Here is a 144179-nt window from a genome sequence, read left to right on the forward strand (position 1 = left end):
GGAAATTTTCAAAATTTTTATTTAGTGATTCTAGGATGTACATACATGTATTGTATTATGAATCAAATGATTTTAAGATGTACATATATTGTGATAAATGTATATTTATTCATGAATATATTCATGTATGTGGGGATCCTTGAATGTAAGGATAGATTCATATATTTGATCATAGAATTATGTGATGCATGAATTTAAATACATGAATTTGTACACAATACCTTGAATATATTCATACAAGTATTTATTATGTTCAGTTGTTTCTTAAACAATTTCTCCTATATAAAGAGGTTAAGTAGAGAGTGCTTTACTGCAAAAAAAAAAAAATCACTTTCTTACTATTTTGAATTCTCTCAAAAGCACTTCTTAGTTCAAAAGGGTTTGTCTTATTTTGTGCAAGAGTTTAAGACAAACAAATTTCATGTTATCTAAAAGGATATTTGTCCAAATTTATTGCACGTTATACAGGATAAATAAAGTTTAAAGAAAAGTGATATACAATCACGATTTGAAACCAATTCTTGTTTACTTTGTCTGCCAATTCATTGTAATACCATCAACGCCTTTCAATAAACAAAAGGTACTCATGAAGTACTTGATTTTGGAAATTAAAAATGATAAAATAATAGACCAAAAATAATAAATAAAATGATATGTAACTAAAATTTCCTTTTGTTGGAAATTTTCAAAATTTTTATTTAGTGATTCTAGGATGTACATACATGTATTGTATTATGAATCAAATGATTTTAAGATGTACATATATTGTGATAAATGTATATTTATTCATGAATATATTCATGTATGTGGGGATCCTTGAATGTAAGGATAGATTCATATATTTGATCATAGAATTATGTGATGCATGAATTTAAATACATGAATTTGTACACAATACCTTGAATATATTCATACAAGTATTTATTATGTTCATTTGTTTCTTAAACAATTTTTCCTATATAAAGAGGTTAAGTAGAGAGTGCTTTACTGCAAAAAAAAAAAAAATCACTTTCTTACTATTTTGAATTCTCTCAAAAGCACTTCTTAGTTCAAAAGGGTTTGTCTTATTTTGTGCAAGAGTTTAAGACAAACAAATTTCATGTTATCTAAAAGGATATTTGTCCAAATTTATTGCACGTTATACAGGATAAATAAAGTTTAAAGAAAAGTGATATACAATCACGATTTGAAACCAATTCTTGTTTACTTTGTCTGCCAATTCATTGTAATACCATCAACGCCTTTCAATAAACAAAAGGTACTCATGAAGTACTTGATTTTGCTGGTGCAAGGCTTTTGTTCTACAAATGTTTGTAGTTTTTACAGCAAAGGTACTATGATAATTTTGTTTCTTTTTTCTGAACTTTCTTACTCGTCATGCTGCAAGAGGAATTGCCTGTTACATTGCCTATGTTAATGTTCCAAATGCACTAAAAAAAGGTTATTTTTGTCGGAACCTAAATTAATTAAACTTAAACTAAAGTTAGTTAAAAAGAGTATGATGCCATATTTTAAAATGAGTAAATCTTATATATACTGTGAATGTATATATAGTCAGTGTTAGTAAATCTTATATTCATTCAGTACTGACAATATATACACTATCAATGTATAGAAGATCAATTCTTTTAAAATTTGAGACAGTTTGAATACCATTAACGCTCTCGTTTACCAAGCAAAACTCTAATTAGCGCATCACAAGGTATTAAATGTGCACGAACATTTTGGCAGCACAATATATATAATGTCAAAAACTTCAAAATTTTAATACTCTTTGCAGTCCAGAAAACTGGAAACATCAATCTCTCATAAGATTCCCAATGCCTTCATCTTTCATTCCTTTTTCTAGTACATAAGACTCTAGTACCCCAAAAAATTAGAGAACAAGATTGAAAATTTTTGCATGCGCAAATTTGGCAATTGAAACTTACGTAATAGTACAATTAAGATGTAGGCAAGTGAAGGGCTTTTCTCATTTGGGTCGAGTTCTTCAAGGTTAGTTTCATTGGTTTTTTTGTTTGTTTTGTTTTCAAGTTGTTCGGCTTATTCGGTTGCAATTGCTAGGCCGGCTGGTGGCCCCAACCTAAATTTGGAAGCAAGCACGGATGGAAGAACTTGTTTCTTTGTTTCTATCAATTTACCCATAGAATATCACTTCCACAAAAACAAATTTGGTACTGTGTTTCTTGATTCCCCTTTAATCAGATCAAATCCCCTAAGTTTGACGTTGTCCTTGGGACAATATGATTCATTTGGTCAGATTGGTCGCAATTAAAAGAACATACATACCTTTTGACAAAAAAAAAAAAAAAAGAACATACATAGCTGAATAATTATGGTAGCATCTATAAACAAACAATAAAAGTGCAAATTAAGAAGAATAAGAAGAAGGCATGGTATAGTAAAAAAAAAAAAAAACCCTTGTGTAATTTTCATAATTGTTAATGCAAACAAAAATCTAACCAAAGTAAATATTTGTTTCCGGTAAATAATTGTTAATCCAAAAACAAAACCTTAATAGCATTTGAAAAAGGTTTTAATAAAAAACACGAGAAGTTGAAATCATACCCTAGTCAAACTCATACATAGGCATCATATTAAGGCGTGACTTGATTTGGATTATTTTTTTCTGAAGTCTAAATTTAGGCATTTTCTTCTGTAGGCAACACCTCTCTTGAGCATTGACACATTCAAGAGTGAATATTATTGGTTGTATATGCACACCGTACGTTTCAGTACCATTTAGACAACGTTAGTATGTAAAAGGTCGTCGAGTCCATACTAGCACTCCATGAACTCGCTGAAATTCAAACTTGGGCTATATACATTAAACTTTCCTACTAGGCTGGGTAGAATGCAGTATTATGTAGTTCGTCTGCAAGGAAGTATTTTCTTAATTAGTTTTTTCAAAAGAAAAGTTCTTTTTGAAAGCTTTCCTATAAGGTAATTGTGGATGTATATTAACTGGTTCATTAATGATCAAAGAATTAGGGAGAAATAACAAAATTTTGTCTCAGAAATTGGCTCTTTGGGATGAAGTTACTGTTTTTTCCCCTAATATGGAAGAGGCGGACTTTAAAAAAGCGTGGAGAAAAAGGGAGATTTGAATTCAAGATCTCTAAATCTTGAGCATGGGATGATGCTACTCAATGAAATAAATGTCATATACACGCCATTATTATCTAACAAGTGTTCAATGGATACTCATAAAATATAGTTTATGTGTTAAATTTTTTTTAAAAAAAAAGTAAAATTGAATAGATACAGCGTTCAAATTTAAGGAAAGATAATAGTATGTATATTCACATTATATGTTGAGTCTCACTTAAGCGTGTTAACGAGTGACTATTCTCGTTAGGAAAATACTTTGTTATATATCATCATTATTGTTTTTTTGGAAAGGTGGTCATGATCGTGGTGTTAAATTAGGCCTAATTATTGGAGTGGTTAAGCAAATTTTTCTTAGCAAAAGGCTAACTTTAAGTAGAACAGTAAGCTGTACAAAGGGCAAGATTGATTACATCAGGTACTATGCATGGTGTCTATACTACTTACAAAAAGTTATTCATCTCTGAGATAGGTTTCCAGGCATCTATTGAGCCTCTCTGTTTGTCCATCAGTTTGTGGGTGATATAAGCAGTGGAAAGGTGTAGCTGAGTGCCCAACTTCTCAAATAATTCTTGTCAGAAATTGCGAGTGAAAACCTTGTTGCTATGAGAAACAATACTTGAGGGAAGGCCATGCAAATTATACACATTATCAAATTAGAGTTGAGCCACTGATCTAGCTAAATACTATGAGGTTATAGCCATGAAGTGTGCATATTTTGTGAACCTGTCCACTACAACCAAAATAACATCTGAACCAGTAGATTTAGGTAACCCTTCTATAAAGTCCAATGACATATGTTGTCAAGCCTGTTATGGGATTGGTAGAGGCTATAGTAAGCCTGGATACTTGCAGTTCTCACTTTTGCTTCTTTTGCTTATGTCACAATTGTCGCGCCCCATTTTTTGCGATGAAAAAGAAATAAGGTGTTTATAAAAGATGGTGTTTACAAGGGATGTGGTTTTATTTTTAAAATAAATGAAAAGGACCTAGAATGGGACTTAAAAAAAATGCGACAATTTGGGTCCAAAATTTAGTCTAAAAGGATTTTTAAGAAAAAATAGGAGTCGCCATTTGGTATTGAGTTTTGGTGTACCAAGTCACCCAAAAATATTTTTTGACAAAAATAAAATCAAATAAAACCCCTTTTTGACAACTCCAGGTCTTTGAAAAACAAAAGAAAATGGGTTCGGGAGTCACGGTTGAAGAAAGGGAAGGCAAAGGTTCGATTAACTCAAACCTAAGGCACCCTTTCAACCTAGTCTAAGCTAGTTGCGAGATTTAGTTAAAATTTTCCTAATCTAACCCTTAATTTTATCATGTTTGGATGTTTCCTACATGGATGCAAATAAAAAATATCGAAAGGGGCAAAATGTTCATTCAAGGGTTTAATTGAACCAATCGCATTAATTGCGAAGGCCAAAATAATTCCTTGGAAGTGTCACGAATATGCAAATAATGAAATTAAAAGAAAAGAAAAGAAAAGAAATTAAATTATATACATAGATATAAGTGATCAAAGAAAAAGGGAATGCAACATAAAGAGTACGGGAGGCAAAAACTCGTGACATAATTTTCTTATATAGGGATTAATGGGGTATTTAAACTAAAAAGTTATAATCACCCATTTTCCATGTTTGAAAAAATAATTCCCCTAATATGAACAAGCAAATGAACCTACTTATCATACAATTTCTTAAATGAAGTGCAATTCTAAGTGATATGATTAACACATATAGAGGATAGGGGATAATATAATAGGGAATATCATGCAAATGAGAAAAGATCCTTAAAAATGAAAATATGCATGAAAATGTAGTGAATTATCACACAAAGATGAATCTAGCGCAGGACGGCCTAAAGGGTCTAGCATTGGACTAACCCATTTTTAAAAATCCTTACTAGCGTTGGACTAACAAGTAAACGGAGGGGAAAAACCACAACTAGCATTGGACTAGTGTAGTGACGTCATGCATTTTAATACATAATAAGACAAGTAGGCATAAATTAAAACAAATAAACACATAAGAGCACGTAACACGTAACACATAAGCATAATATTTAGATGCAAAAATCTTAAAGAAAGCGGGTAAGGCACGTAACACATAAGCCACATAAACACACAACCTACCTATTACATCGGGGAGCGCCTAACTACAATCTAAAAAGGGAAATAAAATAAAACAAATCTAATTATCCTATCTATTACATTTTTTAGGCAATTAAATGCCTCTCAAATAATTATAAGAATTAACTAAAAAAAAAAAAGAGAATTGGAATAAACATCTAAATCAAATAAATAACAAAACATATAAAAATGTATAGACACATAAGAGCACGTATGAGCACATAAAAGCACGTAATTGACTCTTAAATAATAATAGGGGTACCTCCCTTTTGAAGTGATGGCTAAATGGAGTCGAATTGCCCTATTTATACTCAAAATGAACAAAAGAATCATGACACCAATTTAATTGAAAAATAATAATAACAAAAATACTAAATTCACATTAATATGTCGAACGTAAAGAAATTTAAGAACATCTAAAAATTACAAGTTAAGTATATTCAAAAGTAGCATAATTAGCTATTAAAGAAAAGAAACAATCATAATAAAAAGAGTCAAAATTCATCAGGGACTGAATTGCAAAAATTGAAAACTTTTGGGGACAGAAACTATATTTTTTCAAATTTCGGGGGTCAAAATTAAATGAAAGATAAAATTCAAGGACCAAAGTGCAATTAATTTAAGGACCTAAGTGAAACAAACTTAAAATGTTCCTGGCCGAAGAAACTACTCCAAAGATCAGGGGCTAAAGTGTAAATTTTGGTTTCTGATTTGGGAGAAAAAGGTCATCGGGCCATCATTTTTATTTATTTGGGCCAGACGCTACCTAAGCCCAGCCGAAAGTCCAAGCCAAAACACACAAGCCAGCCCGTCTTCTATCACTCAAACCCAACCAAAAATAAAGCATGGGCCTGACCTTCTAGCCCAAATCGAAATCCAAAAGAAATAAACCAAAACCCAACTAAAAAAAAACAAGCCCACCCGAAAATAAAAACATTAGCCCAAACCATTTCTTTTTCTTCTTCTTCGGCCAGCTGAAGAAGCTTCAGCTGGCGGCCATGGCAGCTACCGGCGGCGCCGCCGGCAAATTTTTCAGTCACAAAAAATTGCCAAAATACACCCCCACTCCATTTTTCGCGTAGATTCAATTTCCGAAATTAGTTTTTACAAAAGATGATTCGAAAGTGTCCAAAATGCCAAAAGACAGACCAGTTTTTATTTTTTTCAAATCACCATATCTTTCACTAAAAATTATAAAAAATATACTACAACACTCCTTGTAACTTCTACAATACAACTATGATTTTTATTTGACAAGAAAACAACATAAAAGGGCTAAAATAAAGCAAAACAGCCCCCTAAAATTCCTTTTTTTTCATTTTTGGCATTTTTTCAAACAGTTAACATGCATACATAAAAAAACATTTTCTTTTCCTCAATCTAGTTCATGCCATTTCCCAAATTTCAGCAATACAACAACAACAATAAAAATCAGCAAAAGCAAGATAAATTAAAACCAAAATGTATCTCATATGTCTTAAAAAAAACTGTAAAATACCTCAATGAAAGTGGAATTGCCTTGGCTGAAGTTTTTCTGATGCCTGTGAGTGTGTTGGGAAAATATTGGGAAAGAGGAAAGGCCGAGGGAAATTTTCTTCTTCTTTCGTGTTTCTCTTCTGCGTTCCAAGCCGAGAGAGGGAAAGAGGGAGGAGTGTTTTTTTTTTCTGTGAGAGAGAGAGCCGAGAGATGTGTTTTTTAGAAGAGAAAAAAAATTGGAGAGCTTTTTCTTTTTTTGGCTTGTCTGATGAGTTCCCCCCCCCCCCTCAAGAGAGAGCCGAGAGAGTGTATTTTTAGCCCCAAAAAGTGGAGTTTGTGTGTTTCCTCGGTCAAAATGATGATTTTCTTAGCTAATGAAAAGATAGGTGCATGGCAATTGAGTGTGAAATGGGTTAATAGTTGTTTTGGTGGGGAAATGATGAAAATGATTTCTTGATTTTTTAGTTTTCTCTCTTTGTTTTAGTTTTTGTTGTTTTTTTTTTCATTTTTGTGTTTTGTTTTTCTTTCTTTTTCTTTTTCTTCTTCTTCTCTTTTTTTTTTTTTAAACAAACCTGCAAAAAATGAGAAAAATGCACATTAAAATGCAAGAAAATAAATAATTCATTAAATATAAAAAATTCAAGAAAACATTGAAAATTGACAAAAATTTGGTATCTACAACTTGCCCCTCTTTGTCTAGAGTTTCAAAGAAATTCAAGACAAAGACGTAGGCACCAAATTGCTTACCTGTCTCTTCTAACTGCACCTGAGCTAAAATAAACAAGCCAACACTTGGTTGAAATTATTGGACATTGCAGAAAATGTGACCGAACTCATGTAGAGTTGCCTACGTATCCCACCATGGGAATCAAATCAAACGTAATTTGAATGCAAGTAAACCACAATGAAACAAGTGCATTGACTATTTGTGATCTTTGCAAAGTCGAAAAAGTCTGAGCTCTTAGAACTTCTAAACATGAAACACAAAATGAATGAGAAAGCACAATTATTAATCAAAACAGTCAAGAAAAGTAACTTGTCATAACTAGAAAAAGATGCGCGGAGGGATGCAGTTACGCTCCAAGAAGGGGGATAGAAGGGTGCGCGGTGAACGCTGAGACTCACCAACAAAAAATTAAATTTGTCTTTTAGAAAAAGATGCGCGGAGGGACGCGATTACGCTCCAACAAAAAATTAAATTGTCAAGAAGGGGGATAGAAGGGTGCGCGGTGGACGCTGAGACTCACCAACAGGAAATTAAATTTGTCAAGAAGGGGAGGTAGAAGGGTGCGCGGTAGACGCTGAGACTCACCAACAGAAAATTAAATTTGTCTTTTAGAAAAAGATGCGCGGAGGGACGCGATTACGCTCTAACAGGAAATTAAATTGTCAAGAAGGGGAGATAGAAGGGTGCGCGGTGGACGTTGAAACTCACCAACAAGAAATTAAATTGTCAAGAATGGGAGGTAGAAGGGTGCGCGGTGGACGCTGAAACTCACCAATAGAAAATTAAATTTGCCTTTTAGAAAAAAATGCGCGGAGGGATGCGATTACACTCCAACAGGAAATTAAATTGTCAAGAAGGGGAGATAGAAGGGTGCGCGGTGGACGCTGAGACTCACCAACAGGAAATAAAATTTGTCAAGAAGGGGAGGTAGAAGGGTGCGCGGTAGACGCTGAAACTCACCAACAGAAAATTAAATTTGTCTTTTAGAAAAAGATGCGCGGAGGGACGCGATTACGCTCTAACAGGAAATTAAATTGTCAAGAAGGGGAGATAGAAGGATGCGCGGTGGACGTTGAAACTCACCAACAGGAAATTAAATTGTCAAGAATGGGAGGTAGAAGGGTACGCGGTGGACGCTGAGACTGACCAACAGGAATTTAAATTTGATCTTCTGATCTGTCAAGAAAGGGAGATAGAAGGGTGCGCGGTAGACGCTGAGACTCATCAACAGGAATTTGATCTTCTGATCTGTCAAGAAAGGGAGATAGAAGGGTGCACGGTGGACGCTGAGACTCACCAACAGAAATTTAAATTTGATCTTCTGATTTTGATTTTTTTTTTTTTTTGATATAACAGATTGGTGGGATAGACCCGAACCCAATTAAATAATGAAAGAAATAAAACGCAAGTCCTATACTATCAAACTGAAAGAATAAAATGCACGTTGCTCGAGTTGGTGGATTTGCAATCTTTTTTTTTTTTTTTGAAACTTTAGAAGAAATGAAAGAAACACACTTTTTTCTTTTTCTTTTTTTCGAAAAAGTCAAATATGACGAATTTTAAAACTAGAAAAATACCAATGACAATTCTCCCTTCAACAGATTTGAGAGGTAAATACATATGTCACTATCCTCTCGATTTTAAAAGACTTTTTTTCACAAAGCCGATTTAGAATGCATTACCAAAATTGGAGCTCACTCCTTTTGATATTTGCTCCAGTGCAAATCATGTTTAACAAATGCCATATTTTTCATGCTTTCGAGAAGGCAGAAAGAGTGAGCACATAATGCCACTACCCATGTGATTCCTTGTGATTCCTTTTGCATTGAGAACCATGCAAGCATGATCTTTTGATGTCAAAACTGCTCCCTAAGAATTTGTGCTGCAACTTGTGTTGAATCTTCTTAATTTTCTAGCATCAGTCGGCCATACTTTCCTTTGTATCACAAATCAACTCTTTCTAATGACCAGATTTGAAGGAATGCCCGTTTCAAGTTACAACACTCTGCTTTTCGTTCATGATTCTCTTGTGCTCCAAAACCTTACATTGATGACCTTAGCATTTCGGATTTTCCTTAAGGTCACCCCCCATTTTCTTTTCCTTTTTCTTCTTTTTTTTTTCTCTCCCTCTCTTCTTTTTTTCTTTTTTCTCTTTCTCTTTTTTTTTCTATTTTTTCATTTCTTTTTTCATTTCTTTTTCTCTTTCTCTTTTTTTTCATTTTTCTTTTCTCTTTTTTTTTCTTCCTTCTTTTTTTGTTTTTGTTTTTGTTTTTTGTTTTTGTTTTTTTTTTAAAGATGCCCTTTCAGGTTTTCACTCAATGAACAAATCTTGTCGACAACCTTTATCAATTCGAAAATGCGTTTTAAGAAATTATGGTATCAGTGCGACAATCCTTTCCATGCAAAAATGGTAAAGGTGTATTGACATCATTTGCCATTTAATTAAGTGATTTTTATGTGAAATACTTCTAAGGCAGAGATCGGGACTTTATGATTTTTATGATGGGGTCAGATGGGGTGTGGAAGAAATGTTAAGGTTTGAAAGTAAATCTTCAAAGAGGTTTCAAAAATCCTAAGACCGTGTTCTATCAACATTTGCCCCAGTATGAGGGTATTAAAACTGAAAAAATTGCCCCAGTTTGGCTTTTGAATCTTTTTTCCTTTTTTCTTTTTCTTTTCGTGTTTTTTATATGACAAATAGGAGGTAAAATTTGTCCCATTGTGGGGTTTGCAATCTTTAGAAGGCTATCAAATGAATGATTAAATTATTTTGGAGATTCAAAGGAGAAAACTAGGGGTAAGATGTTCAAAGAGAAAAGAAAAAGGCCCGCCTTTAATCCGCCCTAAATGGTATCTCAAAAAGAAAAATCACATAATCAGATAAAGAATTTCTTACACATATCGGAATTGATTGGCAGAGGAAAAACCTGTCTATCCAGTTCTATGAGAATGGGCATTCCTTCGGATAGCACTCTTTGAACAATAAATGGTCCTTGTCAAGTTGGAGCAAACTTTTCTTTAACTTCTTCTTGAATCGGAAGAATTTGCTTCAAAACTTTATCCCTTACTTCAAATAAGCGAATTTGTCTTTCTTGTCATAAACAATGAATCATCCTTTGTTGCTAGTATTGTCTATGACAAATAACATTCAACCTCTTTTTCATCCATTGGAGACATCAGCTCATTGTACTCCTTGATCCATTTAATTTTTTCTACCTGAGTCTTTGTCAAAATGTGCAAGGACGGGATCTCAATTTGGCAGGTATTATTATTTCCATTTGTAGCATAAGGTGTTGCCCCAACTTAGAAATATAAGCTCCAAGTGAAATGCTCTCAAAGTTCAATAGCAAAAATTTACAAAATTGAAGAAAGAACTCTATCCTTTTTTTGCTTTTCTTTTTTTTTTTCTCTTCCCCTTTTTCTTTTCTCTTTTTTTCCCATTTTCTTTTCTCTTTTTTTTTTATTCCCCCTTTTTCTTTTCTCTTTTATTCTTTTTTTTTTCTTTCAAGTTGACTGCTGAAGTATGTACTCCTTTTGAATAAATAGCCGATCCTCCACTTTGCAAGGCAGTATTATTGCCCCCTTTATTTCGTGATTGACCTCCAAACTTGCAAGTTTTGAGTTGCGCTTTTTCTCGATCTTAACCATAAACACCTGCACAATGGGGGATTTTGCAAAACGCTTGAATTTTTTTTAGAATTCTTTTTCTTTTTCTTTTTTTTTTGCAATGATATAACAATTAAGACTCATACAAAATATTGACTTATCAAGATTTAAAAAATATATACTTGATCTTGGACATACCCTACAAATGCATTGTAAAATTTTGCCTCAATTTGAACCTATTTGACAAAATCTCGCAAATATATTACAAAAAATTTGCCCCAATTTGGGCATATTATAAAATTTTATTCGAGTGATTCTCCATTTATTTAGGTAAAACTAGAAAAAAAAAATTTCAAAATTTAGAAAACTAACGTGCAATGTGAGTTGATGTACAAATGAAAAATGCATTTTTTTCACAAAAAACTTTAAATGTCATGTAGAAGACTCCATGATAAATATCTCAAAACAAGACCAAATTGTAAAAGATCTCTTCCTCATTTTGGGATCGGTGTTGAGGGAAAAGGGGTCCCTTTCTTGTTAGTTCATATTTTAGAACCAACCAAATGGGTATTATTCATGATTTTGAGGTGGCTCAGGGAGATGGTATGTCAGAATCTGTCTTGCTTGTGGCCAAATTGTGTCTAACCCATTCAATATCACATTTTTGTGAAAGCAAATAGTTTATTACTCTTATTTCTTGAAAAAACTTAGTCAACATATAAGCTCTATAGGCTTATAATGTATGGGTAGAAACGATAGCCAAACATATGAAAACAAGTTATGGCCTTATGATCACGAGTGAATGGTAGGTTCCTTAGAGGCAAGATTTTCACTTCAAATTGTCATGAAAGATAAGTCAGCAATGACTTTATGAGTTTGTAATGTGGATTGACAACGATAGCTAAAAGAAATAGAATTTTCAAGGACAACGCACTTAAGATCGCATTCCTTTCCAAAAATTGCCCCAGTTTTGGACTTAGATCCTGGGACCCTATTTTGACTCCTCCCCTTCTTTTTTTTTTTTTTTAATATCAATCACTAGAGGGAATTCAGCATTGGATGTCTTTGCATTTTTTTCTTTTCATTTCATCATTTTTCCTTTTCCTTTTTTTCACATTTTTCTTTATTTCTCTCTCTCCCTCTTTCTTTCATTTTTTTCTTACCAATACTGAGATCCCAAATGTCAATGATAGAATTGAAAACTCCCTAATTTTTGGAGTATAGATGGCCCCTCTTTCTTTCCAAAATTGAAGATCAAAATATCAATGACAGAGTCAAATTTCCCCAACTTGTAATTCTTCTCTTCTTTTTTTTCACTCTTTTTCTTTATTTGATGTCCCCTTCAAAAATTTTGAGCATTTTTGCCATTTTTTTTCAATTCTCAAATATTCTTCCCCAGTGTGGGGGTGCGATCATAAGTGTTTTTGAAATCAACCACCAATTTAGGTTCAAATAAGGATGCAAAGGATAAAAAGTGTTTAGATAGTAGAAACGATGGCCAAAGCATCATTCTTATTTCTCATGACAACCAAAGTAAAGGACAGCCCATTGGGAGAATCCATCCCCTTTTGACATTTGAAAAATTTTCCATGTAGAGTCACGATCATTGAGACTTTTATTTAAAACGAAACTTTATTTATTTATTTATTTTTTTTAGAGTCTCAAATGAAAAAATAAATGATAAAATCTGTATAGATAGAGAAACGAAAGCCTAAAGTATCATTCCAAATTTTTAAAACAAATAAGAAGTAATGTACATTTTTGCTTTCACTCAGATGTTGATTGAATCTGATTAGACACACTGGACATTTTCACGATAAAAATTATCTCACTTTGAATCTAGTCAACCAATGCGACTGACTTTGGAGGTTCAATAGAAGTGGACAAAAATAAAAAAAAAAAAAAGTGTCAGGGTTGATCTTTTATGACAAACTATCAAATTTGATTGACCCCTTTTGTTTTCTACTACTCTCATTGAATAGTTCAGACCGCAAATTTAGTGTATACAAAAATTTTTGGGAATTGAACATATACTCATGAATTTTCAAACAAGAGATCGAAAAATCTCAATTTAGCCTTATTTCTTAGAATTCATCATGAAATCTCCTAATGAGCAGATAAAGAATGAATATATACAAAACAATAATTGTATAAATAAAAATTTTATTATTCAAATGTTTGAAAATTTTTTTTTAACTCAAATATAATACATATGAGAAAAATCTCAAAAGAATACACTTTCAAATATATATACACTTTCTCTTTCTATCTTTTGAGTCGAAATGTATTAGAAACAATGAATCAAGAGATTTTTGAGATGCTTTAGACAAGCATTTTCAGATGAATTTTTCATTTTTTATTTTTTTTTTACATTGTAGGATCTGCCCAAGAATCAAGTAACATTTGTAATTTTCAAAACTTCTAAAACAAAAATGCTATCAGATATAGGAAAAATATTTTTTTCTTATCCAATTGAAATATCTTTTATAAAATGTGGAGAAGGGAAAAAAATAAAAGAAAAATATCCAAAATTAGTAAGCAAAACTGTGAAATCTGTATGCATGTCCTATGGGGGAGCCCTTTTATGCCAAGAGTAGGCCTAGTATGAAAAATGTAATTCTCAGGGGTAGGCACTATACAATACCTGATGGATCCGATCGACTTATTGAAATTTGAATAAAAGACAATTTTAAAAAATTTGACGAATTGGAGTGACAAGAGACAATTTGTCCCAACAAAATGAGAACAAAGTTTGAATGGATTGATTGCTTTGATTGACACATAAAGTGATATTAAAAATCAATTTAGTGTGAAAAACTTATTTTTTGAAAGAATTAAAATGTCTCGACTAATTTCTTTCGGTGAACCATAGATCGAAACTTTAAAAGATAATAAACGGGTTAAATGAATCGAATGAACTTGATGATTAGTTCAAAAATTGACTGAATTATCCTAAAAATGAATAAAACTGATCAAATGAATTGGATGAAATTGAAGATTTATTAAAAAATTGACTGAATTGTCCCAAAAAAGAATAACGAATTGGATGGCATTGATGATTTATTCAAAATTAGCTGAATTATCCTAAAAGTGAATGAACAGATCAAATGGATTGAATGAGATTGAGAATTTATTCAAAATTGGTTGGTTTGTCCTAAAAGTGAATAAACTAGTCAAATGGATTGGATAGAATTGACGATTTATTCAAAAATTGATTGAATTGCTCCCCCATTTGTAGTTTCAAAACTCATGAAATTTGTTACAATGCATTAGTCTATGAGCCTTTTAAAATCGAAATTTGGCCTCGATATATTTATCATTTCAATAATGAAGAATTATTTATAAATTTCATCAATTTAATGTCCTTTATGCAAGGGATTTTTATCGATTCTGATAAAATGGTCAAAAGATGATTATTAGATGCTCATATTCTAATGTGTAAAAGTTGTTCCATCATTCTCAATGTCATCATCGTGGAAAGGCCCGATCCTACCTTACCTTGTGCACTACCCCTTTGGATGATACAAAAAATATAATCGTGCAAGTCTCATTGGATTATATATCTGAAACATAGGGCGGTTTATTCCTAACACGGGATTCCCTAAATGGCATTCCCTTCTAAGGTGGACGCATGATGCCAGTTTATCAAAGCGAATAAATATGCAATACCACAAATGAAATGTGACCTAAAGGAATCCCTTTTTGTATGCCGGAGTGAGTCTAAAATGAAATGTATGCATGCTGCAAACGCAATGCATTCAATTCAAATTTGTCACATCAAATAGGATAGGCTCCTAGAGAGTACCATGCCAGGAATCTTATTTTCTAGGGCTTATGAGTGCAATGGAGACAAAAACAAAAAAAAATTAGTTCAATCAGATAAATACACATAACACATTGTAGCAAAATAATACACAGAGATAAAACAATAAAAGGAAAAGAGGGGTGAGATCCCTCCCCTCGTGAATAGTGTCCCTAATAGGGTAAGACAGACTCTACCTTAGGTGATTTCTAAATGGATGCATGAGGCTGAACTCACTAATGCATCTAGACTCAATAAAGTTTCAGGTTCCCAAACCTTCAGACAAAAGGGCGAAGGGTCCTCAATTCCAAAGCCCTTGGTCTGTGGCTCGAGTGATCCCCCAGACCTTGCTACGTGCACGTCGTGCCACGACCACATGTCCAAGTGAATCGATCCTAAATCCTCAATTTTCGACTAAAAGCTAAAGGCTATCAACCCAAAACTTAAAATGGAAGATTGAGTGACCCCTCGGATCATACTACGCACACGTCGTGTCGCGATCACATGTCCAAGTGGGTCGCCTAATCCTAATAGGGAAGAGTGGCGTGACAAGCCACTAAAAGAAAAATAAATAAGGGATAAAAAATAAAACGTATGCACGTATGCTAGTGCTCGGTTTGGAGGGGAGGGATCGAAAACCAATGCGAGACTCTAGGGTAAAATTCCCCACCCCAAATGCAAAGCGCGATACAAATAAGTAAATAAATAAATCATTCATCACATACACGAGGAACGATGAACGAATACGAGGGTGAAATGCAAAACATCCTAAAAAAATGCAATCTATATCATCCAAATATGATAAATAAAAAGGGTTAAAAAAAAGAAAAGACAACTAAACCAAATGCTTGGACTCTTTAGATTCCCCAGTGGAGTCGCCAAGTTGTCGCGCCCCATTTTTTGCGATGAAAAAGAAATAAGGTGTTTATAAAAGATGGTGTTTACAAGGGATGTGGTTTTATTTTTAAAATAAATGAAAAGGACCTAGAATGGGACTTAAAAAAAATGCGACAATTTGGGTCCAAAATTTAGTCTAAAAGGATTTTTAAGAAAAAATAGGAGTCGCCATTTGGTATTGAGTTTTGGTGTACCAAGTCACCCAAAAATATTTTTTGACAAAAATAAAATCAAATAAAACCCCTTTTTCATGTTTGAAAAAATAATTCCTCTAATATGAACAAGCAAATGAACCTACTTATCATACAATTTCTTAAATGAAGTGCAATTCTAAGTGATATGATTAACACATATAGAGGATAGGGGATAATATAATAGGGAATATCATGCAAATGAGAAAAGATCCTTAAAAATGAAAATATGCATGAAAATGTAGTGAATTATCACACAAAGATGAATCTAGCGTAGGATATCCTCCCATAGGTGATTCATGCATGCATTTCACTAGTTTGTGCCTTAATTTAGCATTGTTTCCTCTTCCAATATAAATCCTCCCTTTCTACCTAATAATCCCTTGATCATAAGAAAACTCGGGAATGTTGGCAACCTGTGTAGCTAAGTTTCGCAGTAACTCCTTAACTTTTGGGTCCTTCTCATAGTTGCTAGAAACCTCTTTTAACCAAGCTGGTTTAACTATTGAGATAGAGAAGCATTTAGTGTTCCCCTCCTCCTCTAGAGGCTCCTCTATTCTCCTTGAAAGAGCATCTACTACCACAGTTTCTTTCCCCCTTGTGAATTGAATTTCGTAGTCTAAACCAAGGAGTTTGGTTAACCATTTTTGCTGAAGAAGTGTAGATATCTTCTGATCCAGCAACTAGTTTAAACTTTCATGATATATTTTGATGATGAAATGAGCCCCAAGTAAGTAGTGTCTCCATTTTTGTACTGCTGTGATAAGTGACAGTAATTCTTTTTCATAAATGGACAGGCCTTGATTCTTAGGTCCTAAAGCTTGACTCAAAAAGCCTAATGGTCTGCCACCCTGCATCAAGACTGCGCCCAAAGTTTTGTGGCTTGCATCCGTTTCTAACACAAAAGGCTTACTAAAATCAGGAAGTGCCAATATTGGAGTTTTGCACATTATTGATTTGAGTTGATTGAAAGCAAGTTCTACTGCTACATTCCATTCAAGCAATCCTTTTTTAAGAGATCAATAAGTGGTTTTGCTATCAATCCATATCTTTTGACAAATCTTCTATAATACCCGTTAATCCCAGAAATTCTCTTAAGGACTTGGCTGTAGTGAGAGTAGGCCATTTAATCATGCACTCAATTTTTGCAGGATCTACTTTCACTCATTCTCCTGTTACTATATGCCATAAATACTCAATCTGATTTTGACAAAAAGGAGCACTTGGAGAGTTTGGCAAACAGGGTATGCTTCTTGAGGGTAGATAGGATAGTGTCAAGGTGCTGTATATGTGAATCAAGGTCAGCGCTATATATCAGGATATTATCAAAGAACACCAGTACAAATTTTCTGAGGAAAGGTGAAAAATAGAGTTCATGAGGTATTGAAAGGTGGCTAGAGTGTTGGTGAGGCCAAAAGGCATCACCAAAAATTTATATAACCCCAAATGTGTTTTGAAGGCTGTTTTATGGATATCTAAAGGGGACATTCTAATTTGGAAGTAATAAGACCTCAAGTCTATTTTGGAGAAATATTTTGCACCCTTAAGCTCATCAAGTAGGTCATCTATTATAGGGATGGGAAATTTGTTTTTTATGGTGATGTCATTGAGCTTCCTATAGTCTATACAAAATCTCCACATTCCATCCTTTTTTTTTTACTAAAAGAACTGGTGAAGCAAAAGGGCTATGGCTCTCTTGAATGATTCCACTCTGTAACATATTTGTGACTTGTTTCTCTATTTCATTCTATTGTAAATGGGGATATCTGTATGCAGGTATGGTGTGATCACAAGGTTTGGAGAGGAGTTAATTGCTTAGGCTCTCCAAATACATCCTCATATTTATTAAGGCATTGATAGAATCAGGGAGTGATTGCTTTACCTGCTCCAATGAGGACATCCTAATGGCAGAAATCAGCTGTAGTTGTAGCTTTCTCCTGTTGATCTTCTTATGGGCTATTTTCCCTTGTTTAATCATTATTGTATTACCCGATTCTCCTTGCAACTTGAACACTTGACCCTTCTTGTCAAAGGACACTTGTAAAGTCCGGAAATCCATGGTCAAGGGGTTGTACAACCCCATCCAATCCACTCCAACCACCATATCATAAGGCTGTACTGGTAATACCAAAACATTATGAGTAAAATTATGGCCTTGTAATCTCCACCTCATTCTAGGGATATATTCACTACACTGCAGTAATTGTCCACTGACCACTCTAACGTAGAATGGCTTGATCTTATGTACTAAGTGCAGGCAATGTCTAATAGCAGAGGGGTTAATGAAAGTGTGTGAACTACCCCCATCAATCAGAATACTAATCTTCTTGCCTTCAACTTCCCCCTGTCATTCTTATAGTTCTCTATATAACCTCACCTATCATAGAATGCAGTGAAAATTCTACTTCCTTTACATTTTTTTCCTTGATATTCAATCACCTCCTCACCCAAAACGTCTTCACCTTCATCATCAACTAATAACATATGTGTCTCTTTATCCTTGCATACATGCCCTATTCCATATTTATCTCCACATTTAATCCATATTTATCTCTACATTCAGTCGGAGAAATCTTCTTGAATGAACTGGGATTTGATGCAGGGGAAAAGCTTTCTTGCTTCTTTCCGCAGGTGAATGCAACACAAGTTTTTTAAAAGGAGGTGGGAGATTACCTTTGGAGTTGGTTTTTTGCTTCTTGAACAGTGCTTCAATCATCTTCACGTTCAGCCTAGCTTTCTCAAAAGCATCCATCAAAGTGGTGGGGCTATGGGCTTTAACTGAGGCTTGTATCTCATCATTTAGACCACTTATGAAACAAGAAATGAAGTATGATTCTACTAGTCTCGGAACCCTTATCCTGACTAGATTTTGCAATTTGCAATTCTTCAAATCATTCTTGACATTCCATCACAGAACCTGTTTGCACTAGTTTATTGAATTCTTCCACCAAATCTCTTTGCCTTGCATCACCAAATCTATGACACAACTCGTCTTCGAAAATTACCCAAGAAATTTCCTTCTTCCCTTGCTTGAACCCTTGGAACCAAATTTTCGCCTTGCGATCCAGATGAAGTTCCACGATATCTAACCATTGGAACTCTGGGACTTGGAAGAGTTGAAAATACTTTAGACATTTCCGAAACCACTCCCTAGGTTTTTCTCCAGAGAAGATGGGTAACTCCTAGGTTTTGAAATCGACTATTCTTATCAATTTGACGATTTTCAGAGATTTCCCTCCCATTGGAATTCAGAGTGACGGGGCTTCCTTCTATTGTTCCTTTAGAACTTGATATGCACGATCAACTTGCAAAACAAAAGTCAAAGAAAAGAAATAAAGTAATTTCGGTTAGGTGAGGCGCGGACTAGGTCGCTCTCTTAAGACGATTCGCGCCCCTCTCGGAATTATGCCCGGTGTAGAAGGTTGATGGCATGTCGCCTTTGGGATACAACAGCCCAGCCTATGCTATTGCTTCTACTAAATCTACACAATTTAGAGAAACTAAAACTCTTCTCAACACCTAACTAATGCCCAATAGAAGTGAGGAAGATAGTTTTTTTAAGATAGCAAGAAAAGTGTCTCAAACTTGGTTGATAGTGACCTCTATTTATAGGCTAAAGCTTTAGGAGTATAGGAATGCCACTATTAAATGGAATAAATGTGTCATATTTTTCAGTTACAAAATTTGAAAAGGTTTACGGCATTGTATACTAGTTAAAATTCAATAAATAAAATTCTTAAAATCTAATCATTACATAGGTTACAAAAATAAGACATAAATCTCATAGGTTACCCTTTTTAATGGTGATCTTGTAACTGAAAATTCATTTCAAATTTTGTAACTTATTGCATTTGAATTCAAGACATAAATCTCATAGGTTACCCTTTTTAATGGTGCTCTTATAACTGAAAATTCATTTCAAAATTTGTAACTTATTGCAATTGAATTCAAAATAAGTATGTGAATGAATTCAAAATAATAATGATATTTTTATTAAAATATCCAACAATCCCCCACTTATTTTAATAAAAATAGTTTGGGTATATAGTGAGAACATCATGCCTTATGAAAGTGGCAATGCCTTTAAACTTCCACTTAGTGTTTCAGTTTTCCCGTATTAGAATCATAGTGGACTTAGCCTTTAAACTATGATTACTTAAGGATACGTAGAAAACTTAACACACAGGACATTCTAGGTGTTCTTAACCGAGTTTTTCAAGCCAGTATATTATGGCCATGTACTTTACCCCAGTGTTCATGAGTGTTCTAGAGAATTAGCCCAATTCTCATAAGGGCGGCCACACCCTTACACTCATATAGGTGAGTCTATCAAGAATGTTTCTGTGACTAACACATCCCACCCATAAGGGCTATAGAACTCATTAAGAGATTAGTTCTCAACCTCTCATATTCGTCACAGAATTACATACATACCATCATATGATTGGACTAAAAATTTGCATGTATCACAACAAGCGACTCTATGATTCCTTTGTCTCCAACCTAGTTCTTGGGATCTCCAGTCCTTTGGTGGTTGTATCCTCATAGGTAGCTTTTACATTTTTGGGCTTTAATCCAATCTCTCTTGATGCTTTCCAGATCTTTTCTCTAGCTAGAGCTTTTGTAAGTTGATCGGCAAGATTATCGCCTGATCTCACAAAATCAATGGTTAATGAACCATTATTTAAATATGATCTCACAGTACTGTGTTTTCTCCTTATAGATCTGGATTTTTCATTATAATATTTATTGTGAACTCTGCCAATAGCAGCGGTACTATCACAATGTATTAAAACAGGAGGTATCGGTTTATTCCACATTAGAATTTCAGATAGTAAATCACGTAACCAACCTGCTTCTTCACATGCAGAAGCAAGAGCAATTAACTCTGCTTCCATGGTAGACTTTGCGATTATGTGTTGTTTTTTGGATCGCTAACAAATGGCTCCACCTCCCAATGTAAATAAATAACCAGTATTGGACAAAGAATCACTGGATTATGAACTCCAATCTGCATCACTAAAACCTTCAAGTACAGCAGGATATTTTTTATAAAATAGACCATAATCTAAAGTTCTCTTAAGATATCTCATGATTCTATGAATTGCATTCCAATGTGTAATGTTGGGTTTACTAGTAAACCTACTAAGTACACCAACCGCATATGCAATATCAGGTCTGGTACAATCAGTTGCATATCTCAAACTACCAATTATACTAGCATACTCTTTTTGATTTATCACATCAAAATCATTTTTAGTAGGAAATAAACACACATGAGAATCAAAGGGTGTACAAACTGGTTTGCAATCAAAATAATTATATTTTTTTAATATTTTTTCAATATAATGAGATTGATCAATAAAAATTCCTTCTGAATTTTTTGTAATTTTCATACCAAGTATGACATTAACTTCGCCTAAGTCTTTCATTTCGAAATTACTTTTAAGTAATGCTTTTGTAACCTCAATTACTTGCATATTAGTCCCAAATATCAATAAATCATCAACATATAAACAAATTATCACATGAGAGTCTCCAAATGATTTATAATAAATGCACTTATCACTTTCATTTGACCTAAAGCCATTAGTCAATACACACTGATCAAATTTTCCATGCCATTGTTTAGGTGCTTGTTTAAGTCCATATAAAGATTTATTCAATTTACAAACTTTATTTTCTAAACCTGGTTGAATAAATCCTTCGGGTTGATCCATATAAATCTCTTCATTTAAATCACCATTAAGAAAGGTTGTTTTGACATCCATTTGATGTATTTTTAATTCATGAATTGCTGCTATAGTTATTAAAAGTCGTATAGAAGTCACTCTTGTAACTGGTGAAAAGGTATCAAAGAAATCTATCTCTCCTTTTTGCTTAAAACCCTTTGCAACAAGCCTGGCTTTATATTTATCTATAGTGCCATCAGGTTTAAACTTTTTCCTTAATATCCATTTACAACCTATAGTTTTACAACCTGGAGGTAAATCAACTAATTTTCAAGTTTTATTAGACATTAAAGATTCCATTCCTAATGATTTGATAAAATTTATAAGGCCAATAGTATCATATTCTTTTCCTCTATCTGTTCTAAATCTTTTGATTTTTCTCTCAAAACGATTTTCAATCTCTTTAACAAAAATAGTAAATTTCTCAAAAGCCTCACTTTTATGTTTCATAAGGTAGACATAACAATATTTTGAAAAATCATCTATAAATGTGATAAAATATCTTTTACCTCCACGTGTTAATATGCTTTCAAATTCACAAATGTCAGAATGTATTAATTCTAATAACTCTGTTTTTCTTTCAACTTTCAAATGAGGTTGTTTAGTTATTTTAGTCATGCTACAATATTCACATTTTTCAAACTCATTATGCAATTTTGGAATTAACCCTATGTGGCTCATATTTTTTAAGTATTTGCTATTTATATGACAAATACGTGCATGCCACATATTTATACAAGAAACGATATAAGCAGGAGTAGAAATTTCATTCATTTCAACATTAAGTTTAAACATACCATCACAAGCATAACCTTTTCCAACAAAAGTACCATTCTTTGTAAGCACATATTGATCAGACTCTATAGATTGCTTAAAACCAGCCTTATTAAGAAGATAGCAAGAAACTAAGTTCTTCCTAATTTCAGGAACGTGAAGAACATCTCTTAGGGTCACGACACGCCCAGAAGTAAACTTTAGTTCAACTTCGCCCATGCCTAGAACATTGGTTGTATGTGAATCTCCTAGCAAAACTTTTGTTTCTTTTCAATAGGAGAATAACTTTTGAACCAAGTTCTATCATAGCAAACATGCCTAGAGGCACCAGAATCAGCCCACCACCCTTCAGTATTTCCAACAAAATTGATTTCAGAAACCATAGCCACGAATGACTCTTCAATTAGTTGAGTCACATTAGCTTGTGGCTTAAAATTGGGTCCAAATTTTCTAAAACGACAATTTTTTGCACGATGACCCAATTTTCCACAAACAAAACAAGCTCTATTATTCATATTATTTCCAAAATTTGGAGTATTTGAAACTTGTTTTGAAGGGGGTCCTTGATTTGACTTTTTCTGGTTAAAATAATTTTTTGAAAACTTGTTTTTCATATTCTTCCCTCTAGACTTCAAATAGGCGTTATTTTTGTCTTGTTGACCCTTAGAGACTGATAGGCTACAATTTATCTATTTATTTTATTATTATTTTCCCCTATTACCTGACTTGATGTGGATTAATTGCTGAATTCTACTCATTTTTCTTAATTTACGTATACTTCAGGGAGTAGAACGAAAATATGATAACAGATGCCAAATTGACAGGAAAAGATTTCAGATGATAAAGCTTGTCCCAGGGGCACTTTTGGAAGAGGAGATGTCACGCCCATTTTGGTAAATTTCGCAAAGGAATGACGGACGGATGGCTTCTCTTCCTGCTGTGAGCCGCCGCAATTAAAAGAAGAAAAAGAGGATCAGATGCGGGGGCTGGCTTTTGCTGAGTTTTTCGTCCTGTAGCTAGTTTCAATTTTTGACTTGGCTTAGCCTGGAATAGCCATTCTCACGTATGTGAGGAAAAAGTAGGATCAGCCTTGACTTTTCCCTTTGTAGCTTTTAGGTGTTTTCTTTTTCTTCTTCCGTCGGATGAGCCGACAAGCAAGGACAGTCCATTGTACTCTACAACTTTACTGTGCTTTATTGTTTTGACCGGATTGAAGTTGGGCATTTCCTGAATTGATGGCCGCAGCTCTCTTTACAATTTCTGGTGGGTTTAGCTCATCAAGTATGAACTAACTTTTCCCTTCTAGTCAAGGAGCAACGAAGGCTCTGGTTCGCCTAAAATTGTGAGATCGTTTTAATTTAATCTTTTCCTTTTATTTATTGGTATCCGCACATTTCGTGATTGTTATGCTTATGGTTATTTAATTAATTGATTGTCTTGGATCCAGATAATTAGTTGATTGGGTAATCTATTGTCAATTAGGGCATTAAATCCGTAATTGTTTAATTGCTCTAAAATAGTGACAACTGGCATGATTAGATTTGTGTCAGGGGAATACGCGGGCTAATCTAAAATAACCCTGGTAGTGTGTTGTTTGGTTAGAATAGGGCTCCTCTAATATGTAAGGCAATTGGGGAATTAAATTCTATGGGCGTACCTAGGATTATTTCTCAATTAGAGTAGTGATTAACGGGCGTACCTTGATCACCGACACAGTAAGGAGGGGTTGACTGTCATCGCTTGTTTGGTAGTTATAACCTATTTATTGATGAATAATGGGAATTGCCTTTGCTTCAATGATCAATTAGATGAACCATTGCTGAAGTTTTTCCTTGGCTAGATCCTTAATTATCACTCGTTTGATTTTAGTAATTTGTTATTTAATTTTTAGTAGTTTTTTAGATTTTATTTGGATTTCTTTGAGTGTCACCTTCTACACAAAAAACACCCCCCTTTGTCACTGTGAATTTGAAGAGAAACAATTACTCCCAATTCCTGTGGATTCGACCCTGCTTACCGCTATCTACAGAAATTACTTTTAGTTTGAGTAGGTTTTATTATTGCACAGGCTTCGACAACCTGTCAATTTTTGGCGCCGTTGCCGGGGACTGACGTTATTATTTGTTTCTTTTTTAAATTCACTTTCTTTGTCCTAATTCTCTGGTTTTCTTCTAGTGTATGCCTCGATCTTCTCGTACAGGTGATTTGATTTTTGACCCTGAGGTAGAGAAGACCGCGCGTAGAACGAGAAAGAAAACCAGACAGCTCAGAGAGGAGCACTCCAGTGCTGCATCTCAGAGACCTGAGCCAGGAGTTGACCCAACAGATTCGTTTGGTGACACCTCGAGTGACTCGGAGCAAGAAGAAATCCCCATGGCTAATGCACGAACATTAAGGGAGTTGGCTGCCCCTAATTTAAATCAGCAGCCTTTATGCATTACTTTCCCGAGTTTGAGTGAAAACACTTCATTTGAGTTAAAATCTGGTCTGATTTCTCTTTTACCCTCTTTTCATGGTTTACCAGGTGAGGAGCCGTATAAGCATCTGCAGGAGTTTGATGTCGTGTGCAACAGTATGAAGCCCCCGGGCATTACAGAAGAGCAGATAAAAATGAGGGCATTTCCCTTCTCCTTGAAAGATTCTGCGAAGGACTGGCTGTACTACCTGTCACCAGGTAGCATCACCACGTGGGACCAATTGAAGAAAATTTTTTTGGATAAATACTTTCCTGCGTCCAGGGCTGCAAGTCTAAGAAAAGAAATTTGTGGGATCAAGCAGCATCCAGGGGAATCGCTCTATGAGTATTGGGAACGGTTCAACTTCTTGTTGCACAAGTGTCCCCAGCACCAGATAAGTGAGCAGTTGCTCATTCAGTATTTTTATGAGGGACTCCTTTTCGGGGACAGGAGCATAATTGATGCTGCAAGTGGAGGGGCACTGGTGAACAAAACCCCTCAAGAAGCACGGGAGTTGATAGAGAGGATGGCAGAGAATTCACAACAATTCGGTACGAGAGAGGATTGTCCAATACGCAGGGTGAATGAGGTAGAGACACCCTCCATGCAGCAGCAGCTAACTGAGTTGACCGCGTTCGTTAGGCAACAGGCTGTGAGAAATGCATCACAAGCCAGGGTATGCGGGATTTACACTGGTATAGGTCACTCTGCAGATATGTGCCCAATGATTCAGGAAGAAACTGCAGAGTAGGTGAACATGGCTGACCACGCGCCCGCGCCAAGGAAGCAGTACGACCCTTACTCAAGCACCTACAACCCCGGGTGGAGAGATCATCCCAACCTCAGTTATGGAGGGAATAGGCAACCCAACTTTACACCGAACAGGCAGTCTAACTTTGTGCCAAATAAGCCACCAGGGTACCAGCAGCAATACCAATCCCGACCACCTCCGCCCCCAAGCTCTGGTCCATCTTTGGAGGAGATGATGAAACAAATGATGACAACCATGGCGCAAAATCAACAAATGATGACAACCATGGTGCAAAATCAGCAAAGGACGGACTCCGAAATGCAGGATATAAGGAATCAGATAAGTCAAATGGCCACAACAATCAACCGTTTGGATTCCCAGAACCAAGGTAAATTGCCATCTCAACCCGAATTAAATCCGAAGAACGTGAGCGCAATGACCCTAAGGAGCGGGAAGGAAATTCAGGGGCCTGAACCTGTGATCCCTAAAGATAAAGATGAGGAAAAGATCGAAAACGAGCTTGAAAGGGAGGACAGCAATGGTGCAGATCTAAAGGTACTTCCCGACCCAATAATTACAGCTAAAACTAACCCGCCTCCTTTTCCTAACAGGTTGGAAAAATCAAAAAAGCAGGATAAGGAAAAGGAGATTTTGGAGGTTTTCCGCAAGGTTGAGATAAATATCCCCCAGTTAGACGCAATCAAACAAGTACCAAAATATGTCAAATTCCTAAGGGACTTGTGTGTCAATCGAAGGCGATTGAGGGGAGATGAACGGGTTATTGTTGGGGAGAATGTGTCAGCGGTCCTGCAGAGAAAGCTTCCACCCAAGTGCGGGGACCCAGGTATGTTTACTATCCCCTGTAGGATAGGGAACACTGTGATTAGAAGGGCCATGTTGGACTTGGGAGCATCAATTAATGTCATGCCTAAATCTATATATGCTTCTCTAAAGCTAGGTCCATTAAAAGAAACTGGAATAATCATTCAATTAGCTGACCGCACTAATGCATATCCTGATGGGTTGGTTGAAGATGTGTTGGTGAAAGTTAATGATTTGGTGTTTCCAGCTGATTTTTATGTACTTGATATGGATGATGATCACTCCCCCGATCCCTCACCTTTGTTGTTAGGTAGACCCTTTTTGAGCACAGCACAAACAAAAATTGATGTTAATAAGGGTACCTTATCCATGGAATTTGATGGGGAAACTGTGCATTTTAATATCTTTGATACTATGAAATATCCCTCAAACTCCAACTTTAGCTCAGTTTTCTCTGTGAGTGCTATTGACCCTGCGGTGCAGGAAGTATTTGAAACTGTTGGTAGGGATGAGTTGGAGGTAGTTTTGACCAAGCACCTCGAGTTGGAAACAACTCCTGAGGTGGAGTGGAGTGAAGATCTAAAATGCACAATAGGTGCATTACACTCATTGCAGACCACCACGAAAAGGTATGAAGTCTTACCTATTTTTACTCCCGAACCTCACCAGAGGGTATTGCCATCTGTGGTACAGGCACCTGTATTGGAGTTGAAACCTCTACCAGAGCACCTGAAATATGCATATCTGGGTGATAATGAGACACTCCCGGTGATTATCTCATCGGCACTGTCAAAAACCCAGGAGGAGAAACTGATCCGGGTCCTTAGAGAGCATAAAGAGGTGATAGGTTGGACAATTACGGACATTAAGGGAATCAGCCCGGCCATCTGTATGCACCGGATTAGACTAGATGAGGATGCCAAACCTGTACGACAGGCTCAAAGGAGGCTTAACCCACTCATGATGGAGGTGGTGAAGAAGGAAATTTTGAAATTGTTAGATGTGGGGATTATTTTTGCAATATCAGATAGCCCTTGGGTGAGCCCGGTCCAGGTAGTCCCAAAGAAGGCAGGAGTGACGGTAGAGGCTAACCAAACGGGTGAGCTCGTGCCAGTGCGCAAACCCACTGGATGGAGGCAGTGTATAGACTACCGTAGGCTAAACGCCGTCACTAAAAAGGACCATTTCCCTCTCCCTTTCATTGATCAGATGGTTGAACGTCTAGCTTGTAGGGCTTACTATTGCTTTTTGGATGGATTTTCAGGATATTTTCAGATAGCAATTGCACCAGAGGATCAAGAGAAGACAACCTTCACGTGCCCGTTCGGGACCTTTGCCTATAGACGAATGCCATTCGGATTGTGCAATGCACCTGCAACATTCCAGAGGTGTATGGTAAGTATTTTTTCTGAATATGTGGAGAAAATAATTGAAGTTTTCATGGATGATTTCAGTGTGTATGGTGATAGTTTTGATACATGTCTAGATAACCTGAAATTGATCCTGATAAGGTGTATAGAGACTAATCTTGTGCTTAATTGGGAAAAATGTCATTTTATGGTTGAGTACGGGATAGTCCTGGGTCATATTGTATCATCTAAGGGCATCGAGGTTGACAGGGCTAAAATAGATATTATATCTGCTTTGCCTTACCCCGCTAGTGTGCGGGAGGTACGTTCTTTTCTTGGTCATGCAGGTTTTTATCGAAGGTTCATCAAGGATTTTTCAAAAATTGGGGTCCCGTTGTTCCAACTCTTACAAAAGGAGGTGACCTTCGAATTCAATGACAAATGTGAAAAAGCCTTCGACAAGTTGAAAGAGTTGTTGACCTCACCCCCAATCATCCAGCCTCCTGACTGGAGTCTACCATTTGAGATCATGTGCGATGCCAGTGATCATGCTGTAGGGGCTGTATTGGGGCAGCGAGTAGGAAAGGCAGCTCACGTCATCTATTACGCATCCCGCGCCCTGAATGGGGCCCAGTTGAATTACTCCACTACTGAGAAGGAGCTGCTTGCAGTTATTTTTGCTCTAGAAAAATTCAGGTCATATCTGTTAGGTGCTAAAGTGATTGTATTTTCTGATCATGCAGCATTAAGGTACCTGATGACCAAGAAAGATGCAAAGCCAAGGCTCATCAGGTGGATATTGCTACTACAGGAATTTGACATGAAAATAAGGGATAAAAGGGGTTCAGAGAATTTAGTAGCTGACCATCTGAGTCGTATACCCGTTGGAGAGGATAAGGAACCATTGAGGGATGCATTCCCTGAAGAGCATTTATTTTCTCTGAATTCTCAATTGCCTTGGTATGCCGATCTGGTCAATTATTTGGTAACTGGTAGTTTTCCTGCAGGTTGGCCAAAGTCGAAGAGGGATAAATTGAAGAGCGACGCCAAGTATTTTATCTGGGACGACCCGTACCTATGGAAGAGGTGTGCAGATCAAGTGATGCGGAGATATGTAAGTGAAATGGAATTTCAATCGATTTTAGTTTTTATTCATACTTTTGCCTGTGGAGGTCATTTTGGACCCAAGAGAACTGCTCATAAGGTTTTAGAAAGTGGATTTTATTGGCCTTCATTGTTTAAGGATGCTTATGTGTTTTGTAAGTCATGTGATCGCTGTCAAAGGGTAGGTAATATAGCCCGTAGAGATCAAATGCCCCAAGTCCCGTTGATTTTTGTTGAAATTTTTGATGTTTGGGGTATAGATTTCATGGGGCCTTTTCCTACTTCATTTGGTTTTCTGTATATTTTGCTGGCAGTTGATTATGTGTCTAAATGGGTGGAGGCTAAGGCCACTCGGACTAATGATTCGAGAGTAGTTGCAGATTTTATCAGGACTAATATTTTTGTACGATTTGGAATGCCAAGAGCTATTGTCAGTGATAGGGGAACGCACTTCTGCAACAAAACCATTGCTGCGTTGTTTCGCAAGTATGGTGTACTCCACAGGGTCTCAACGTCGTACCACCCTCAGACCAATGGTCAAGCGGAGGTATCGAACCGGGAAATCAAATCCATCTTGGAGAAAATGGTGCGCCCCGATAGGAAAGATTGGAGTCAACGGTTGGAGGACGCACTTTGGGCCTATCGGACGGCGTACAAGACTCCTATAGGGATGTCACCGTACATGTTGGTATTTGGGAAGCCTTGTCACCTTCCAGTAGAGTTCGAGCACAAGGCTTTTTGGGCAATAAAGCAATGCAACATGAATCTAGAGGAGGCCGGTACCCAATGGAAGTTGGATTTGCAAGAGTTGGAGGAGATTCGGAACGAAGCCTACGAAAATGCATTAATTTATAAGGAGAGAAGCCGGACATTTCATGACCAACAAATTTCAAGAAAAACATTTGAAGTTGGTCAGAAGGTCCTCCTATACCAATCAAGGCTCAAGTTATTCCCAGGTAAGCTACGTTCCCGTTGGATTGGACCTTTTATTGTTACTCACGTTTTTTCATATGATGCAGTTGAAATCCGAAGTGCTAAGACAGACAACAAGTTTGTGGTGAATGGACACCGTCTCAAACACTATTACGAAAGTTTTTAGATGGAGAAGTGGAGACAATACATCTAGACGCACCACCGTGTCTTGATCAGTGACACTTTACCATGTCTAGCCAAAGACATTAAAGAAAGGCGCTCCTTGGGAGGCAACCCAATTGTTCCTTTTAATTGTTTGTTCAATTTCGTGTGGTAGTTTAGATGTGTTCTACTTGAATTCGATTGATTTTGGGTTTCAGTTTTCGTTTTTGCTGATTTATAGGTGCCCTTCAGTCATGACGTGCCCGCGTGGTGATGTGCAGGAAGCTCACGATCAGAAAATTCAGAAACTTCTGGGAGCTCTCTTGCCCTCATGACGCGCCCGCGTGGTGATGTGCAGGAAGCTCACGATCAGAAACTTCTGGGAGCTCTCTTGCCCTCATGACGTGCCCGCGTCACGTTCGCGGGAAAGGTAGGGATTCAAAAAAAAAAGAAAAAAGAAAAAGAAAAGAATAAAAATAAAAAACAAAAAAAAATTAACATTTCTTATCACCGTAGATTTAGTTTCAAAATTTTTTTTTAAAAAAAAAACAAGAAAAAAAAATCAATTTCTCTCTTTTTCTTTTTCTTCTTTTCTTTTCTTTCTTTTTCTTTCTTTCTTTCTTTCTTCTTCTTTCCCTTTTCTTTCTTTCTTCTCCCCTGTTTCCTCTTCTTCTCTGTTGTCCGATTCCCTTTGCCCGCCGCCCAACTCACACACGCTGCCACACACCCACGGCCCCGCTGCCCCCCCACATCCGTTCGCCGCCCTCGGACGTCAACCCTCCGCCAAATCTGCTTCGCTGCTGAAGCTCAATCGACGCCGCCGCTGCTAAATCTCCACCGTCGCCCACGCGACTTCCTCCGCACGTGGCCACAAGCCCACGGGTACGCGCAGCAGCCTCCGTCCAGCAGCCGTGCTCTGCACACGGACACCGCCATCTACTTCCAGCCCGTCCGCCGCCTTCCACTCCTGCCCGCAACTCCTCGAAAAGGCCCGCGACTCCAGTGGCCGGCGCAGCCGCCACTTCCCTCACGCTCCAGCCGCGGCCACACTGCGAGCCACCGCCGCTCTGTCGCGGCTGCCCAGCTCTGCTCCTCCACCCATTGCGCGCCGCCGCGGGCTGCCTCCCAAATTCCAGCTCTTCGCGCACCACCCAGCTGCTCTGCACACGAAGCTACACTGCCGCCGTAACCTGAAGCCCTCGCGCGACGCCCTTCTCTCTTCGATTCGCCACCAGCCGCGCGCCTCCCTCGGCCCTTCCCCGCTACTATCCCATTTCGTTTGGCTACCCTCTACGGTGAAGGTATTTGGAAGCTGTTCCTCAAATTCTTAATATTGCTTAGTATTGTTGGGGTTGCTTAATAGTGGTGTCGTTGCTTATTGGGGGTTATTTCTTCAATTGTGTGATTTCCGCCAGTGGTACTGGTTGGTCTATTTTTGCTTGGAACTGCTATTTCTCTTGGGTTGTGTTAAATTGTGCAATTAATTGGCCAACTGGAGCCATTTGTTGGGACTTTGGGTGAGCTGAATTGCTGTGATTGTTTGTTGACTTTGGGGGACACTTTGAACCTCACGTTGCTTGTGGACATTGGTTGACTCATTATGAATTGCTAGGCATTATTTTGCTTGAATTGCTGGATAATTCGCTGAGGTTTCTTTTGGGATTTTAGTTGAGTTATTTCTGCACTTTCTTGATGCTTTAGAGAGGCTGGCCGCGTGCATTACTTGTTGAGATTGGTAATATTCAGTTTAATTACTTGTTGAATTGCTGATTTGGTAGGAGCCTTACTGTGTCGGGCTACTTATTGACTGCGGTGGACTGGCATACTTGTTGGGATTACTTTCATTGCTATAGTCACTGAGCTCATACCAGTTGGTTCGCCATCTGTGGGGCATTGGGCATTTTTACTTGCTAAAATTCTTTCGTTTGTTATTAGTTGGGTTCCTACTGGGAGATTTTTGCTTTGTTGTTTGCTGAGTTTCTTTTGCTAGTTGCTTCTGCTGGTTTCTATACTTGTTGGGTCTTCTGTTGCTTTGAGCTAACTGGTGGGAGACATGGTGAGACCAAAATCCTCCTCTAGGTCTAGGGCCTCTCAGTCTCAACCCCCTCCACAAGCCTCTATTCCTGTCAACTCCCCTACCAACCTACCCTCCTCTTCTAGTGTTCGAACCCGTTTGGGTAGGGGTAGGGGTGCTCAGGTAGATACCCCTGCTCACTTTGGATGGCACTTAACATTTACCAGACCCGCCGATCGGCAGAGATATGCTAAGGTCTGTGAGAGGCGTATTATACCCTGCAAATCTTGTCACAAAATCACTATGACTGCCCTGCGTATACGTGAGGAGGTCAATCAGATGTTTACCGCCATTGGGTGGTGCCCGTATCTTGATATCTCCTGCCCTGCTTTTGTTGAGCTGATTCGGGAGTTTTACTCCACCTTTGAGTTCGAGTTGCCTACGAGATACACCGTTGAAACACCAAATGTCATTCATTTCCATCTAATGGGTAGGGAGTTCAACTTTTCCATTACCCAGTTCAATCTGGCATTTGGATTTATCACGAGAGAGTATGCTGAAACTAGGGAGTATGCGGAGAGTGCCTGTGATTACATAGAGCTATTTCTCTCCCAATATCATGATGTGTGGGAGGAAATGTCAGTCGATCGACACCGCTACGACCCTTCTAGGTCTAGGAGCTCCTTTCTTAAGGATCCTAGTGTCCGCTATGTTCAGCGATTCTTAGCCTACAGCTACTCAGGGCGCAAGGACAGCTCCGGTATACTCTCTCGACCTGAGTTTTTCTTCCTCTGGAGTATGAAGAACAATATCAAGGTCAACTTGGGGTGTTGGTTGGCTGCACAGTTCAAGACTGTTTTGACCAAGAAGAACAAACCTCTGATTCTTGGGTCCTACATTACCCACTTGGCGACGCAGTTGGGAGTTCTTAGTCTGGAGGACCACGACTTACATTTGGCTTTCGAGATGGAGCTCCTGGACGTGAACTGCTTAGAGAAAATGGGAGTCGTCGAGCGCCTGCCCAATGGTTTCCACCAGTTTACCCCTCCAGGCCCAGTTCGAGCTCCGGGTGCACGGCCTTCAACGCAGGCGGGGCACTCTTCATTCCCTGGGTCGGCCGAGGACACCGCTGGGCCGTCATCTTCTGCGCCACCTCCACCATATGGGTCAACTGAATGGCAACAACTCCGGGAGCGGGTTCAGAATTTGGAGGCTCGAATGCTCAACGTCGACCTCAATGTAGCGGGCATAGCACAGAATTTGGCGCAATTTCTGCATCATACGGGCTTTCCTCCTCCAGCTCCACCTCGCCCACCTCTTTGACCGGATTTCAGGGAAGTGTTGTTGTCCTCTCACCCACTTTTGTTGGTTATTTGTCACATTGAGGACAATGTGTCCTATAGGTGTGGGGGGGTCTAATGGGGTGCTAGTGTTTTTAGTTTTCTTTAGTTTTTAGTTTTATTTCTAGTTGCTCATTTTCTTTCTTTCTTCTTTGTGCTTATCTCTCCTGAAAAAAAAAACAGAAAAAGAAAAGAGAAAAAAATTGATTGGATGTTGGCTCATTGACTCTAATTCTACTTTTGCCAAGTTTTTAAAATAAGTATGTATCGGGTTGATGTGGTTGGATCCAAGATATCTCCTTGGTGAATGTCGGATTGCTTGGCTCTTTTGATTTCTTTGTTAACTTTTCTAGGCGTTGGGAATGACTGTTGGCATTTTAAGGTGAACTGGTCCAATATTGACTCCAGTTCTCCATGTTTGGCAATAATGAGGCGAGCTGCCCCTATGCTTAGTTGCTAGTGTTGGTATTTCGTGTTTTTGGCTTTGTTTGGCTGTGAATAATCTGGACTGTACTCCGCTATTAGTCACTACTGAGTAACCGGGGATCTGCACCTAAAAGTGTCGATTCTCGCGTCAAAAGGTGGTACTTTCTATGAGTACGTGGTCGTATAGCGGTAGAAGCTGAGTAACCGGGCTCGTTCATCTAAAAATGTTGGAGTTCGCGTCAAAAGGCTCCGGCAGCTAGAGACTAAGTCTTCTTGTGTCAAATATTATGATTGCTTGAAAAAACGTAAAACAAAAAAAAAAAAAAGAACAAAACAAAAAGAAAAAAAAAGAGAATAAATAATAGGAGAGCTTGCTGGTTTATGGACTTAATATGGGGACTTGTGTGAATATTTGGACCATTAGCTGATAAATGTTGCGTGCCATTCCTTTTCCTTAGATTAGTTAATTTGGAAATTGAAGGAGTTTGTGGTTTATAGGCTAACTGGGGGGATGCCTCTCGGATTTTAATTACTAGTGCCCGATATGTGGTTCTTTCTTGAATATCTTGGCAATTTGGTAGATTGGGCAATGACCATTATCGAATTTTGGTGTCTTATGCTTGAGGACAAGCATGGTTTAGGTGTGGGGGGAATTGATAGGCTGCAATTTATCTATTTATTTTATTATTATTTTTCCCTATTACCTGACTTGATGTGGATTAATTGCTGGATTCTACTCATTTTTCTTAATTTACGTATACTTCAGGGAGTAGAACGAAAATATGATAACAGATGCCAAATTGACAGGAAAAGATTTCAGATGATAAAGCTTGTCCCAGGGGCACTTTTGGAAGAGGAGATGTCACGCCCATTTTGGTAAATTTCGCAAAGGAATGACGGACGGAGGGCTTCTCTTCCTGCTGTGAGCCGCCGCAATTAAAAGAAGAAAAAGAGGATCAGATGCGGGGGCTGGCTTTTGCTGAGTTTTTCGTCCTGTAGCTAGTTTCAATTTTTGACTTGGCTTAGCCTGGAATAGCCATTCTCACGTATGTGAGGAAAAAGTAGGATCAGCCTTGACTTTTCCCTTTGTAGCTTTTAGGTGTTTTCTTTTTCTTCTTCCGTCGGATGAGCCGACAAGCAAGGACAGTCCATTGTACTCTGCAACTTTACTGTGCTTTATTGTTTTGACCGGATTGAAGTTGGGCATTTCCTGAATTGATGGCCGCAGCTCTCTTTACAATTTCTGGTGGGTTTAGCTCATCAAGTATGAACTAACTTTTCCCTTCTAGTCAAGGAGCAACGAAGGCTCTGGTTCGCCTAAAATTGTGAGATCGTTTTAATTTAATCTTTTCCTTTTATTTATTGGTATCCGCACATTTCGTGATTGTTATGCTTATGGTTATTTAATTAATTGATTGTCTTGGATCCAAATAACTAGTTGATTGGGTAATCTATTGTCAATTAGGGCATTAAATCCGTAATTGTTTAATTGCTCTAAAATAGTGACAACTGGCATGATTAGATTTGTGTCAGGGGAATACGCGGGCTAATCTAAAATAACCCTGGTAGTGTGTTGTTTGGTTAGAATAGGGCTCCTCTAATACGTAAGGCAATTGGGGAATTAAATTCTATGGGCGTACCTAGGATTATTTCTCAATTAGAGTAGTGATTAACGGACGTACCTTGATCACCGACACAGTAAGGAGGGGTTGACTGTCATCGCTTGTTTGGTAGTTATAACCTATTTATTGATGAATAATGGGAATTGCCTTTGCTTCAATGATCAATTAGATGAACCATTGCTGAAGTTTTTCCTTGGCTAGATCCTTAATTATCACTCGTTTGATTTTAGTAATTTGTTATTTAATTTTTAGTAGTTTTTTAGATTTTATTTGGATTTCTTTGAGTGTCACCTTCTACACAAAAAACACCCCCCTTTGTCACTGTGAATTTGAAGAGAAACAATTACTCCCAGTCCCTGTAGATTCGACCCTGCTTACCGCTATCTACAGAAATTATTTTTAGTTTGAGCAGGTTTTATTATTGCACAGGCTTCGACAACCTGTCAGAGACATTCTCACTAGAAGTTAGGAAGTTTACCTTAGTACTCCCATTGAACTCTTCACCTTTGTCCTGTTTTCTATCTTCTTCTTCAATGCGCAACCTTGCCATCAGATTTGCTATTGTCAATTCTTGTTGCTTATGACGTAGCCCTTTCTGAAAATCTTTCCATGATATTGGAAGTTTGTCAATGATGGCTGCAACTTGCATTTGTGGATCGACTTTGACTCCTTCAGATTCAATCTCATGGACAATCATTTGCAAGTCCTGAACTTGCTCTAGTACTGACTTGTTTTCCACCATTTGAAACTTGAAATAACGGCTACAAGCATATTTTTTCGAGCCTGCTTCTTCAGTATCATATTTTTGTTGCAATGCTCTCCAAATTCTTTTTGCTGAAGTATAAGATGAAGAATAAAAATCATAAAGTTCATCAGACAAACAATTAAGGATATAATTTCTGCAATCTTCCTCATCATTTCCCATTTTTGAAGTTGTTTGGCATGATTCTCCCTTTCTTCATCAGTCATGGAACTGGTGTCTATCTTTTTTGGATTCTTTGTGGCTAAGACCCAGGCAACCTTCATTAGCTTCAAATAGAACATCACTTTCTTGGCCCACCTTTTGAAGTGTTGGCCACTAAGGCGAAATGGTTTGATGAGATCACTAGATCCAATAGTGGTAGCGTTTGCAACATTGCTTGCAACCTCCATGGTACTCCGAATCGTCTTAAATTGTTGTTCCTTTAGAACTTGATATGCACGATCAACCTGCAAAACAAAAGTCAAAGAAAAGAAATAAAGTAATTTCGGCTAGGTGAGGCGCGGATTAGGTCGCTCTCTTAAGATGATTCGCGCCCCTCTCGGGATTGTGCCCGGTGTAGAAGGTTGATGGCACGTTGATTCGCCTCTGGGATACAACAGCCCAGCCTATGCTGTTGCTTCTACTAAATCTACACAATTTAGAGAAGCTAAAGCTCTTCTCAACACCTAACTAATGCCCAATAGAAGTGAGGAAGATATTTTTTTTAAGATAGCAAGAAAAGTGTCTCAAACTTGGTTGATAGTGATCTCTATTTATAGGCTAAAGCTTTAGGAGTATAGGAATGCCACCATTAAATGTAATAAATGTGTCATATTTTTCAGTTACAAAATTTGAAAAGGTTTAGGGCATTGTATACTAGTTAAAATTCAATAAATAAAATTCTTAAAATCTAATCATTACATAGGTTACAAAAACAAGACATAAATCTCATAGGTTATCCTTTTTAATGGTGATCTTGTAACTGAAAATTCATTTTAAATTTTGTAACTTATTGCATTTGAATTCAATACATAAATCTCATAGGTTACCCTTTTTAATGGTGCTCTTATAACTGAAAATTCATTTCAAAATTTGTAACTTATTGCAATTGAATTCAAAATAAGCATGTGAATGAATTCAAAATAATAATGATATTTTTAATAAAATATCCAACACCTTCATTTTCAAGGTGATGGGCTCCCAAAATTCCTTTGTTGCTGCGAACAAATTTCAGGAAATTGTTGAACTGGGAATTCATGGTGGACATGAGGTTCTTCATTTCATATGTTACTACTTCAATCCTTTCTTTTATAAATTTCCATTCCGAAATAGAAAGTTCCAGAATTTCTTGGATTTTTGCATCCTGTTTCCATAGTTATTCTTTGAGGGATTTCAACCTCGTCCCTTCCGCCATTATCATCGGCCTTGTATTGGTTCTAAGCTGGAGATTCAAGGATCACCAGCTCTGATACCAAATGTAATGAAGAATCAATTTGAAAGAGAAAATGAAGAAGAATCTGAGATGAGAAAAAGGGAAAAGTTTTATTCATCAACTACACAAAGCCCTATTCTTCTTCAGCAAGGCTTATTAATAGTCATTGCAAGGATCTCTGGTTGTTATTCTATTACTATAGTGGCCACGTCACCATACTATCCAATCCCAACTGAATTCACAATCAATACAACTGCCTCAATCCTTTTTATTTACTATTGGGCCCCTTTTATTAATTCTGATTCATTACATCATCTTGGGGAATAGGTACATGTAAGGGTATTCAACGGGGCATGATATTTGGTCAAATAACCAAAGCAACTAATTTCGTTCAAATAGATTGGTTAACCCTTTTAGCATTTTAATTTCGATTTGTCTAATGGCACCCATTAAGATGTATTTGAGGTATTAGATTTTAGAAATATAAGATTAATTAAGAAAAATGTGTAAATGTATGGGGATTAATTAGGGAGAGTGTATAAATGCAAGAGAGAGATAATTGTTAGTGTATGTATATATATGGCAGGTTGGATAGAATATACTTGTGTTGATGAGTGCCATATAGGCATCGTAGAGCACCTGTTAAAAAAACCCTTTTAATTTTAGGCAATAGTTATAATTTTAAAATTTTAATGGTTTGGGTTAATCATAGGGAATTAATAAAACAAAAACTAAAATGTAAAGAATATTATGTTAATCTTTAAGACATGTATAAACTACATTAAAGTAACACGAGTTACACATATTGCTTACACATAATATTAACTTGTATTCAATATTACTTTAGAAGTTAACTTTAATTCCTAAATCAATAAGGATTTTCCCAACGAGTACTTCTCGTTAGGAAACTTATTGAAACATCTAAATTGTACATATCTTGTCGTGTGAATATGTAAATTTACATTTATTGCTCCTCTTGTATTTAGATATTTTCTTATATAAATTTTATTTTTATTAGAAAATTAACACTTGAAATTATCTTAACGATTTCCTGAGCCAAATCCAATAAATAAAGCAACACTACAAATCTCTTTGCTAAAACTATGGACACGGTTTTGTTTATTTGGCTTGGTTTAAATAATAGAATTTAACCACAATCGGGTAACCGTGTACTATTATACATGTGGTACAAGAGAAATTGACGCGTACTAACTTTTTAATCTAATTAGTCAACCCAACTGTCTTCTTAGCAGGGTTTCCTATCCCACATCGTAATGGGGGGGTTGGGTGTCTGGGTTAATAAGTCCCCTGGACGCCTTCAAAAGTTGCCGGCTTTTGAAGGTTGTTTGGGGATTTAGGTTTATTAATTCAAAAGTCTGAGTTTCTCAGCTTTAGATAAAAAAAAAAAAAAAAAAAAACCCAACTATTTTTTCATTTAAAACTCCAACCAAATGAAAAGAGTCCCGAGAGTCAAGCTCGCTAATTTGACTCATCATCAAATCCCAATATTTATTTCTCGAAATTAAAAGACCAGTAAAATATATTGGTGGCCATAATGCCAAAATATAAAATAACAAAAATAGATCCCGTGCTTCAAAAAAAAAAAGAAGAAGAAGAAAAAACAAATTTAATCCTCCTTTTGTCAGACTAATTTGGTACTTCAAGTCTTTACAAAAATCTAAATGTTGATTAGCAAATAAATGTTTATTAACTAACAAAAACCCCTAAATATGTGTTTTTTGGGGTGTTTTTGAAAAATTTTGCTGTAGCAGAGTTTTTAGATTATATTTTGGAATATTTTCAGAAAATATTTTGGGATATTTAAGAGTATAAGAGTTTCTAAAATATATTTTGAGATTTTTTTTTAAATTTTAAAAAAATGTAAACTAATTTTTAGATTATCTTTTAGAGTACTTTTTAAAAATTTGAAAAATTAGTTTTTAAAAAACACTCCCATCCAAACAGAGCAGTAGTATATCATACTATATTTTTGGATCATCTTTATGTCGCCAGTACAGAAATTTTATAATATTTGTTCAAAATTTAAAGTGAAATATTAATTATAGTCCAGTCTTAGTAATCCCACTTTCATTATCATTTTTATCATATAATTTTCATTTTATTATATTATATGATAAAATAAACAGTGAGAGTGTGATTAATAAAAAGTTAAGTATAATTAATATTTTTATTTTTAAAAATCTACTTATTTTACATATGGTCGCGCAGCTCAACCTTTTTCTGAAGTTGTCATGTAACTGGATCTAGTCTTTTTTTTTTTTTTAAAGAAAGAAGAAGCTAGACCTAGAACTTATTTGATAATTCAATTTAATATTTAAAAATAGAACATCTAATTTATTTAACTTACATTAAATTTTTTAAGCAAAAGTTGATTCAAAAAAAGTGATAAATTATTTATTTATTATTTAACATAATATATAGTGAAATATATCAAATTTAATATTTAATAATTTAATAATTTAATAATTATAAATTATAAATTATAAATTTTAATTTTATGAAACGCACCGTAATATATGAGCATGCAAATTAATCATATGCTTTTCCATTTTATTTCATGAGGCTTTTTGGAAGCACAAAAGCCAAAACTCACAATGACCATTCTACCCCGATTCTTCCCCTGAAAGAAAACGAATTCAATCCTCCCGCCTTTTCAGGACTCTTCAGTTGACCAATTCAAACCCAAATTCATGCCCCCTTCCCAAAATATAAATACACTCTCACGACTCCCAACGCTCCCCTCCAACTGCACCCCTAGATCTACCCTTATTTACAAACATTACCCCTCCAACTGCCCCCCGTCCCCAGCAAGACCTTGAAATTTCCTCGAAATTCCCTCCCGAACAAAGTTCCCCTTTCCCGAGGTCAATTTAGCAATTTAGACCAAATCCAACACCTAATTTAATTCTATTTAATTTCCATATTAAATTAAACTTATCCACTAAGATTCCTACACCCGTACAATTCCTACTAGCTTCTTTCCTTAAACCGACTCTGCTTTTTTATTTTCTTTTTCTATTTTCTTTGTTAATAAATAATCCTCAAAGGGAATCCGAAAGTACCAAAAAGCCCCAACATTCAAGCCCTCAACATCCGGAACCCTAAAATTTTTCCGCCTCCGCCAGATCAACGTTCTTCTTTTATTCTTATCCAGCTCCTTCTTCCAAAAATAACCTTTTATCTTCTTGTTTTCTTCCGGTGGGGGGTTGACCTGACGCCGGCGTATTTATTTCAGATTAATCAGCTATTCGTCGTCTGATCGGAGTTTATATGTATATATTGTGTTTTTAGATCCGTGACGGTTGTAGAGATTTGTAGGCTGTAAGTTGTAGAGTGGAGCTTCTAGAAGGTTTTCGGTTTTTAAATTCACGCGCCTAGATCTGGAAGTTTTCGGCACGCGCCGGGATCTCACGACGGAGGGAAGTATGGTGGTGAATGGGCGGCCGGCGAAGCGGTTGAAGAGGCGCGTCACTGCGGATCTGAACGACTTCCTTACTTTTCCGGCGGCGTCTGGGGATTCGTCGACGGTCTCCGCGTCCTCCGCTTCCGGGCCGTTCAGAACTTGCGTTAGGAATTTTTTGTCCAAACATGCCTTGTCGCCGCCTCCTTCGTCGCTGTTCCCTCACCTGATGACGTGGCAGATACTCTTCCGAGTTGGAGACTTCACAGTCGCTGACAACGACGGATCCTCGCCGTCGCCGGCCGTAGTTTGCCTTGACGTTGTCGAGGAGGATGTCTCTAGATCGAGATCTATCTATTGCGACCAGTGTCGAGTCGTCGGTGAGTTGACTCGTCAAGTTATGCTTCCGGGTCACGCTGTTCTTAATATTATTCATGCATGACCATGCTAAGAATAATGCGGATTAGAGTGTGTTGCCTTGTTTTAGCATGTTAGAAATAGTTTTTGGATATTTTCTTATATTTTGGCTGAAATAGGAAAACGAAGCTCATTGCATACGGAAATATTTAACATCAATAAATCAATGTTATTTGTGGGAAACATTCTGGAAAGAAGTCATTAAAGGAGAGGTGGCTATATTTTAATTTTTCCTGTTATTTATTTGGCTTTCCTTTTCCCCCCTTTTGTTAGGTTGGAGTTCTAATCCAGTGTGCACGAAGAGATATCATTTTATAGTCAAAGCAGATGGCAATTCAATAGCTGGTTATAATAAAACGTGTCCTGGCTGCAGCGACACTCTTCACCTGTCGGAAGCTAGGTGAGAATCTGCTAGTTTTCGTACTTGGTATTGTGATGATTGAATTGTTTCCTTGCATGGTTGTTGAATAAAGCTAAGTTGTAATAGCCAAGTGGGATGCACCGTGATTATGTAACCATGTGTTTGATATTTCTATGGCGTGTGGGCGTGTTAAAATTGGGAAGAACTATTGACTGTTTGTTGGTAAGGTTTGGAAAGACGGTTAAAAAGTATTGAAGTTGTTGCATGTATTGATAACGATATAACCATGTCTTTGATGCGTTATGGTGTGTCTGGAAGGACATTCAAAAGTATTGGAAATTTGTTTGATGTCAATGTGTGTTTCTTGTTGTTTAAGTTTTGGGCCAAAGATCATGTTGCGACTATGTCAATGTTAGCATCGTTATGAAGCTAACAATCTATTTTGTGATTCTTTGACTTCTTTGTACTTACCAACTACTGCTTGGTAACAATGCTGATGTATTCTTATTGGTGTAATCTCGTTCTCCCAGGTGCAAGTCATGTAATCATGTCATGACGGCTGAAGATATTGAAGATTGGATATATAACCAACTAGAGGACACAACTCACCTTTTGCATGGCGTTGTACATGCAAATGGTTTTGGCCATCTTCTCAGAGTCAATGGCAGGGAAAGTGGTTCCAGGCTGCTTTCTGGATGTCATATCATGAACTTCTGGGACCGGCTTTGTAAAATACTTGGAGTAAGGTCAGGAGCCAGACTGTAGAAAGTTCTGTACCGTAATTAGTATTGTTATTCAGTCTCTCTTTGCAAGTTCAGTATCTATGAAGTCTTGTGGTTGATTTAGTGATTCATGATCTAGATAGACAGTTGGCTTTGACTTCTTGTGAACTGTGGACACTGTAATGGGGTTTCATTATTATATAACTACGCCATACAAGTAAATAACTTTCTCTCTTCTTCCGTGCACAAACAGAAAGGTTAGTGTGACAGATGTGTCAAAGAAGTATGGCTTAGAGTTCCGGCTACTTCATGCTGTTACCAATGGCCATCCATGGTATGGTGATTGGGGTTATGAGTTCGGTGCTGGTAGTTTTGCCTTGACATATGATGCCTATAGAATGGCTGTTGACAACCTTTCTTCTCTGCCACTGTCCACATTTTTATCACAAGGACGGAAACCTCGTACTCGTCTGCAGGATTTGATATCATTTTATCAGTCCCTATCGGAGCGCGAGCTTGTAAATATTAGAGACTTGTTTAGTTTTTTGATGACTTTGATCCATGATGTGCACAAGTCTCCTTCAAGGGTTGATGGTTTTACCTACAAGAAGCATCAATCTTATGACACCAGAGCCTTGTGTGCATGGACAAACAAAGACATTGCCCGTGTTGAGGACGCAATGTTTAGAGTATTAAGAGCTGTAACGGGGCCCAACTGGGTGAGCTGGCGTGCTCTGAGGGGTGCTGTTTGCAAAGTTGGACCTCCCGAGCTTCTGGACTATGTTCTCAAGGAACTCAAGGGAAAACAGGCAGCTGAAGGGTTGGTTGTTAATGCCCGACGTATTCCTGATTCTGGTGCTATGGAGTTCAGGTGAGTGATCATTCTTATGCTTGTCGTGGAATGCGGCCAGTGCTTGTGGCTGAAGTTATGGAAAATGAAGTTATTTACTTTCTTCCTATTTTGCTTGTGAGATGAATATTGATTCTCTTTCTGCAGACTTGAGCATGGAAATATACCGTCGACTGTAAATAAAACATTGAATTGCTTCCCTGCATCAAATTACCCATCTGAAGAACATCTCCTGCGGGATCTCAGATATTTGTATGAAGCGATGCTTCACCCTCAGACCATGGCATCTTATGTTCCTCAGGCAAAAAGAGATGTTGCATGTGATTCTGCTAGAACTCTTCTTGATTGCAAGCAGTTTGTTAAAGATTACCAGCCCGAGAAATTCTTGCTGGCATCAAAACCTTATGCAATTCAGTTGCTGTGTGAGGTGGATCTTATGGAACACAGTGATGAACATGCAAAAAATCCACCTCCGGAGCTGCTGATTCTGTCCTCCGATGCAACCATTTCTGATCTCAAGCTTGAAGCTTCAAAGGCTTTCCAAGACGTATATTTGCTATTTAAACGATACCAAGCTGAAGAACTGGTTGGCTATGGCGGTGTAGTTGACTCTACCCAGGTAAAGCTCTTGCTAGGGTCAGCTGAATTTGTCAGAGTGAGAGGAAAATGCTTCGGGAAAAGTAGTTTAAGCAAGTATAGAATGGAAAGGGGCGTCGAGAGGTGGACAGTGGATTGCAATTGTGGGGCAAAAGATGATGATGGAGAAAGAATGCTGGCTTGCGATAGTTGCGGTGTATGGCAACACACGAGGTGTACCGGAATTCAGGACTCTGAAGCTGTTCCTTTGAAATATGTTTGCCTTAGATGCAGATATGCCAGTCAAGCAATGAAAACCACTGGGCCATGCAAAGGCAAGACGGCGAATGCTGCTGTTGGTGCTGCTGGTATCGGCTATGGGAAGAGCTTGGCAAACCCTGTCTGAAATGCGCTTAGATTTTGTAATTGTAAAGTTTTTTTTTTTTTTTTTTTTTGCCTGAAGGTCAGCAAGAACGTGTACATATTTGACTGTGGCCTTTTAGAATATAGAGTCAGCGCACGAGTGGCATTTTGCACTCCTAATCTTCTGTATGTTTGTAGCGTATATATAGCTTTTGATATGCTGTATAATAGTGTGCAGGGATTAGGGAAAGGAAGAAAAGCAGCAGGATAAATAAGATGCAACAAACCATAAAATGTGGAGAGCTCAAATCAAATACTACGAGGGGAAAAAAGTGTGAGGTCTCTCTCTTTCGTTGGTTGAGGTCGTCAGCGTTGCCGCTCGATAAGCAGCTTAGTACTCAAGAATTAGTGACTGTCGTAATAAATTAATTTGTAGTTGTCTGCTGTAAATCTCAAGGGTCAAAGACTGGAAAAGGGCTAGATGCAGAAGCCGTCTCCGACATCAAGCATATATTTTGGATGTGGATGAATCTCGTGGCACCTAGTTGTTTATTGTAATTTCGTCTTCCAGATGGAAGGGGGAAGGTTAAGGTCAATCCTATGGTGTAATTTGCTCCAATGTCTGGGGAGAGTCATTTTGAAGCTCTTTCAAACCTTAGTCAGTGTTGAAATGAAGAATCATAGATGAAAATCACAAACATATTAGCTATATATGAAGCTCATTTTGAAGCTCTTGCACAACATTAGCTATATATGAAAATCACGATCACAGATGAAAATGTTGAAATCCACAAACATATAAGTCAACTTACACAAAGGTTCCTATCTATCCTTTATAAATTAAGAGTAGCATTGTGTGAGCTTTAAGGTTGTCTTGTCCTGCTAAATTTTGTAGAGGTCTATATTTTTATTGACACAAAAAGTGAGAGAAAGAGGAGGAAGAAGAAGAAGAAGACGAAAGTTTGTAAAGCTATAGAGCCAACTGCTATCTCGAGTTGCATTTTCTTTTTTCCATTCAAGAAGAAACCCCAGCCCCCTTTATGAATAATTACTAAGTTCTGTCCTTGTGTTGATTTTGAAAATTCAATTGCATTAAATATTATACTCGTTTGAGTGAGCTGATATGCAAAGATATTCAATTCGCGTAACCTAATTTTTATTGTTACCAGCAAAAAGGCTTGCTTCAAATTTGCAACCTATAATTGTCAAATTTTTATCATTTACTTCCGTACCTTTTTTATAGGTTAAAAAAAAGAGTTAATATTATTATTTTTCTATCTCTAGGTCCTGGGTGTAACAGTTATAAAATCAACCAAATTTCATGTTCATGGGAATATTTAGAGCCAGCTATGGAATGTGATTCTACTCAACAATATCCAGTAAATATGTTCTTTTACGGGAAGAAAAAATTGTCTACTGTATTTGTGAATGTCCTACTTCGTGGGGCTGGTCCCAAATGCTAGCTACAAAGAAATCCTATGTATGATACAGTTAATTGCTCCTTAGCAATGGCTTTGATCATATTAATCTTGAGTCTGATTCCCCAAGTTCATATTCATATGTAATTTGTCCTACATGAAGTTTGGCTAAATCTTAAATACTAGTCGTGGCTCGAAAGTGCAGTATGAGGCTTTAGATATGAATTAATTATATGTAAATGCATATTAATATGGTACTATTCTAAAGCAGATCTGACAAATATAACGAAATTCAGATCCTGCAACTCAATGTGTGTATGGTACAAAGTCTATAACTGCATGACTGCAACATCATTAAACGTGGGTTGGAATTTATTTTCTTGTGTGCATGCCACTATGAATGGTTGTCGCGCCCCATTTTTGATTGAAAATGGAAATAGAAATTTGTTTTTGAAAGAGGAATAGTTTTTTTTTTTTTGGTTGAAACGTTAGTTTTATATTTCATCGTAAAAAACTTTACCGTAATTGAACAAGTGTCCAAGCAAAAGGGACAACAGTCCTACATTGTTCATTGATGCGCTAGCATCTAAGATTGGGATCTACCCATTCTTCATCTACCCAGATGGTAAGAGCATAAATGCTCAGCATAATACTATCTAATTTTCCTGTGTTAGCAAAAGAGGAATAGTTAAAAAGACAAAAGTATCTAAAATGGGATTTCAAAAAATGCAACAATTTGGTCTAAAAAAATACTTTAAAAAGAATTTTTTAAGGAAAAAAAAAAGAAGTTGCCACTTAGTATTGATTTTGAATGTAACAAATCACTGTAAAAAGTAGTTTGAAAAGGTGAATGAAGGAAAAAATCCTGGTTAAATGACTCATAATCTTTGAAACAAAAGAAAAATGTTTGGAGTCATAGTTGAGAAAAAGGAGGTTAAAATCTAATCGCTTAAATCCTAGGCACCCTTTCTCACTTAATCAAAGTTAGTTGCGAGGTTTAATTTAATTTTCTTAAAATAACATTTGAATATATCGCATTCGAACGCTCCTCCGTCAATACAGAACCTAAAATCTAAGGGAATATTATGAAGGATAAAATATCCCTTCAAAATCTAATTAATACCAGTGAATGAACTGTGAAACTTAAAAAGATCCCTTAAAGGGGTCACGACTATGCAAAATGAGACTCGAAAAATGAAATTCATTACTCACATATATAAATATAACTCACCAAAGAAAAGGATGCAACATAACAGATACGAAAAACTGAGACTCATAATATAATTTTCTTTTTGTAGAAGATTAATGGAGTGTTAGGATTAAAGAGCCATAATCGTCCATTTTCACATAAAAGGATGACTTTTCTAATCTAAACAAATAAGTAAACTATCTAAGTTTCAGATTCCTACATGAAATGCAAATTTAAGTGAAATGATTGAAACATATATAGGATAGGGATATAAAATACGGAAAAAAAAATCGCACAAGTGAGAAAAAAAGCCTATAACAGACAGCTCTCTCTCTCTATGGCAGACATTCTCTCTCTCTTCAAGAGAGACCCTTTTCTCCTCTTGGCTGGGAGTTTCAAACTTTCTCAAGTTCTTCAAACACCCAAGAACATATCAGAGATTAATGGGCAACAAATCCCCTTAAATTCAAACATTCAATGAATTCAAAACTACCGAACACTGAACTCCAGATCCGACACCCAATGAATCAACTACCCAAAAATAATGTTGTATGAACCATCTTTACAACCAAGCTAAGGACAGAACTTAATGGAGCATTAAATAGACCAAACACAGGTGTAAGTCTGGAAATCTCGGACAAACAGTTCATTAACTGCTGCCATGAAGTAGAGTGGAGTTGCGACGACCCATTGCTGATAAAGCTAAAGACGTGTCAAGTATCTCGAGAAATTAAGCTCTCTTCATCATTTTCTGCTTCTCTGTTCTTCATTTTAGTTAGGTGTGAATAGACCTTAGCTTAGTTTTTTTCATTTCCTTGTCTTTGCCCAGCAAGAACTGCATTTACCTAGAGAAAACAGTAGTGTGCTCGTCCTCTTTTTGGGCTTACTAGCTTTCTCTTCATAATTAATATTGAAGTAAAGAATCCCTCTAGAATCTCTCGGTAAATATTATGGCAGGCAAACTAGCGAGTGTCATGCAAAATTTAAGTTGTCAAGTGCTGAAATAGGGGGGGCTTGTTTAGATCTAGAGGATGTTGATAGTGGTGTTCAGGAGAGCAGGAGCAGTTTAATTGGGAAAATAAGAGGAGATGAGTTAACAAATGTTTCAAGGGTAAGGAACTTTGTGACACCAGCATGGGGCTACCCAGAAGGGCTCACCGCAGTGGAACTTGGTCCCAACCTCTTCCAGTTCTCATTACCGGCAGAAGAGTACAGGAGGAGAATTCTCAGTGGGGGACCATGGATTTTAGACAGCCAGTTACTAATTTTGAGTAACTGGACAGAAGGTATAGAGGAAGATGAGGAAGCATTCAAATATGCACCAATGTGGGCGTAGGTCTCTGGAGAGGTTGGAAAGAAAATAGAGAGGATTTTTAAAAAGGTGATTATTCCCCAGAATCGTGGGAAAGAGGGAAAGCACCTGAAATTATTGGTGCTAATGGATATTTCTCAGCCCCTTCTAAGAGGCACAACTGTGAAGAAGAATGGGGGTGGTGAAATGCTCACAAATCTTACATCAAAATACACCTCACAATATGTAGAAATCAAACAAACGACAAACTCACAAGAAAAAGCCACGAAATCATAAGTTCACATGCGAATATTGAAATTTTCTATGAAACTCACTTGACACATTTAAAGTTGTAAAGAGTGAAAAAGGAATGGGAAAGGAATATGACATGCAGTGATGATGATGGAGGATTCTTGCCTTTCCAACCTAGAAAAGCCTTCCCATTACTTCTTCCTTAGTCTTTTCTTTTTTTCTTCTTTTTTTTTTTCGAAACTAGTATGTGTTATGTAGTGTGTTCTGGTGTGTGTTTTTTGTGTTTGTATGTGTGTGTATTTTGAGAGAGAGAGAGAGAGAGAGAGAGAGAGAGAGGAAGAAGGAGTCGAGTGTGTGTAGTGTGTGTGAATTGTTTGTTAATTAGGGAGAGTGAGTGAGAGTGTAGTGTGTATTTCTGTGTGGAGAATTGAGAGGGAGCCAAGAAGGGGAGGTGGAGGAAACATGGAGAATAGTGAGGTAAGTTTTGTTTTCTTGTAGGAAGTTTCCTTGGCAAAATACCAAAACGTGCCAGGTTCATGCAAAAAATTAAAAATGGCTGTTTTGGCTTTGTATGGACTTTGTTTTTTTCAAAGTAAAAGAGGGATCACAAAGTGAGTTTGAAGGGAAAGGACGGTTAAAGCTTTTGTTTCGTCTCTTTTCTTTTTCTTTATTTTTTCCTTTTGATAAAAGAATGGGCTTTAGGTTTTGGGCTTACTTTGGGGACTTGAAATTAGGCCTAATAGACTCCCTTAAATTTAAACATCTTTATTTGACACTCAGAAAACGCTCAAAAGCTACTTAAAAATGAAACAGGCCTACTTGTGCATCTCTAAAATGTCAAAAGAAATCTAAATTAAAAAATAGAAAGGGATTAAATTAGACAACTTAGACTTAATTTCAAACAAAAAAATAAATGTATGAAATTTTATCTGAAAAATGTGCAACAAAGGTTTTTTAGCAAACACAATTTTCAGATACGGTTCAAAATTCGATGTCTATAGTTTGCCCTATTTATCGGGAGTTCATAGAGGTTCCAAACAAAGAAGTAGACATTTTACGACTAAGATCAGCATTATGAACTTCTTCAACTTTCCTCTATGAGAGTTACCTAATTCGATAGCTTCAAATAACTTCTTCATTTTTGTCAGATTTAACACTGTTCCATCTTTTAGTCCTGCCTCTATTTAGGCTCCATGATTGATAGCATATTTAAATGGTCTACCAAGAAGAGAGAAGTTAGTAGCATAAGAAACAAATAAATAGCAAATAAGCACATTAGAGCAACAAAATATAAATAAATGCAAAGAAAATAAGAATGAGGGTAAGATCCCTCCCCTCATATCCAGCGCGGGATTATTAATCAAGCTTACAAATGGGAGTAGTTTTTATTTTTTTTAAAAGAAAGAAGGTTATTGGTGATTTTTCACTGATTAGTAGCTAGAGCTATAAATGAGTCAAACTTTTAACTTTCAATCTCGATTCATTTATGTAATCAGAAATTTGTAAAACAAATTTCAGTAATTGGAAATTCGATAAAAAAAAAATTTCGGTAATTCAAGAATCGGTTGTTTGAAACTAATATCCAATTACCATCCAAACTTTAGTTTGGTAAATTGGATTGGAAAATTGGTAACTCGATAATAACCAAAATTTGAAATGTCAATAGTGAGTTAAAATATTTTAATTTTCTCTAAAAAATTGTTGTAATAAAATAATATCCCATATGTTTTTCAATAAAATTGAGTTAACTTAACTCAAACACACATGGTATGCCAAAAAAAGGTTCATAAGCCTAAGTCCTAGGTCATAATTTCAATTCTTAAACAATATTGAAATAAACAAGAATTTCAAATTTAATTGTCAAGTTAAACTCCAACACGTCAACTTTCATCAACGTTTGACTTCCAAGTATAGTTATAGTTGAGTTAGCTAATTAGTAATTACTAAGTAGTATTTAGTAATAGGTAGTATTAAGTAATAGGATAAAGATTTACTCTTATATTTAGTAATATATATATATGTAACATTATATTACAAAAATTTCAATAATTTGGCCGGTTATTGGTAATTCGCTAATGTATTTTTAATATTTGTTCCTAAACCATTTTACCAAACATTATATTTCGATTTTTTTAAAAATCTATTTTCCTGATATTAGAAATCCGATTTAAATTGGATTGGCTGATTTTTTTATTTTTCCAAAATATGGACATGCCTAGGCTTGATAACTTAAATAAGTCGAATTTGAAAGCTAAAATTTTGGCTCAATTTAGAACGATATTTGAATAGAGGTTTCAGCAGAAGAGTTAGTTCTTCGACTTGGTTCTAATCCTTACGATTGCTCTCTTTAAAATTGTGATTAATTACTTTACTCAATTCTTCCGGAATTCTGCATTCATCTGGTAAATGATTTTCTTAATTAGTATAGTCTCTGATATTTATTCATGTACCGGGGTTAATATGATTTCCAAGTGAAGCAACCTACTGAATCACTTGACCCACATCGGTCCCAAGAGAGGAACTATCTAATTATAAAAGAAGCCCACAACGACCATTAAAACGTGGTAATAATTGTTGTGATGATCTAATATGGTAAGAAGCCATGTTATGTATTAGAAAACTCATAACTTGGCTCTGATACCATATTGACTATCATATACTATTATTAGTTTTTTAATTCGTGTTGAATCACTTTAATTTTATTTACTTCTTTCATTTTTATTTTTTATGTTTTTTTATTTTTCAATTTGTGTCATATTTTATGTTTTGTAGTTGAATTACTTTAATTTTGTTTACTTCTTTCTTTTTTATTTTTTATGTTTTTTTTTATTTTTTCAATTTGTGTGATATTTTATGTTTTGTAGTTAGGTGTCAATGTATTTTGTTTTCATTTACTTTTTTCGCTATTTGGTATTCAATTTTCCCTCTTTCAATAGGTATGAACAAAATTTGAGTACTTTTTGCTTTTTTTTTTTGTGTTTTTATATTTTTTTCAATTTCTGTGGAATTACTTTATTTTTGTTTATTTTTTCATTCTTCATTCTTCATTTTTGTTTATTTTTCAATTTGTGTGATATTTTACATGTTGTAGTTGGCGTCAATGTATTTTGTTTTCATTTACTTTTTTTTTTTAATGTTTGGTACTCAATTTTCCCTCTTTCAATAGGTATGAACAAAATTGAGTACTTCCTTTTCTATTTTCGCTTTTTTTTGTGTTTTTATATTTTTTTCCTTTTTTAATTTCTGTGGCATTTCACATGTTATAATTTGTGTGAACTTATTCTTCTTTTTTATTTTTATTTTTATTTTATGTAGTTATGATTTTCCTCTTTCAAATTGTGCGATATTTTATGTTTTTTTTATTTGGTGTCAAGTTGTTTTTTTTGTTCATTTTTTAATTTGGGAAGGTATTTTTCCTCTTTCTATAGGTTTGAACAAAGTTCAGTACTTCCTATTCATTTTTTATCTTTTTTAAATTAACAAATTTCCTTTTTATTTGTTTGAAATTATTTTTCTTTTTTCAATCTAAAATGATGTTTTGCTTTTTCATTTAGAGTGAACAAAATTCAGCACTTTCCTTTTTTGTAAGTGCCAAATCAAGCATTTCATTTTCTACTTTTTCTTTTTTCTATAAAAGAAACTTCCCCTTTTTTTTGGGTTGAGGTGAACATATTCGAACATAAGAGCTAAATTATGTGAATGCATATTTATGACCTACCTTAAGCAACAGTTAAAAATTGTCATCTATTATTTCCTATTTTTATTTATTTTTTCTTCTATTTTATTTAAGTGAACAAAAGTGAACCAAGACAAATCAAGTCATCTCACATTATCAATTAAAGCAGACAAATGCTCTAGCAATATAAAAATAAGATAGAATAGCTCAGTTTAGCTTCAACCTGCTGCTAAGCCAAAGGGTTTGAATCCTGTTTTCTACCTTAAAAAGCTTCTCAAAGTAAGAATATTATAAATTAAAGAAATCCCAGGCCCCAAGGGTTTAGGATTAAGAGTTGTGGGGTATATTAGTAGGAACTAGTATTAAGGTGTTAAGGGTTAGGGAAAGCAAATGGTTGAGTAGAGTCAAGCTCGACTTAATTTCATTGTTACTCGATTGAGCATGAACTCAAATTTCAGCGTATTCTCTACGTTTTGATGGGATTCAAATTAAAATAAAAGTATTCATGGTATTATTTAAAATAAATACACAGATATTTCATTCCAATGACTATTGATTAGCAAGGATAAAATAATGAATATCACTAGATTCGACGAGTTTTTCAGTTGAATATCTTTGGACCAGACATGTAAATTCATTCAACCGGTTGAACTCGACTTGAGTTGTCCAACGTTAAATCTAGTATTGTCCAACATGCTCGTGAGTATGTTCAATTTATTTGCAGTCCTGATCAACTAAATGAAATTAAAGAAAAATTCTATAATTTAAAAAAAGAAAAAAACCAAAGGGATGAAAGGATAAGCTTATTCCTACAACGGTAACTTAGGAAAATTGTAAGTAAAGCTCCAAATGAAGACAGTTTTAGTACAATTAGAATAATATACAAAGTTTTCGGGACCTAATCTCACAGGTGGGCTCAAAATGCCATACGTTTTATTTCTTTATGTATCAACTTTGCAGTTGTGTGTTAAAACTTGTTTGTCACGGCAGCTCCCTGAACCAAAAGGTGAATCTTAGTTGAAAATCAATTTGGTGAAGTAATTATGTTTTGCTGACTTAATTTACTCATTGAAAAGTTATAACTCGAATTGAAAATTCCAGAGTAGATAAAATTACCCTGAAAAACCTTTGAGGCCTTGATTTACTAGTCAAAGTTGAGAACTTAGGATTTAGAGATTTTAGATTCAAGTCTAACCAAAGTGTGAGTCTCTTCTGATTTCATATTAGTATTTATACCGCCAAATATTTGTTTGGGGGGGGGGGGGGGGGGGGGGGGGGGGGGGGGGGGGGGGGGGGGGGGGGTTGTTATAGTTTGAAATTAGTTATGTTCTCTTGCAATCTCTTGTATTGATCCCACAATTGTAGGTTATATGTAATCACATCCCCAAAAAAAAAACCACAGATAAAGTGTAACGTCTCTCTCCTTTTAATGTCATTTCTTTTACTAGGCAAGGAATAACTCAAGAAAAATGGGTAAATGCTATAACGCGTAGTTCATATTTACAACTATCTTCATTGTGCCATCTTGCTGTGAAGAGGCATGGTAAAAAATGATCTAGGAATAATTTTATGGCATTCTATGGTAATAGTAATTGATGATGCTGAAAATTTTGGCATCAACCACATTGATTTCACTGGACAAGATTGTTTTTATTGTGACGAATTTTTATTAAATTAGCTTATCTTTCCAAGGGCTACCTAAAAATCATTTTGTCCGAAACATTTTTTAACCAATATATATGAAAAAAGAGAGCCATTTTCATAAGTGACGAAATTAACAATCTCGAAGTAATAACCCATTTTTCCCAAAAAAAAAAGGAGGAAGGAGGACGGAAGAAAAGAATTGTTGAAAATCAATTTTTTCCAAGGAAACAAAGAGTCAAACACCCTCAACCCTCATTATCCTTTTGAAGTAAAAATCTATTCAATTGGTCAAACTCCACTTATTTACTTGACAAGCTCTTCAGAACTTTGCCTAGCAATCTGAGCAAGCAGATAAAATTCCTCATTCCCTTTCTTTAAATTTGCAGGATCACGCTTTGCTGCAAGGAAGACTGTCTTACAAGCTTGAACTTCTTGCTCAGCATCAAGTGTCTCAATTGGAATGTTGTCGAATTTGTGAGAATTGAAACTCCTCTTGGCAATTGTAAGATCACGAATGGCATCGTTATAGTTCTTGGAGCAATGCCAATATAAATTGTTCAAAAGTTTATCTTTTTCTTTCTTGGAAACTGCATTGATCTTAGTATGGATATCTTTAGACTCCTGTAGTGCCACATCAATTGAGGCTTTAGTTATGGCCTTTAAAGTTTTGGAAGTTTTGACATGTTTGAGGTTCAAACATTCATGAGGGTTTGACGTTTTGGAGCAAATTGTATGCTGGATATCAAGTCCCTTAGGCTTATTGGCTATTGAAGAGGGAACAACAGAGACCAAGAACAGGAAGAAGAAAATCAGCATGGAGGAAGTGTTGAACAAAGAGGCCATTTTTTGAGGGGCTTAACTTCTCTCTTTTGCCACTGAGATGAGATTTATTTTCTGGGATTGTGAAGCAAATGCTTAATTAGGACTATTTATACAAGGTTTGAAAGGTTGGAGGAAATGTTTTAATGACATTGAAAATGTCATGCATCACTGCTTTTCACGTTACAAATTGGAAATTGGCAGATAAAGGACTGGAGGTTTCATTTACTCTTCAGTTAAGAAAAGAAAGATTAGTCTCATTTATGATAAAATAACAAAATTAACGTTTCAAATTAAAGGACGAATTTATACTACTAGCTTTTACTTTTGGTAAGAATTAAAGATATTTAAGCACAGATGGTATGCAGTTCAGTTGACACATTTGAACAGTGCACATAATTGCAAAACTCCTTTCTTACAATTAAACTTATCGAAAGTAAATAGTGTTCCTCCCATGGCAAAAAGGTGTATCTTATTCTCGATTATTTCAACTCTTCAGGAGGTTTTCCCAATAGAAACTTAATGCAAATAACCAGTGTACCAATATATTCAACAAGGAGCTCCATCTTTATCCAACATACCAAGTAAAATCTGATGAAAGAATTTCTACAAAAAAAAAAATTACTTTTCTAAAATACATTTTACACGGATTGTAACAACGAAGTTTTGGCTTTTTAAGATACACAATACTGAACATAGAATAGGTTCTAATGTACCACTAGTGATTAATAGATATTGAGTAAATATTATATGTATGATTAATGTATACACTATCTATCGTGATTAGATGAATACCATACATGTAAAATTTAGATTTAAAATTTAAATTCAACAGATATAACATATATGGATTGCTATCGAAAAATTTTCATGTTTTAAACACATTTTTCAATCGTTACAGTATATTATTATACAAAAACTACTAAAAATAGCAATCCCAACGGGCAATTTTAGACTCTCTTTACCATTCATTGAATTACAATTTGGTAATTTACGCGATAAATATCATTACAATCTTTCCGAATGAGGGTAGTTAAAAAAGTGATTAAAGAAGGTATCATTCGTTGAAGTATCCTTCCAATTGAAGATAATTCAAGTGAATAAATCAATTTATCTTGATTATCGTGTGTGTGAGAAATGCAGTACAAAAATTCTAAATTGTTTATTTTAACCAAAACAATAACAATCTCATACTGCAACTCCACAATTTACTAACTTATCAGAAATAGCTTTTTCCATAATTCCAAGTAAATTACAACATTCAAAATTTTAAATAAATAACAAGGGGAAAAAATTAAAAGGCAATTGAGGAAAATGTAAAAAGTAAGGGATTTGCATACTTGTTTGTTCTGTAGAATATCAAGAAACTCCTGTTACCATCATTTTCACCAGAAAATCCACCATTTGCTGAATTTGGTCCAAGTCCCCCTGCTATGGAATCCTCCTCATATTCGATTCTGCAGCCCATCCTCGGCTTCAGCAACTGCTGCAACAGCAGAAGTAGTAGTACTGCTAGTCCTAGATTATACTGCTACCGTAGATTTCCGGGGACCCATCTCCATAATCTTCCTTTATTTTCTCATACTTCCGCAAATTCAAGCCTTTTTCACGCCAAAAGGTTGCAAATAATGCCTCAAGCTCATCTACTAGCAGTATTGATCAGGACCCACCTCAGAAACTTGCTGTTCTTCTTGAAGTTGAAGGGTATCTTACTTTTTTCATTTTAAGTTCTTGATTATTACAAAACATGAATAAATTGGTCAAAATTTTTATTGTTTTTAAACGAAATGTGGGTCAGATTGACTGGCTTAAATGAAATTGGTTGTCGATATGAAATTTGTCATGCTTGTGATTCTGTGGAGTTTTTTCCCAATTAATTTTGATTCTGTGGTTGTTTTGCATTCGGGGTTGTGTTGTTATTTAGTTCAAGATTTCTGTCAATGTCAACTTCTGTTTTCTCCAGCTTGGCTTTTGCATGGTTTTCATTTCGTGCAGCTTTGTTCATAATCTAATAAAAGTAGTTGCCTCTAAGAAAAAAAAAATCTAATAAAAGTTGTTGGATAAAGATTCTATTAAATTGACATCATCGGGAAATGAGGCCTAAATTAGCTAACTTTTTCACTAAATTGACATAAAACTTTAATGTGTGAGTTTTATGTTTCCTCATGTGGACGGTAAATCAAAAAGCATGTGCCCATGTTAAAGACAAATTGGACTACCAGGCGCAGGCAAAATTTGAATAGCTAGCAAAGAATACGAGCATTACCTGAGCCACCATTTTCTTTATCACAGAATTGCTTGTATATTGTTTCGAAACTTAACAGAGTTATGTGGGATATCTTACAGAATTAAAATTGTTCTGGAGGGCATTAGTATTCTGATCAGTGATCAGGAAAGTATAAGACTGGCTCAGGGCATATTTCTTGTAGCTTTAAAGCTAAAACTTGTATCCATTTGATAGGAATATCCAGTCACCCTGTGGACACACCTGTTCTAGTTTTTTCTTGGTGGAACTCTTTCCTTCTATCGCCATCCACCAGATAAATCAAAGAATGCTTCGACTATGCCGTTGGTGTACGTCATTTTGTGGTTACAATTGTAATTGCTTAATCACTTTCTGCGAACTATGCTATGGAGAAGATGCAAGTATAAAAAGATTTCCAGGACTAATTTTGTTCACAGTTTGTGAAGGGATGAGAACGCAAGATATGAGACCATGTAAACTGTTTTTTCTCTTATTATTTCACACGATATAGGTGTTTGATACAGGTTGACATTTTGTGCTTGAGGTAGCATTCAAACTCGTAGCACTGAATGGAGTTATTTCTCTGACAATTTATGTTTGTCCAGGGTATTGATGGATGTCTACCGCTTCGGCAATCGGAAAGCCTTCAACATAGGTTTGAAATTTGATAACAAATGAATGGTGCTGAGTGATGGAGCAATTATTAGGCACCTTTTACGCTATTATTTGGTCATAATTTTGGCTACTTACTGTGCTAAATATTGAGATTTTGCTCATATTTGATATTTGTGTATATTGCAGACGGTTGGTGTTAAAAGTGGTATCTCAGGGTAAATTTTCAGAGGGCTTTTCATTTCAGAGCGTGTTCATGCCAGAAACTGTAGAAAGATGCCTAAAAGACGGATCCCGCGGGATTGGTAGAGAAAGTGGGGAATTAGGAAATCAAAGAGTGCGGCTATCTTCTCATGGGCTGCGGGGGTCTATTCCTAGAGAAAGTAGAGTCTCTAACGCTTTCTTTCTTTTCGGCGGCTACCTTGGGGGAATTGGCAAAAAACCAGATTCACGTGGGATAAGGAGATTAGTTTTTGAGCTTTCTTATGTTTTTGTGGGGATAGCTATCTTCGGTGAATTGGCAAAAAAGCCAGATTCACGTGGGATTAGGAGATTAGTCTATCTGATTAGGAGGAGTTTTCTTTGGCTTAGGAAAGTAGTTTTTCGATAGGAATAAAAAAACGGGAAGTCCGAAACAATAGGAGGAGGACTTCTTTTTCTCCTGGGTTGCAAGGAACAAACAGACGTTCTTTTTTTTTTCTTCTTAATTCCGATACTTCATCACACTCTTTGGGGAAAGTGGCCACGGCAATAAACTCCAATATTTTGCGCATGGCTTCTTCCATGGGGATGAACTAAGCTTTCCTAGTCGAAGGTCAATTTGAGAACTCGATTTCAAATATCTGTGAGATCGAATTAATTTTATTTATTTCTTTTATTCATTGATATTTGTACGTTTCTTGATTTAATTGCTTAAGCTTGTTATGTTATTTGAATGTCAAGGGTCCGATATTCGAATTAACCTAATGATCCAATGCCAAATTAATTGATTGAATCCGTAATTGTTCAATTGATTAATACCAGTGGCGACTAGCATGATTGGTTTCATGTTAGGGAAACGTATGATCTAATTTAAACAAACCCTCGTAGCGTGTTTGTTGGTTAGGATTGGATTTTTCTAATTATTAATGCAATCGAGGAATTAAATCCTACGGTCGTACCTAGGGTTGTTTCTTGGTTAGAGAAATAGTCAACGGTCGTACCTTGACTATCGATAAAGTAAGGAAAAGTTAGTTATCAGAGCTTGTTGATGGCTATAACCAATCTAGTAATGAGTAATTGAATTATATTTGCATCGATGATCAGTTGAATGGACCGTGTCTGAAAAGTTGCACCTTTGGCTAGAGTCGTATTGGCTATTGATTAATTCTTGTTTAATTCTATTAATAGTTTCATTAGTTAGTTAATTAATTATTTTATATTCTCCAAAAATCCCCCATACTTCGGACTCTGAAAGAAACAAATTATCCCCAGTCCCTGTGGATTCGACCCTACTCACCGCTGTATACAAAATTTGTAATTTTCTTGAGTAAGTAATTATTATTGCACAGGTTCGGCACCTGTCACTGAGAAAACTATATTTTATGTTTATTGTTTTCTATATGGTCAATACTTGATTATTAGTTGAATATTCTTTTTTGAAATGAATAGATACACATTTCACTACCGAATCAAGAGTGAATTAAAACAAAAATAATTATAATATTCTTTCTTTGAAATAAATAGATACACATTTCGAGGAAGGTTGGATTTGATGATAAAGTAAGAATATTATAAATTGAAGAAATCCCAGGCCCCAAGGGTTTAGGATTAAGAGTTGTCGGGTATATTAGTAGGAACTAGTATTAAGGTGTTAAGGGTTAGGGAAAGCAAATGGTTGAGTAGAGTCAAGCTCGACTTAATTTCATTGTTACTCGATTGAGCATGAACTCAAATTTCAGCGTATTCTCTACGTTTTGATGGGATTCAAATTAAAATAAAAGTATTCATGATATTATTTAAAATAAATACACAGATATTTCATTCCAATGACTATTGATTAGCAAGGATAAAATAAATTAATGAATATCACTAGATTCGATGAGTTTTAAAGTTAAATATCTTTGGACTAGACGTGTAAATTCATTCAACCGATTGAACTCGACTTGAGTTGCCCAACTTCAAATCTAGTATTGACTGTGCTCGTGAGCATGTTCAATTCATTTGTAGTCCTGATCGACTAAATGAAATTAAAGAAAAATTCTATGATTTAAAAAGAAAAAGAAAAAAACCAAAGGGATCCAAATGAAGACAGTTTTAGTACAACAGGTTACTTAGGAAAATTGTTAGTAGAGATCCAAATGAAGACAGTTTTAGTACAAATTAAAATCATACACAAAGTTTCCGGGACCTAATCTCACAGGTGGGCTCAAAATGCCATACGTTTTATTTCTTTATGTATCAACCTGCAGTTGTGTGTTAAAACTTGTTTGTCACAGCAGCTCCCTGAACCAAAAGGTGAATCTTAGTTGAAAATCAATTTGGTGAAGTAATTATGTTTTGCTGACTTAGTTTACTCATTGAAAAGTTATTACTTGAATTGAAAATTCTAGAGTAGATAAAATTACCCTTGAAAAAACCTATGAGGCCTTGATTTACTAGTCCAGTTTGAGAACTTAGGATCTAGAGATTTTGGGTTCAAGTCTCACCAAAGTGTGAGTCGCTTCTAATTTCATATTGCCATTTATACCACCAAATATGGGGGGTTTGTTATAGTTTAAAATTAGTTATGATCTCTTGTAATCTCTTGTATTGATCCCACAATTAATTGTAGGTTATATGTAATCAAATCCCCCAAAAAAAAAAAACCACTAAAAAAGTGTAATGTCTCTCTCCTTTAATGTCATTTCTTTTACTAGACAAGGAATAACTCGAGAAACATGGGTAAATTCTATAATGCGTAGTTCATATTTACAACTATCTTCATTGTGCCATCTTGCTGTGAAGAGGCATGGTAAAAAATGATCTAGGAATAGTGTTATGGCATTCTATGGTAATTGTAATTGATGATGCTGAAAATTTTGGCATCAACCACAATGATTTCATTGGACAAGATTGTTTTTATTGGGACGAATTTGTATTAAATTAGCTTATCTTTCCAAGGGCTACCTAAAAATCATTTTGTCCGAAATTTTTTTAACCAATATGTATGAAAAAAGAGAGCCCTTTTCATAAGTGACAAAATTAACAATCTCGAAGTAATAGCCCATTTTTCCCAAAAAAACAAAGAAGGAAGGAGGAAGGGAGAATAGAATTGTTGAAAATCAACTTTTTCCGAAGAAATAAAGAGTCAAAGACCCTTGACCCTCATTATCTTTTTGAAATAAAAACCTATTCAATTGATCAAACTTCAGAGCCCACTTATTTTCTTGACAAGCTCTTCAGAACTATGCCTAGCAATCTGAGCAAGCAGATAAAATTCCTCATTCCCTTTCTTTAAATTTGCAGGATCACGCTTTGCTGCAAGGAAGACTGTCTTACAAGCTTGAACTTCTTGCTCAGCATCAAGTGTCTCAATTGGAATGTTGTCGAATTTGTGAGAATTGAAACTCCTCTTGGCAATTGTAAGATCACGAATGGCATCGTTATAGTTTTTGGAGCAATGCCAATATAAATTGTTCAAAAGTTTATCTTTTTCTTTCTTGGAAACTGCATTGATCTTGGTATGGACATCATTAGCCTCCTGTAGTGCCACATCAATTGAGGCTTTAGTTATGGCCTTCAAAGTTTTGGAAGTTTTGACATGTTCGAGGTTCAAACATTCATGAGGGTTTGATGTTTTGGAGCAAATTGTATGCTGGATATCAAGTCCCTTAGGCTTATTGGCTGTTGAAGATGGAACAACAGAGACCAAGAACAGGAAGAAGAAAATCAGCATGGAGGAAGTGTTGAACAAAGAGGCCATTTTTTGAGGGGCTTAACTTCTCTCTTTTGTCACTGAGATGAGATTTATTTTCTGGGGTTGTTAAGCACATGCTTAATTAGGACTATTTATACAAGGTTTGAAAGGTTGGAGGAAATGTTTTAATGACATTGAAAATGTCATGCATCGCTGCTTTTCACGTTACAAATTGGAAATTGGCAGACAAAGGACTGGAGGTTTCATTTATTCTTCAGTTAAGAAAAGAAAGATTAGTCTCATTTATGATAAGATAACAAAATTAACGTTTCAAATTAAAGGACGAATTTATACTACTAGCTTTTACTTTTGGTAAGAATTAAAGATATTTAAGCACAGATGGTATGCAGTTCAGTTGACACATTTGAACAGTGCACATAATTGCAAAACTCCTTTCTTACAATGAAACTTATCGAATGTAAATAGTGTTCCTCCCGTGGCAAAAAGGTGTATCTAATTCTCGATTATTTCAGCTCATCAGGAGGTTTTCCCATTAGAAACTTTATGTAAATAATCAGTGTACCGATATATTCAACAAGGAACTCCATATTTATCCAACATACCAAGTACAATCTAATGAAAGAATTTCTACAAAAAAAAAATTACTTTTCTAACATACATTTTACACGGATTGTAACAACGAAGTTATGGCCTTTTAAGATACACAATACTAAAGGGAAAATCATTCAGAATGTCTTTCATATTTTGTAAAATATTTTTTTTTTGTCCCTCACTTTTGAACGTGTAATTTTATGTTTCTTACAAATTCACATTGGTCAAATTTGGTCTCTGCTTAGGTTTTTGACTAGTTTTTGGTCGAAATTCATCCCGTGCCTTGTGTGTGATCATTTTTAGGGGTAAAATTTTCAAATCAAAATTTGCATAATTCATCTATAGTCCTCTACGTTTTACAAAATGAATTGTTTTGTCTCCCGCATTTGACAAAATAATTTTTTTCATCTCTCACATTTCACAAAATGAATTTTTTCATTCCTCATTGACGATGTGTATGGATAAATTTTTTTAAAATCCATGTATATATTTATTTGATTTTACCTAAACAGTACGAATAACATGTACTATATCTCTATTTGATTTCACTTAAACAGACTAGTTGTAGTTGTACACATGCTATTCAATAGATATATACATGGTTTAAATCTAACAATTCTATTTTAAACCCATGTATATATATTTGATTTCACCATGTGAATCTATTCAATATTTGTAGCCTTTTCTATTTTGGTAATAATTCATTTAATGAGTAATTAGATAAAACCATCTAATTAATCGGTCCTAATTCGAATTCTATAGTCATGCTAACAAATTATAGTTTAAATTTGAAATTTTCACTCACCACTTTTAAGACCAACAGTTGAATTTATTGCATTGTGATTATTTTAAAATTTGAAAGTGTCAATCACTTATTTCTTTTTGTCATACTTTTCCTTTGTTTATTTTTTCTGTCCAAATTTAATTGGATATAAACACTTGATAATGTTTAGAATTAAATCTCTTCTTTGTTTTCAATTTTCGAGTAAAAAAGAAATGAACATGAGTGAAAAACTAATAATTTTTTAAACCCCTATATATATCTATTTTAATTTCATCTGAAATTAAATAGAGATATATTACATGCTATTCGTATTGTTCAGGTGAAATCAAATAGATATATACATGAGTTTAAAAAAATTATTCATACACATGATCAATGAGGGATGAAAAAAATTTATTTTGTAAAATATGAGGGATAAAAAATTCATTTGGTGAAATATAAGGGACGAAACAACTCATTTTGTGAAATGTGAGGGATAAAAAAAATTCATTTTATGAAATATGAGGAACTATGGATTGAATTATGTAAATTTTGATTTGACAATTCTACCCTTCAAAAATTATCACGTGCAAGGCACATAGTGGATTTTGACAAAAAAACTAGTCGAAAACTTAGATAGAGACCGAATTTGATCAATGTGAATTTGTAAAGGACATAAAAGTACTGTCGCACCCTATTTTTGAAATAAAATAAATTATGAGTATTTAGTTGTTAGAAAAATGAATTTTTTGATTTGAAAAATGAGTTCTTTATTTTAGAGAATAAACAAAAGAAAAAAGGTCTAAAATGGGACTTAAGAAGTGCGACGGCTTTGGCCCAAAATAATAGTCTAAAAAGGATTTTTATGAAAAATAGGAGTCACCACTTGGTATTGAATTAAGGTGTATCAAGTCACCAAAAAATATGTTTTTTAATAAAAAATAAACAAAACCCTTTTTAGATGACTCCAGTTCTTCGAAAAACAAGAGAAAAAAGTTCAAGAGTCACGGTCGAAGAAAATGAAGGCAAAGATTTGATCTAAGGCATTCTTTCATCCTAGTCAAGGCTAGTTGCATGATTTAGTTGAAATTTTTCTTAATTTAATCTATAAAATATATCACATGTAGATGTTTCTATATGGATACAAATCTAGACCTAATGGATATCGAGAGGGTCGAAATATCTCTTCAAAATTTAATTGGTGCAAATCACATTAATTGTGATGCTAAAAAATGATTCTTAGAAGAGGTCACGAATATGCAAAAATGAGATTCAAAGAAAAGAAAAATTATAATATATAAATATACGTGACCTAAAAGAGAGGAATACAACATAATGGATATAGGGGATTCAGATTCGTGACTTTAATTTTCCTTTTTATAGAAAGGAAGAGAGCGTGCTAAAACTAAAAAACCACACTTGTTCATTTCCCATATTTGAAGGGTGACTCTCCTAATCTAATCAAGCAAATGAACTAACCTACTTCTAATTTTCCTAAATGATATGCAAATCTAAATGTCATGTTTCGCGCACATAGAGAGGAGGGAGATAATATAAAGGAAATATCATGCCAAATGAGGAAAAGGATCCTAAAAGTGAAAAGTATGCATGAAATGCAATAAATGTCAAGCAAAGTATGAATTCTAGCATGAAAATGGCCTAGAGGGGTCTAACATTGAACTAACTCATTTCTACAAGTCTTCACTAACGTTGGACTAGTGAAAAATCAGGGAAAAAGGCCACAACTAGTGTTGGACTAGTGTAATGACATCATGCATTTATTATAACTAAATAAATCATATAAAACATAATTAAAGCATGCGAGCACACAAGCAAATAAATGCAAATAAAAACCTAACTATTACATTTGGGGCCCTAATTACAATCTAAGGGGGGAATTTAAAAAATAATAATCTAACTATTACATTTATCTAACTAAATACATTTTTAGCAAAAATTAAAACCTATCTATTACATAGCCTAACTAAATGCATTGTCTTGAGCATCTATCTATTATAACTTGGCACTTAAATGCCTCTCAAATAATCATCAAAATTAAATAGAATAAATGAAACTTAAAATAAATAAAATCGGTAATTAAAGGAAAAAACATTCCAAACATGCAATTACACATAAAAACACATTGGAGCATATAAAAGAATTTAAAATGATAAAAGCGGTTACCTCCCTTGAAGTTGTGGTTTTTTTTTCGGAAACGATAGATGAATTTTATAGCAAACCAAACTTTACAATATATGAGCAACGGCTCAACCACCTATACAAAGCGTACGATGACACTAAGAAGAGACAAAAATTCTCTCTTCATCCATAACTATGCTTAGAGCATAACGACTAATGCTTTTACATAGAGACATATTACTATTTTTTCCTACTTCAAAAAAGCACATTTGAAACAGATTAGTTAGAGCAAGTATATCTTCCACTAATGTGACTATGTTCGGATTGTCTCCTTTCCCACTTTTCAGCATGGCAATAAGATGTTTATTGACGTTTATGACTTTAATCCTGTGCCAACCAAGCTGCCTTACTTTGATGAGTGCCAGTCTCACTGCTGCAACTTCATCCTGGATGTCCAGTAGCGAGGTTCTGTCCACTAGCGCCCAGTCAGCTGTGATTCTTGTTCCATTCAGCTTGCCCACAATGCCAATCCCCATCTTGAAGTTGTGGTTGAATGGGGTAAAATTTGCTCTGTTTATGCTCCAAAATCAACAAAATGATCAAGGCACTAATTTAATTATAAAGAAATGGAAATAATCATGAAATCTACCAATAAAGCACTTAAATGAAGTATAATTAACAATTAAAGAAGATAGACAATTTGTATTTAAGAAATCAAAACTGTCAGTGACCTAATTACAAAAATTTTAAAAGTTTTTAGGGTCAAATTATAATTATTATAAAGATTAGGGGTCAAAATAAAATAAAAATAAAGTTTAGGGATCAAAATGCAATTAAATTTGGGACCTAATTAAAATAAATCTAAAGTTCTTAGGATCATAATAAAATAAATTAAAAGTATAGGGGCTGTAATGCAATTTACGTTTTAGATCTTCTTAAGAAAACAGGCCATGGACCATCATTTTTATTTCTTTGGGCAAGAAATTCCTAAACCCAGTCGAAAGTCGAAGAGAAGCAAGCAGTCCAGCCCATCTTTTAATCACTCAAGCCTAACCAAAAAATGTATAGGCTTTGGCCTCCTAACCCAAAAAAAAAAATCAAAACCCATTCCCAAAACCGAACCAAAATAACATTAAACCTAAAACTCTCCTTCTTACAAAACCCAACCCAAATATTAAATCAACAAAAATCATTAAGCTTTATTTATGCCTTAAAACCGAGAAATATTCTGACCAAAAACTTCTTAAAATATAAAAAAAAAAGGGATTAAAACTTGAAAATGGTAAAATTGGTTCAATTTTTCAGATTTTTGGGCCATAGTACAATTAAGTAAAAATCAGGAGGCCAAACTGCAATTTTGCTAAAGACTTATGCAAGCCATCGAACCCATCATCTTCAACTTTTCTTTCACATTTCTTCAAACATAACCAATGCTCCAATCAGTCATCCAACTTTCATATCAAAACAACCAAATCACGCAGCCCATTATCAAAGCCAAACGTCGTCATCCACACACAAAGATTTAGAACAAGCTCATGCAATGTGTTTAACTGTTGGGTTGCAAGAAAGTAAGAAACATCCCAGTTCATGGCTTTAAAAAAATGAACATTTTAATCTTGGCCTCTTCTTGGTTTTAATGAGATTTCATCAGACCTCTAAATGGCCATTATCGAACCAGAAATCATTGGGAAACAAACATGGCAAGGTCATGAAGCCAGAAAATGGAACCAACAACAAGAGTGCAAGAGTTCATGTCCAATGATTTAGATCTTCGTCAAGAGGAGTCATGATTACTTGAGAGTGCTTACACAGTCGAATAAACGTGAGATACTCCCAAAAACTGCTTGCTGATTTCTGAAATGAAACCCAGAAAATTTTGTCGCAGAGGCTGCAGCGTTGATGAACCAGTTATTTTGATCTTCGGTTTGGTGATCTTGTAGATGTTTTCTCTGAAACTGTTCAACACAAAAGTTCTTCCCCTACATCCATAGAGTATCCAGAAATCAAGAATCAATCCAAAAGAAGTCACGATGAAGAAGAAAATGGCCCATGCGTAGGGTTTCCTGCTCAACCCTGGCTCAAGTTTTCTAGAAAAATTTCTGCACTTCTTTTTATTTTTTTTTCTCTGTGGTTTCTCTCTCTTTTGCTGTTTTTTCTTTCCTCCGCCGCTCTCCCCTTGTTCCATCCCTTCCTAGGGCTGCGTTTTGTACCTTTTATAGCTACAAAATCCCCTCAAAACCTAGAACGAAGGGAGGAGATTGGAGCTGCATTTTTTGTAGCATTTTTGAGTCACTTGATCAATCTTTCAGTTGTCAAAACACAAAATTAGATGTCTGGTCCTTGTTTAAATGTGGAAGGTCAAGAAAACAGAAGCAAAAACGAACTAAAATTGCGCCAAACGTTGCCAGCTACATCTTGTACTGGGTCGGTTCTTCCTCTTCGTACGAAGGTCGGGGGTAAATAGCACGCGTGCAACTACAGTTTTTTTTTTATTTTACAAATTTAATCAAAAAACTTTCTTCTTTTTTTTTTCTTTTCCTTTCTTTTCCTTCTAAATTTCTAAAAAAAAGTAAAAATGATTTTCTCAAGAAAATGAAACAAAATAAATAAAATTTAACTAAAATGAGCTAAAAAAAAGAATAAAATGAAGAAAAATAGCAAAATTTTTGGTGTCTACAAGTACATTTTTAAAAGTGAAGGACGAAAAAAGTAATTTTGTAAAATATGAGGGACATTTTGAACGATTTTTTCCAATACTGAATATAGAATAGGTTTTAATGTACCACTAGTGATTAACAAATATTGAATAAATCTTATATGTATGGTCAATGTATACACTATCGTGATTAGATGAATGTCATATATGTAAAATATAGATTTAAAATTTAAATTCAACAAAAGTAACATATATGGATTGCTATTTTCTACCGAAAAATTTATATATTTTGAACATATTTTTCCATCTTCTTTTTCAATCGTTACAGTATATTATTTTACAAAAACTCCAAAAAATAACAATTCAAATCGGCAATTTTAGACTGTCTTTACAATTCACAAAATTACAATTTGATAGTTTACATAGATAAATATCATTACAATTTTTTCGAATGAGGCAGTTAAAAAAAATAATTAAAGAAGGTATCATTCGTTGAAGTATCCTTCCAATTGAAGAGTGAATAAATCAATTTATCTTGATTATCGCGTGTATGAGAAATGCAGTACAAAAATTCTAAATTGATTATTTTAACCAAAACAATAATAATCTTATACTGCAACTCCACAATTTACTAACTTATCAGAAATAGCTTTTTCCATAATTCCAAGTAAATTACTAGAGAATTACAACATTCAAAAATTTAAATAAATAACAAGGGGAAAAAAATAAAAGCCAATTGAGGAAAATGTAAAAATTAGGGGATTTACATACTTGTTTGTTCTGTGGAATATCAAGAAACTCCTGTTACCATCATTTTCACAAGAAAATCCACCATTTGCTGAATTTGCTCCAAGTCCTCCTTCTATGGAATCCTCTTCATGTTCGATTCTGCAGCCCATCCTCGGCTTCAGCCACTGCTGCAACAGCAGAAGTACTAGTACTGCTAGTCCTAGATTATACTATAACCATAGATTTCCCGAGACCCATCTCCACAATCTTCCTCTATTTTCTCATACTTCCTCAAATTCAAGGCTGTTTCACGCCAAAAGGTTGCAATTTATGTGTAATAATGCCTCAAGCTCATCTACTAGCAGTGTTGATCAGAACCCACCTCAGAAACTTGCTGTTCTTCTTGAAGTTGAAGGGTATCTTACTTTTTTCATTTTAAGTTCTTGATTATTACAAAACATGAATAAATTGGTCAAAATTTTTATTGTTTTTAAATGAAATGTGTGTCAGATTGACTGGATTAACTGAAATTGATTGTAGATATGAAATTTATCATGCTTGTGATTCTGTTGAGTTTTTTCCCCAATTGATTGTGATTCTGTGGTTGTTTTGCTTTCGGGGTTGTGTTGTTATTTAGTTCAAGATTTCTGTCAATGTCAACTTCTGTTTTCTCCAGCTTGGCTTTTGCATGGTTTCATTTCGTGCAGCTTTGTTCATAATCTAATAAAAGTAGTTGCCTTTAAGAAAAAAAAAATCTAATAAAAGTTGTTGGATAAAGATTCTATTAAATTGACATCATCGGGAAATGAGGCCTAAATTAGCTAACTTTTTCACTAAATTGACATAAAACTTTAATGTGTGAGTTTTATGTTTCCTCATGTGGACGGTAAAGGAAAAAGCATGTGCCCATGTCATAGACAAATTGGACTACTAGGCGCAGGCAAAATTTGAATAGCTAGCAAAGAATAGGAGCATTACCTGAGCCACCATTTTCTTTATCACAGAATTGCTTGTATATTGTTTCGAAACTTAACAGAGTTATGTGGGATATCTTACAGAATCAAAATTGTTCTGGAGGGCCATTAGTATTCTGATCAGTGATCAGGAAAGTATAAGACTGGCTCAGGGCATATTTCTTGTAGCTTTAAAGCTAAAACTTGTATCCATTTGATAGGAATATCCAGTCACCCTGTGGACACCCATGTTCTAGTTTTTTCTTGGTGGAACTCTTTCCTTCTATCCCTATCCACCAGATAAATCAAAGAATGCATTGACAATGCCGTTGCTGTACGTCATTTTGTGGTTACAATTGTAATTGCTTAATCACTTTCTGCGAACTATGCTATGGAAGAAGATGCAAGTATTAAAAGATTTCCAGGACTAATTTTGTTCACAGTTTGTGAAGGGATGAGAACGCAAGATATGAGACCATGTAAACTGTTTTTTCTCTTATTATTTCACACGATATAGGTGTTTGATACAGGTTGACTTTTTGTGCTTGAGGTAGCATTCAAACTCGTAGCACTGAATGGAGTTATTTCTCTGACAATTTATGTTTGTCCAGGGTATTGATGGATGTCTACCGCTTCGGCAATCGGAAAGCCTTCAACTTAGGTTTGAAATTTGATAACAAATGAATGGTGCTGAGAAAGTTGTATTTTATGTTTATTGTTTTCTATATGGTCAATACTTCTGATTGCAAGTTAGATATTCTTTGATTGATTTTGTCAGCATTTCGAAAGCTTGGACTGGACTGTGCCAATTGGACTGAACCAATTTATTCAGACCTCATCAGGTGGGAGATGAATCAAACTTGGCTCGACAATTAACAACTATGCGTCATGTGTCCATATTAGTCATGATGGCAAAAAGTTGAAGATAAAATTCAATTTTGTAGAAACTGCTTCTTGTGGACACTGCCTAAGCATTTTTTTGTTTTTTCATTTTGCTTCTTTTGGACAGTGTAGTAATTAATGGTGCTATCAATACATATAGCCTATGGGGACCAGCCAAAAGTCAGGCTTTGAATTCAAGAAAATTGGGACTTTGATGGTTCATCTGAATCATCTAGTGCAGTACTTATTTTCAAAGAGTTTCTTTCTAGCAGTGGTTGTTGGCTGTAGGGATGAGATAAAGTTATGAGAATAATTAGATGGTTAGTTATTTAAGGGAAACCTCTAGATCATCCTAATGTAAGTATTCTGGGGATGGTAAAGATGAATGGATATTAAGAGCCTAAAGAAATACTGTGTAGTATATTTAACTTACAGTACCACTAGCGTAAATGGTGATTGAACCTTTAGAATTTTGTAAAAAGACGATACATGAGTTCCCTGTAGTAGATCCTGATGAGAAGATAGTTCAGCATTTGTTGTTCATGCTCAATGACCAGGTTCAAATGTCTGTTGGATCTTTGATTTTGAACTTTGTTCAACTGATCAAAGTGATGTAGAAGTTTAATGCTTGACCGATCTCTTCTTAGATTTCTTCTTCATTTGTCTCTTACATCTTCTAAGATTATAAAAGAAGTCAAGGAAAGACTACTGTAATTTCATCTTCTGCATCCATCCGTGTGAATGTGTTCTACATTGATTAAAAGTCTTTAAGAACATATTTGCGTTAGTAGGTTCCTCTTTTATCAATGCTTTAAGCTCTGCTGATGTTTTACCTCCTCAATAGTGATCATATGTTTGTAAATTTTGTCTCTGTTATGAATTTCTGATGAGTAGAATATAACATTATTTTATCTCAGGAGGAGTCGTGGTGATGAGGAAAAGATGTTGGTCATATATTTTAACAGGGTGAGCCTCATGATTTGACTTTGTGAAAGTTGAATGAAACTAATTTTTTCTGGACATCATGCAAGCTGTAAAGTTTCTAGTGTCGAGGTCCTTTTGCAATTCTTAATTTCAATTTACAGTTTTCCCTAACTGATCTCTTATACAGATTGGTTGGCCTACTTCAGTTCCCACCAATGAGAATGCAGCATTTGTGAAAAGTGTTCTCCGGGAGAAGGTACTGATGAAAGCATACTGAATGATTTCCTGCTTTATCTGAAGGCGTAGATGAGACTGTTGTTGTTGTTATTTATTTATTTTTTCAAGTGTAACAGGATGTTGATAAACTTTGTGTAATCACTATGTCACTGTTGGCTCAACAAACTGTAAATGAACATAAGCATCTCTTTCAGTGATTACGGACGATTGGTTTACCCTTTCTTACACCCAGAAAGGTCCTGTCTACAATATTGATTGCTTAAACTCTCATGGAACCCTCACCACCAACACCCCCCCACAAAAAAAAAAGATAAAGAGAAAAAGAAAATCCTGGGTTTTACGAAAATCTGAAAAGTAAGGTTTTTTTTTCGAATCTTAAATTCCCACCTTTATCATGTTAGCCAGGCATACATAATCCCCAGAATCCTTGGCTAGTTGTAAATGAATGTCTTATGGGACCCAAGTTACCAGCACTTTCTTCACCTCCTTTTCTCTTTTTTTACTTTCTTCCTTTTCCCTTTCTCTTAGATGAGGTGGGTACAAGGGGTAAGGTTCTCCTTTTTTTGGATAATTTAGGCCTTGGACTTTAATTTGCAATTTGATGCACCTTGAAATTGCATGTTGGTACTAATGATGATATGTTTGTTTTCCATGCATCCTTAGTCAAAGTTCACATCTTATTTCCTTTCCTTTTGTTGCATAATCAGTTAGATATGCTGCAACATTGTTCTGTCATGTATAGAATTCTAGACATATCTTAAACTTGTTGCTTAGATTTTTTTTTTCTTTTTTGAATACTGTTCTACTTATTTCTTCACCCTATCTTATCTTGGGATAGTTAAATGTGTAATATTTTCAGATGTAAATTGCTAAGTATTCAATTTACTCTTTGCAGAAAAATGCACTGGATGAGCTTGTGATGTCAAAGTCTTTCCCACTCAGACCTGGGGTGGAGGAGTGAGTGACTTACCTTAGCCCTGGTTTTTAAATCAAACATGTGATATGTATTTCCATTAGACTGATGTCTTTATGAAGAGTTCAAGACTGGTCATGACACTGAAGTATGCATACCTTTCTTAAAATATTAGGTGATTTTTTAGAACATTGTTGATCCTTTTACCTTTCTACTAGATATTGAATTATTCTCTGGATTCTGTTAACTGAATATGAATCAAGTCCCGTTTTGCCCACTTTCTATGTTTTATTACCTTAAATCAAGCATACTACGGATGTATTCCCCATGTGTGTCTGTGATGTTTCCCAACCCTGCAATTGGAAAAAAAAAAAAAAAAGGAGAGAGAATCATTTAGTGACAGTCTTTCCATGATTACATTAGTTCATTCCCCTGATTGAGTTTTTTGGTCAGTCATTTGGACGTAAAGTCTAAGGTGTTCAAGAATTGATGATGTCAAATGGAGAGAAAACTAGTGATTACATTCATTTCATGTCATAATTCTTTTGCTTTAACAGATTGACAATAGGAGGTGAATATCGTGAACAAATTGCAAGGATGATGCACCTTGGCCTGCTCAATTGATGTATGCCTTTCACCCTATGTAGCTTGTGATAGAAGACTTCCTCAAGAGGATATAGATTTGTTGGCTTATCAATATAAGTTGAACTTATGATAAGATTAAAATTGTTTTTGCATTTGCATACTGGTTGCTCCAGCATCGCTTTTTAGTGCTATTTTTCAAGGACTCTTCCGGGAATAAAATCCTGTTATCTCACATTTAATGCTTTTGAAAATCTGGGACATTGTCCTTAATGTGGGTCTGGAAAATCTGGGACATTCTTTGCTAATTGGAAGTCTTACCATTGTTCATCTTTTCCCCTAAAACCAGAATTGGGAATGCCATCTTGTTATTTGATGTACCTTTCTAGGCCATAGTTTGTTAGCTTTTTTTCCTTAAATCATAAATGAACATTAGCAAATCCAGTTGTATAACATTTATTGACCTTCGAACTTTTAGTCTTCTGACTAAATTAAGGGTAAAATTTAAGTTTCAACAAAATGTAGTTGTCCTCTTTTTGTAGCCCTAGCATGTTATTTCATGAAAAAGAAAAAAAAATACAAAAGAGGCAAACAAATGAATCTGCTAAGAATCATTGAGCTGTTTTCTTCTCTTTCTTTTGTTTGTCTTACATTGTTTCTCGTAAAAGTGAATCCTGACTGTTGCAAATGGTCTTGGACATTCAGGATAAATGTAGAACTTGAATGATGTTTTAGCTGGGCAGTACTTATATTTATTTCATTATATAGATCAGTTATCTTGCAAAAAGTAACTTCGATTGTAATCTTCTGTTGTTTTATCTTTATTCCTTTGTTGATATATAAATCTCCGACCACAATTGAATGCTTCGAATTTGGTTTATAGAAATGGGCTCAGTTCCCTTAGTTGCCTTCAGTGGTTTTTTGCAAAACCAGTAAATTTATTTGTTGTCATAGCATGAACTTTAATTTTTCAACAATCAATTTCTTTGCTATGCATTTTCCAATAAAATTGTCTGGCATGGTTTTTGCAGTTTTATTGATGATGCATGTAAAGAAGGGGTACCTGTTGTCATATTGACAGCTTACAGTAAAATGGGAGAAAAAGTAACAAGGTTTGTGGCTAATTTTTCGTTATGCTTATTGCAGAGACCTTGAAAAGATATGGAATTTTAGTATTATGGCAGTGCCATGATATCTTACAGATGTTAAGGCAAAAATTTGAGAGGACATTTGTAACTCAAGATATGTGATAGAATATATTATGCCAATAGGATACAAGCATAGATGCCAACTCTGAGGTGTTGGTTTACTAAATCAACCTATAAAATACTTCTTTAAACTTGATGAAATGAGAATCTTCTGTGATATGATTATACTCAATTATTGAGCTAATTGTGCTCTTGCACCTAATTTTTTATGTATTGCATATAATAAGTGTATATGGAGCTTGGTGCTACCAATTGTCTGTGAAAATGTTGTGGACATCCTAAAATTTTAACTTTTCAATTCCAAAGACAATCTTGGCCCAGTTCCATTTGTTCACTGATGTTTGTCAAACATTTATGGTCTAGGTGCTTTCTGACACATCTTTTTTTTGGGCACTTTCTGACACATCTTAACGGCTTGAAGAATATTGCTGTTGCTTCATTCCACCTGTCTGCTGATATAGCTCCTTATGCATGTGAAGAATGAGTTGTCCTGAAAATTACTCCTATGGCTACAAAGTTGCTTAACAATCTGACCTTCAGGATTTATCAGCAGACGATTTGTGTAATTTGCCTTTGTTAAAGTTTTGCTGCAATCTAGTTCTTTTAAATCTCCGCCTGTCACCCCCTTTTGTTGTTTTAATGTGAATTATAGTGATTCCAGCGTACATTATTGGTCACATGTTTTTTCTTTTTCAAGGAAAAGTGTTGCTTACATTATGGGTACCACCACACTAGCTGAGCTCATCTTGTTTGAGTGATTTTCAGATCCATTATTGAGAAACTTGGAAATGATCGAATGTCAACGGTAAAAATCATAGGAAATACAGATGTAGAGAAGAGTTTGTATGGGCAACTTGTATTCGGCAAAGGTGTATCTTCTAGCCTTGATGAACAGTTAGCCAGGGAAGTGGCTAAAGCAGGTAATTAACAATTAGGATTTGTTTGCATTTCCAGTGTGCATAAACACCCACAAACACCTATATCTTTGTTCGAAATAGGATATATATATATGTATGTATGTATGTATGTATGTATGTATGTATGTATATGTTTATCTTAGTTAGAGCTAGGAAATGATGTGTTGTACATTGCTTTTCCAGCTTCTGCTGAGAAACAAAGAATTGCAAAAGAGGTTGCTTCTATGTTAAAGTTGAGTGTTGATATTGATACTAGCTCCAGTGAAAGGTTAGTACAGTAAATGATCAAGACTTGAAAATTTTGTTGATTTTCAGTTGCTAATTTTGATATAAAGGTTCTTGTTAGTGGTCAAACATGTACCTGTATCAGCAATAGTTTTTCCTGAGCAAAAGCAAAATTAGTCCCAAAATAGGAATTATTTAGCTAAATAATCAGTTTAATTCGCCTCTGAACTAAAATTAAGACAAAATCTACTCTTTTGTAGCTTGCAACATGTTGTGGCCACACTACGGGCAGGTGCTGAATATGCAGAGGTTCCTCTCTACAATTGTGTGCTTATTGCAGGAGGCCAATTTGGAGCTGCTGGTGCAGAGCGCATAAGTATGCCTTGCATTGTTCTTCGGAGCAGGTAAAGCGCTTTACCACAAAGTAGTTATCAGATGCAAGAAAGGACCATAATGTTTAAGTTGTTTATCTTCACTCACCTTATACAGAACTACTTGTGTTCTTTCTCACCTTCCATTGATTATGTTTGTGGTGCGCGTCTGTTTGCTGTGTGTGGTTTTATGGTTAGCTGTCTTGTTCATGGTTTTTTACTACAATTAAAGTGGTGATTCTTAATCTTTGACTATTATCTAGCTATCTGACGAATAAATTGGTAACATTTTGTTTCATTACTGGACTTGCCCATGAGACAGATACGCAGACTTGCATGACTTTGTGATGCCTTATCAGCTGTTTGTTGGTACTTATTCACTTGAGACCATAGTGCAAAGCAATTTTGATTCCGAAATAGTCCTTAGCTTTGTACTTTAGTTTGTGCAAGGAACTGGAGAAAGGTTGTGCTTGAGTAATACATGCACAACTGGAGAAGCCACAATTACCAGCTTAAAGGATGATGTCAAAGAAATTAGAAGATTCAACTAGTGATTTTTTATATAAATAAATGAAATTGATTTTATGTTTCCCAAATGGTGCACATGTGCATGTAGACATTCAAATGGTTCTCAAATGATCTGAGGAGCTCTCAAGTGATCATAATCACTATAGTTTCTTGTCATAACGATTACCTTTGACTACACCGCTGCTCTGTACATTTCGTGAAACAGATAAATGATGGCTGGCCCCCACCCAAATCTTCTCCAGCTATTCCCACTGAAAAAACAAATAAATAAAATTACTGTTAGTTAGTGTGTCCAAACTGTAGAGGCATGAAATTCTATTGATAGATATCAGGCTTTCTCATCTCAGGAAGGTACGATTCACACAACATCATGGTCTCATGCACTAGAATTACCAAGCATGGTTCAAAGTCGTGGTCGCGGCCCGGACCGTTCCACATCAGTCCCGGCATATCGGTCATGGTCTTAGCGACACTCAAATTTGGAAGCATTTAATATTCTAAAAATTGTGAATAATATTCAAAAAATGCTAAACAAAAATAATTTAAAAAAAAACAAAAGAAAATTTGTAAAATGTAAATTTGCGAGTTGACTCGGGATGACTCAGGCCAACTCAGTTAAGACTATCTGTATCGGAGACTTTTCGGCCGAGTTCTCGGCGAGTCAAGTATTTGGGAGTCATCTCGTCATGGTATCGTATCGGAGGGGTCCGTTCCAGTGATGACCCAGCCGAGTCGTCTCGGTCTCGGCCAAGACTTTGAACCATTTTACTGAGTCAGTTTTCTCTTTTCATTGTTTTTCTTGCCGTGACCAGCTCACATGCTTTTTTAACATGTGACACCTACTTATCTGCCTGCCTCCCCTTCCCCCCCCCCTCCCCCCAACCCCCAAAAAAAAAAAAAGAAACCAATCATGGTGTCCTGCACTAGAATTTACTGAGTCAGTTTTCTCTTTTCATTGTTTTTCTTGGCATGACCAGCTCACATGGCGTTTTTGTTGTGCTTTTTTAACATATTACACCTACTTAACTGTCTTCCTCCCCCCCCCCCCCCCCTCTTTTCTTCTTTCTTTTCTTCCTTTTTCTTCTTTCAGCAAAGACATTTTATTGGGTTATATAATTCTCTTTTCTAGCAAATAAATAAACATTATTACTGTAACTTTTTTTTTTTACCTCCTGTGCGGATCAATAGTTTTACAGCCAGAGCTGAGTTCCCTTCTGCGAATGCTGTAATGGACGGGTTTGGTGGAGCTGATCTTACAATTTCTAGACTGCTAAAGAGACGGTGGTCCTGATCTCCACTAAGATGCTTGATGCCAAGAATGTTCAGCGTGACACTTGTCGATGAACTCACCAGACTCAATTTGGGTTCAAGGCCTTGCTGCAAGAACAAGATGTCCTGACGTGTACTACCATTATGCACATTCCAGATGGCACTTTTCCATGGTGTCATTCTTGAAACAAAGCATATTGCTACAGTTGAATAGGAATTAGTCCTGGTGTACTGCTTAGGACAGCTGAAGCTAATTTTGAACCTATGCACTACCAGTCGTGTAAGAATTCATTTTTCAGCTGATCAGGCATTTTCCTTCTTCTGCCTCCCAATAACTTGAGCCCAGCTGCATATGTTTTGCTGATTTTGCTGTAGGTGGTTTTGACTTCATGAATTGCTGTGTTTAGATCAGGATTTTGAGACTAGTTGATCAATTATGATCATGTTGCAATCGTTTCTTCATATGTTTCTGCTTCCCATTTCGGTGTTTCTTCTATTTCTGACAATTTGACTTCTGGTGGGCATTGGAATCGTGGACACTGGAAAGTAAATTTTGTTTAACTTGTCCCACAAGTGGAAGTTGGAAGCTTTGCAAATTTGCACAAAGACTAACGCTCTTTTAGAAGCAGAAACGTATTGCGTTGTGCCACTTAGTTATCTCTAGCAACATAAGTATCACCTTTGGAAGTGTGAAAGATTATTTACAGAGCATAGGAAAACCCAAATCTCTTTTTGTTTATCATCACAAATTTTATTGAAAAATCAAAGAGAGAATCCTAAAACTACAGGGGGCCGATGAGTATATAAAACCAAAGAAAAGAACAAAAATGTTATGAAACAATTAAAAGTATGGATGTCCCTTTGTATTCCCAAGAGGATTAATTATTGATTTATGGATACATTATGTATAGAAGTTACAATCCATAAATCTATTCATGTAGTGGAAGAACCGTTTCATAGGTTTCTTCATATTCTTGTAATAGTGGGTGTTTAATAGGATTGATGTTCCTTTAATCTTGTAGTACCTATATATAGAGGTACATTGACACCCTTTGGAATGACTTTTGTATCTTATTGGAATATAAGAATATCACTCTCCATTTCTCTACTTCTTTCTCCAATATTTCACTTGATATTATAGTAGCTTATTTTATTAGTTTTATAACACGTTATCAGCACGAAATCTCTACTTTTGAGCAAAAAGTGAAAACGGGGGCTCTACCTTGAACAAAGGTGAAGTACAAGATTTTGTCGAAATTCTGTCCATATTTCTTCAAGAAAATTCTGAGGTAAATTTCTAACTCAAAAACTTATTTCAATTTCTTATGGCTAATATTTGAATTATCGCAAAATACAAGTACCTACTGTTGAACAACCACTAAACATAAACATATATTGTTTGATATCTTTGAGGTAATATTTCTCCTTTTAATTTTACTTATTTATCTTTATAATTATTTGTTATAAATAATTTATATTCTGATGCATTGAGTTTTGGAGATGCTATTATAGAAAATCAATTATGCTTGAGGATCCACTTGTTCTTTGAAATATTTAAAGCAAAAGATTCGATCACCTGAAGATGGTCGTTCTTTAACGAAAATATTTGACCGCTAGAAGATGGTCATTATTTCAAAAGTCTGGTATGATAAATTTACCTATGGCTACAAGAACATAATTCTGCAATTTTCAGAATTACTTCTCAGTTGAAATTGTGTCGAGAAAATTTTACTCATAAGATATATTGAAAATGATAGTCTCTACAATTGATTTCTCGAACATGCTCCTATAGTAGCAATATTAAGAGAAATTTTGAGAAGTATTTTGTACTTATTGCATACTAGTTCTAGTCCATTCCTAGAAGTGAATGCGACTAAATTTCAATTTACTAGTTATGGTTGATGTCATGACTATGATTTTGGTAAATATATATTTTACCATGACAAGAGAAAAAGTTACCACTTGAAGTGGAATAATAATGATAAGGACAAGAAAATAAAGGTCCTAAAGATAAATGTCCCGAAGTACATTTGATAAATCAAAAAAATTATAATAGCATTTTCACATGGCCAATTTCTTTAAACGCCCTAAAGGTGTATGATGATTGATTTAATTTATGATAGTAATTGACTTTTCTTCCTAAAGAAGAATTGGATGTTAAATATTTGGGATCAAAGGATTATGGTGATGATATTTGTCCCATAAGAATTATGGTGATAATGATATGTGTCTCATCAATAAGTGTTACTATATACACTATTTTCCAACAAAAGAGGCAAACACAATCAGTGGTGGTGCTTAAGTGATTGAAAGCTCCGGAAGAGCTACTGCTATATTTCTCCTTGTAGGAGAAAAATTTATCATAAATAAAGCACTATTTTTTACTATATCTCGAAAGAATTATTGAATTTGAATATCCGTCGAAATGGATATCAAATTGAGACACTAAATGAGACAATAATAGAGATCATGTTTAGAAATCAAGTGAGATAAATGTTAATTATATCATAATAACCATTCAAGAGAGAAATGGTTATCGATATAGTTGTCTTCATTTTCATTTGATTTATAATTATCACCTGCAGTAAACCAGAAGTTTACTGATCCCAATGAATACATGATTTAACGAAAGTGAAAATATTTGAGAGCCGACAAATGTTTATACATACCCCCTTTATATTATATATGGCTCCAAAAAAAAATTTTAATTTTTACGTCGGGTATGAATCAGTTTTTACGATTAAATATCGTAAAATATTTGATGGGTGATCTATTAAATGATTTATTTATTCTGATGAGTTACGATTTCCGACAATAGGGGGAGGAAAAGATTAACTGAAAGGAAATCATTTAAAAAAAATTAGATTTCCTCGATCCTCATACAAAATAACGTAAACTGGAAGTTCAAGAAATTATTCATTTGCTGAAAACTGCAAATCAATTGTCAGATATATTTATCGACTCCAGAAGAGCCATTAAATCAACTATTCCTGCAGGAAATACTCTGGTTAAAATTGATGTCCCTGAAGGACATGTACAAGTACTACAAATAAATTTAAGGCCGGCCTATCTAAATAAAGTATAAATTGATTTCAAATAACTCCGGAGATTAAATAAATGTCATGACAAAATTCAACCTCTTGAAGAGGTTGCTCCTGAAGAGCCAACTCCTGAAGAGAATGAAATCATAGAAAATTTAATTGGAGTCTAATGAAATGTAGCACTTGATATTATAGAAGTTGATGAGAATCATGAATCTAAATCGATTGATGAATGTCGGTATAGAAATGATTGTTCAAAGTAGAAAGATACAATCCAATCTGAATTGGATTTATTGGTTAAAAGAAAAGTTTTTGGACCTGTAGTCCAAACACTTGAAGGTGTAAAACCAATAGAATATAAATGGGTATTTGTGATAAAGAGAAATGAGAAAAAGGAAATTGTGAGGTATAAAGCAAGACTTGTAGTCCAAGATTTTCACAAAGGCCTGAATTTGATTATGATGAAATGTATTCACCTATAGTGGATGTTATCACATTTAGATATCTTGTGAGTTTTGCAGTACATGAAAAATTAGATATGCGTCTAATGGACGTTGTTACTGCATATTTATATGAAAATCTTGAAAATAATATTTATATGAGAATTCCCGAAGGATTCAACATGCCTGAAGCATGCAAATCAAATTCTAAAAATATTTATTCTATTAAATTACAAAGGTCTTTGTATGACCTAAAACAATCTGGACGTATGTGGTATAACCGCCTCAATGAATGTTTGATTAAAGAAGGTTATACCAATGATCCAATATGTCCATATGTTTTTACCAAGAAAAATGGATCAAATTTTGTGATCATTGTTATATATATTGATGATCTAAATTTGATTGGAACTCCTGAAGAGATTCAAATAATGTTGAATATTTGAAGAAAGATTTTGAGATCAAGAATTTTGGAAAAACAAAATTCTACCTTGATTTACAAATTGAGCATTTAAAAAATGAAATTTTTGTCCACCAAACTGCATATACCCAGAAGGTATTAAAGCGATTTTATATGGATAAGGCACATATATTAAGTACTCCAATGATCGTCAGATCATTAGATTCTAATAAAGATTCTTTTAGACCGCGAGAGGAAGATGGAGAGATATTTGGTCCTGAAGTACCATATCTCAGTGCAATTGGTGAAGCATATTGAAATGCGACGATTAAAAGATCTCAAATGATGTTTGCATCAGGGGGAGAAATTAATACACAAGAATAGTGTACTCTTTTTCCTTCACTAGGATTTTTGTCCCGATGGATTTTTCCCTAGTAAGGTTTTAACGAGGCATATTCTTTGTGTAATGGACATCCAAGGGGGAGTGTTATGAAACAATTAAAAGTATGGATGTCCCTTTGTATTCCCAAGAGGATTAATTCTTGATTTATGGATACATTATGTATAGAAGTTACAATCCATAAATCTATTCATGTAGTGGAAGAACCGTTTCATAGTTTCTTCATATTCTTGTAATAGTGGGTGTTTAATAGGATTGATGTTCCTTTAATCTTGTAGTACCTATATATAGAGGTACATTGACACCCTTTGGAATGACTTTTGTATCTTATTGGAATATAAGAATATCACTCTCCATTTCTCTACTTCTTTCTCCAATATTTCACTTGATATTATAGTAGCTTATTTTATTAGTTTTATAACAAAAAAGGATTTGGCAAAATGGTCCAGAATTTGAAGGACTATGCTAGAAGAGTCGTTGTTAAGAAAGCAAGAGAGCAAGCTGGGAAAGCTGTTTATTCATATGAAGGACAAGTAAGCTGCAGGTGTTTACTTACTTCCAACTATCAACAATTTATTCGTGTTTCTTATCCAATTCTAATCTTTTAGGTTCGTAATGGTCTTCCACCACGATAATGACTCCATGCCAAGGGTTTGGACTGGGAAAGAGTACGTTAAAGCTATTACACGAAGGGCGCTCTGCAGTAATTTGCAGAGATATTCTGTGCTGCAGGAGGATGATGCTTAATATTTGGTGGATTAGTGAATGTTTCTAAAATGCACTTCTTTTTGGCAGGATCTCAAATATTTTGTCAGTGTTGGCTGCCATACGCATGGATGAGAAACCAGATAAGATAAAGAGTGTCCTGTCGTCTATTCTTAATTCATGGTTCAAAGACTCGGCCGAGACCAAGACGACTCGGCGGAGTTGTCACTGGAACGGAGCCTTCTGTTCCGATACCGGGACGAGATGATTCCAAGATAATAGATTGCCGAGAACTCAGTCAAGACGTCTCCGAGACAGATAGAAACGGTCGAGTCACCCCAAGTCATCCCGAATCAATTCGAATTTTTATTATTTTTGTTAAATTTTTATTATTTTTGTTAATTATATTTTTTATAATTTTTAGAATATTAAATGTTTCAAAAATTTGTGACTCATCAAAATCACAACCGATATATTGAGACCGATGTGAAACGATCCGGGCCACTATCGTGACCGCGGCTTTGAAACATGATTCTTATTGATGGCACAGTTGCCATATCTTCCTGGAATAGAGGTTCTGGTGTCATTGAAGATCCTCTTGCTTCGAGCACATGAGAAGGGGTGCTAGGTTCTACATTATAGTTGGCTCTCTTCTAATTGCATGGCGTAATCTCACAGTATATACTTGTGCAAAGGATAACCATTATGTGCAAGAACGTGTAAGTTCTAAATAGCACGACGTACGGCTATTCCAGAACTCCTTTCAGATTTTATTTGCCTTGATGCTCTTATTGAGCATGGAACTAGCAATATTACAGATGATCAGCATTAACTAATAATCCATCTTAAATGCAACTAGAGATGCCTAGGAGATCGATCTCCATCGACATACAACATTAGCTATTGAACTTAAAAACTTCTCTAGCTAGTAGCTATATATATATGCAGCTCAATGCACATCTCAGAATCTTCTAAGCCCAAAAAATCCAGGGATGTCAAGTGCAAATGCAGACAATGACCATGTAAAAAAAACCTAGATAAGCAACTATTAGAACGGAAGGAAGAAAGAAGAATAACCTTATGATGAAACACGGTGGATAAGGTCAAACCATGCATATCTCAGCCATCAATCTGCAGCCTCCCTATCAGCCCTCTTCCTGAGTTTTCGCCACGTTTTGGCTAGCTCGTCACTGTCAAATTCATTCATCTTCAGGTTGTTCCCTGTTGTAATAACAAATCATCCAATGCTTTAAGCCCCCAACTGCTGAGGCAAAAAGGCTAATCCACAAGGGAAAATATTCTACAAGTGTATCCTCAACCTTCTCTTTTAGCTGTGAGGGGCCTCTGGTCTAAAATCGAGCGCCTGGAGGAGGGAGGCATTTAACTTTTAAAAAAAAGACTGCCAGGCCTCCTCTCTCTCATAAATTATCCAAAGGATCAAAATCGGTTTTAGAGCCCATGCAGACCAAGTCTTCCATTGCAGGGAATTTACAAGCAAATCAAATTTAGAGCCCATGCCAACACCCAGTTTTCCAGTGCAGGGAATTTACAAGCAAAGCGGCAAGTGGTCTCTTCTTGTTGGAAATTCTTGCTATCTTAGTGTAGAAAAGAAAAATAACTCTTACACATAATTTAGTGACTACAAGGGAAAATACATTTTAACCAGTAGGGTTGGTGCAGTGACTAGAGAAACACTCTTGGAATCTTCTCCAAAGAAAACTTACAAAGTTCGAAAAAGAGAGAGGATGCATTTTATTTGTTTCGGGTTTCAGAGTTTTGCACCCAATAATAATGTTGTTTACCTGATAAACATTAATTGATATTCGTTTGATAAAATTGAAATCCAAAAATTGAAGTCTAAAATTTAAAATCTGAATCCATTAAGTTATTAAATTGTTAAGTATTAAACCTAATAGCATCATATTCAGTGATAAGTTATTACTTATCACTTAATTTTGAAAATAAATTTTATCTAGAAAATTCAATGTCACTTAATTAACTCAAATGTTCAATTTTTAACTATCAAACGATTTGAATATGTTAACATCTAATTTCATTAAATTTAAGTGATAAATTAAATTATTAAACAGGGCCTCTTTCCTTATCCAAACAAAAATGAGAACCAAATTTCCTTTTTACCTCGTTGTTGTTCGCAGATGCTTATAGTTGGAACGTCTAAGTACATGTATTCCACCATTTGCATGCATCGCTCTAACCCACCATACAATTTCTCCCGATTTCAAATGGTGAAAACGTCAAAGAACTGAGCCCCAAAACAAAAATGGAAAAACACAGGAAACTGGAAGCATTTATTCTATAAACATAACAAATTATACATAGATGTGTCAGAATACGAACTTTTGGATCAAGAAAACTCCTCGTGTTCCACATTTGTTACTCTTCTGCGAGTTAGCTGAGGACTCGAGTACTCACCACCAGTTTCACTTGAATCGTTGGAAGAAACAGATGAATCCATAGTTGAGCTAGATGTTGTGGTGCGTGTTGGTGTCTGACTTCTGAAACTCTGAGAAGCTAGAGTTTGAGTGTGTGTGGCTGGTTCATGATCTGGGTGCCCTTGAGCTTTGGCAGCAAGTTGCCTCAGAAGAATCATAACTGTAGGAAAGAACCTTGAAGCGACGGAAATTAGTCCAGCCAGCTGCAGAAACCAAAAGATTGTTAGAACTTTGTCACTCTTTACAACAGAGGGCCTTTTCTCATTCATAAAGCGTCGGACAGCATGGATCAGTAACTGACAAAGATCAACTATAGGTGACATTACCAATGATAACTTGCCTAACCTAGAAGATAGCATCCAATCACAAGGTGTATAACCAAAAAAATCATATAGTAGTTTGACTATCAATCGTTTATTTTGCAATCTGCGGGGCAAGAAAGTACATGCCAGTTCTCATCTTTACATGAAAGAAATTGCAATGACACCAGAAAATTGATGAACCAACCTGAATTTTCCGAAAGAATTCGATCAGCATAAATTTATCTCATATAGGATCAGAGTAGGACAGGGAGAATGGAAGCAGGTATCTTTCTCACAGACCCCAATTAGCCAGCTCTATGTGTCTTCCTTTATTCTACCTTCTGCATTCAGAGCTACTTGAAATTTTTCAATCTCTTTCAATGAAATTAACATATCTCATCTACATTCCTCACCCTTCATTGTTCTTATTATATACTCTTTTAACGCATCAATATGATCAAGACAAGGGTATCAGAACTTTGATAAACTTTAATCATACATCAAAGTTTCCATAACGAAAACTGGAACTGTGTGCAACAGTGAAAAACAATTTCAAAGCAGATGGTCCCAACAGTCAGCTACCAGTAGGTGCAGGTACATGCACCAAATGATTCCCACTATCACTCACAACGGATGGTAAAAGAAGTAGCTAGATGTGTTGTCATTAACTGGGAGCATATAACTTTAAATATAATTCTAGATATGTATTCCTCCATTTTAACCCCACATACTATCACTGGAATGACTAGAGTGAAAATTAATTGACCAATATGCTGATAATTTAAAAACTCAATACCAGGAATGGGCTTTACATGTATTCAAACCATGCAATAGATGACTGCCACCATCGTTCACAACGGCTGGTAACAGGAGTAGCCAGTTATGATGTTAAATAAAAAAAACCGCATAGCTCTAAATTATATATTCTTCCATTTTAACCCAGGCATACTGTTACTTGATCTGACAGGACTAAGAAATGAATTGACCCATATTACACTTTCATCCCAAGAGCCAATGTGAGCAGATTTCACTCATAATCTCAAAACGCAATATGAGTCACTGGCTTTACTGATATTGGAAATTTAAACATTTTTCCCATCTGGAAATACATCCAATTTACATTATGCATCTTGCAGAGAACGGAAAAGAGTCATTTTTCCCAGGAAAGAAGGTCCTTATCCAAGCTAAAGCATTAAACTTGATGCCCAACAACGTTATTATTAGTCTTTCAATCTGGAAGGCATTAACTAGGATCTAAACCACTATCATTAGCAATTTTTTCCACGAAGTTGCTGAGGTAACAGGTAAAGTAAAAGACAAATCAAATAGAGACCGAGTACCAACAAGAAAAAGGAAGGAAATACAATAGAAGCTACTCACGGTGCCATTTCGAAACTCCCCAGGAATGTCCATCTGTTCCCATATGGCTCTCCCAAATAAATATATAACAAACAGGGCCAGCATGTAAAGAGGATTCCTGTCACATGCAAAATAAAACAAGATAACATACTTCACTCTTTGAAGAAAATGCTGAACTTGCAAAAGAGTATTCCATCAATTGAAGGCATATGGAGTACCGAAGAACAAGTTTTTAACTCGAACCCATCAGATCAATACCTCAAAAGAAACATGAACTCATTAAATCCAAGCACAACCATTGCCATGATAGCCCAAGCAGGAGGTAGCCAATTATTGCTGCGCTTGTATGCCTCCTGAAATGAGATATGTTTTGACTCACAACGGTTAAAAATAGCTCTCATGATGCAAGAACTGATTTGAGGCATCATTCATACCAAGATTTACCAATGAACAGATAGAGAAGCTTCACTTGTCTCCAGTTATGCAACTTAAACTGCATAAAGTAGGATACCCCATTTTTTCCCTTTATTTGTTTAATTTGCTGCTATATTAAGTTCAAAAATACAGACCCCCACATATTAATTTCAGATGAGATCATTCTTGTTATTTTTTCATTGATTGTAAACCCGTTTTTAAAACTAGATTCCATGAAAACAATTAATCCCTTAATGAACAAAACAGAAACACATAAATAGTGCTGTACCCGTGCAGATATAGCTTGTGTAACCACATATTCTGTTTCTGCAGTAAATGTTCTCCATATAGACTTGCACTGCACTGGACTAATTAGTGTGTTCTCGGGGGGCACCTGTAACAAACACATACCGAAAGATTACACCACACAATTAGAAGAAAGCCAACTATAATGTAGAACATAGTACCCCTTCCCATGTGCTTGAGGCAAGAGGATCTCCAATAATTCCAGCACCTCTACTCCGGGAAGATATGGCAACTGAGCCATCAATAAGCATAGAGGACAGGACATTCTCTATCTTATCTGGTTTCTCATCCAAGCGTACAGCAGCCAACACTGACAAAATGCTGACAGCCTACCAAAAAGAAGTGCATTTTAGAAACATTGATTAACCCACCAAATATTAAGTATTATTTCCTCCAGCAGAATATCTTTGCAAATTACCGCAGAGCGTGCCTCATGTGTAATTGCTTTAATGTCCTCCTTCCCAGTCCATACCCTTGGCAATGAATCATTATCATGGTTGAAAACCATTATAAACCTAAAAGATTAGAATTGGATAAGTAACATGAACAAATTATAAACAGCTGAAGTAAATAAACACCTGCAGCCTACTTGTCCTTCATATGAATAACAGCTTTCCCAGATTGCTCTCTAGCTTCCTTAACGACAACACTTCTAGCATAGTCCCTCAAATTCTGGACCATTTTGCCAAATCCTTCCTGATCCAGTTCGAAACCAGCAGCGGCTGTGGAAAAGCCTGATACAGCTGCGTCTGTCTCACGTCTCAGAAGCCTTCTTATTGAAGCCCACGTGTCTTTGCCACCAGTGTCAAAAAGGGATTCCACTGGTTCACCAAGTCTTGCACTAAGTTGTTTCTATCAAAGGAAATATATGAATGCTTTATTATTTTTCTGTTAATAAGTATGACAACATGAAGATAAACCTGTCTTCCACAGGAAAGGAAAGAATAGCTAAGTAACAAACAGTGTAACCTTGGTGGATCAATTATGAGTTATTACCTCAAATTTAGCAATCAGTTGTGACAACTTTTCAGCACGAACAGAAGATGCATGAGCCTGCATATCACGTTGAAGCTTCTCACGAATTTTAGATGCATCCCAATCAGCATGCTTTATCACAGCATCTAAAACAAGGACAAAGCACTCAAATGAAGCAAATTACAACTGTATGATAAACCATTCCCACACCACCAACTAGAGATGGAGAGATAGGGCAGAAAGATATTCTCAACACTTGAAGGTCTGAAAGATATCATGCAGAAAAAGCAGCAACAAGCCCACATTGTTGCTCAAGAACCATTTTGGAACTAATGGAGGCCTAAAAGCTGAACCTGAAAGCTGGTTAATCACCCTTACCAGTCAATATTATTACAATGTATCTAATTAGGACCTCCAATGGTTTTGGCCAAAGAAAAGTAAAAAGAACAAAACAAATCAGACTCAGAAAATGCAACTCCTTTTAGAATGTATTATAACATTTGACTGAGGAGATGCGTCAATTGTCGCTTCCCAATACTTTGTGCTTCATCCATAGCAGTCTGACTGATTTATGTACATTAACAGTTCCCAAGTTTTTTCTGCTTTATCCCTTAAACTATCTTTTTGTCACAAATAGTAAAGGAAGTTCTTAGAAGCATGTAATTCAGGCCCTTCCATTGATTTTAGTGGTTAACTGTGACAGAAAGTATCATAAGCTAGCCAACTGAAGGAACAGGGGCACCAGAAACCACATTTGTCAGAGGAGACAATACAAACTCTTAAAAAGGGGAGAATGGGTTGCTATAAATAGTACATAAAAGGCCAGACAGAAGGAAGATGGGAAGAAGTAAGGGGTGAATGACATACTAGGATGAGATAGAGGAGAAAGAGGTGGCAAGCTAGGAGGGCTAAGGAGGCAGAGATTGACTGGGGAGAGCTATACAAGTATCCAGAATGGTTGCAGCCTCAACTTTTTAAGGCATAAAATTGTGACAATACTGTCCAATTCAGCAGTGAGCTTGACAGAAAATAAAGCATTTCATATGCACAAGGAAGCTTTAAAGGGTAAATCTGCCAAATAGCCTTCAAAATCTCTCACATCTTGTCTCCATGACTGGTGCATTTCAGCACCAGCTATCGTAGCTGATGTCTCTGTTAGTCCACACCTTACATGCATCATAGGGGAAAAAAAATACCCAAAACACCCACGTCTACAGGTATTTGTCCAATTTCAAGTTATTTAATTCAATTTCAATTTCACTATCCTTTTATACTCCACCCTTCCAGAGTAGGTGACACTTTAGAAACACCTATAATATCCCGCCATGGCAAAATGCAACACAAAGACTAACACATAACCTAAGTTTTAAGAGGTGTATTGCGGTCTATAAAGAATCCACAAGTTTGATCATGAAACATATCCAAAGGTAAAAGAATAACCTGAACAATGCTTGTCAAACTCGAGCATTGAGGATTGCATACAACTATTAACAGAAGCCACAAACCCTTCTCCTCTAGATAATTTTTGCTCAAGTTGAATTTTGAAATTCGTAAGTGCACTAGAACGCAGATGCCCCAACAAAGTAATGTAAGCAGGATGGACCAACTGCACAACACAGGAATTGTCAGCATATGACAGATAATAGCAGAATGAAAAAGCTCAAAAACTATCCCAGTTTGATTTTCAACAGCAGAAAGAGATGACGAATCATGTAATGATACAAAGGAGAGAATAATATGTTAGGGATATCGAAATCATACCAAGAATAGAAAAAGAAAGTAGAGAAGGGGAAACCAGAAACAGAAGGAATCTTAAAGATTACAAGTTCAATCAAACAACTGAATGAAAAGGACCATTTGCTGGATATAAATAAAGTAATATCCATAAGAACAGATAAATCCCAATGATAATTCGCTCCAACAAAATCTAATGTCAAAAGCATTAGTACAAGTTTCACGATCAATGGCTTTGAGTTTCTAGGTATTGACTGAGTTTACAGTGACTTTAAAAACTATACTATCTTCTCTTCATTGCTTTCTAGCAAAGCTGCAAATCTGTAATTAATTTATTAATTTATGATCTACTTACTAGAGAAAAGAAAAATGGGAAAAATGAAATACATTAACCCTCTACAGGATAAAATTCTCCAAATCTCTTTCACAGTTCTGTTGTAGCCGTCATTTTCTAATACCCATAGTCTCTTCATGATTAGCTTGCAAACTACACTAAGTAAAACAAGAAAAAGGGAATTAATACTACCATTGACCTTTTAAAGCTCCTCAAAATGAATTATCCATCTAGTGGTTTCACAAAATTTGTGCTATGTAATTGCATTACTGAGGAAACTATGCAAAATGGCTCATAAAAGTGAACTCCTTGAGAATCTGAAGAAGATCACAGAGCTTGTAGATGTCATGAAAAGAGGAATACTAAATATAGCAGAAGAATACTAAAAGAACACTACCAACCTGTAATGTTTTTGACTTCAACAGCAGACGCTTGGCATTTCTGACACCTTCTTCAAAGTAGACAGCCTCCATATCATATCTATTACATGTTATAACCAATTAAACAAGCTCAAGTCCTATGTTACTTTTCCCAATGTACCTGAGCTCAAGAACAAACTAAAGCACAACTACAGTACAATTCCAGTATATATAACCTGAAGTCTCCATTCATATTTTTAGGGCCACACACCAAATAAAGCTTTTGTCAATACTACATGAAGATGATAAAATGTTGCCAATGTACTTCATTTTCTTCGAGCTATATGAACTGTCTACATGTTTGAATCTAACAAACCAACTGAATCAAGATATTTTTTTAAAAAATTAACTTGTTTACAAATGATCACATGTATAGGAAATCCAGTGATCTCCACAGCAGGATCAGTGAATGGTTCTTGCAGAATTCTCAAGGGCAAGAATTTAACTGTCCAGGTTTCTTGGATAAGGAAAATCTTCACATAAGTTATCAAAGAGAGCTTTAACAACCATCTAGATGGAATGACATTGGATTGCAGCATCAGCAACAATTTATTGTTAGATTTGATTCTTGAAGAGCAAAGTATGAAATTATCCGGATGGATAGTTAAGAATTTCAAATAGTTTACACATCATGCTTGGATACAAGACCTGCCAACAAGCAACTGAATCAACATTGATATCTGCTCAAAGAAAGAGCAGTCTTATTCTGTATTTTGTTCTTTTGTTGCCCCAAGGAAAATTGGCAGAGGGGAATCAGATGTTCAAAGAGCAAGTTATACTTGCATTAATGGTAAAAGCTTTCAAGCTTCAGAAGCACCAGTTATTTCATAAATGCCTCTAAGATGATGATCAATATTTCTTCTTGAGATCGTTATAAACTTACTCAGATAGATATGCATCCAAGATTGAGCTCAGCTTCCTCCCAAAACCCTGAACTGGACCAGCATGGACTGCTTGCTCCAAAGCCAACCAATCCTATTTCCAATAAAGATCTTAACCACAACCAAATGAAACAAATCTTGTTTTACTGAGACAATGGAAATATGCATAAACCTCATCAGATGCCAATAGACTGAACTTCTCATTTGCAATCTCTTCACATCGTACTGTAGCAACCATGACCTAAGAGAAAATATATTAGATCACTTATATTATCAGAACCTCTATCTTTATCTACTCTATTGAAGATAGATAGAGAGAGAGAGAGAGAGAGAGAGTGAACCTTGTGGGCTGGGAGATCAAGATCCTTATTTTCTTTAATAACTTTCCATATCTGCCGTGTACTAAAAGAAAATCCAGAGGCAGGAACAACAGCTCTTCTGTCACCAGCAATCCCTCCTGGATATATGGAATTGAAAAACCGCTGCCTTAGTTGTGCAACCTGTATGAAGCAGAACAAACAGTAATGACATGATAAAGTTTACCTCATATAATACCACAGAAATTGAAAAATCAAAAGAGAGGAGAGAGTATGCAGCCAGGACAAACAACCTGCTCTTTAAATTGTTCTTCCCTCTCTTCAAAGCTGGATAAGGCAGTGACTTCAACCTTCACATTCAAACAAATACAAAAAGAAATAAGAAATAAAAAAGAGAATCAGATTGATAAAATGCATTGTAATTTAGACGAATTCAGAAATGGGACATGAGGCAAACAATTTTCTTACATTGAAAAATTCACTGAGAGGGGTGTCCATGTGGGCCGGAGGCTTTGAAACTGTATCCCATATCTGTATAATCAGTAACCTTCAATAAGACCAGAGTGAAAATGTCCATCCAAGAAGTAAGTCGCTTTTAGATTCTAATATAACTGAGACAAAATATTACCTTTTGAATGTCCTCCCTCAGGATAGGTTCCAAATATTCGAAAGGCGTCTACAAGAATCCCAATACAGGCACATTAAATTTTCTCTTGAAAAATACACTAGGATGGCGAAGGCATTGATCACATAAACAGCTATCAGACCTTTGTTTTATCACGTATAACGAATAGAAGTGTCGTTTTTCGCGGACTAAACAGGCGCATCATAACCTGTCAAAAAGGAAGATACAACAACATAAGGCACTGATGCATTCACAAAAAACCATAAACCATACTATATACCTGAAATACAATTTTTAGAAGTGGTTTATTGGAAGCCTGCTCTCGACCAATGTCATGGCACCACCTGCATGTGGACAGAAAGCTAAGTCTTAGTAGCTACCTGGGATTCTAGAATTTGTATTAACAAATTGTATAAGAACCATGAACAACAATAATGAAAAATGATTAGCCAAGTGAAGCAAAGAAACCAAAATGTAAAATTCCAAGACAACACCGTTTTGAAGAGGACAAGAGATGATCAAGAATTTACGAAGTCATGAAAGATGTATATGTATATATATGTCTGTATATGTTTATGTGTGCATGTGTGTGTGTGTGTGTAATAGTTAGATGCTCAGGATATCAAAAAGCATGCTTACAGCAATAACAGGCCGGGGAAAAAAATGCAGCTGGGCAGGGTTAGAATATTGAGTGGCAGAATAGGTTTTTGCTTCCTTGAATATTACATTCTAAATTTTCAAATAAAATATTTATTTAATGGTCAGTTCTAAGGTCAAGAATAGGGTATCAAGATAATCCATGGCATCCATTTAATAAACTCAAGAAACTCACATGTTTATTATAACAACATCTGCAACAGCCAAAGCAAATAGTGCACTCTGCTTCTCAAATGTTGTGTCATCCTGGAATCAAAAAATCAACACCTTCAATGAAAATGTGTGATGCATTAATATCTAACGGTTAAGAACACTAAGAGAAATCTCTACTATGCCATGTGACCTTAATGCTGTCAACATCTTGCATATTTCACCCCTATTCAAGCTATACATGTTTGGCTTCATTCTTAGCTCTAGCTAATAATATCAGTCCATGCAGTAACCTAGATCATCTCTTCAAATATATGAAGAACATGCTTAGCAGATCCGTTTTCCTGATTAACTAATAAGGGAATAAGCTTCCAGACCATGGTCCACCCATTTTGCCAGAGTGCTTTGGATATTTATCAAACAAATAACTGCGCTAAGAAACCTTAAAAAGGCATGTCAATTAATAAAATGGGTAGCACTTGGAAAAAAAAAACATAATAATAATAATACTAAGTGGTAGACCATCAATAGTCGTGGCAAGAGTCAAGGACGCCTGTAGACAACTTCTGATATCCAGCCAATTTAAGTTAGTGCTGATACTTTTACACTACTACACCGCACCATCCTCGCTCAAGATTAGCATTCTGAATAACTGCTAAAAGCTATTGTAACTCGCCATATTCACATTGTACTAAAAAATACAGATTTCAAAAAAAATGAGTGCTTAGAATACAAGATACAAAACGAAAAATTTACCACCTCGCCCCTCTCGCGGCCATCAGTGCCCTCCAAATCCATCACTACTGTAAAGGGCTCGATACCCACTGCCTTTGCTATCCAAATGCCCTTTGTAGTTTGACTCCTATAAAAAAAAATTAAACACAAAAAATCAGAATTCTAACACAAAATGATATCTTGTGCAAGAAATAGCGCAACTTTCTCTTGCGTCTATACTAATTAAAAAGAAAATCCAACCAAAGCACAAAAAGAGGGGAAAATTTATGAATGTACCTTCCCTTAAAAGCATCCATCTCCCTCAAGTTTGTATAGAATAGATGGTTTAACAGAGTACTCTTCCCTGTTCACATATCCAACTAAACTAGCTTAATCATCAAACAACCCAAAGAAAATGCCAAATTCAATCTATATCGCAAACAAATAAGCTCATAAATGGCTAAATTAAACCATTAGTAACCAAATGAAACAGAGCAAAATCAAGAAATATGATATTTACCACTGCTCTGAGGTCCCATAATTGCGACAACAGCGTAGGAGAGGCCGCACTGAGAAAACTTCATAGCTTTCATGAACTTCTCCAATCCAACAAAGTTAAATTCGCCGTTGCCGTCGATTAGCTGCGTCGAGCAACAGTTCTCCTCCTCCTCCTCCATCACTAACAACTCCTACTATAGTACCACCACCAGCTCCAGCTTCTCTATCTTCCTCCGTCTCTTCAATCCAACTTCTGTGAAGTTGAAATGGAGTTTTCGGAATCTTTGAGGATTTGAAAAAGGTTGTAGGAGTGAGGTTAAAGGAAAGAATTTGGGAATTTGATGAAGATTTTGTTTAGTCGTTTACGAAGTTAAGAAAGAGGGAAGAAGGGTGAAGGAAGGATTATTCTTGAACTGTGTAATGACTTTTTTTTTTCTTAATCTTTTTTATGTTTATTTTATTTTGTTAATTGATGTATTATTATGGTAAATGATGACGTAGCGATGGCAATTGAGACGGTGCCCGAAGCTAATGGGACGGGGCAATATACCCCGCCAAGCCACCCGCTAATATATATATATATATATATATATATATTTATTTATTTATACATTTATATGCATATATATAATATTTATTTTAATTAGTTATAAACTTATAATAATGATATTATTAGTTATCAATATTATATAATATATATTAGTATCTGTAATATAATTGATACTATCAATTATATTAAAAATTATACATATCTACTAATAGAAATTATTAATTAATTATACTAAATTTACTAATGTATTTTTATTAAATTTCTAATTACACTTAACACAATAACACTTTTTTTCTCAAAAAAATACAATAATGACTTAGTGATTGTATTTATTACAAAAGTGAAAATTTGACTACTTTAATTGTATTTGTTTCATCGTATTGGATTGCATTTAAATAGTTTTTGTTTGATTGTTTTTATGGATTTCAATTGTGAAATTACAATGAATAATGACTTGGTGATATGTTGATATTTTAGTACTTAATTGTTTACTAAAATTTGACTACAATAAAATTATATGGTAAATTTTTATTAATCCTACGAAAGTGGGCGGGGCAAGGGCAGGGGACGAGGCGGAGGCGGGGGCGAGGGGAAGTAGTAGGCAATCCACTCCCACTCCAAACCCACTCCATTGTCATTCCTATGATGATGTTAAAATGAGCGATTGTTACCTTTAATAATTACCGAATCATGGTAAATTTTGTAGAAAGAGCTTTAAACTCATCAAAATTGCTTGAATGAAGGCCCTGATCTTTTCTTCTTAAATTGAAATGTCTAAATGATTTCCTTTTCTTTATTTTTCTTTATTTTTTGGGATGAACGGATGTTGAGAATAGAAAAAAAAATTAGGGAATGAGCTAAATTGAGTTTAATCAGCATAAAGTAGGTAAATAAATTTTAGTGATAAAAATTTAAATATATGATCATTCGAGTTGCAAATTGTGCTATGCTAAGGCATGTTTCATGCTTATGATTAATTGATTTTCATAAAGTCATTAATTCTATCGTTCTATATCTAATCATGAAACGAGTTAAATAAATATTATTATAGTTTTGAGAAAGTTCGTAATAAAATAAAAAATAAAAATATTTGTTTGAGCGTATTTTCTACAGGCATTTTGATTTAGTGATGGGAAGAAGAGAAGTTATGAAATTTTCTTTTCAAAAAAATTTTATGAAAATTTGATTCAGATATCAATTTGTATCTCAAATTGCAGCTATTGGTACGTCTCTTATTCTGCAACAAATTAGGTACCATATTGTAATTTTTTATATTGTTTGTTACACAGATCGAGTTGCTAAGAGCTGGCATGCTATCTTAATCGGCATGGCTGGCCCTTGTTTCCTTCGCTGCCACCCTTATCCATAATGGTTTTTCATTTTGTTATTTATTTTGACATATTCTTTACTTACCATAAAATGAAATTTGAAATGTCTGTTATTGTCAACTACGTATCTCTATCTCTATCTCTAACTACATAAGGCGTCGAAGGTCTCGCTACAGTGATTCCGCTGGTTATTTTGTAATTTGGCTGTTCGATCTGTCCTTCTTTGTCCTGTGGTCCAATATGTAGCCATCAATGTCCTCTGCTCCCAATGTGTGCCCGTGAAGGCGTGAAGCTCCCGTTACAAGTTATAAAATCAATTGTCCCGCTTTGTTCCATTAAATCAAGCCCTCTCAATTATTAAATTAAAGCTAATTAGAGCTTTTGCGTTTAAGATTGATAATATTTGTTAGCTACTCAATTATTAAATTAAAGCTTTTGCGTTTTAAGATTGATCAGCATAACATAAATGTGCTCAATACAAAGTGATAATTAGTTGTGTGCCTTAGTAAATTAAAGCTAATTAGAGCTTTTGCGTTTAAGATTGATAATATTTGTCAGCTATTAAAGCTTTTGCGTTTTAAGATTGAGTAACATAAATGTGCTCAATACAAAGTGATAATTAGTTGTGTGCCTTTTTATTTATGTGCATGTTCGGCAAAATATATATATGTGGACACAAATTCGGTGTGTGTCTAATATTATTAATTTAAAGCTTTTGTGTTTTAATATTAATATATACTCAATTATTAATTTAAAGCTTGCTCTCAAGCTCCAGTTACAAGTTAATTGTTTCCTTTTGCTGTTATGCTCGTATTCTATTTTGTCATCTTATTCCAATATGTGCATATCTAATAAATATAAATCAATTTTCCCGCTTTGTATTAGGTTCCATTAATACGACCAGTTGTTTTTAAAAATATTAGATAATTTCCCTCTATTTGAAAAAAGTTACTTCGATAATATTTGTTAACTACTCAATTATTCAATTAAAGCTTTTGCGTTTTAAAATTGAATAGCATAACATAAATGTCTTTAGGACAAAGTGATAATTAGTTGTGTGCCTTTTTATATATGTGCATGTTTGGCAAAATATATATGTGAACAAAAATATTGATTTTTTGAAAAAAAATACATATCAAGACAAATTTTGTGTATCTAATATTATTAATTTAAAGCTTTTGCGTTTTAATATTAACTACTCAATTATTAATTTAAAGCTTTTGCATTTTAAGATTGAGTAGCATAACATAAATACGGTCAATACAAAGTGATGATTAATTCTGTGCTTTTTTATATATATAATTCATTTTTAACAAAATATATATATCGACAAGAATATTTATTTCCAAAAAATTATATATATGTATACATATCGACACAAATTTAAATTTCGTGTGTATCTAATAAATATTTGTTAACTGCTCAATTATTAATTTAAAGTTTTTGCGTTTGTTTAGCAAAATACATAGCAATTCTTCTACAATGCCACCGCATGCTGTCAAATTTTACGTGTTGTTCTCTGGTGATTAAAGGTTACGTGGCGCAAAATTTATCTTACGTGGTTACAGATTAGAAGTTACACCTGTAGTTATAGTTCATGTCATGTACTTAAAGATAGAGATATGCTTGTTTCGTTCGGTTCTTTCACAGATTACATACTGTCATAGTGGACTTGCAATCATTAGTCACATTTAATGCATGCACGTGCTTCGTTCTGCCAAACTACAAACTCTTTGTATAGTTGAAGGCTACGCGTTCCGTCTACATTAACCATTTCACCGTCAGTTTCTTTGGTTTGGTTTGCTTTATCTACGGACTACCAACTATTATAATGCTTTAAAGATGTTTCTATTTTCTCTTGCGCCTTTCTATTATCTCTTTATTTTCTATTGGCTTTTCCTGATCCCTGTTTCAAATTCTCAGCTTCGCCTCGGCTTTAGTCAAGTATGTGCTTGTTTTTCTTTGCTGCATTTCTTGGTTGACCTTTTCCTCGTTTACTCTTAATCAATCTGCAGTTACTTATTTTCTTTCCTTGTGATTGAAGTTATGTTTCTATCATTTTCTCCTCCCTATTAATTACCTAAGAATATATGTTTTGTTCCCATGATTTTTGCCAAAAAACTTACTACTTCGCACAGAATCATTTTTCTTTGTTGCAGCTTTTTAGTCTGCATTAACTCTGAATTTTCTTACGTTAGGTGACTCCATAAACTATTAGCAAATTTAAAAAATCTCCTTACTTTTTCCATTTTGGTGTATTTTGCTCATGCTCACTGTGTGTACTTTTTCCATGATCATAGCAGTTCATTCAATACACCCCAATTTTCCACCATCCTATTCGACGTTTATTGTTCAGGTAAAGCAATCCTTTCTTCACTTAATTGCTTCTCATTTGCTTACTGCTTAGTCTATTCTACTTTGTTGTATTTTATCTTGCAAACCATGTTTGTTATCTCTTTGCCTATTGAATAGCGATCATCTCTCTCATGCACACTTGTTCTGCTTGCTTGAACAAACTCCAGATGGTTTGTCATTATTGTTGTTGCACATTATGGATAACAGAATTCTATTGGTTTTAGCTGCAATTGCATATGGGTTGCAAGCGTAAATTTTCATCAGAGGATGAATATCATTTAGAAAAAAGTCGTCGTGATCATGAAAGATATATCAAGAAAGTAGTTCAGCGTAAAAGAAGCCAAAGTGCAGAAACACAGGTTGCTATTCCTCAAGCAACTGAGCACAACCTTTTTGATGTTCCTGTTCATGATGATTTGCCGCCTAAACATACAGCCAGCTGTTTTGTTTGGATTTGCCTGTGTTTTCGCTTTCAGATAAAACAGATATTCCATCTACATCAGCTGTCTCTGCCATTGATTCATGTATTATTCTTCTCTTATTCATATATGCTCTTAGCTCTGTCTTCTTTTTCTCCTCAGCTATAGCAAGTGTAATCATTGTCCTAATCTTTTATTCATATAGTTTGTTCGCCTATAAATGATGATTCAGTTTCACAGAGCCTCTTTCATCCAGCTTCATCGCATGTTCATGTACATCAATTTCCTCTTCCTTCTCATTTAGGTAGCAGTAATATCACTCTTTCAACCATTGACTATCACTATGAAATCAAAGAAACATGCTAGCTCTCTCAATCAGTTTATTTCTCCATAAAATATTCAGTTTGCATTCCAAACTTTGAATTTTCAGCCTCATCATCTACCATCAACGAAGGATTTGATATAGCAACATCCTCAAGCGTTCAAGCGGGTATCTTATCAAATTTTCGATTTCCCTCCTATATTCTATATCGTACTTATACTAGAATATATACTTGCATTTTTAATATAACCAAATATCGATCATGCTGTATACTTTTAGGTAATCATCGACGTCGAATAAATATACCACTCATACAACAGATACAATCAGAGCCAAGTATATTGCCATCTATTTCAGATTGTATTCACTGCCATGCTAAACGATTTTACATGGAGCCACCTCGATATTGCTATGCTTCTGGAGAAATCAGATTAGCACCAACCAAAATGCCTGATAAATTAGTACAGCTTTATAAAACAAACACTCCCGAATCAAAAGAGTTTAGACAATGCATTAGGAGTTATAACAACATGTTTGCTTTTACATCTTTGGGGGTCCATTACAATAAAGAACTCAGCAAGAGGATGGCATTTATACTTTTAGAGTACAAGGACAGATATACCATTTTATTAACTCATTAGTCCCTTCTGAAGATGAAAAGGCATCAAACTTGCAGTTTTATTTTTATGATACAAAACATGAATTAGCAAATAGAATGGCTATCTCAAGCAAATTCAGGGAGTCTATTGTAGAACAGCTTAGGTCAATACTTCATGAAAATTCGTATTCTGCTTTTATTCGAATCTTAGCAAAACTTCAGATATAGACAGATATCGGATATTTCTAAAATCTGACCCAGGCTTCGACCAACGTGTCTACAACACACCTACAGTATCTCAAGTTGCAGCCATTTGGTCTGAAAGTGATTTGAATGACACTCAGACTTCAAGAAACATCGAAATTTCTACAAAAACAGACAATAAGAAAATAGTTAAACAATGCTATGGATGTTATGATGGATTGCAGTACCCTCTTATATATGCTCAAGGCGAAACAGGTTGGCATCCAGGAATTCTTCGAAAAACCAAAGCTGATATATTGGAGCGACCTGATCAGACTTGCAATGAAGAAAATTTGCTGCCTCTTCATCAATGTACTAACATCGATCAAATTATCGATGCAGAAGAGAAAGGTACGACCATATATCTTTGTTAAATCATTTTATCTTTTGAAAATCTTCTTCTTAAAGTCTTTATATTTTTATTATTACTGCAGCTGTCAAGCACAAAAAAAAAAATGCAGGCCAACTGTTTCATGTCGAGAATACTATGCATACAAGTTTCAAGTTAGGAATGGGGATTGGTCGAATCTTCTGCATATCAGTCGTCTTCTGCAACAATACTCTGTTGACACTTATGTAAAACTGGAGACTTCAAGATTGGAATTCTACAGAAGCAGACAAAACAAATTAAGAACAGAAGCGTATCAAGGATTGTTAGACACCACTACAAATGGTGAAACAAATGGCACAAATGTTGGCAGACGCATCATTTTGCCAGCAAGCTTTATAGGTGGCCTAAGAGATATGCGTCGCAGGTACATGGATGTACTGGCATTGGTGCAACGCTACGGAAAACCTGATATTTTTCTTATTATCACCTGCAATCAATCATGGCCCAAAATCAAACAGCATTTGGGGGAAAATGATGAAACTCATAATAGACCTGACTTGATTGCTCGCGTCTTCCATGCAAAAATAGAACAGTTGAAGGAAGACCTATTGAAAAAGCACGTTTTTGGACAAGTAGCAGCATATACATACGTGGTTGAGTTTCAAAAATGATGTCTACCGCACGCTCACTTTTTGATCATCCTTAAAGACAAGTGGAAAATGTACTCTCCAAAAGAATATCATCAAATTGTCTCTGCAGAGTTGCCAGACAGAATTAGATCACCATATCTATTCTCTCTTGTTGTAAAGCATATGCTTCATGGTCCATGCGGATCTCTGAACCCAAAGAGCCCTTGTATGCGACAAAATCACAAATGCAAAAACAACTATCCGAAAGATTTTTGTGACTTCACCAAGCATGGAAAAAGCTCATATCCATTGTCTAGAAGGCGTGATGATGGAAACAGTGTCATGATCAGAGATCATCAGTTAGACAATCGTTGGGTTATCCTTTATAATGCATATCTTTTAGCAAAATATGATTGCCACATCAACGTTGAAGTTTGTTCTGCTATCGAAACTGTAAAATATGTATATAAGTATATATACAAGGGTCATGACCGAGTTATATATCAGTTGAATACGGAACAAACAAACAAAATTATTGATGAAATAAAAAATTTTCAGTCTGCTCGATGGATCTGTGCCCTAGAAGCTATGTGGAGAATCTTCGCTTTCGATTTCAGTGCCATTAATCCAGCTGTTATTGTTCTCCATTTACATCTATAAGATTATCAGCCAGTGTCCTTCCATGAAGATAGACCATTGCAAGATGTGATTGAAGATGAAAGACTTCAGCGAACAATGCTTACAGAATTCTTTGTTATGAATTAAACAAATAAGCAAGCTGAAGATCTCAATTTATTATATAAGGAATTTTCCCAATATTTTGTCTGGGATGAAGATAATAGAATCTGGTATCCTCGAAAACGTAGACAAGTCATTGACCGTGTGACCACAGCACATCCAATAGAAAGCGAAAGATATTATCTTAGAATGCTGTTGATGCATGTTCGAAGACTAAAATCCTTTACTGATCTCAAAACAGTAAATGGATTCATTGCTTGTTCATTCAAAAGAGCTGCAGAAATTCGAGAATTATTACAGATTGACAATGGAACAGAGCAATGTCTATCAGAAGCTGCGCTATACAAGATGCCATCATCTCTCAGGAAACTATTTGATGTTATTTTGATATATTGTCCACCGAGCAATCCAAAGGACCTTTGAGACAAATTTTATCACTCACTATCAGAAGACATAGCAAATCAGTCATTCCTATCAGAGGAACAAACAAAAGCAAAGGTTCTTCATCTTATTGATGAATATTTACAAATAATGGGAAAGAATATAGCAGATTTTGGCTTCTCATAGTTAATTTCAACAATGTCTTTCGCTGCTATCACAAAAGAAATTGAAGCAGAATATGCAATTCCCATTTTTGAAGAAGATTTAGCAGTTTCATCGATGCTCAATCATGCTCAAAGAGGTGCATTTAACAAAATAATGCAAAAAAGTCAATGCCAATGTTCCAACTGCATTCTTCATTGACGGACCTGGAGGCACTGGGAAGTCCTTTTTATATAAGGCTTTGCTTGCAACTGTTAGATCAAATGGAGATATTGCCTTGGCAATAGCAACATCTAGAGCTACAGCATCAATACTTCCTGGAGGTCGGGCTGCTCATTCTCGTTTTAAGATACCTCTTCAACAAGAAATTAACAGCACCTGCAATATCTCCAAACAAAGTGCCATCAGTAAATTAGTTCAACTTGCACGGCTAATAATCTGGGATGAAGCAGCAATGGCCAAAAAATATGTCATTGAATCCTTTGACAGATTATTGAAAGATTTGCTCAATTCTGACTCCATCTTTGGTGAAAAAGTTATTGTTTTTTGTGGAGACTTTCGACAAACTTTGCCAGAGGTCAAAAAAGGTCAACAAGAAGATTACATCTCTGCATCCCTTGTCAATTCTTACCTGTGGCCTCATTTGGAAAAGATCCAACTCACTGAAAATATGAGAGCACGGTCAGATCCCTCATTTTCTGATTTCTTGTTGAAAATAGGAAATGGAATAGAGCCAACTATTCTAAATAACAAAATCAGGCTTCCATCTTCAATGCTTATACCTTTTATTGATGATACAACCTCATTAGATCTTCTAATAAATATTATGTATCCATCCTTGTTTGACTTTTTAACCAGCAGCTCTACAGTTACTAACAGAGCCATTTTAAGTACAACAAATGAGACTGTTCAAGAAGTCAATCAAATTTTGATTCAAAGATTTCCAGGACAAGAAATCAAATACATTAGTTTTGATCAAACGTTTGATCCAACAAAACAAGCTGATCATGGAGATTTCTTAAATTCCATTCAGCCTCCTGGATTGCCCCCACATGAACTAATTTTGAAACCAATGTGTCCAATTATCCTTCTTAGAAATCTTAACCCTACACAAGGTTTATGCAATGGAACACGTCTCATTTGTTTAAATTTTGATAAGAATGTAATACATGCTGAAATTTCAGTTGGTATTCATACTGGCAAGCATGTTTTCATTCCTCGTATTCCATTGCATAGTTGAAATGATGAATCTTATCCAATACCCTTCAAACGAACTCAGTTTCCAATTTCATTATGCTTTGCTATGACAATCAACAAGTCATAGGGACAAACACTTGATTTTGTTGGAATATACTTAAAGGAACCTGTTTTGTTACATGGACAATTATATGTTGCATTGTCTAGAGCAAAAACCTCAGCAAATGTGAAGATCTTGCTAAGACCTGTTACTGTTCATTCTACAAAAACCAGTTATACTCGAAATATTGTTTATGATGAAATCCTAGCTACTGCTGCTGATACCTAAGTAATAATTATCTGCATGGTTACATTATATAATTATGTGTATACCTCTTGTCTGCTTCTATAAGTTAATCTATTCAATAGCTGTAAACCTTTTTATGTTATACTACAGATATGGATGACAGATGCACACCCATTAGTGATCTAACAGAAAAATCTCAGGATTGGATGATCAAGATCATTGTGATTGAAAAATCAAATATATTTCCTGCAAAAGACTAAGGCTCTTTGTTCCAGCGCTTCATGTTTGCAAATGAAAAAGTAAAACACTTATACTATTTCCTCTCCCTTACAAACTGCTTGTATCTTTTACCAAAGACTTGCTTATGTCTTTTGCCATCTGACTGTTATACACCATTTCTCATACCTATTATCTTTGTTTCTTCTAATTAGCTACTTCGTATATGTAACTCACTGTTCTTTTTTCCAGAATGAAACCATTCAAGCAATTGCATTCAATAGAGATGTGAGCTATGCAGACAACAAGCTTCAACTGTATCATGCATATTATATTGGCAATGCCGGTATATCCCCCATAACAGATGCAAGAAATCAAGCTGGATCCCTGCCATATCAGCCCACAGTAACAAAGGCCACCTTCATTAAAGCAGCAACCAATGCAAAAGAAATACGATTTGAAGATCATTTCCCCATTACTTCATTCTAGCAGCTTGACATATACAAAAATAGTGATGTTGACAGATTTAGTACTGCTTCCCTTCCTCAACTTACAATTACATATAAATAGACTACATATTTTCACATTAGCTATGTTGCAGAAATTAGACTTTACTTACTCAATATTTCACTGCAGATATCCTCTACACTATTATACAAGGATTCCCAGAAGCAGTCATACCAACTGCTAGAGGACCTCGAACAATTCGAAGATTTGTTGCTGTAAACCCAGAGTATGATTTCTATTTAATTTTTTTTAGAATTTTATACTCATCTAAACAGATATCATATATTAAAAATGCATATATTCCTGTATATATATTTACCTTCATTGAGATTATCATATATATTATTGGTGCAGATACAGACCAATGATTTTCACTATGTGGGAGCCATTCGTCTATATTGAAGAAATTCAGCTGATGAACATGATTTATACATACCCAGTCATACTGATTATCAGGCCAAAGATCACAGCATATCATGGTAAACCCTCTATAGCACAAACAAACATATATTTTTCTTACCAGATGCTCATCTATAAACATTGACTCAATACATTATTACTTTTTACTTTTCACATGCTCATTTACCTGGATTATTGAAGCAATCGATATCACTACAAGGCTGAATACTACCATAGTTCTTGATCCCCCACTTCAATAGGCAACTACAATGAAAATCTGGTATGAATAATTACATCACCCTCTATGACTAAGATTGATCTACCTATAAAAAAATATACATATGAGTCAATATTCTAACTCTTAGCCTATATTACAAGATCGATGAGAACAGATCATACATTCACAAAGTCATCAACGAAAAATTATATGAAAAGGACAAGCAGCTGCCAGTTGCACCACTTCAAACCCAGATACAGCCAATCTCACAGATCATTTCTTCCACACTACTAGTACATCTCATTCCCTAGTCAAGTTCCACTTTAATACCTGATCCATATTGTTCCTATAACTTCACAATATCCCTCATCCATCATTATATTTATTTCTCTCACGCTCATTACACCTCCAGTGTATCAAGATTTCATATAACACATATTTGTATTCCTTTTTTACATTCTCAAATATTTCCTTTGTCTTTTGGAAACTTATGCATTATCATTTTAAACTCCTACGACAACAGATGAAACATTTTTGGATCAAAGGAACGCCATTAATAGTGAATCTCAACCAACGTTTTTCTCTCCTTCTTATCCTGCATGCAACAAGTCTACTGGCGCTTTGATGGATGTTGAATTTGATTGTAACTTTTGTGATTCCAAAAACAAAATTTCAAGACCAAAGTAAGTATTCAATTTGATATATCTGCACAGTAATTACAATTCTTTTGCCAAGTAAAAATTTTAAACTCTCTTTTCCTCATACTTTAACAGAGCAAAAGTCCAGTTCAATATCACCGATGACACCGGTTTCCTATCAATCATAGCAGAGGACAAGCATGCAGAAACATTGCTTGGATTCACTGATTCAGAAATCTATGAAAGATACCTCAAGGTACTGAATTGAACTTACCTTCATAAAAAGGTAATATATAATACATGCATATTCGCAGCCTTTTAACATTCACTATAAATATATATTACAGCGAGATCCAATTCCCATTGAGCGCATCAATGAAGAATTACAGAGGCAGACATTCCTTTGCGAAATCAGATCAGACTGGCCACCTCAGAGACAATACATGCCACTCTACTTTTTAACAGCATTCATCCCAGAAGAATCAGCAGGTGAAACTCTCTCTGATCAACTCGCTCAGACCACGCCACCAACGCTGCTAACAGGACCAACATCTGCGCTCAGCAATACAGCTCAAGAAACTGTTTCAGACACGAATGTCACCGAAATACCTGCCTTTTCAACCTCACTGTTAGCAGAAATGTCATCATTCGTCAAGCGCAATCTTGAGCCAGATTTCTCTTGAGTCACAAAGCATCAAAAACTAGACTAACCACTTTACATTACAGTTAGATATAAGACTAAAAACTGCACTTTTTGTTCAACAACCAAGGCAGCTCGTTAGAATTTTGTTCTGTAAAAATTGCAACTAACTTTTGTAGCAAGCTCCACTCTCCAGTTAGGATGTATATAAAAAAAAACGCATGCTTTTTGCTTTTATATTCATGATCTATTTCGTACACAAACATCTTCTTCATCAATAAATCATCAATTAACACTGTTACACTAGATACAATAAATACCAAATTCACATCGCTCTACATTTATGTATACTATCTCATATTTGCTTGTTCTACAATCACTACTATAATATTCAACAAAATAATAACCCTATATTTATAATTTCTTCTACTTTATTTTACATTCTTCATCACTCAATAACACCATAATATGGGCACCCCGCGACAGCCGCGGGGTCGAATGCCTAGTCTACATGTAATCCGTTGTTTTATCGGATCAATTAATTCCTCGAGGAGAGGTTCTAAGTTCTAGATTGAGTCACCCAGAGGTTAGGTTGATGATGTCATGGGCAATAGACTTTTGTTTTTAATATAGACTAGTTTATTTGTGCTTCATGCGATGCATGAGGGTGCCCAGTTTTGGTGAAGTTGTTAGTTGTGTGTGTGGAGTTAAGAGTGGGTATGTGCGAATTTAATGATGAAAGAGTGGTAATTCAAGATACGTAGTTTATTGTTTTGTAGCAGTCTGTACATTATCAAAAACTGGTCATTAAAGGATAGAAAACTAATACAAAGAGCCGTAGACAAAAGCACTATTTACATTAACAAAAGTATATGGTTGCATGGTAGAAAACTAATGTCAATAGCTAGTGCAAAACTATAGAAAACAAACCTATTTAGCTAAATTTACCCACACCTACCCACGAATAGATGGATATGAGTATCTTAAGTTTTTGTATATGGGCATAAATGGATTATCCAATAATATCCATTTAATTTTATTGGATAACCCATCAAATCCAATTAAATCATTTAGAATTGTCTTCTCTCAATCCTCCTCTCTTCCCCCACCTATTTTTCAGGATGTTAACTACTTTTGTTTCAATATTATTATTATTATTATTATTATTATTATTATTATTATTTGTTGGTTTTATCTTATCATTTTATTTTCTCTTAGTTTATTAACTTGTTCATTTTTTAGCATTACCAATTTATGACAAGTTTTAACTTATTTTTCTATCTCTTCAAAATGAAATTTTAAATTTACACACGAAAAAAAAAATGCTAGAAGTTCAAAATTTTTGAATTAAGTTTTTATATTAACTTTTATAGTACTTAGTTCAAATTTTTATATTCTTATTGTTCAATTGTTAAATAGTATGTAATTTTGCGACATAGAGTATGGATGAGAAAAAAAATTGGTAGTTAGGCTTATTGAACATTATAAATAAATATTTAAAACTAATAATGAGTGCAAATGTGATATAAATTAATAACTTAGTTTACAAAAATAAATTTAAATGAGTTTACAAAAAGTTAAAATAAATGGGTGAGCCTCCAATTGCTTCCACGTAATAAGGCAACAAAAGTAACGTTGTGTGACGGTGCCCGGAAAGAGTATAATCGATGCAAGTATACATGGTCAAAAACTGTAATAATTCTCCAGGCATTCTCATCAAATTCTTTGACCATACAGATATGGTATCTTGTCTCAAGAAACTACCAAAAACTCCAGCATTTGTTCATGCCGTCAACATATAAACGTCAGATTTCAAACTCCAGAATTTCATTTAGTGCATTAAAAGCATAAATGCACCATTATCACTTCATGTATTGCCACACCGACTGATCTTGAAGATAACATGCTAAAAACGATTGCAGATGGTGCACAGGTAAAATCAGTATCAATACATGCTGGCACATGTACGTGCTTGTAGCATAGATGGAAGCAAATTGGGGACTTCAACAAATTTTATTCACAAAAAGTCACTTCAGAGAATTATAATTACAAACTTGGAGTAATTGATAAATGACATTTTGAACATGCTTCACATATGTGGAGCAAATGTATTTCCAGTCACTTCATTATTTAATCCATAAATATCATATTGATCATGATCATTATCTTCACATATCGTATTAAGCATTCTTGAAACTACATTCGTTTGAGCTTCAACGGTGACAAGAGACCCTGGGGTAAGGGGTGAGACCACCCAACTAATAGCTTTCCAATCAAGCCTTTTAAAACAATTAGCATGTAATAAGTGGATACAAATCAAAGAGCTCCCTCTATATCATCAAACAACAGGAACATAAGAGTATAAAGAAAATTCGTCCTTTGACTTGAACTAAGTCATACAAAATGACTATCACCTAAGAGGTTCAGTCCCTTGGAAGATGGGGAATGATGCAATCCTTCTTAAGGAAAACTGGTTAAGAATGATAGTATATACCTGCAAAATTTCAAAGTACTATCCAGCTTCTTTTGATAGTTTGCCAAGTTCCATCCTAAATTTTGACTAATAAGAAAGCACTAAATGTGGGAGAAAGAGAAACAGCAAATGAAATAAACTGCAGAATGCAAATGAAATGCTGAAAACAAAGACAAAATTTCAAGTTTACCAGAATGCAATGGAAGAACTTCTTGGACGCATCGTCATGTTTGAAGGCCTCAAAAGCAGAAATCCAACAAAAGATTAAAAACATATTTGGCTCTAAGGACGCAAAATACTTGAACCCAACCAACCAAATATGGCAGGCAAAGTAAAGAAGAAAGCGGCTTCCAAGGGTGGATAAAAATTTGACCGAAAATAATTAAGAACCTGACATGAGAATTATCTTCCAGGATCAAATTTAGAGCATATAAACGATCAGCAAATTTGTAATAAAAACTAATCAAAAAAATCCAAAACAATAGGTACTTGAAAATAGTGTGTGCTGTGAAAACAATACGCATTGGGGAATTGCCCCAAAATCACCCCAATGGCCCTATCTTCCCTTCTATCAGTATTAGAGCAGTAATTGGACCCAGCTATAAATCAGAAATATGGATGCAAAGAATGAATCCAATGCACATTTAAGAGCAGAAGAACAACTGGCAAAGCCTGAAACTTGGTATAATTTAAATGCCATAACAAAAGGATAAACATAAACGAATCAAATACCCACAATTTGAAACATTTATAATCTCAATTACTTTATTAACTGAATTGCCTCTAAAATTTTCTGCATAATTCGGTTGGTTTTAGATTTCATAGAAGATGGAGAAGTTCTTGGACTAATTTACGATGGGGTTGGAACAGAAGATGGAGAAACCAATCGCACTGATGGATCTCAATCTACATCCAACTGTATCATTATGAAAAGACCCAATAACCAAGCCTACAAGCTCATATCAATAACTAATTAAAGGGTAAAATTGGGAGATAAGGGTTAGCTAGTAAAATCACATTGCCACATCACCTACCAGCCGCGCATCCCAACTCAGTCCTAACTCCAACAAATTAAATGTTCACCTGATATTCCATATTTAGCCACCTAGTCAAGGTGTCCATAGGGGACCATGACTACTGTTCATAAGCCAACTCTCCTTTTTATTCCTTTTAGGATTTATTGCACAAAAGTTATTTAAAACACATGAGTACATAGAAGTCTTTTTCAACGATATGAAGGAACAAAAAAGCCCAATTTTTTTAGTCAATTCCAACTTGATAAAATTTTTACAAATTAACCTTTGTAAATGTGCTAATTGGTTTCAAAACAACCTAAATAACTATCCATTTTGTATAGTTGGTTATTTATTTGGTTGGAAATCTTATAATGGATCTTAAGAGTTAACAAATTTCTCTTAAGATTGCAATTGTACTATTTCATTTTTGCTTACTAGTTCCTCGGTATAATTGACTTAGCTGTACATCTAACTAACTGAACAAAATAGAATAGCTAACTAACAAGTCAAGAACTAAGCTGAGAACAGTTGGGTCTAAAAAGGTAGAATCCACTCAACTCAAAAACAAAACACCGAGCAAACCTGGATGGAAAAAAAGGAAAGAAAAAAAGAAGAAGAAGCAGCATGTGAATATATACCTTTCTTCCCAAGACTAATTGCGATTGCAATTTCTGTTTCCGTTTTCGCTTCTGTTTCCTATTTGCATTTCCATTTCCATTCCCAATTGCTCTCACTCGGTTTTACAGTTGAAAAAGTCACGAGGAAACGTGGATAGAGCTGCAGTCAGTAACCCAGGACCGACTGGGGCTAGAGAATTGCTTAGGGATGATGTGGAATCTGGAAATGAGGCTTCTTTTAAAGGGTACAGTTTCGAACGTAGTAGCTAAACTTTGGGCTATGATACATGGTTTGAGACTTGATTAGGCAAAGGGATACAGGAAAGTAGTTTTGGAGTTTGAAACAAGCATGAATCTAGTTAAAGAAGAAAACAACAGAAGCATACATTTCAATCTTCTTACTCAGGTCAGAGTGCTACTCAATCAAGATTGAAACTGTAATATCCAGCACAATTGGAGAGAAGGGAAGTACTGTGCAGACTGGCTAGCAAAGAGAAGCATTAACATGGATACAAATTATGCTTGTTACTCAGAACCACCATATGAAAAGTCTGCTTGTTACTCACCACCAGATGAAAATTCTGCTTTTACTAGATGAACTCAAACAGTTAATAGGAAATGATGTATTGGGGATAATGATGTAGTGGGGATAACTACTTCACATTTTGTTTGTGTAAATAGATGCTAGGCTAGTTTAACCTCCCCAAGAACCAAAAAAAAAAAACAATGAATTTCAATTTTTTTTCAACACCGATAATGCTTGGATAAATAAAAATCTTTTGTTATTTTCTATTGAATCAATAAGTATAGATACATTTTTTTTGGGTTTCACATTGATGGTGCAAGAAAAGAAATATGTTCTCCGTTGTATATAATATTTGAATGAATGCTGATCGAATTCTAAAGAAAATAAAGTCTGAAAAATTTTACTATGGTCAAGTTCTTGCAATGTAATATCTAAATGGATGCTGATCGAATTCTAAAGGACATAAAGTCTGGAGAATTTTACTGTGGTCAAGGGGATGATTGCATGTTAGACATGAATTGACTGCTTGAAGCAATAATACACAATTCATGAACTATGGTATTAAGGTAATACATATCTAAGATACCGCAAATTCGTAACCTCAACCTTTTTAAGATGAGCCTTACCCCTAGTTTATCAAAGCAATGAAAGCGATAAAAAGAATGCAAATGAGTGGAGGAAAGCAAAGGAGTGGAAACTATGAAAAGGACAGCTCAAGAGAACTTGCGGAAGCTTTGTATTGCAAATGAACTCCTCAAAGTTCAGAATGTCCAAGATGCTTCAAATGACAAGGGTCTTAGCCTATTTATAGGCAAGCTCTTAAAACCCTAAATTGTTCTAGAAAATTCTACAAGCTAAACTACACAATGCCGAACCTCTAGACTCTTTTACACGATTCTAGTCCCTTGACTCTCTTGTTTACAAGTTCTAGGTTCTTCTACAATGTTCAAGAGAAGTCCAGAAGAATCCGGAATAAGCTAGACCTCTATACAACCCTAGCATTACCTTTATTCCTCTACCAAAACGTCTATACATTGGTTATAACCTCTATGACCTTTTACTTTTATTCGTTGCATCAGATTGCACTACCATCACCGATTCTAAGTTTTCCGGCCAAAGTAATTCAACAGGATACTGCGTGACTAGTGCCCTGTTGGGACGGACGCATGCAAACCATGTCACTCGGAAGTAGTAGTATATAGATCAAATGTAATGTCTCTATTAACCCACAAGGGTTGTGGGTAGGTATAGTGCTAACACAAATCAGATACAAGCTGCATTAAGCCTAAGATATCTTACTAGGAACGCCCAATATTTTTCTTGTATGGTTCATCATGTGTGCACTTTGTAACGATGACAAGTGAAATCGCTGGTAAATATATGTTTAGCTAGGGTGAGGGACAAGTCAAATCCCTGGTAAATTTGCTTACTAGCTATTGAATTTGGAATTCTTTTGTTTAACATATTCAGTACATAAAAAGCTACATATACACAGTGGCGGAGCCAGAAAAAATTTTCATTGGAGGCAGAAGCAATTCTAAAATTTTTTACCTACTCTTTTTCTAGTCTTTTAAGAAAAAAATATTCACTAACAAGTACAAATAAGTACAAATGATACGTATATTCAATGAAAAATATAAAAAGACAAACTCAAAATTATTAATGTAATAATAATTTTATTTCAAAAAGCAAACTAAACCATTTACAATTGCTTATGACGAGTTTTCATATTTTGATAACGGTTTACAACCTTTTCATTTTGAATTTCATGAAGTATATTTTTCTCAATATAAGTAACTAAACAATTATTCATCCAAGTGTTTTCCATTCTATTTCGTAACCGATTCTTCACTATATTCATAACTGAAAAAACCCTTTTTACGGTAGCTGTAACAACCGGAAAAATCAAAGACAACTCTAAGAGTATATAAATCAATGGATACACAAAACTCCAAGGGGCGCACTTAAAATTATATCAAATTTTTATGAGTATTATAGAAATTCAAGAGAGGTAGTGAGGCCCGTGCCCCTAGTGCACCCTGTGTAAATCCGCCCCTGCATATACATCAACTAAATATATATTGTATGCGGTGAATTATTACAACATAGGCAGGTAAGGTGGCAAGGAAACTCACAAGATGAGACATGATTATATTTGAATTAGAAATTGATGATTGACTGAGCGTGCTTTGATAACTCATGGTGAAATACTTCCTAATGAATTTGAAGCTACTTGAAGATGAGTTTTCAACTACTCAATAGTTCCTATCGAGTAACTAAAGTGTTACAATCTAATAGATTAAAACCTGTAATTTTATAAAATTACAACTTTTAATGCATGATGTAACAGATAACAAATCATCTAAAGTAAATTTCACCGCGTTGTGAACGAAACTCAAATATTCTCTATTTAATCATGTACCGCACGGATGAAAGCTTTCTTTTTCTTTTCTTCATGAATGAACCACGAATTTGATATCACCTCCAAAACTAACTGCATGAATGACACTAGAAATTTTACTATTAATTATGGTAGTTCATGGCTTCCAATCTCCAATGGCCTAAGGAGATCATCCTTGTGAAAGCAGTAAGGAAGTGCAAAAGAGATGGACTTCTCTCAGTTGAGGAAGCCCAAAATGATTAATTTGGGCATTTTTGGGCTTAGGGGTGGGTCCTGATGATGGGTCGGTTATTGAGGCCCTTGTCACTTGGGCCCCCATCCCACTTAATACTGATTATCTTCCTTTGAATAAGTTTTTAATATTGATCATCTTAACTATCCCGCATATAATTTTCTGATTTATTTTTGGAGAAATACTACTAAATTTAACATTTAGATTATTGATAAATGACATCAAACAAGCTGAAATTAATCTTTTGAGTGCCAAAAACTCCTACTCTCTAGAGGTAAAAAACTTAGGCCCGTATGGATTCATACTTTTTTTTTTTTCAAAAACTAGTTTTATTTTTTAAGCCACAGTAACACTCAATAAAAGCACACAATTTCTAATACAACTTATTCAAAAAATATTTTAATTAAATTTTACCATATTTTCACCCATTACCACTATCCACCAACACCACCACCTCTCCCCTACTTCTTCTCCTCCACCTCTATTGCCACCATCACCGCCACATTTCCCCCTCATCTCTCCATTCCTCTTCTCCTCCCTTCCCCTCCCCTGTTCCTCTTCTCCTCCCTTCCCCTCCCCGCCCTCTCCCCTGCTCTGGTCGCATGATGTAGTGGCATTTTCATGGGAGTGTATATATCTAATCCATACGAAACCTTAGTATTTTCATCTAAGAAATCTTTGTCCAAGTTTATTTGTTTTTCACTTTTAAATTGCATTTTTTTTTATAGTGAAGTAGATGTAGATATATAAAGAACTATCTGGTTCTTTAAAGGGGAGGGTTGGGTTGGATAGCAAAGGAAGAGGAATTGTAAGTATAAAATATTGAATTCAACCCCACCCACTTAAAAAAAAAAAAGTGATTCCTTAAATTTAATTTTGTCTTACGTACAATGAATTTTTGAAAAATTATGGCTAAATTATTTATTTTTTTTAAAAGTGAAATTTTTTTGAAAGAAAAGGACACATAAGTTTTCTCACATATTTTTTTAAAACAAAAAGCAAAGTTTTCTGACACAACTTTACCCAAAAATAAAAAGTTCTCACACATTTGAGTATATTCACAAATTACAAATATAATAAAATGTTTAGTGGCCAAAAATGTAAAATATACCAAAAAAGTATCATATCTAAGACTAATTATAGAGAACGATACATATCATATATATATATATATATATATATATATATATATATAATAAATTCGTATTCTCATTCTTATCCCTTCATGTTATCTCTTTCCTATGTGGTTTAACGAGACGGCAAGTAGTTTCCTACGTGGTTTGCTCCTTTTTTGTTTAGATATATATCAATTCTTATTTCTTATAAGAATTCTTAATATTATATGATTCTTATTTCCTACCCAAAAAAAGAACTGGAAAGTAAGGCGATATAAATAAAAGAGACATAAATATCTCTATTAGATATATCTCCAAATTCATGCCAATAATTTGTGTACTGTGTAGGGAACCGAAGTAAATAAGAATTGTTATCACTACAAGAAGTAGAAAAGTAACTAATTTCAAAAGGAACCATTAATAACAGAAGTCAATATCTGATGTTGGAAATAGGATTCTTAATAATTTTATTATTAAGTGCGTTAGCAAGACATAGTGCATAGCACGAAATTTATGGAAAAGAAAAAGTTAATTGAATCCAATTAACTATATGTATTTGACCCATACGGTCAAATATAAATTCCTATTTGAGTACGGGTTTGTAAATTCCTATAAACCCGTTCGTTGTTAATCAAAACATGCTGGTTATACTCATTGCTAGGTTATAGAATTCACAATACATCTCTGCCCAGATGGTGGAGAATATTTAGTGTGTGGACCTACGTCATAGAAGTCCATACATTTAAAGGACTCGATATAGTTGAGGTGGTCTTTCAAGATAGGTAAAATTTGTTTTGAGAACGCACTTTTATTTCCTATAAGAATTCTTTATATTATAGGATTCTTATTTCCTACCTAAAGTTACGTACTTTAAACAACTTAAATCAAGATAAACCTACTTTAAATGTTCTTATCAATATCTCTTTATATTCTCATCAATTCTTATTTGTTATGCCTACACTACATATAGCCTCTAATATATTGATTTCAAACATCAAATTCATGGTTAGGCATGGTTAGCCTCTAATATTATTTTTTAGCCATCAAATTCATGGTTCGTTGAAATCATGTCATGGTTAGCCTCTAATGAACTTGAAAATATTATTTCATGGTTGAAATCAATATATTAGAGGCTTGAAAAATAATATTTTTTAGCCTCTAATTCATGGTTAGCCTTTAATATTATTTTTTACCCTAGGCATGGTTAGCCTCTAATATTATTTTTTAGCCATCAAATTCATGGTTCGTTGAAATCATGTCATGGTTAGCCTCTAATGAACTTGAAAATATTATTTCATGGTTGAAATCAATATATTAGAGGCTTGAAAAATAATATTTTTTAGCCTCTAATTCATGGTTAGCCTTTAATATTATTTTTTACCCTAACCATGAATTTGATGTTTGAAATCAATATATTAGAGGCTATATGTAGTGTAGGCATAACACATAAGAATTGATAAGAACATAAAGAGATATTGATAAGAACATTAAAAGTAGGTTTATCTTGATTTAAGTTGTTTAAAGTACGTAACTTTAGGTAGGAAATAAGAATCCTATAATATAAAGAATTCTTATAGGAAATAAAATTGCGTTCTCAAGACAGATTTTACTTATCTTGAAAGACCACCTCAATTATATCGAGTCCTTTAAGTGCATGGACTCCTATGATATGAGTCCACACACTAAATACTCCCTATCATTTGGGCAGAGATGTATTGTGAATTCTATAACCTAGCAATGAGTATAACCAGCATGTTTTGATTAACAACGAACGGGTTTATAGGAATTTATAAACCCATACTCAAATAGGAATTTATATTTGACCGTACGTGTCAAATACATATAGTTAATTGGATTCAATTAACTTTTTCTTTTCCATAAATTTCGTGCTATGCACTATGTCTTGATAACGCACTTAATAATAAAATTTATTAAGAATCCTATTTCCAACATCAGTTATTGACTTCTGTTACTAATGATTTTTTTTAAAATTAGTTACTTTTTTACTTCTTGTAGTGATAACAATTCTTATTTACTTCGGTTCCCTACACAGTACACAAATTATTGGCATGAATTTGGAGATATATCTAATAAAACTATTTATGTCTCTTTTATTTATATCGCATTACTTTCCAGTTTTTTTTTTGGGTAGGAAATAAGAATCATATAATATTAAGAATTCTTATAGGAAATAAGAATTGATATTTATCTAAACAAAAAAGGAGCAAGTCACGTAGGAAACTACTTGCCGTCTCGTTAAGCCATGTAGGAAAGAGAAAACATGAAAGAATAAGAATGAAAATACGACTTTATTATATATATATATATATGATTTGTCCTTTTGCATATAAGCCAAGAAGAAAATTAATTGTGTTACTATTGTTTGGACAGGAGATTATTTGTCAAAATATATTTACTTACATGATCATTACAATTTCCAACACACTTTTTTATCTTCCCAATTATCTTTTTATCTCACATACATCACATCATAAAAAGTACTACAGTAAAAATATCTCAAATAATTTATAATCCAAACAATTAGAAGTTAATTTTATATATATTATTATGATTGCATGCATGACATATATATTAATATATATAATTTAGATTTCAAATTTAAATTTAAATTAATTTCTATACAATGATGATAGTATATATATATATTATATTCAAGATTAATTCTTATTATTATTGTTGTTGTTACAATTTTGAGGTCTGTTGCTTGCTCCCTCATAAGGGGTTGGGCGAAGGCCAATGCCTTTAGAATTTCAGACCATTTCGTACGATAATCTTCTCGGATCTTCTCAATTCCAACTAACTCTGCATATAAATGAGCCTGGTGCGCCCAACAAGTACATTGATGGCCACATACAAAGACAGGTTGTGAAATTACTAAAACAGCCCTGGTCTTTGTACCCCAAAATGCAGCAGGCTAGCGTCCAAATACTTAGAACGACAATGACGTGTCAGAGGCCGTAGTGATGGGGCCCAGTGAACCGTCCTCCCTTGGTCAAACCTCGAGAAGCCAGTCAAAGAAGCTCTGCATCTGTGGGCCCTAGTGATGTCCTAGCTGGCAGATAAAAAGTCGGAAAAGGTCGCTGACGTGGCTCACCAGTCTTTTAGTGCCTTGAGGGACAAAACTAGCGTCTGTATTTTTCCCAAAAGGACAAAACTGTCCCCCTCCTCCTGCAACTCCCTAGTTTAGGGTTGGTGTGTATATATTTTGAGATCCCAAAAAAAGAAAGGATGGCATTATTATAACTTCAATGCAAATCCGGGGTGATTTTAGTCTTTGTGGAGACCTTGATCCAGTTTGAATTGCTATTTTTTAAAATTTTTATATAAAAATACATAATTATTTGATATATATGAAATAAAAAGATAAATAAAAAATATGTTCACGAAAAACATAAAAACTTTTCTTATACAGCTGTAAAAGGGTAATAACTTTTTGCACGGGAGACACGAGCATTCTTGATGCTAATCTAATGATTAGGATGATATTTAGTACTCTCATACATTCTTTTAATGAAGATTTCCCCTAGCTAGGTCTTTTTAATGATACTTTTACTTTACCACGTACGAAGTTATTAAGCAGCTTTAAATTGAATGGTCAGTATGGTACCACATGGGTAGATGATAGTTTGTTTCTTCTTTCAATCATGCATTGTCTTTATGAAATGGCTCTAAAATGAAAATGAAATTTGGGAAAAAGTAGCTTGTAGACGACAAATTTTGGGGGAGTATTGACTAACAAGATCAAGTCGAAATGCATCCATACATATAGTACGAGGAAACATTAATAGTTGGATATGGATTTTTATTCAAAATATTGTTTGACTTGCGTCGTAAATATGTTTTTCAACCAATTTTTTATATTTTTAATTATTTTTTTATCTCACGTACACCATATCACAAAAAGTGTTATAGTGTTATTTCAAATACTTTTTCTAAATAATCTCCAATCCAAACACATTAGGATTATTTTTCTTATAATTATTTTGACTTCGTTTGGATTGGAAATAATTTGAAATTTTTATTATTTAATGTAGCACATTTATGATGTATGTAAGATTAAAAAAATAAATTTTTCCCCTGAATAAGAAGGATAAAATCAATTTTCTTTCAAAAAGAAGGATAACAATATAAGTAAATCTTATATACACTGACAATATACAACATTATCGTTGGATCCATGGTATGTGTGCAAAAATTGCATATTTAAATTTTATATAGTTGTCATTTATCCAAAATTAACAATGTATATGTAGAAAAAATTAATCCTAACAATATTTAAACCACTAAAGATTTCCTAAGCTTTTTTTGTTTTCCTTTTCCTTAGATTTCTAGAGTTTCGTCTTTGAATTATTTACCTTGGCTTCACTAGGTTATCTTTTCTTCTCTTTCTTGTTTGGATAGTGATTTTCTGCGCACAAAAATTTTACACTTTCCGTGAACACATTTTTTAATTACTTTTTTTTTATTTCACATATCTCAAATCACCACAATACATTTTTTTTTATTACAAAAACTCCTAAAAACAGCAATCCAAACAGGCATGTGTTTGCGAAATCATTCACAAAAGTAGTTGCTTTTTAGATTTCAAATATGCTCTTTATGTAATATGTGTCTCTTAGCACAAGGGTTCCATGGACAAAATTTGCTCTACTAATTGAGAAAAGTAAGACCCTTCTTTTGCTTGTTTTGGTTTGGCATAGTTGATTGAACTTGGAAATGAAGAAAACTCAACATTGTCTAACGACAAATTTTTACATTTTTCATGAATATATTTTCAATCATTTTTTTACCTTATATATCTCAAATTGCTATAATACTTTTTTTTTAACAAAAACTCCAAAAAATAGCAATTCAAGCAATTGTCCTTTTAACTTTTCATTCATTGGTTCTTTTCTTTTGACCCAAAAAAAAGGGGCTTTTATGAAGTGGTTATTCTACATTCACCACATTGTCCTTGCTCACTTCATTGCAGGGTTGGGATACAGAAAACAATTAGAAATTATAACCAAAAAACTTTTTGGTATGCAATTTTGCAGTTGTGTTTAGTTCCGTACCAACCAGAAGGGCATTATAGCATCTTGCGAGTTGCGGCAGCCTTCATAAAGCCGAGATGCGAGCAATAAATACAAGTTAGAAAGAGAGAGTCTTAATCGAAATTAATATCTCAACCGGAAATGTACTGCTCCATATGAAATAACAATGGGCAAGTTGTCCTAGTTTCCATCGTACCTTTGAGAACATTATTTTTATTTTGAAAAAAATAATTGGCAAGAAAAAATGTTTTGGCCAGACAAGTCATAACTAAGCATTTTTCAACTGTTTATATTGGTAACTACTGATTGTCATGAAACTGGAACCCAAGTCTTACTAATTTAGCCAAATTGCCTATTTTTTGCTTTTGCTAGACAACCTTCAAGTTTTCTCTGATTGGAGAAAGAATATTGTACATAGAAATATTTGTTTTTATTGTGATTTTTGCAGAAAATTTTTTACGTTTTTTAATATATTTTTAAATTACCTTTTTACCTCACATACATCAAATCATTACAGTACATTTTTTTTTATATATAAACTCTTAAAAATAACAATCCAAATGTAGATAATTATAGATTGCAATTTTCTATCAGAAAAATTTGTATATTTTTTGTGACTATATTTTTTAATCACCGTTTTATTTCATATATATTAGATCATTATAGTACATTTTTTTTAATAAAAACTGCAAAAAAATAACAATCAAAACGGATAATTTAGAACAACTTGAATCAAAAGGTTGAAGAAAATTTGTGTTCATGGGGTAGAGACTCCAAAAAAGGTCACACAGTGATGATTATTCCAATTCCCAAAATTCTTTCATTAATACTACACCATTGCTTCTATAATGTGATATCAATGATAATTGCTGCATGGTTTGTGGAAGACCTGAATGAACCTTAATTTGTACTATATAATATACCAAAATGTACTACAATATTTTCCAAGAGGCTTTATTATTCACCCATCTTTTCTGAAAGATAGTCATCATACTGGACTGGTGGCTATGATTGCTGCTGGCTTGGCCACGTGTTTGATGATGGTTCTCAAAAGAATTCTGAGTCTCTCCCATGCAGGCAGCAGTTGCCCTTCTTCCCCCTCTCTCTCCATCTCTCACCTTCTCTCTCTCTCTCTCTCTCTGAAAGTTTTTGGGGGTTGTGGATATGTCAGGTTGAATGGATTCTTTTGGCCTTTTCTTATAATGGTATGCATTCTACCCCTACAAAACTTCTCTTTCTCTCTCCCTTTCTGTCCCAGCACTCCAAGTAGGGGAGTAGTGGATTGAATCAGTAGTTTTAGATTTCAACTTTAAGCTTTCAAGATATTTGAAGATTTTAAGGGGGTGGAGTGGACTCTTGCAGAGCCTTGCAACAGATACCAAAGTTTCCTAGAGTCCAGCCTCAGCTCAATAAAAGATGTCCGGCCAAATTTAAAGAAAGTTGGAACAAGATAGTGGGATTACAGGCAACATCTTACTATCTTAGCTTAGCTTTATAGTTTATGGTATACTCATCATCATTAGCTTATGCAGCTATGCAAGAGCCAATAAGCCATATCATAACTATAGCATGAAGGTTTGTTCAAACATGCAAATTTTTTGCAGCCAAGAAAACTTAACCAAAATCCTATGTCCATGTTTGGCTGGTTTTGGTTCACCCCATTTGACCCTTTTGCCCATATTAGCATTCTGATCAACTCTTTTATTGTCGGAACTTTAAAGTTTCCATTCCTTCAAGATCAAACATCCTGTACAGTACCACAAAGAAAGAGGGGAGAAAGAAAAAAGTGAGATATAAAGGGCCTCTATCTTTTCAGTTTCACCTCTTCCATAGAGTAGTACTGAGATATTTCATATTACTGTCTATCTTTTTCTTTTATCTCTCTCTCTCTTTCTCTCAATGCTTTGTTGTTGGTCTTTTTCATGCATATAGTGATGGCTAATCAAGGTGGTAATAATGTGCTGAGAGACTACAGGAAAGGGAACTGGACAGTCCAAGAGACAATGGTTCTTATAGAGGCAAAGAGGATGGATGATGAGAGAAGAATGAAGAGGCAAGGTGACAGTGTTGGTGGTGAAAAACCAGGAGGAAAACCAGCTGAGCTGAGATGGAAATGGGTAGAGGACTATTGCTGGAGGAATGGTTGCTTGAGAAGCCAAAACCAGTGCAATGACAAGTGGGATAATCTCATGAGGGATTTCAAGAAAGTAAGAGAATATGAGAGGAGATTGGCTGATCATCAGCAGCAGCTTATTACTATTGGAGAATCGTCTTCGGAAAGAGAAAGATCAGATGAAAAATCGTATTGGAAGCTGGAGAAAAATGAGAGGAAAGCTAACAACTTGCCTTCAAATTTGTTGCCTCAGATATATGATGCATTGGTTGAGGTAGTGGAGAAAAAAGTTCAAAGGGGATCAGTGGTTGGTCTTGTTGGTGCCGGTGGGACTACTGCTTCTATTCCCAATGTGCCGCCTTCTTCAGCTGCTGCTCTTGTAGGTCAGCCTTCTTCATTGCCTCCTTCAATGCAACATCTTCCCATTTCACCTCCAGTTTCAGCATTGCCACTTCCCCCTCCTGTAGTGGCTCAAACACCAGTTCAACAACAACAACAACAACAACATCCCCACACTCATCCATTTTCTCAGCAGTTGCCCACAGTAGGTATTCTTCCTTCCTTCCTCCCACTCTTTGCCCCTTTCTTTGACACACACCAAAGTACACACATTTTTCATAGTCCTTTTGTCAAGGGACCACTTTTAAGTTCCGAACTGCATTTGCCAATAATGATAGTTAAATCAGTTTTTTTCTCTCTTGCCATTGGTAATTAGCATGTTTTAATGGCATTCCATGTTAGTAACTTTACCATTTCTTTCTGATCACATGTGTGCATTATCCTGTTTATTTTGTAGTGTTGCAATGGAGGGAAGGGGGGGGGGGTTTATTAGAATTATACCGTTGCCTATGAATAGCTCAATCCCGTTTTAATGGAATTCCATCTTACAGATTTTTACCATTTTTCCTGATCACTTTAGGATAGTTATCATGTGCTGCTATGTAGAGAGGTTGATTAATTAGAAGTTCACTTTTTTCCTATGATCTAATTAATGAACAAATATTGAATGAAACAGCCCTTGTTGAATAGCATTATTCGATTTTCATTTATGTTTCTTTCCTTGGTTTTCTATGTGTAACAAGGGGAAGTGATAAATTAACATTATATTATCAAATGTTGTTTTCACCATCCTAAACTTAGTAATTCTTGGAGGTTAATGTAGTGAATGCAATTAACTACCTGAAGTTAGAAATACTAGTATCAATCCAGTGGTTTGGAAATGCTTATGTTTTTGACATGTGATAGTCAGATTCTGATACGAGTGAGCATTCAGACTCACCAGCAAAGAGGAGAAGAAGAGGGGAAGGGACCAGTGGGGGAGCAAGTGGTAGCGAATCACATGAAGTTGGCACTGCAATTTCTAGGAGTGCTTCTGTGATAGCAGAAACCATCCAAGCTTGTGAGGAAAGAGAAGAAAGAAGGCACAGAGAACTATTGAGCTTGCATGAGAGAAGATTGCAAATTGAGGAATCAAAGGCTGAGATCAGTAGACAAGGCATTAATGGACTGGTTGATGCAGTAAACAAACTTGCCAATTCTATTCTTGCTTTGGCTTCTCACAAAACCCAATCAACTCCAAAATAGTTACACTAGCTTATATTTAATTGAACATCAATTAATATTTCATCATCAAGATAGAGTATTTAATTGCATAGGGAGCAAGAAAGAGGGAGAGAGACATTAAGATTATCTCATTGGTTTGTACATAGTTTTGATCAAATTGATGGCCATATATGTAACTTGATTACATAGACTTGGGTGTCATTGTAAAAATATTCATGAATGAAACTAAGCAAGCCATTCTTTTGGGGTTTCTTTCTTTTTTTTTTTTTTTTGGTGAGTTTATAATAAGTTTCCACAATCTCTAGACATATTTACCAACATGTTATTTTGCTATACAAAATGAATATCAGCAACATATTGCTTTGGTATACAAGATGAAAATTGGTCTGGATAGAACCAAAGTCTACCAGGCAAGAAAATGGCAACCCAATGTTGGCAATTTCTCTAGGCACCTATGCAACACTAATTGCGTATGTGGAGAAAGTCAATTGGTAAAAACGTTCATCAAACTGATTAGTGAAAGTTACCAACAATTTGTGTGTCCAGAAGTAACCAATTTATAAGATAAGATAAGCTATTTGATGATAAAGTGAAACAAGAAGAAAGAAAAAGAAAGAAACGAAGAAAAAATTCTAAGTGAAGTGATGATGTATAAACAGTATTTTGATATGGAATTTTATGCTACTGACGAGAAGTTCTGAGCAACATGTGTGTGGGTGGGATGGCAAAGCCCCAAAGACTGGTCAAAGGGATCCAGTCAATGATCTCTGGGGTTGGCCAGGCAGGACTACCATTACGAAGTGGCCATTTATGTGTTATTATTGGTGTCAGTCTTGTGAAGGCTGTGCAATGAAAAGGTTGTGCTTTCCCTTTCCCATCACAGGACTGAAGAGAGGAGTTAATACTGGCTCCAATCTTGTAAGCCCTAGTTTACCTTTTCTGACAAAAAGGAACTCAGTTACTGGACCTTTTCCTTTAGGGGTATCCAATCCATTTTTTCCTTTTTCATTGCAAATTCTACACTTTCGAGTTTTGCCCCATTGTGCTTGTGTAGGTCGTGTGTGCAGTGTTGTGTGATGTTTTCTGCTTTCTTCTTTCTTTCTTTTTTTGTCAATTGTATAATATGAAAGTGATTGAAAAATATGTGAAAGACATATTCACAGAAACGTAAATTTTTAATCTAAAAATTAGCAATCTAAACAAGTTTAGGGTGCAACAGAGTCGAGCCCACTCTCAAACATGATTAACCATTCACATTAAGTAGCTCAGTTTGATGCTTGAGCCCGAGCCGAGTTGAAGTCCAAGAAAATTCTTCTTGAAATCGAGCTTATTAGCTGAAATATAACCCTATGATTGTATGCTGAAATAACAGAATTCATTAATAATTAGTATACTTGATATGGTACGAAAAGATTTTGATGGGACAGTTAAGTGTTGAAAGCTATCGAAAGATTAGGTAATCCAAATACCAAAGTAAATGCTAATCCGAATTTGAACCTCTCTGGGATATTCGATCGTCGCACAGGGCTTGTCTAGTGCATCTTATCCCTTAATGTGGTTAGCAGTTTATTATACGAGATGAAATTTATTTAATGCATATTCTCGCGTAGCGATTGCGGTTCCCTTGTTAAAAAAAAAAAAAAAAAGTTAGAACATATCAAAAATTGAAGGAGGAATGGTTCTCAATAACTTTCAAGCTCTACTACATACGAAGATAAGAGTTTATTTTCAGACTTTTAAAGCGCCATACTGACAAGTAACGAATATGGATTGATGCCTAAAGAATGATTATATCAAAGTGGATTATTTATTGGAAAGAACGAAATAATTAATTAGCTCAAAGAGTCAAGTACAAGGTTAGTTAACCGTTATTGCTTTGGGTTTCCCCGATGGCTGTACACACAAGCAAGCAATTAAAATTGTTCTTTTAAATTGGGTGTGTAAGAGTTTTGATCACAGGAAGTACTCCAAAAATTGTGTGCGCTGCTATGTATTTGCACTTCTCCATATATTTTCTCATGAAAAATTTTCCAATAAATTGTCTAATCACCTTGCATGCTTATTAAATTTGTATTATGTCGATAAATATATGGTCACCAAATATTTTCAAAATTTCATCTAGATCACTATACTTCTTTTTTTGTGTCAAATAACCCGTTAGACTCTTGAAATTGCTGAATTTCGACCACTTCGTCTAATAAAATCGGTTAAATCAAGCAATATATGACACACATGAGGCATTTGCTACAAACGTCAAGGCTCCATTGACATTTCACTGGAATAAAATTAGACTACACAATGGATCTAAATTGTAAAACTATGGAATATTGGGGTTAAAAGTACAAGAGAAGAAAACTTTGGGGGACTTGACTATAATTCTCAAAACACACGTTCATTGTCTAGCAACCGAAAACGTCTCTTCTTGCTCTTGTTTTCACTGCGCAAACACGGACACAGTTACCATTTACTAAATTAATTTCTCCCTTCGGTATTTTTATACACATTTGACAGGCATAATTAACCCAACAGTTTTAGGTTTTACACAAGTTAAAATTTGCTAGAAAAATGTTGATCTTTTGATGAAATTGAATTTGATTCATGTCAAATATATGTTTGTTGGGTGGATATGATGATTTTAATGTAATTATGGTTGGTTTTGTACATAATTAGAAAAAAAAGGCCTAAAAAGAAAGTTAATCACTTGTAGAAGATGGTAAAAAGTAACCTCGAGTTATGTTCATCATGAGTTACTAAAATATATCGTAGATATGATGTGCATGTCATGTACAGCAAATTCCACGTTAATTAACCAATTTATTAGATGGAATGGTCAAAATGAATCATTTTAGGAGTTTAGTGGGTTAATTGATGCTAAAAAAAAGATAAAGTAGATTAAATAAGATCTTAAAAATGTTTAGTAAACTACGGTGCAATTGACCCAAAATATGATTCAAATAGAGCTAACCCTGCAAAGTGTCTTGACTTTAATCACCTCATTAATGCTTATTGACTACGTTAAACTTTGGTTCTTTGAAAACGAGTGTTGAATATCCAGACTTCCTTTACCAACAAATCAAATTCAAACTTGACTGTAAAACATCTAGATGCAATAAATTGGATTCAATCGAAATTTTCAACGAGAAAAGAACTATCTTTCTGATTGATTTATTCCAAATGGAGCTTTCAACTAGGAAAATAATACCAACCCCCTTTCCTGAATGCTTTTTGGCTTGCATTTATGGGCATGCAATGTCTGGATTGCATCCCGAGATACATAGTACTATTTACTAATATATTAAGTCCAACATCCCAAGGCTGAAAAGGTTTTCTCCTTGCAACTGGTTCTGTCTATCATGCTTTTTTTTTTTCCGGACACGACAATTATCGTATAACTTATTTATCCTAGATTACAGGGGAGGGGAGCCTAAAGAGGCTGTGTTTGGGACTAGCATGTTTTATCTATCATGCTATTGCAGTAAAAATGCCCCATTTGTAATTCCCATTTGCATGGATTCAGAGTTTTCTGATCTCCTGTAGCAATAGTTTCTGAATACACAGAAACAAGATTAAAGAAACTTCCATGCATGTATGACTTCCTATAACATAATAATGAGTTTCAGTGTATGTAGAACTTGAATCTTCATATTGGACATGATCATAAATCTCTTTGACCGAAATTTAACTATAGCTTGCTATACTAGGGCGAAAAATTGAATATGATGAATAAGTTTTTAGAATTTGCCAACCTAGGGTTTTTTGAGTGCTAGTATTCAAATTGTTTCATGTATTTCATTAATTACTGGTTAATTGTGATCCTTCGAAATTAATCTTTCTTCTCAAACCATGTGGACTAACATGAACTTAATGACATGTGAATTGCAATTGTGTCTTGTCTCTAGATTACTTAATCTGAGTTATTTGAGAACTAATTGCTCAAGAATTGATATTAACAAATAGCACAACTCAAACAACTAAAGGAAACTAGATTAGGGCCAAAAAAAGAAAACCAAGAATCCAAAAATATGAGAATGGAAGCTTCATCTTCTAGGCTTTTATGGTGAATTGGAGGGTTAGCCGATTAGGAAATTCTTGAAAACTACATGCAATTATTAAAGGGCCCTTATCATTAAAGAATTGTTTGAAACAGGAGGCTACTTTCAGATTTGGCTCGTACAAAGCATAGATTGAGTAGCCAATAATACATCCAAAATAGACCTAACATGCTATGGTAGACTAGTAATAGCTGATATATAGTTGGCTTTTATCATTAGAAGCCATTAAAAGGTGCTGAAGAGCATTCTGGTGTTCATATTGGCTAGACGTAGAGCCTGCATTGATGTTTAATCTTTACCTTTTTTCTAAACATTTCAATGCCTTGTCTTAAAGGCCCTGTTTGAACCGCAAATTGCTACGTTTTCCGTGAACACATTTTTCTATCACATTTTTATCTCATTTATATCAAATTGCTACAGTAATTTTTTTTTACAAAAAAATTCAGAAAAATGCAATCCAAACAAGGCATTTATTAAGTCCATCAAGTGATGTATTGTAAATCAAGTACAAAATGTTTCAAATCCTTTCACGTACACTGAAAAAAGAAAAATCTTAAAAGAGTTGCTTCAAATCGGGTGTGTTTTAAATTTTTAACGGCAAAAACTTAAAAATTGTGTTTAGCATGTAAGTTCAACAATATTTTTATAAATTATGGTAAACCAAGCAAACCCCTTATTTTTTTTAGTAGATCTACAATAGACGAGTGTTGGTATGATATTTGGTTAGATGGCCCTATGTGATAAACATGGTACAAGAGTGGGAGGGTTGTAAAATTGTATGGCAAGTACTCACAACTCAACTTACAAGGACGCATTAGGCAGAAGGTACCCGATCCTTGTCCTGGATGCATAGTGTCGGTGTCAACTTGTTTTGCATGTGTTCAATGTTGGAATGTGTTTTTCTTTCAAAAAAAAAAAAATGTTGGAATGTGTTTTTGATGTTTGGGACTCATTCCTATTCGGTTCTTTAAATTAGGGTTCAATTTCCGTTGCCGATAGTGTGCCCACCACTATAGGTGGCAAACAAACCCATTTATTTAAATTTACCCATACTCGCCTATGAATAGATGGGTATAGGTATTTAAAATTTTTGCAAATGGGTATAAATGGGTTACCCAATAATACCTATTTATTAAATGAGTATTATTGGGTAACCCATCAAATCCAATTAACTCATTTAGAATTGTCTTCTCCAATGCTTCCTCTCTTCCCCACCCAATTTTTTTTTTTTTAGATTTTTCATTTTGTCATGATGTTAACTATTTTTGTTTCAATATTATTATTATTTGTTGGTTTTATCTTATCATTTTATTTTCTCTTAGTTAGTTAACTTGCTCATTTTTCAGTATTACCAATTTATAACAAGTTTTATCCTCTTTTCCTATCTTTCTAAAATGAAAGTTTAAAATTACACACAAAAAAATTGCTAGGGGTTCAAAATTTTTGAATTAAGTTTTTATGTTAACTTTTATAGTACTTAGTTCAAATTTTTATATTCTTATTGTTCAATTATTAAATAATATGTAATTTTGAGACATAGAGTACGGATGGAAAAAAATTGGTAATTAAACTTATTAAGCATTATAAGTAAATATTTAAAACTAATTATGGGTGCAAAGGGTAGTATAAATTGATAACTTAGTTTGTAAAAATGAATTTAAATGGGTTTACAAAAAGTTAAAATAAATGAGTTATAAATGGGTAATTGGGTTACCCAATTCATATTTTAACTTACCCATTTATAGTCATTTAATTAAATAGGTCTAAATAGGTTGATTCACTTATACTCATTACCCATTTTAACTAATCCAAACCCGTCCAAATCGCCCATTTTGACACCTCTACCCACCATGTATATGTGGAGGTGGGGTCTATATATGGGTTTCTTTAACGTCAGGGATACGTGCAGTTTCGGTTCTTAATGTTAGTTATTAATGCAATTTTAGTCTTTAAAATTTTGGCAAAAACAAATTCGGTCCTTAATGTTTAGTACATATGTGCAGTTTTAGTCCTTAAAATTTTGACAAGAACAAATGTGGTCCCAATATATCCAATTTAAAGCATAGCTATAAACTCAGCACGGAGAGGAATCTAGCAAAGAAGGTGGGTTAACGGATTACTGGCTTAATCGGTGGATGAGTGATTGAACAGATGGATCACTAAATATATTTAAATATCATATTTCATAATTTTTAATGAAGTATATATGTGGTATAAACATTAATAACCTTTGAGATAGCAAATGCTCATTTAAGTTAAATTCGTTGTAGAATAATTAATTCTTATAAGAATCAGTAAAACCTTTATTCAATTTGTAATCCTCCAACCTTTATAATTTTATCCATGTTTGGTGTAATTATCTAGTTCATTTTACGAAGTTTAAGTGCAAAAGATTATTAGAAACAATATTTGTATTTAAAACGAATTGTGTAATGTGTTATCTTTAAAATCCATTTCATAACCTATAGAGTCCGAGGAGTAATGAGTTTTATTAAAAGATTTCAAATTTACAGAAATGAAAAAGAATAAAGAAAGAGTTGACTAAAATGTTCATATAATGTAAAAAGAACCATCAACTAACATGTAGGTTAGTGACCCAGTGGTAAGTCTACCCTACATACATGCGGGCTATTGGCCCAATGATAAGTGCTCTCTAGGTATATGCATAAGGCCTCAAGTTTTGAACCATGCTAGCATCCTTTTAAAATTTTTCCTACAAAAACTAATGCTACCCGGTTTTTAACAAACCACGCTGGGTTCTTGGTTTGTTCTGGTTCAACCACTGATTTGTTAACAAGTCAACGGGTCTTATTCTTATCTAATCAGATTAGAGACCTAGCTCAGTTAATTGATCAGTTCATCGAGTTAACCAATTGAACCATTGGGCCTAATCGCGTTTCGATTTTTTTACAAAATTGGCTGGGTTCGTGGTTCATTCTAGTTTAGCCACTGATTTATTTACAAGTCAATGGGTCTTGTCCTTATCCGATCATATTAGAAACCCAACTCGATTAATTGATCGATTCATCGGATTAACCGATTGAACCGTCAAACCTGATCGGGTTTAATAACTATGATTTAAATTAGATTTAGAAATATGAAAAAAAATTTCCAATTACTAATATAATTTAATCACCTCTAGTCATTATGTTTGTTAAATTAAATTTCAAAATAAAGAAGCAAACTAGTAGCTTAAAATTTAAATTAAAAAAATTAAGAAGTAAATCACTTGCTAAATAATTAACTAGTGAAAAGAAGGAAAATTTTATACTGAAAAATTAAAACTAATCAGAGCACCTAATTCACCTATCCAAAACTCATTTTCACTCTCTATCCCCATGCTCTCAAGCAAACAATAGTAATACTCAATTTTTTCGTGCAGATTAACAAATTTTCTTTCTTTCTTTGTTTCTTCGTTAATCAATTACTAACGTGCTATTACATGAGTTATTCTTATTATTCAAGGTTACCGCCTTTTTTGCTTCTTTATTAATGTATTCAACAAACATGTGACTGCACCTGACTGATTCTGTCAACATTGAGGATCAGATTTGCTTTTTCCAAAACTTTAAGGACTAAAACCACACAGGGACTAAACATTGAGAATTAAAAATGAATTTTTTTATCTTAACACTAGATAATAATTATCAAATAAGGTATTGGTTTGGCTCCTTTGTGGAGGTTGATTATCCCACATCGGGGTTGGGGTTGGGTTTGGGTTAGGTTATAAGTCCTCGGGACACCCTCAAGAGTTGCCGGCTTTTGAGGACTGTTCTGGGATTCGATTTATGATTTGACAAAAAAACAACAGCAATGTTGAGAGAAGACAGTCAGCTTATCACGGGGAGTGAGGGTCCGAATAGTTACGGGCGAAAAGATCCGCGCCGAAGGGCAGGCTCCTTTGTGGAGGTTGATTATCCCACATCGGGGTTGGGGTTGGGTTTGGGTTAGGTTATAAGTCCTCGGGACACCCTCAAGAGTTGCCGGCTTTTGAGGACTGTTCTGGGATTCGATTTATGATTTGACAAAAAAAAATAAGGTATTGATTTAATAGTAAATCTAATATTGTTGAGTTGTAAGTCATTTGTATTCATCATTTTTAATCTTATAAAAACAAGACATTAGGCAGTACCTTCTTTAGACCTCAAAGTTCATTAAGGAGGTTGTAAACTAAAGTACGTAAGAAATCTCTTTGTTTATTTAAACTTTATAGTCTTTTTTTTTTTTTTTTAACTTAACGGCACATCTAACTTAGCCTAACCTACTCCTACTCCTAAGGGGAGGGGAAACCTACTCTATGGGGTGGTCCAACTGAGCCGGGGGAACCTGATGGGAACTGAACCACCATCAGATCAGACAGGTGCACCACACACCCGTATGGATTTAGAACAAACCTCATATTGAGGGACATTGATGGGAGGCAAGGTTTGAACCCTTGACCTCCCACCCCACAATTAATGTGGTGGCCAACTCCACTAAAGGAAGTTGGTTATATATCTAATGGTAAAACCAACTGGGGTTGGACCAAGTGGTAAGCAGCTTGGTTCCGCTTAAGCAGGTCTCGGGTTCGAAACCTGGCGTATGCAGCTATCCTTGTTGGGAGACTCACCCACCACAGCCAGGTGTGCGACCCGGGTCGACCAACGGATTAGTCAGGGCAAAGCCCTGGATACCGTGGCAGGCAACCAAAAAAAAAAAAAGGAAGTTGGTTGAACTTTATAGTCATCTGGGGGCAAATTCGAGAAGACAAAGTCAAATCCCTGTGTTACTGTTGAGACAGCGGTCTACTCTTTCTCCATTATGCATTTATACCTTAGCGTCAGCGGAAGTAAACAACCCAACAACCCCCATAGCCCGCCCGACCCAGCCCAGCCCAGCCAGCCGGCCTCTTTTCTTCTCTTCGTCAACTTTAAGAAGGAAAAATTTCTGATCGAAACTATTCATAGTTCCATCCTGAGACGGAAATAAAATCTTCTTGTACATAAATTGTTTATTTTCTTGGGTTTGTTCCTTTTTTCCTCAGATTCGACATGGCCTCAAGTGGAAACAAAAGCATCAACGCCAAGCTGGTCTGTATATTCTTTTATTTTTTGTGAAATTCATTTTCTTTGTACTATGAATAAGATTCTTCATCTGGGCTGCTTTGTATTCACCATAATTTTGATTTCTTGCTTTGAATTTCCAATAGAATTGACTTCTGATCACTGTATACGTTTAAATTCGATTTTATATCTTTGCCCTTTTTTTTGAGCAATTGTGTTTGAAGATTTAGGTATCGATTTATGCTCAATCGAGTTTAGCTGGTCTAGTTGTTTTCCTTTGCATGATTTTGAAGTCAAATTTGTAAAACCCCTTTTCGTTGCATTGGTTGATCATGTGAGTGTAAATTTTTGTGATTCTCATACTTACTTTTTCTTTTATGGGTTTTTATTTTTTATTTTTGAGAGGGAGAGGGGAGGGGAGCTATTTTTCATTCTAATTACTTGATAAATCACCATTGCTACTGCGGCATCAATCATTTTGATTCATAGACTTCTTAGGTTAATGGTTGATCTCCTATGCTTCTTGTTCTCAGTAATTATAATTAGATATGCTTGGTTGTCTTGGTTTTCGGTAACTTTAGCTCTAATATAATTGCATAGCAAAATAGTTGGAACAGGTTCCGTTGAACGTTTTGTCGATTTTCTGAGCATGTTTAAAGTAAGCCTTTTTCAGCATGATCAGAACTTTTGTTTATCTGGATATTACTTTGTTTTGCATGTGTAAGGTGCTTCTGGGAGACGTTGGAGCTGGAAAGTCTAGTTTAGTGTTGCGTTTCGTTAAGGGACAGTTTATTGAATTTCAGGTTGGTATCAAATTTAGAGAACAAGTTCTAAACTATAGTGAAAAATCTTAACTTTGTTACTGTAATTGATCAACTCTTGATTCAACTTCTGTGATGATGATAGGAATCAACTATAGGGGCTGCTTTTTTCTCACAAACTGTGGCTGTAAATGATGCAACCGTTAAGTTTGAAATATGGGATACAGCAGGGCAAGAGAGATACCACAGTCTCGCTCCAATGTACTACAGAGGAGCTGCTGCTGCCATAATTGTATACGATATAACAAATCCAGTAAGTTTTCTTATCTGTTCTGTTGCTTCAATGCTTCTAGCGTTATCTGTTTTCTTGCATTAGAATCTTACAAATTTGCAAAATATAGTTGTTCTGCGGGATTTCTGTTTCTTGATCCTTATGAAGTCCTGTAAATCTGCTTACTAGCAGGCTATTTGTTCTAGTGACAGTTATTTTATACTGTGAGATGCTTGGTTGGTCATATTTGTAGATATTTCATTTAATGCTCAATTAGTTCTCTTGTATCCGATGTGGTTTGTGATAACACAGTCTTCTCTCTGTAGGCTTCATTTGAACGGGCAAAAAAGTGGGTCTTGGAGCTTCAAGCTCAAGGTAGTTCCTGCATGTTATGCTATTTCTCTTCTTCTTAGTAGTAGTCTTTTAGTAACATGCAGCTTTAAGTTGGCTAGTGTTGTAGTCCCTTGTTGGTTGAATTATTGCTTCTACTGGAGTGGGAGTGACAATGTTTGACATGAAATGATAATTCAACCATTATCCAACATCAGAACTATAAAGTTATGCTGTAATATAATTCAAGTGAAATCGGATAAATGTGCTCAAAATTTTTGAGAAATATGTTTTCAGTTAAAGTGATAAACTATCTACTTGAATCTTATTTGTTTGAACGTTCAAGTCAACTCAAAATGCCTGTTTGATCTGATTCAACTTCTTTATAACTTTTACCCATTTAAGATTTGCGTAAGTAGTTGAATGAACTAGTTTGATTTAGAAAGAAAAAGATGTCATTTTGGTGGATATAAGTTGTAATACTGTAAGAATTTTGATATTGTCCCTGATATCTCAGCTTAATCTTATTATTTTTTTTAAATGCTTGATCTTCATCTTTGATTGGGCGGTTAAGAAAGAATTAGATGATTCTATGGATTGACCTGATTATAGATAATCTAGTTATAGTGGTCTTGCTTGACGGTTGCCACGTAGATTTGTTTCGTTAAACGGGTTAAACAAGATATGTTTTGGAACCTGTTTGTGAATTAGGTCAGATTAGGGGTGATTCTGGAGTAAATTGTCATGTATAATAAAACAGGTCAGGTTTGGGTTCATAAATTAGTTCAGTTAGTTCCCATGCAGTTGACACCAATATATTCCTGCTTTTACTAGTTATGACAATTTAGACTGGGTGATTTTTGATCTATTGGCTACTTTTTAGGAATTTGACCTGATTACAAGGGTTCCATTTTAGTCTTGATGATTTACAAGAATACCTTGTTTATGTTCAAAGTCATTCCCTTTTATCATCTTCTTGTCATTTTAGATTCGTGTATTTGATTAAATTTTGTTTTTTGAATGGAATAATCTTTGTTTCCTTATTCTGATTGAAAAGGCAACTCAAACATGGTGATGGCTCTAGCTGGGAATAAAGCAGACTTAGCAGATTCAAGGAAGGTGACTACAGAGGCAAGTGTCTTTATTTTCCACTACCAATGCGGTTTCTTGCAATACTTTGTGATTCTATTGTTTATTGATGGAATCATTGAGGTCTGACTGTGAGAAACTTTTACGCTGTGGGAATCTCAATAACTTAATTGTCTTTGATAAAAGGCTGAAAAAAGAGTAATTCTTTAATATTTACTGGAACGACCTGACAATAGTACCCTAGAGATAGGTTTCATCAATGTAGATTGTGAAATCATAAACAATTGCAAGTTTGTATCGGATGGACAGGACTCTTGCATGTACCTCTATTGAATTTGGTATAATGTAACTTGAGAGGCATTTAATTAAATAGGTGCGCTCTCAAACAAATCCTCAAAGAGTTGAGGTTGAAATGGGTACTGTCAAACATATTTTAACAAAGTCTAGTACTTTTTCATTTTTCTTAAAGAAGTTGACTACAGTTGTCTTTGAGCTTGTCTAGAACTGTATTTATGCAGCCCTATCTGCCTATATCCACTGCTTTAAGCTTTTTCTGAGCTGAAAGATGGTTGTTTCTTAAAATTAGTAAATCAATAAACCATACATGGTTCTTTTAAACAACATTGCTTTTCTAAACTTCCAGGACAGAGTTAGGTTTTAAACAACATTTTCAGGAGAGAATGTTTAGTAGCTTTATAAAAGTTAAGCGACCAGGATGGAACCCTATATTCCATTATGCTATTTGCTATGATGAAAAAGCAGAAATGTTTCTCTGGATTGTTGTATAGCAAGACATAGTTGAAGAACAGAACTTAAATGGGTGGCTGATTATGTGTTATCAGCTATATTGACTTGAACCATATCTTGTAGACAGGTGAAATTGGTTTTGTGGAATTGACAAGCAGGTTATGAATCAGAATGCATGGATATTAACGAGGTTGATTTAGAGTTCGAAAATTAGTGAAACAACTTTGAAATTGTACTACACGATTCTGATCTTAAAACATTCCTTTTCACCACTAACAGCAAAGTCCTTAAAGAATATGGTTCAAAACCGAGAAGTAAACAGCAGGGAGAATATTACTTTACAAACTTGAGTTCAATGATAACGCTTGCATTTACTTTTAGAATGGGATTTCATGTTGCAGGAAGCTCAAGCGTATGCACAGGAGAATGGGCTTTTCTTTATGGAAACATCAGCAAAAGCTGCAACCAACGTCAATGATATTTTCTATGAAATAGGTATGGAGTTTTAGATGGTAAACTTTCTAAGCATATAGTGATTAGGGAAAAACTTGGATGCATCACGGACTTGTGGCTGTATGATGCAAATGTTTTACTCTCTCTCTCTCTCCCTCTCTTTCTAAGCATATAGTGAAATTCTCTATGGCACAGACTCAGGGACTGAGGATAGCAAAATTTAGTATTTTAGGTGTTGATTAGATGATTCCAGGAACTTGCTAATGAAACTTAATACAGATGTCATGCTTGGTTACCTTTATGATATGAAATATCTCCAAAAAGAGAAGCCAACATGTGATAAACCTGAGAGAGAACACAAATTAAACCCCTGAATATGTGTGTGTGTGTGTATTTTAAATTGTAAGAGAGAACTTTTTGAAAATGGAACTTTTTGAAAATAAAAACTGTCACTATATTAGGCAATGTGTATTGTATTGGCCAAAGATGTTTTGATTGCTTTTTCCTGTATATTCTGGCTGAATTTATTATCGACTACGAAAAGTATCCTAGGGATCTCCTCTTCTTCGAGTACTCCATTCTCTTTGTTACCTTCTGATTGATAACTAGCTTTTTTTCGTGCATCTGCAGCCAAGAGATTGCCTCGCCTGCAGCCCGCTGCAAATCCATCAGGCATGGTTCTCATGGATAGACCAGCAGACAGAGTGGCTAATTCTTCTTGTTGTTCTTAGAATTTGTGTTGCTTGTCTATGGATAAATGTATGTTCCAGTTCAATCTCCTTATCGTATTGCGCTTGTCATGACTACCCGAAGTTTCCAACTATGCGTCCTGTTGTGCAGAAATGTACAGAAATTCTTTACATATTCATGGATACACCTGTTACTGGGCTTGCTTCTCTCTGTTTAATAAAATGCTGTGAAATGCTTTACTATCAATGATCTTGGCTGTTTCATGGTTAATAATCTTGGAGGAGGTGAGTCTCTGTGAAATGGGATGACACTTCTGCAAAAGACTTGTTCTAGGATAATCCCATATGTCTGGTTCAGAATTGATTAACATTTTGTAATCCTGTGATAACTATTGTCTCCAAATTTATTATAGGATTTAAACTGAATCTTATACTAATCATATTCAGGGTTGCCCAAAATTTGGGTGCAAGGTGGTAATATTTTGATTGATGTAAAGGTAAAATGAACATCCTAGTATTTAAGAACAACAAAAGGATTCTTCTTCATTTTAGAAACAAATGAAAACTGCATCAGTTTCAGTTAATTTTTTCTTTCTTCCGAAAACTGATAGAGCATGAGCCATCACGGCCACTAGCATCAAAATTCCGGAGCTTGTTCCGTTGGAATAATTGGAGAAATAGTTCAACTTCCTCAGAAGATTGAGGCCTTGTATAGGGAAAGGTGAGAGACTCAATTTTGATAAATCAATTGAATCATTTTTTATGAGATTTAAGTTAAATCCCACAATTGTAAGATAAATACAAGCAACTTATAACTAAGCAAGTATTGCAACCATCAGCCTTTGGGCTGGTGGCCACCACCTAGCTTGGTGGGGTGGCACCAAAATGCCACATTTAAGTGGTTTGCTTCAAAAAATTTAAGCGGGTGTGTTGTGCACCCGTTTGGTCCGATGGTGGTTCAGTCCCTTCTGGATTATCCCTGGGCCTCCTTAGGTCCGCTCCCTCCCCTTAATCTAGAATAGATTAGGTTATACAATAGTTGTCGTCTCCGAAAAAAAAAAAAAGTATTGCAACCATCAGGTAGAATATTATTGTCCCTGTAATTGACTCTTCGATTTCAAAGAAAGATGGGCAATATTTGCTGCCATCCAGCTGCCAGATTTTGCTCGCTTTGTTGGAAACTTGGGCTTGTCTAATCTACCTTTTGGAGCAATGTAAAGAAAGCAAAGGTTGTGGCATGGAATCGGAGACAACTCTTTATGCAATAAGGAATTCCGGCTGGATAGCCATTTATTTGTCAAATTTTATTTACTTGCCTGATCAACAAATTTCAATCACTTTTTTATCTCACATATATTACATCAAAAAGTGCTACGATAATATTTTGAAAAAATATTTTCTCAAATAATCTATTATCTAAACACATACATCGCATCAGTGTAGTTTTTAACTTTTTTATTGTATTGGGGGGGGGGGGGGGGTTAACATCCACAATCTATTGTTCTTGAGCCTGCCTCCATGGTGCATGAGAGAGCTCTAAGATACTCTCCCTACCATTGAACCAAAGCTCAAATGATTGGTGTAGTTTTTAGTAGTTTAAAAAGAAAAAGCTTCATTCTAAACTAGGCATATCAATAGATAGGGTCTGAATTAGATCCCTTTGATCAAAATCCAAATCCATTAAATTTAGTTAAATCCATATCTAAACCCAAATCCTTATGGGTATGAAAAAGTAAGTTTAGACCTAGATCTTTCTGGATCTGGATATTCAATGGGTATACATCATATTTTTCTAAACATACTAAAATAAAATATATTAAAATTATATAGAGTTCAAAAATAATATAAATACCATCGAATTTTTATTTTCAAATAATAAAATTAATATTTGATAAGAATATATTTTACGTATTTTTAGTGTGTTTTATTAGTTAATTTTGATTTGATTATTTAGTTTTATAATTAAAATAACTAAAGTTTTGGTAAAAATCAACATTTTATGTTAAAGTGGCTAACATTGCATTTCTATTGATTTTTACGGTAAAAACTTCATATTTTGTAGGTTTAATGATTCAATCATCAAATGAAGTGCATTGAGAAGATATTTGGATGATTGATGATGGATTAAAGTGGTGAAAATAAAATATGAAGTGTAAAAGGAAGAAATGCAATTTGAGAAAAAAAAAAATCAAGAAAAGTCAACTTTGACAACTCAGACACATTTTCGTATTTTGACTATATCTGGAGCTACACATATTGGATTGAGATGATATTTATACCATTTTGAAGCTAAAAGATAGATCTAAATTCGGTATGAGGACATCAGAATCCAATTCAGCCGATTACTCAGTCAAAAAGTCGAAATACCAAAATTCAACACTGCTGTCCAAAGTTGAAAACAGGGTTTGACCAGGTGTTAGTATTTCGGTCATATCTCAGTCTACAAAGCTCCGATTTGGATGATTTTTGAAGCATTGGAAAGCTAATTCAAAGGGCTAAAACTTTTGTATCATAGAGAAAATTGCAATTGAAGTGAAGCCAAAAACATAGAATTGAAAACACGAGTTAACGAAACGCGACTCCAAGCCGCGTTTTGTGTAGGCGCTTTTTGTAGCCGAAATTCTGTAATTTGCTCAACCATTTCTCTTGTGTTCAGACTACTTTCCAGCTCTAAATTGCAAGGGAATTCGGCGCACATGCTTCAGAAGACAAAAGGGCAAGAAAGGTGGCTTATTTTCAAGTCAAAAACATTTGTTATTGACTATCTTAACAATTTCAGATTTGAGAATCAAGTGTGAAAAGTTTGACCAGTGGAAAATGAGCTTTGGAGTAGTTTATATGCAGAGACATTTGGGAGGTTTAAGAGGATATACGGGAGAGAGCTTGAAGAGTGCAGAAATGTAGTTCTTCCATTTCCTTAGTGTAGGATAGTGTAGTAAGTGTAGTTCATCCATTCTTGTATAATGGCTAGATTAGGATGCAAATGGAGATGAAGAAAGAGAAGTTGAAGCTCAAGTGACATGGGTTATCTCTTCTCCAACTCTTTATCTTTTGTATTGGATTCTTAAATATGGTTAATATGCAAGTTCTGGATTTTGTGTTTATTATGTGTCTTTAAAGTTTATGCCTTGGATATGGTTGAACTTTCTATGATTGTTAGTATTTATTATTTGTCTATTTGACTGCTATAATTTGAGCAAGTTATTTAGCACTTTAACTCTTTAAATCATGATTAATCTGGTACTATTAATTGTGATTATCTAAGGTGTTGTTTCTACAATGAAAATTGAGATGTAACACTAGTTCAAGAAGTGCTAAACATAGGGAGTACACTCACGAAAGTAGAGGTGCACCTATGTGATTTTTAGTGATTCATTTCATGTAATTCCATTGAAAAAATGAACTTGTAGCTAATTTCATAACCATGAGAATAGGTATGGATTAGTTATGAGTATAATTGATTCACTACAAAAGTAGGATTCAAATGCATAAGGAAATTACACCATAACTAGCTTAGATGTAGTATTCAATGATCCAAATATAGCACTTGCATGAGTAGTTAGGGATACCATAACCTAAGGAGTTTTCATTTGTTATTTTGTATAATTTCAGTAGGTTTAATTTGTTATAATTCATTGATAGTCTAAATAATAGAGAAGCTTTAGTAATACCGGTAATTGTTCACTCTTCGTTGTGGGATCGACCCGATATATACCCTCAACTACTAGTTGACCTGTATACTTGCAGTGAACGGGTGTAATTCGATTTTTTTACTTGTACATATATGTAAAATACCCGTCAATATTCAAGAAGTTGAATGCAATATTGTGAATTCAAAAAAAGAACTACTATTGATTGCTTCTATTTATTTTGAAATTTTCAATTGTATCCACATTTAATCTTTCATTTATTTGCCTTTACTTTCTCTTCTTTTCCAAAAAATTTGTGCCAATTACAATGACAATTAGGATTAGTTTGAGAAAAGGAAACAATCATGAAATCTTATTGTAGTCAATCAAATGGCCATAGAAATATCAGGTTATTTTACAAATTTACTGATACGCATATAACACACGAACACACACAGACATACATATATTCATACATTCACACACAAATGTGTGTATGGGTAGGGTTTGGTAGTTTGGATTTGAATATGAATAATAAAAAATCAATAATAAAAAATCAAACCTTATCCAAACCCATAATTCTCTTATCCAAACTTATCCATACGCGATCCACTGAGATGCCTAATTTTAACCTCCGTATGACAACATCCAGACATGTGAAATGCATTTTGTCAGGGATTTTGGAAAGTACAGAGTGCAATGGCTCTAGAGACCGTTATTACAAGGAGAGAAAAATTATTGGCTTGGAATTTTCCTCCTAATGGGTAGATGAAGCTTTAATGTGGATGGCTCACCAAGAAACAGTCCAGTCCAGGCATGGCAGGTTGGCCAGAACTCAAAATGGGACTATTAAGGGCGGTGGATTTTTGGTTTTAAGATTAATATTGGACATTCATCTAGTCTTGCTGCAAGATAGGGGTATCAATGGGTCGGGTTTGGACCCGGACCCGACCCAAACTAATAGATTTTTTTTTGGTTTGGATTGAAAAATAATTTCGATATCCGAGCCTAGATTCAGACCCATTTATTCTAACAAAAAAAGAGTTGGATACGGAATATATGATTTGATCCGTATTCGACCCGGATCCGAATAATATATTAATAATTATAAAATATAAATATTTCTAAATACATTTTTTTACCAAATTAACAATTTATTAATGACTTTGTAGATTGATTTGTGATTAGTTTTGGATTGACTATTGGGAGTTATTTGTAATTTGATTTGTTTAAGTTTGGAGATTAGATTTGCGATTGGTTTTGAATTTAATTTTGAAATATTTAAATTTGGATCTTTTAGACTTGGACCCGATTTGGATCATTCGGACCTGATTCCGAAATTCTAATATCAAGCCCCGTTGGGTATACGAGTCAGGTCCAAGTCTACTACATAAAAACAAGTTTGGGTTTGAAATTTTCAATTTCGATCCGAACTCGACCCATTGACACCCCTATTGTAGGACTTCGGGCATTATGACAGGGGCTGAAATTTTACTTGGGAGCTTGGATGATTTAGACATTGAGGAGATTGAGCCCGACTCCAATGTTGAGCTTCTAGATGGTACAACACGGAGGAAGGGGCCAAGTACATTTTAATCTATTTTGGAGCATTGGTGAGTTACTTAGGTCATGTTTGATAATTTAATTTAACACTTGAATTCAAAGGATTCAGATCTTAATATGTTCAGACGCGTTTGATAACAAAAAATTGAACAGCTGAATTAATTAAGTGGCACTGAATTTTCTAAACAAAACTTATTCCAAAAAATAAGTGATAATGTATTCACTTATCACTTAATATGATATACACTTTGTGACAGCCCCACCTTCCCCTAAGGCGAACCAAAGGGTTCGGCGGACCGCCTGCCCAACTCTCGCCAGGACTACGGGGTCAAATCACACAAACCCTATATTACGCGTGATAGAACCCAAAGAAAACAAACAATCGGAGACCACCAAACCAAAATATAACTTACCAAACCATACGGTGAATTGGGATTTCGATTAAACACTCCAACGAAAACGAAAACGAAACGAAAAAAACGAAACGAAACGCGGCTACGTCACAATCTGGCCAAGATTTGGCCGGATAGCCGGCCGGATTCAAGGCAGTAGCCATCTCCAATTTTTTTCAATTTACCCTGTCAATCAGGCCACCTATCCGGTTAAGAACTGGCCGGATATACGGCCGGATTCCCCTGAACAGTTTCCCGCCAAATTTTTTTTCTTTTCTTGATCAAATCCCACTCTCGCTCGAATCCCCACCAGATACAAGTAAAGTTCATATAAACCCATAGAACGTCCATTCACCAACAAATACACGAAGGAAACATGAACAAACACTTTTATACATATGTTAGAACTTTACAAGTCAAAGTGTGATACTTGATCAAAATACAAGTAGGATTTTCTCATACAGAGGAGCTATACAAAAGAATAGCTAGAGCTCGCTCTACTCCTTTCTTCAAAATCATGGTTCAAAAGTGTTGTTCCCTGAAGGGAAGACAAAAGGTAAAGGGAAGGGGGTGAGCTTACGCTCAATGATGTACCAAAAATACAAGTAGTCACGAATCATGGCATTTCACTTTTAAGGCACATATACACAACATATAAGGAAATGAACAAGCATCTCAACTGGAAGGGATACAGTTGGCTCTCAGGAGCCAAAATTTCCATTGCAGTACTTGATCCAAACCCGTTGACTCTCCGTCAACGTATATAGAACAAACATGTCCGTAGACCACACTTTACGCCAAATTTCGTCTACCAAACATACCCCTTACCGGGCCCGAACACCTCAACAGAAATAGAAGTAGTAATACTCGAGTATACCGGAAATCCAGAATCTCAAATACCCAAAGATTTCCCAAAAACAGACTACCGTGACTCGTTATCTAATCGACCAGACCCTTGCCGGCTCGACTCGAGTAACTAGTCACAGGATTTGAGCTCAGAGGTCACAGAAGAGTCGTTGGATACAAGCCTCCAAACGACGTCAGAACAGGCACAGATAATAGATTCAGATTTTTTTTTCACAGTAAGTAGGCATACAGACAGACAAGAGAACGAGTGTGATAAAGTACACCCTCGTCTCATTCAGAGTAAGCAGATAGTACAGTTATTCCATTCACAGATTGCAATTACAGGTAACCAAGTTAAGCAACAAATGAGGGGGGGTGGTACACTCACCAGTTCAAGTATAGATACTTCAAAAGTTTTCACCCAAAGTATGGCTTTAATCGCCAAGAAACCCTAAAATAATCAAGGTAAAACAATTATGGTTCCCACATCTACAAACCCAATAAACAGAATGCATAAATGAGGCTCGACTACAAGTCGTATGCCTTTCCAAATTAATTACTAGTATAAAAGGATAAAAATGTAACTTTTGAGCAAAAGGATAATAGTTAGTCCAAGGGATACGAACAACCCCAAAACCCTCCATTTCTACCAAAATGCAACACAAATTTAAAGGAACCAAACGACCTAGAAAATTGAGCAGCATTTCCCCT

General features: G+C 35.0%; 8 protein-coding genes and 1 long non-coding RNA gene across 28 annotated transcripts; 6 read left to right on the forward strand and 3 right to left on the reverse strand.

Annotated features, from left to right (window-relative positions):
• Positions 1-25654: 25654 nt before the first annotated feature.
• LOC113709825 (uncharacterized) lies at positions 25655-30022 on the forward strand. The gene is made up of 3 exons (XM_072065779.1): positions 25655-27698; positions 28167-29879; positions 29943-30022. The coding sequence occupies exons 1-3, from the start codon at positions 25655-25657 to the stop codon at positions 30020-30022; spliced, it is 3837 nt and encodes a 1278-aa protein (XP_071921880.1).
• A 10645-nt stretch (positions 30023-40667) lies between these two features.
• On the forward strand, positions 40668-44463 carry LOC113710441 (PHD finger protein At1g33420-like). The gene is made up of 5 exons (XM_027233454.2): positions 40668-41374; positions 41685-41811; positions 42303-42518; positions 42748-43365; positions 43492-44463. The coding sequence occupies exons 1-5, from the start codon at positions 41020-41022 to the stop codon at positions 44324-44326; spliced, it is 2151 nt and encodes a 716-aa protein (XP_027089255.1). The 5' UTR covers positions 40668-41019; the 3' UTR covers positions 44327-44463.
• Positions 44464-54056: 9593 nt separating this feature from the next.
• Positions 54057-54596, reverse strand: LOC140014688 (pectinesterase inhibitor-like). Its single transcript, XM_072065780.1, has one exon. It carries the CDS (start codon positions 54594-54596, stop codon positions 54057-54059), a length of 540 nt encoding a protein of 179 aa, XP_071921881.1.
• Positions 54597-60817: 6221 nt separating this feature from the next.
• Positions 60818-61372, reverse strand: LOC140014689 (pectinesterase inhibitor-like). Its single transcript, XM_072065782.1, has one exon. It carries the CDS (start codon positions 61370-61372, stop codon positions 60818-60820), a length of 555 nt encoding a protein of 184 aa, XP_071921883.1.
• A 6854-nt stretch (positions 61373-68226) lies between these two features.
• Positions 68227-77676, forward strand: LOC113710733 (CBBY-like protein). Its single transcript, XM_027233848.2, has 11 exons — positions 68227-68621; positions 69770-69819; positions 69937-70000; positions 70958-71006; positions 71152-71220; positions 72097-72158; positions 73728-73808; positions 74670-74824; positions 75005-75089; positions 75307-75450; positions 77134-77676. The coding sequence occupies exons 1-11, from the start codon at positions 68341-68343 to the stop codon at positions 77234-77236; spliced, it is 1143 nt and encodes a 380-aa protein (XP_027089649.1). The 5' UTR covers positions 68227-68340; the 3' UTR covers positions 77237-77676.
• Positions 77677-84497: 6821 nt separating this feature from the next.
• On the reverse strand, positions 84498-94802 carry LOC113710242 (protein ROOT HAIR DEFECTIVE 3 homolog 2). 5 transcript variants are annotated; one of them, XR_003452823.2, is made up of 23 exons: positions 94361-94802; positions 94138-94204; positions 93883-93988; positions 93152-93222; positions 92600-92663; positions 92462-92527; positions 92323-92370; positions 92163-92225; positions 91988-92044; positions 91719-91877; positions 91550-91618; positions 91380-91471; positions 90479-90557; positions 89450-89615; positions 88031-88155; positions 87624-87886; positions 87453-87549; positions 87196-87363; positions 87018-87122; positions 86573-86667; positions 86336-86432; positions 85161-85296; positions 84640-84856 (listed from the first exon to the last, which is right to left on the reverse strand). XR_003452823.2 is itself a non-coding variant. In XM_027233141.2 (22 exons), exons 1-22 carry the CDS (start codon positions 94515-94517, stop codon positions 84566-84568), a joined length of 2505 nt encoding a protein of 834 aa, XP_027088942.1. In that variant the 5' UTR covers positions 94518-94800; the 3' UTR covers positions 84498-84565. The 5 variants fall into 5 exon arrangements, 4 of the variants coding, with proteins under 4 accessions (XP_027088942.1, XP_027088943.1, XP_071921639.1 ...); XM_027233141.2 differs by lacking the exon at positions 85161-85296 and having other exon boundaries at positions 84498-84856; positions 94361-94800; XM_027233142.2 differs by lacking the exon at positions 85161-85296 and having other exon boundaries at positions 84498-84856; positions 93886-93988; positions 94361-94799.
• Positions 94803-97858: 3056 nt separating this feature from the next.
• Positions 97859-101680, forward strand: LOC140014903 (uncharacterized). Of its 11 annotated transcripts, none has more exons than XR_011821645.1 (5): positions 97859-98160; positions 98520-99294; positions 99421-99480; positions 99592-100504; positions 100588-101680. It is a non-coding gene; the product is annotated as an uncharacterized lncRNA (long non-coding RNA). The 11 variants fall into 11 exon arrangements; XR_011821642.1 differs by having other exon boundaries at positions 98520-99095; positions 99196-99294; positions 99421-100504; XR_011821646.1 differs by having other exon boundaries at positions 98520-99095; positions 99196-99263; positions 99421-100504.
• Positions 101681-121017: 19337 nt separating this feature from the next.
• LOC113710150 (uncharacterized) lies at positions 121018-123856 on the forward strand. 6 transcript variants are annotated; one of them, XM_027232987.2, is made up of 3 exons: positions 121018-121133; positions 121904-122589; positions 123291-123856. In XM_027232987.2, exons 2-3 carry the CDS (start codon positions 121932-121934, stop codon positions 123623-123625), a joined length of 993 nt encoding a protein of 330 aa, XP_027088788.2. In that variant the 5' UTR covers positions 121018-121133; positions 121904-121931; the 3' UTR covers positions 123626-123856. The 6 variants fall into 6 exon arrangements, with proteins under 6 accessions (XP_027088788.2, XP_027088787.2, XP_071921608.1 ...); XM_027232986.2 differs by having other exon boundaries at positions 121024-121133; positions 121861-122589; XM_072065507.1 differs by lacking the exon at positions 121018-121133 and adding an exon at positions 121146-121714 and having other exon boundaries at positions 121861-122589.
• An 8697-nt stretch (positions 123857-132553) lies between these two features.
• On the forward strand, positions 132554-137285 carry LOC113710587 (ras-related protein RABF2b). The gene is made up of 7 exons (XM_072066106.1): positions 132554-132725; positions 133424-133501; positions 133605-133772; positions 134057-134105; positions 135118-135195; positions 136302-136391; positions 136980-137285. The coding sequence occupies exons 1-7, from the start codon at positions 132687-132689 to the stop codon at positions 137078-137080; spliced, it is 603 nt and encodes a 200-aa protein (XP_071922207.1). The 5' UTR covers positions 132554-132686; the 3' UTR covers positions 137081-137285.
• Positions 137286-144179: the final 6894 nt, after the last annotated feature.

Source organism: Coffea arabica, chromosome 9e, assembly GCF_036785885.1.
Source record: "Coffea arabica cultivar ET-39 chromosome 9e, Coffea Arabica ET-39 HiFi, whole genome shotgun sequence".
Lineage (NCBI taxonomy): Eukaryota > Viridiplantae > Streptophyta > Magnoliopsida > Gentianales > Rubiaceae > Coffea > Coffea arabica.

Excerpts from the sequence above, each read along its gene's own strand:
- LOC113709825 (XM_072065779.1), top strand. The coding sequence starts at position 25,655 with ATGGCTGACCACGCGCCCGCGCCAAGGAAGCAGTACGACCCTTACTCA. Across the intron at positions 27,699-28,166 it reads GATGGTTGAACGTCTAGCTT|GTTTTTATCGAAGGTTCATC; the intron begins GTAGGGCTTACT and ends TTGGTCATGCAG. Across the intron at positions 29,880-29,942 it reads AAGGCTCAAGTTATTCCCAG|TTGAAATCCGAAGTGCTAAG; the intron begins GTAAGCTACGTT and ends CATATGATGCAG.
- LOC113710441 (XM_027233454.2), top strand. The coding sequence starts at position 41,020 with ATGGTGGTGAATGGGCGGCCGGCGAAGCGGTTGAAGAGGCGCGTCACT. Across the intron at positions 41,375-41,684 it reads CGACCAGTGTCGAGTCGTCG|GTTGGAGTTCTAATCCAGTG; the intron begins GTGAGTTGACTC and ends CCCTTTTGTTAG. Across the intron at positions 41,812-42,302 it reads CTTCACCTGTCGGAAGCTAG|GTGCAAGTCATGTAATCATG; the intron begins GTGAGAATCTGC and ends TCGTTCTCCCAG.
- LOC140014688 (XM_072065780.1), bottom strand. The coding sequence starts at position 54,596 with ATGGCCTCTTTGTTCAACACTTCCTCCATGCTGATTTTCTTCTTCCTG.
- LOC140014689 (XM_072065782.1), bottom strand. The coding sequence starts at position 61,372 with ATGGCCTCTTTGTTCAACACTTCCTCCATGCTGATTTTCTTCTTCCTG.
- LOC113710733 (XM_027233848.2), top strand. The coding sequence starts at position 68,341 with ATGGAATCCTCTTCATGTTCGATTCTGCAGCCCATCCTCGGCTTCAGC. Across the intron at positions 69,820-69,936 it reads TCGGAAAGCCTTCAACTTAG|CATTTCGAAAGCTTGGACTG; the intron begins GTTTGAAATTTG and ends TGATTTTGTCAG. Across the intron at positions 71,007-71,151 it reads TGGTCATATATTTTAACAGG|ATTGGTTGGCCTACTTCAGT; the intron begins GTGAGCCTCATG and ends TCTCTTATACAG.
- LOC113710242 (XM_027233141.2), bottom strand. The coding sequence starts at position 94,517 with ATGGAGGAGGAGGAGGAGAACTGTTGCTCGACGCAGCTAATCGACGGC. Across the intron at positions 92,045-92,162 it reads CTCTCAGTGAATTTTTCAAT|GTTGAAGTCACTGCCTTATC; the intron begins GTAAGAAAATTG and ends TTGAATGTGAAG. Across the intron at positions 90,558-91,379 it reads TTGGATGCATATCTATCTGA|ATATGATATGGAGGCTGTCT; the intron begins GTAAGTTTATAA and ends AACATGTAATAG.
- LOC113710150 (XM_027232984.2), top strand. The coding sequence starts at position 121,851 with ATGCATATAGTGATGGCTAATCAAGGTGGTAATAATGTGCTGAGAGAC. Across the intron at positions 122,590-123,290 it reads TCAGCAGTTGCCCACAGTAG|ATTCTGATACGAGTGAGCAT; the intron begins GTATTCTTCCTT and ends TGTGATAGTCAG.
- LOC113710587 (XM_072066106.1), top strand. The coding sequence starts at position 132,687 with ATGGCCTCAAGTGGAAACAAAAGCATCAACGCCAAGCTG. Across the intron at positions 134,106-135,117 it reads CTTGGAGCTTCAAGCTCAAG|GCAACTCAAACATGGTGATG; the intron begins GTAGTTCCTGCA and ends CTGATTGAAAAG. Across the intron at positions 135,196-136,301 it reads GAAGGTGACTACAGAGGCAA|CTCAAGCGTATGCACAGGAG; the intron begins GTGTCTTTATTT and ends TGTTGCAGGAAG.